Below are 144,179 nucleotides of genomic sequence, written 5' to 3' on the forward strand. Positions count from 1 at the left end.
ACAAATGATGGCCCAAAGAACAAGGGATGTGAAGAGGGAGGGGGTAACATTATAACAAACGCAATAGATATAAAGTTGTGATGAAGTAAAAAGACTGCCCGAATAGCAGCATTGAAGCAGATGAGCTGAATGGGGCAGTGGTCAAAATGTGAAGCTTGAAGGAGAGATTTCAGATTGTATGGACTGTAAAGTCAACACGAAGGGGATGACTATGAGAGTGGGGAGCTAGGGATGTGGCAAGGATGGAGGAATAGAACCTTGGAGGCAAGTAAGTTGAGAGACTGAAAAACAATGAAAAATGCATGCAAAGTATCTACAACCCAGGTGATCCCTACAAAATGCTAATCCTAAAAAGTAAAAAATTAGAGATAACATTTTTCTTGCCTGCATATTAAAAAGGATGAAAGTGAAAAATCTGCCTAAGTGGCAGATGGTGTATGTGAACATGTATTTGATGCTGTAGAAATGCAGATAAAGTGGATAGTGCAGTTCTGCACACAAGCTGCTATTTACTATGTCCTGATATGACTCACTTGCACTTAAATACTTCCGTTTGAAGGTAGTTAGGTGTTCTGTTAACTGCCTTTGTAGGAGTAAATAAAATGGTGAGGAGTAAAAAAAGCTGCATTAAGTAGAACAGGAAATGTTAAAAATTTCTGGGCAATAAATATCCACTATAAATAGACATCTAAGCCTCAGCAGTTCCTCCTGCCTCGGTTCTTCCCACAGCAAACACCACTTTGTCAGAGCTCTCCTCTGACTCCTATGTAAATCCATTATCACACACTCTGTCCTTTCTTTCCTTCAGAGGATTCATTACCATGGGGTACTTAGTCGCTTACTGTTTTTCACTGCTCTCTCTCCCAACTATAAGTCTCATGAAAGTTGAGACTTTGTTTGCCTTATTGTTTTATCTCTAATCCCTAGAACAGACTTGGGACCTTAGTAGCTCAGTCAAAGTTACATTTAAAAATAATCTAATAACACTTTAGAATCTTAAGTACACAGTAAAAAGAATAGTTTCCCACTTTTACATTTAGAAAAGAAATTTTAAATTAGGGTTGCAGTGAAGAAAATAGAATGTCTAATCCACAGATTTTTCCTTGTTGTCAGGGTTTTAGTCAAAAGATCAGTGTTTAGTTAAAAAAATTAACTTATTTCCTTTAGGGCTTATAGCCTATGTGCTCCTTAAATCCAATCTGCTGAGCTTCACAGTTCTGCGAAAGGTACTATGTCCATGACAATCCATTCTAATCACAGCTCACCACCTTCTAACCACCACAGTTGGAGAAAATGCTAATCAATGAATACTTTGGGAGGACAGAGGGGAGAGGAGGACAAGAGGATAATATTTATTGACATGGACTTTATTGTTATTTATGTTAAGTTTTAAACAGCAAAAATAGAAAACATATTGAGTCAGTGTGCTTGAAAGCTAAACATTAAAATGGTGGTCCTATTATTCTTGAACCTGCACATAGGCTAAAATGGATTTTATGTACTTTTAAGGTGAACAAGTACAAGTAGTCTACTTAGTAAATAAGGTTAAATGTCTGCCAGCAAATCTAACATTTCAGAGGCAATATTTTATTTCAAAAGTAATAAATAATATAGTCACATATTAATTAGTGAGAGTTACAATGATGGAAACCCTTAAAATTCTTAGAAAAATTATTTCACAGTTAGGCTTGTCCACATGTTTCATGATTGTATGTTTTCCAATCTATTAATCCAAATTAAAAACTAAATACATATTAACTTACCAACAGTGATATAGCTTCAAGACTGAGTAAAGGCAGTAGCCACAAAGAATTTTGATTAAACATTAATCTAACAGTCCAGAAAGAAGAAATGCCATCAATGAGAGAAGCCCTAATTATAAATAATATAGCTGTGTATCTGTTTAAAGACTAACATACATCTAGTTTCACCACTTGTGAAAAAAGCTACACACATCTATTTTGTTCAAGCCATAATATGAAACTTGAAATAATTTCTCTACTTTAAAAAAAAAAAAGGGGCAGCTCCTAAGAAGGGTTTATATCATCTAACTAACAAAGCAGAAATGTTAAATTGAAGTGGTTCACCTCTTTTGGTCTGCAGTTACAAATAAAAAGCCACTAATAATTCATTATAATAATTCTATAAACAACTGGAGACAGTATTATCAGAAAAAAAACTTGTCAATGAAAAAAATCACTGATTCAATGAGCATTTGATCATTTTATTAACAAAATATAAGCAAGAATAACATTCCTCTCTGGTGAAACTCTTCAAATAATTTTATGTGAGGGCCTTGAGATGTATCAGTTATAAAATATGTTAAAATGAAAACATTTTTTAAATGTACAAATACAAATCAGGACTTTATACAAGAATTCTCTATAAAGTTCATCAATGTAAAAAATAATTTGTTTCAACTGAATATAAGGCATGTTCAGTTTCTGTAATTTCGCAGAATTTTTTTTTTGCTTCGTTGGAGACTTTTCTTTTCGAATTATTTTTTTTGCTTCGTTGGAGACTTTTCTTTTCGTCGGTCCTGATTTTTCTTTGATTCTCTGGATTGTTCAGAGTATCGGCTAGATTTTTCCCATCGCCTCTCGGCACCATTCTGATACCTATCTTCATCGCTTCTAGAACCTGAATGTTTTTTACTCTTTTCTCTTGAGTTGGACCTCTCTTTTCTTGTAAAATTTTCACTGTCCCTATTTCGGTGTCTGTGCTCATTTTCAGAAAAAGAATTTCTTCTCTCTCCTCTTTTCTTTTTGGGGTCCCTGTGCTTATGTTCCAAATCTATGTGCATTTCGTAGTCTCTGTCATTCATGGCTCTGCTGTAGCTATTTCGCTCAGAAGGAACCCCTCTGTCAGAACTGTGTTTTGTTGCAGGATCTCTTGAATCTCTATCTCTGGGTTTCTCTGACCTCCTTTCTCTCTCAGTCCTCGTTTCCTGGTGCCGTGGCTCTGGTCGCCTTTCTTCTTGTTTCCTATCATTTGTTTGTTGTTTCCTGATTAATTTATCTACTTCTTTACTTCTGGGTTTCCCTTGTCCCTTCTTTCTTACATCTTTAGCTGCATGCGTAAAATGATATAGTTAGCTTTTATTTTAATCTTAATTTCACAACTGAAAAATCACATGTATTGATACATTATAGGTTTAGTAATTCAGATAAGCTGGATGCAAAGTCTGATCATAGAGAATTTTACAAGATGTAATTTTTTAAGAATATACAATATATTAACATTAGTTACCAAAGTATTGTTTTGAACCTTGGACTCAAAACAGTAAATAGGGATTTTAAAGGAACTATAGAAAATGTAAAAATTTTAGTTTAGTGACTAAAATGGTACATTTCCACCCACAAATTTTATCCAAAACATAAATTCCAGCCCACATGCATTATGTCATAAGATATATTATGTTGGATCTGGTACATAATTAAAATACAACGATTACACATGCCAGCAACATCACTTCCTAAAAGGTGGGTTGAGTGGGACTGATTGGGCTTGCTTAACAGTATGAATATATATTTTTCAAATGAAAACTTCTTCCTACAAAAATAATAGTTCTGCTATCAGAGAAGCACTAACTGTACTATAGCAAAGAGAAGCTATGGTGAGATACAATCATAAGCTTTAAGAGAGCAATAAGGCTTGATTTCTGAGAAAACTATTCTGAGAGGGCCTTAAATATTTTAACTTTATTGAGGTGATCACAAATAAGAATACCAGAGAAGTACAATGAAAACATCTTACCATTTTAAGCTATAAAATAAATTTAAATACTTTATCTGTGTTATTTAGTTTGGGTACATCATCAAAGGTGCTGAGATGACCAAAATTTCTGTCAAATTCCTATGAATACTGAAAGAAGAAAATATGGTGGAGAGTTGTCTACCCTTGTCCTATCTCCACTCAAACCTTATTGTACCAACTTCCTGCTAAATGAAATGCCTACCCTGGCACAGTCAGTTGGTTAGCCACTAAGGACCTATTTCTCCGGTTCCCATCAAGCAGCTCAGCTGAGCTGCAGCTACCCAAGCAGAAACCATCTGGCTCTGTGAAGAATCAAGACCTCTCTGACCCTGCTATATGCCACTCTTGGTGCCTCTTGACACTAAAACCAGGGTCCTCTAATAATACATACTCTCCTCTTTCTTTGCTGTGTGCTTTACAATCTTCTAATTTGGGGGAAGTTCATACTGCTTTTATGCTATTTAATATTTTATTGATAAAACTGAAAGCTCTCTACTGAAATTGTATGACGAGGCAAATTAATTTTGAATCAGCAAGCTTCCTTATTGTAGCAGTTCATGCTGTGCTATCATCTGTTCTCAAAACAGATATAAAATAACAAATTCTTTAGAATTCAGAGGTGAATGGTAAATGATCAATGTTAGTATATTTCAATTCAAAAATAAGACTTCCTGTGAGCAAATGGAATCTTGCTCTATTAATTTAAAACACTGAGAGTCCTCTAATTGTGGATGCCACATAGTATGTAAAACAAGTGTCTAAAGACTAGCCTTCCAACCTACTAAACCTGCGGGGGTGGGAGGAGGTGTTACCTCTCTGAAATACGCATTAAAGAAAAACAGGACATGATACGCATTTTGGACAGACTATCTCTTATTCAGTCTAAGATGGTATGATGAAAGAAAGCTGAGTTGGCCCTAGGGAAAACAACACTGACCTTTAAAAAAAAATGGTATGTTTGGAAAAATCCTTTATTACAGCACTTCCCCTTCTAAGGAGGATAGGAGAGATTATGAAAGGCTAGTGATGCTTTTGAAAACAACTAGAAATGCCAGATGAAAATTTAACATCTTCTGTTTAAAGGCACTAAAGATCTGGAACATCTTGAGGTGCTATGAAGGAAGTGCTCAAAAAAAGATGAAAGTATGTTAAAAGAACACAGGAGTCAACTTGAACGAACTCCTAATTGCCAAAGTTGAAATGATTCGAACAACAAAATAAATGGACTTTAACCTATAGAATATAACAAATATCCATGAGTCCTCACTGATTGAATATATAGTTGAATTAATAAATAAATGGAGGGGACAACTCTTTCTTACAGGAGAAACTGAATGACTAAACACAGAAGAAAAGAGACAAATAGAAAAACTACCATTTGGAATTCCCATTGTGGCTCAGCAGATTAAGAACCTGATGAGTATTCATGAGGATGCAGGTTTGACCCCTGGCCCCACTTAGCAGTTTAAGGATCCGGCATTGCCGTGAGCTATGGTGTAGGTCGCAGACATGGCTCCGATCTGGCACTGCTGTGGCTGTAGCTCAGGCTTACAGCTGCAGTTGCAATGTGAACCTTAGCCTGGGAACTTTCATATGCTATGGGTGTGGCCCTAAAAAAAGAAAAAGAAAAAGAAAACCGACTATTTGGCAAACACTACAGTAATAAATGCTATAGATAAGATCCAAAGATAGATGATAAAATTGAAGACTGAAGTTAGAGGATAAAGAAGAAATTTGCATAGTATCAAATTATGTCCTTACAATACATTAACTTACTAAAAAAAACAATTTCCATGAAAAAATCCAGTAGGTACCATCATAACCAAGTAATCAGAGTTAATGTCACCAATAAGATATCGATACTATGAACTCTTCAGTAAGGCACATTAAGAACAACACATAATTTCTGTGGTATTTAAAAATGTGTAACTTCATTCTAATTATAAGAAAACATCAAGACAGATTCTGAGGGACATTCTACAAAACAAGTGGCCAGAGGACTTTAAAAGGGTCAAAGCCATCTAAAACAAGGAAAGCCTGAGGGAACTGCCACAGACTGCAGAAGACTTAAGGACCTTGGAACAGGAAAAAGGACATCAGTGCGAAGACTGGTGAGATTCTGATAGGACCTACTATTTTGCTAATAGTATTTTCCTAATGTTAACTTCTTGGTTTTGATAACTGAACTATGGTTATATAAGATGCCAACATTAGAGGTAGTTGGGTGAAGGCTGTATGGGAATTCTCTATGCCATTTTTACAACTTTCTTGTAAGTCAAAAATCACTTCAAGGGAGTTCCTACTGTGACACAGTGGGTTGAGAATCTGATTGCACTGGCTCGGGTTGCTGCAGAGGTGTGGGTTCAGTCCCCAGCCCAGCACGGTGATTAAAGAATCCAGTCTAGGCGCAGCAGCTATGGCATAGGTCACAGGCATGGCCATTAAAAAAACCCGAAAATCAGTTCATAAAAAATAAAAAATAAATACATACCATATGATATCACTTATAACTGGAATCTAATATCCAGCACAAATGAACATCTCCTCAGAAAAGAAAATCATGGACTTGGAGAAAAGACTTGTGGTTGCCTGATGGGAGGGGGAGGGAGTGGGAGGGATCGGGAGCTTGGGCTTATCAGACACAACTTAGAATAGATTTACAAGGAGATCCTGCTGAGTAGCATTGAGAACTATGTCTAGATACTCATGTTGCAACAGAACAAAGGGTGGGGAAAAATGTAATTGTAATGTATACATGTAAGGATAACCTGACCCCCTTGCTGTACAGTGGGAAAATAAAATAAAATAAAGAAAATAAATAAGTAAATAAATACATTAGAGAGAAGGGCCAACTCTTCTACATTAGAAGAGTTGATGCCTCTTTCTCTCTGCAAGCTTTTGTGCATTAGGGCTGCTGCTGAAGGACAGAGAGACCAGCAGAGCTCCGGCAACCACGCAAGGCTTGAGAGATGAGAACGGGACTAGTTATTTGCAATACATACCTGTGACAGAAGATATACAAAGGTTCTTACAAATCAATACAAAAGACAACTTAATAAAGAAATGAGGGGAGGGGCAAAAAACTTGAACAGCTATTTACAAACAAAAAATATCCAATGGTCACTCATATATAAAATGATGCTCAACTTCACTAAGTGATCAAGGTATGCAAATGAAAGCCACAATGCAATAACATTACACACCCAACAAAATGGCTAAAATGAAAAAGACAGTCAAGTAAAGTGTTAGTGAAGATGTGAGCTCATACATGGCTGGTGGGAGTGTAAACTGGAATAACCACTTGGAAAACCATCTGACAGTATCTATACAACCTACAACCCATCGATTCCATCTCTAGGTATGTTACCCAACAGAAAGGCATATATATACATGTCACCAAAAGACATGTACAAGAGTATTCATGGGAACACTAAAAATTTAATTTTCCATTGATAAATGTTAAATATACTGTGGATATTCGTATAGTGAAAAACTATGACAACAAGAATGAATGAACTATAACTAAATGCAATAGCATGGATGAATCTCACAAGCATCATGTTAGAAGATAAGCTAGACATAAAGGAGTTCATAATATATAATTCTGAAGTTAAAAGCAGGCAAAACTAATATATAACTACAAATTAGAACAGTAGCTGCCATGAGGCAGTGGATGAGAGGAATGGTAACAACTAGGAAGGGAACAAGAACTTCTGGGTCCGAGCTACATGGATGTGTTCTGTTTATGAAAATTTATATAGCTGTTCACCTGTAAGGTATGCACTGAATGTGTGGTATGTGGCAATTACTAACATAAAGCTTCACTATTAAAAGTGAAAAATTAAAATTTCTTGAAAATATAAACATCAGGAAAGCTTAATCCTTAAACTAGATGACAGAAGTTAGAAATGGCATTTCAGTCAGCATTCAAATAAATTACTTGCAGTGGACTATCTTCATTTCCATAAAGAGTATTTCAAAAGATAATCTTAGCATTATAAACACTGAATTCAGTATGGACTGCAATAGTGATAGATGAGTGTTTATATTATTAATTGTGGCTTTTAAACAAGTGAGGTCTAAAATAAATAAGCAATCAAATGATTCTCTTCCCTTGTAAACACCACCAGCAATATACTTGTTAGAAAAGAGCAGAGTTAATTATAAATGAGCTTTGATACCTGAGGACGAGCTCTGACTACTGGTGGATGAAGAATCACTCTCCTCACTAGAAGACTCTGAACTGCTGTCACTGCTGTCCGAATCAGAGGCAGAGGATTCAGAATCAGAGGAGGAGGAGGAGGATCCAGAAGAGGAAGAGGAAGGGGAGGATTTATTGGGCTCAACATCTGGTTTTTGGGCCACGATGACCTTTGGTGTATTTTTGAGATGCTCACGCAATTCATCCCTAATTAAAAACAAAATTTCTATTAGATTCTGCCTTGAAGGCAACTGTGAGAAATTCTGTAAGGTGAATAAATTTCTGAAAATAATTCTTACGTTAAACCTCCAAGACCTATAGAAGTAAAGAAGTTGATGGCAAACCGAGTGTTTCTTGGGTTATCTCGGGGTAATAATCCTTCAAAGAATGGCTGCAGAGTTCTAAAAATGAAAAAGAAAATGAACAAAACAGATTGCTTAAAAAGGTAAAACCCTTATATTAATCCTTGCATTTTCAGATTTTCTATATATTAAATTAGTAAATGAAATACAATTAAGTGATTTAAAAATCATTTATTTGGTTGTATGCTATCTAAATGAAATGAGTAGGGTCAAGCCATAATTTACTATAATTCTATAACAGAGAGGGTTTTAAAAAACTTTCTTATTCACTCTTATACACTCAGAATATATATATATAGAACACATATAAACCTAAATATATGTCTATTTATTATACATTGAGTGTATGTGCAGAAAAGTGAAAAAAACCAAAAAACCCCCCCAAAACCCTCTCTTCTGGTGTATATACATACCATGTACACAGAGTGCTCTGCAAGGCACTGGAGGAGGGGAGGAAGCAGTCAACAAAAGAGAAATCAAGGATGAAGACTGTATGCAATCACTACAGTTAGGGAGGGGGACAGGCAGAAAAACATTGACAATATAATGTGGTTTTCAGTGCCACACTGAATGGCCTAACCAGCAGTGTTAGGAAAAACCATTCTTCATAGTAAAGGTAATTTAATGTAAGAAGAATGATTAAGAGTTTGATGGACAGAACAAGAGAAGGAATACCCAGCTCTGGAAAAATGTTAGGATGCATGAACGAGCCAGAACTGCTTAACAAGCTGGGCAATGTTGGTGTGGCCAGAGTGCTGCTGTTAAGATTCTGCTTGAAGGCAACTTATGAGATAATTCTGTAGGGTGAGTAAACTTACAGAACTTGTGTGGAGAGGAACTACGTGAACTTGACCAAGCAGATAGGGACCAATAAATAAGTACATGAAACCAGGAGAAGGGGATGGACTGGCCCAGAGCATACAGAAGCCAGGACAGACTTTCAGCGAACAATGGAGGGGGAGGCTCAAGAGAGAGAGACTGAGGGGGGGAAGGCACAATGAAGGAAAGTGAGGAGCCACAGTGAACAAGTGGTCAACAGTGTGAGGCCAAGAAGTCAAGAGGCATGAGGCCACCTGGAACTGGCAGGTGGTCACTGAGACAAATGAGAAAGGACTTCAGGAGTGTGAATGGAATAGAAGCCAAAGTGAGTGGTGACAGGCAATCTGGATAAATGGTAAATAAGAAAGCTGATATTATTTGACAGTCCTGGAACAAAACCCTAGTTCAGTGTAAAACTTGAATAGTTTCATGAGTGATACTCATTTGTATATATTCACAGTAATTTATTGATAGTAAAAAATTAGCATTCTAAGGCTCAAAATTAGGGTAAAAATGAAACTAAAACTAAAAACACTCATTGCTGGAAAACTCCAGTGAGCATGCAAAAGTTCTAACTAAATTAAGAGAGGTATTAATTCTGAATTTTCTCTAGAACTAGACTATCATCAAGTTTCACGTCGTACCACATAATACAGGAGACTCAGAGTGGCAACGAATGGATGAAAACTGTCATGAGAACTTGTATTTTTACCACTAAGGGTAGATTTCCTCTGCTAAAGTGGGGTAAAGCCTCTGAGGGCAGGAAGAATAAAAAGAACTTAATAACAAACTTACTCATCCTTTAACCTTGCATTAAGTTTAGGAAGACCCATGTATTCACACAGTTCTTGGAAAAATATTTTCACAAAAATTCTACTGGATGATGTAGTAGTTTCTTCACTCAGCTTTATACATTCAAGAACCTGAAAATTAAAATTTAAAAACATTTTTATTTTGGTGTTTAAAAGGTAAGACAAAGTGACCAATATTTATAACTTTCCTTTCTTGTGAAATTACAATTTGTTCTCATCTTCAATCAGAATTATCTCTAAATATCTTAAGATGATGTATATTATTTCTTGGAAAGAAATAAGACTGCCTCTCTATACTAATTTTCAAAATGTTAAGATGCTGTAGAAATAAAGAGTTCATTCTCTTTCTTGAGTAATGTATGTGCTTTTTATAGATGGGAGGATACTGTCTTGAACATATAGTGCTAAGATTACTAGTTCCTAAAACTCACTCATTAAAATGTGCGTCTATGAGAGTTTGGGGGCAAAATGCCACTGAAATCATCAAGCCATAGTTTTATAAAGACAGAGAGTGATGGCTTGTTCTGAATACTAAGATTGGGGCTGAAAATCTAAAGCTCATAGAGATATTTTAGGGTAAATAAAAAATAAAAGCAACCTCCATGTTTGATGGATTCTGTGTTCCACTAGCTCATTTGTTTCATTTGTTGAAAATTTTTTACTCCCTTTTTCCCAGAGAAAAGGGAAAAAAGAAGTAAAAAATTATTATGCCTCTTGGGTCAGCTTATAAATGCCTATTAAAGTAGCTGGGCACACTTAGCACTTAGTATTACAAAAATCCACCCAATGATTACAAGCTCAATGATGTTGCTTCATTCTACCACAGGATTATGGTATTCTAAAATATGATCCCCTTTTTTCTTTCTTCTTATATATAATTTCCTTCTTTTTTTTTTTTTTTCAATTCCTTCAGTAACTTTGTTTTTCTTATAACCTACCAGGTTTTATTTTGTCTTATTACTACGGGCATCTTATCTCTTCTCTGACATAGTACTAAGCTCCTTGAAATAAGAACCATATAAAATTCTTCTGGACACCCAGTTAGGCAAAGAGTTGGTGACTAAACAAATGGTTGTTGAATGAACAGTAGCTGTATAATTAAGTGCCAACTTAATGAATGAAGTTCAAATTCCAACACAGTGTACATTTTCCCATCAAGAATACCTTTCCTTGTTCTAATTATGACTATGGGATCTTCTCCCTATCACTTATTCAACTTTAACGGATGCTACGAAAAATACATCCTGACAGAATAATCACATGTCTCACGTCCTTACTAGAGAGACTGCTGATAGCTACTCCCTCAAGAAACGGCAGTTACTGAGAGGCTCATATGCCACCAAACAACTGGTATATGTGAATATGGGTGTGTGTGCCCATATGTGTACACAGAGAAGATGAAAATGCTCCCAGCCATCACTATTAAAAAACACTGTGATTTTGGATTGTTAATATCATTCACAGTGATATTTCTTACACTCATATATTATTTACTTAGCTGATGATCCCATGTCACATTAATATAACCTGAAAGACAGCCATTATAGTAAAAGTTTGCTACACATCTCATTTAAAAGTATGTTTCCTACATAGGAAAAGTATGGCTATGTTATACTTAATCTATTTCAGAATAACAGGGGATTAGCCAAGAAGAACAAATATATTGACCCATCTACTTACGCTCCAAGGAAGTGAATCAGTATATAAAAGGTGAGCAAACATCTTAGCAACATTTCTCAATTTGTTTGTTTCCAAGCGATGGATGGTATCATATTGTTCTTTGAATATACTTTCAAAGGATTCCATGTATTCTTTTTTTAGCATACAAAATCGCTAATAAATTAGGAAAAAGTCAATACCATTATTAAAGCCTTCTAGATTTATTCAATCAAAAGATAATCAATATTTTGTATATCATATAACCTTTTTGTGCTGTATAATGGGATGCTCAAAAAGTAAGATAATACGTATTATCCCTAGGTACTTGGGGTTTATATGCTAAAACAAAATTATACATGTAGCCGATCACAGACATACACATTTGCATAAAATAAACTTCTCTGTGAGTAGAGTTTGGATTCTAAAAAGTATTTTAGCTCATCCTTTACTGTGCTGCCTGAACATGTACTTGACTTCAGAAACTGCTGTGAAATTGTGAAAAGACAGCATTTAATTGTTCTCTTTGGGATACTGTCAAAAAGCATGTGGAATTTCCCAAAGCCCTGAAAGAGTGATATGTAATGTTATGGCACTACAAAAATAAAGTGGGACAGGAGGAAGCTGCAGAGTGGGGAACCTGAGGGGTGAACAATTTATTTTCAGGAAAGATATGTTATTACATTAGACTAGACCATAAAGCAGACACATTAATTCACAACACTCATGTTAAGAATTCCCTTTGTGATTTCATCACAATCTAACAAGAAAAATGAGGTTGGAACTCACCCCAGCTAATAAGCCAAAAAATTTCTCATATGTCCTCTGTTGGGCACAGCAATCAAGTATCATGTTGCAGAGTTCTTTCTATTTGGAAAAAAAATTACATTAATGATTCAAAGCACAATGAATCCATGCTGTATAATAATTTATCAATATGACAGAGATAGCCTGAACTTTAAAGTAAGGTTTTCAAAACACAAAACTTCCACAACTTTATGAACTTTAATTATGAGGACAAAATAAAAAAAATCAATCTATGTCAAGGCTATAGTCTTTTAAAGGCTTCTGTTTGGCTGACAAAAATTTCAGTCATCTATGCTAATTAGATCAATTATAAAATTCTAAATTTGGAGTTCCCGTTGTGGCGCAGTGGTTAACTAATCCGACTAGGAACCATGAGGTTGCGGGTTTGGTCCCTGCCCTTGCTCAGTGGGTTAAGGATCCGGCGTTGCCGTGAGCTGTGGTGTAGGTTGCAGACGTGGCTCGGATCCTGCATTGCTGTGGCTCTGGCGTAGGTCTGTGGCTACAGCTCCGATTCGACCCCTAGCCTGGGAACCTCCATGTGTCGCGGGAGCAGCCCAAGAAATAGCAAAAAAAGACAAAAAAAACACAAAAAAATTCTAAATTTGTATAAGCATGAACTACTTCAAGAAAACCTCGTATATGAACGAGATACACCAAAAAGAGACTAAAAATACTGTATTCTAAAAAGATTCTATCCCAGTAGGGCCTCCAAAAATAAGTTAATTATGTAAATAAATAAAACAAAAGTAAAAAGATTTTATAAATATGTCTTTTAAATACAGATTAACAATATGACATCTAACAATTCAGTTATACACCTTTTGAAGATTTAAACCCAATTATTAATGAATATATTTTGTTAGTATGGAAAAGACAGATCATAATGAGTCTTTACAGAGGCATAAATGGACACAACTTCAATGCTGAGTTAGATGACCCTCTGGATGATAAATAAGAAAATATATTTAAAAGAACAAAATAAATGTTATGAATATAGATCTGTCAATAGATGGATCTATACAAAGAGACGGAGTCATTAAACTCCTGTTATAACACAATGTCTAATCAGTAATTTATGTGCTTTGAAAAAATTACTTTGTGAAAATTCTATTGACCTAAGAAGTGCAAGAATAAATCCAAGATTAGGAAATACCATCATCACAAATGATTTATACTTAATATTATTTACTAATTCCTGAAATAATCCTAATGAAATATGTATTGATTACAACAATTTCATAGATGAGGAAACTCAGACATATGAACAAATCAATGGAAACAAAACTAAAAAAAGGCACAAATTTATTCTCTGACCACTAAATATCTGTAGACTTGACTAAATATCTTTTTCTACAAAACATTTCTTATCAAAAGTTTAAAATTATTTTTTCTAAATACAGTAACTGCAATTTATTTGTGCTTTTTACAAATAGAAATCTATAAAATATAATGTATATCATTTCAGTTCATTTTTACTTTTAATTTTACTTTCATATTTTTAATTACAAATTTTGACATCTTTGTCACTTAATAACATGAGATACAACTTAAATAACTACTGCAAATTTTTAAAAATTAGGTCAATGTTTATTTATCACATACATCTTTGTAACAAATGTTATGGAAAAATACAAAATAGACATTCTAGAACTGTGCTGTCAGGCACGGTAGCCCCTAGCAACATGTAGTTACTTAAATCTGAATTACTTAACGTGACACAAATCCAGATTTTAGTTTCTCAATCACATGAGTCACATTTTGAGTACTCAAAACTACATGTGACTAATGTAGTGGCCACTGTCCTAAACAGTGCAGAATATGAATAGTTCCATCACTGCAGAAAGTTCTGTGGGACAGAGCTGTTCTAGAAGCTGATAATCTAATTATAAAACTATTTACTCAAAGGCCTCTCTGCAAAATATAAGATATTTTCAGATATAATTATATTACTAGATTTTTTAAGATTAGTCATACATTGCCTCAATTAAAATGTTTATAAATGTTTAAGTTCTGAAGAGATGTACTTTGTCAAAATTTAATATAGTATTAAAAACTTAAATGAGACTTTTCTGAGTTGTGTCATATAATATTTATTTGATGTATTAAAATACATTTTCAAGTTTTTCTACTAATACTGTATTTTACAATAAGTTAATTAGGTTTTAAACAATATAACATGGTAATGCACTGACAGCATTGCTATTAAAGTCATCACTACCTGTAAAACAAATTACTTTCTTCCCTAGACTAAATGCAATTACCAGAGTTACTCCCTGTGGCATATGATAATTAAATATTTTAACATTTTAATTAAATATTATAGTGATTTTATAAGATTATTTTGAGTATATGAAAATAGATGCATTAAGACCAATTTCCAAATGTTATCAAAATACATTGAAGTTACTTCTAGAGCAACAATGGTCTGGATTAATATTAATAAAATTTATGATGACAATTATATTCCTCAAATAATGTGACAAGAGCATTATGTAACTTTAGTTTCAATTATAATTTTAAAAGTTGACTCACTAATTTATTCCTTTCCAATTCACCATATCAAGTGCACCCATAATACTATTAGGCACACTATTATTAACATACCAATAAATAAACTTAAAGAGGGGAAAAAATAATTTTTTAAATTTGAAAAGAATCACCTCTTCAAAATCCCACACTTTGGCATTTCAAGAATTAATCTATATTCTTGAACAAACGTTGGGAAACTTTTTCTGTTAAAAAAAAAGTTTACGGAAAAACTTTTTCTGTAAAAGATAGTAGACATTTTAGATTTTAGCAGCCATACAATCTCTGTTGCAGCTAGTTAATTCTGCTGCTATAGGGTGAAAACAGCCACACACAATACACCTACCCATGGGCATGGCTGTATCCCAATAAAACTTCACAAAAATGGGCAGTGGCCCTGGACCACAGTCTGCCCATCCCTATAACAGAACATATTTAAAAGCCCCAAGACAAAGGACTTTACACTCAATGGTAATTCAGCTCAGATAATCAAGGTCTTTTAGAAGAATCAGAAACCAAACAGACTGTATATAGCTGATACTCTGCACCTGTGCTGAATCTACCACAGGTAAGGGACGATGTGGAAAACAATGCGAAAGCCTTGGCTCAGGTTCCAAGGATCTACAATCTAGATGGGCAGGGAGCAATATACATAAGAATACAACTAGAAAAAAACACCCTTGATAATCTTTTCAATCTAGTCTTTATTTTCCTTGGCATTAGGGTTTCATGATACTCTGAATAGTGAAGTAGTGAGTTATAAGACTATTAGTCATATGGGCTAAGAGGAGGCTAAAATATGTACTTTATGGATTATTGAATCTGTGATATTCCGCAGAGTGCCTGACATATATGCTGAATACATTTTGTTAAATGAATTAATGAATAAAAATGGTACAGATTCTTCTACACCCAAAGAAAGCAATGTAACAACATGTATGGTCATCTTTCTAATTTCTATGACAAAAAAATGCTTTAGTGCATAAAGTAGGTGGACTGGGTAATTCATTAAAGAACAAACTTTCTACTGTATTTAAGCCACCATTTGATTTATAGGAAACCACTCAGAAATTTATGTGAAGTGTGGTGGTTCAGAGAGACTGCTTCCTTTTCCTACAGCCCATCCAAGCAGCTGATTTAAGTCACCAGAATGAGTAACATATATGAAGCACTGCAAGACTCCTAAGTTTTAAGTTACCTAAAAATTTTAGCAAACCTACATTTAAAAAATGAATATTTAGTAATGAGTTACTGTTTCAATTCATGAAACCTATTAAATGTCTCAAACACTTTTATAACCAATATATATTCCTTAATAGAAAAAAAAAGTATTAACTTACTGTTTGACTCTCAGGAAACTCCATTTTCAGCAATTTGTGAGCACATTCCTCAAAATCTAAACTGTAGAGAAAAATGGTTACAAAAATTAGGTTAAAAACTTTCAGCATAGTTAAACTGTCACTCTCTTTCATATACAAGAATCTTATTGTAATAATTATTTTAAATAATTTTTTTACTATGATTTCATATTATTGTGTTGTGTATATAAAAAAGACATAGCTGGAGTTCCCGTCGTGGCGCAGTGGTTAACGAATCCGACTAGGAACCATGAGGTTGCGGGTTTGGTCCCTGCCCTTGCTCAGTGGGTTAACGATCCGGCATTGCTGTGAGCTGTGGTGTAGGTCACGGACGTGGCTCAGATCCCGCGTTGCTGTGGCTCTGGCGTAGGCCTGTGGCTACAGCTCCGATTCGACCCCTAGCCTGGGAACCTCCATATGCTGTGGGAGCGGCCCAAAGAAATAGCAAAAAGACCAAAAAAAAAAAAAAAGACATAGCTTTTAACTCTACAAAGAATGAAGTACTGATACATACCACCATGAGGATGGACCTTAATTTACACTAAGTGAAAGAAGCCAGACGTAAAGACTGCATACAGTATAATTACATTTATATAAAATGACCAGAATGTGCAGAAAGTAGACAAATTTTTATTACACTGCTAAATATTTCCACTTCTGTCTGATCCAAGTCAGGAAGAGGTGAAAGATGTTCCAGGAGCCCAGCATGACATCTAGTGCTTAATAACCAAATTTAAAAGTTATCTTGAGGGAGTTCCCGTCATGGCTCAGTGGTTAACGAATCCGACTAGGAACCATGAGGTTGCAGGTTCGATCCCTGGCCTTGTTCAGTGGGTTGAGGATCTGTTGTTGCCGTGAGCTATGGTGTAGGTCACAGATGTGGCTCGGATCCTGAGTTGCTGTGGCTCTGGAGTAGGCTGGCGGCTACAGCTCTGATTGGACCCCTAGCCTGGGAACCTCCATATGCCGTGGGATCGGCCCTAGAAAAGACAAAAAAAAAAAAAAAGTTATCTTGATTCATACCCAAACACAAGGCTTCTACCCTACATAAAAACTAAGTATCAAAATAGTAAATAATCAAAATCACTCACAAAGAATTGCTTTTGTACAACATTCAAATAAATTGCATGAAATATATCTTTGATATGCTTCACTAAAGAGGATGATGAGACTCAATGTGAACTTGATTCAGGAATAATGCTAGGAGTTCCCGTCGTGGCGCAGTGGTTAACGAATCCGACTAGGAACCATGAGGTTGCGGGTTCGGTCCCTGCCCTTGCTCAGTGGGTTAACGATCCGGCGTTGCCATGAGCTGTGGTGTAGGTTGCAGACGTGGCTCGGATCCCGCGTTGCTGTGGCTCTGGCGTAGGCCGGTGGCTACAGCTCCGATTCAACCCCTAGCCTGGGAACCTCCATATGCCGTGGGAGTGGCCCAAGAAATAGCAACAACAACAACAACAACAACAACAACAAAAAGACAAAAAAAAAATAAATAAAATAAAAAAAAGGAATAATGCTAGTATCTTTTGATAACAGCAGCATAAAAAAATCACCCACTGAAATATAATGATTATGAATTTATAGTTCATCTGTATTCTTCAGCTTCTGTTATTTATTGGGTTTCAGAAGCATAAAAAGGTTAATAATCCAGGATGAGAGAACAGTAAAAAAAAAAAAAAAAGACGTATGAAAAAAAAAATCTATCAAAAAAGATTTCATAACACATGATATCAAACAATACCTAGCACTAAGATTAAAATAGTTAAATTGCAGTTGACAAACTTTAATAATATTGTAATACCACGAAGTATTTAAAAAGATATGTCATTTTTTAGTTTCCACTTTTTAAAAAACAGAATTAGTACTCGGGGAAAAAAAATCCTACAATTTCTGAAAAAACAAGTCAGTAATTCATGGAAAAATTTTACAAGTTTTATTTTATCTAATAAGTGAAATATTAGGGAGAAGGTATGACAGTCTATTTTCCTTGTTCCTGTTTTATTTTAAAGGTATTTGGTGACGTCCTACACATAATTGTCTTGAAATTGCACTAAACATAAATATTAAATAAATTAAATTTGCTTGGTATTTTATACCAAATGAATTCCAGGTTTAACACAAAGTAATAGTGATTGAGAGAAGGGTTAAAAAAAAGGATGTTACATGACGCCAGTTTTCAAACCATGCTTACAAATGGCTTGTTGATATTGCTAATCCAAGAAACTGACTTGTTGAGGACCTTGTAGTTCCACTTCACTCCGATGGTACAGCTTCAATAACACAACATCAGACTGCTGAACATCACTTTAAACTAAGAATAAATAGGAGTTCCCGTTGTGGCATAGTGGAAACGAATCCGACTAGGAACCATGAAGTTGCGGGTTTGATCTCTGGCCTTGCTCAATGGGTTAAGAGCCTGGCGTTGAAGTGAGCTATGCTGTAGGTCACAGACATGGCTCCGATCCTGCATTGCTGTGGCTGTAGTGTAGGCTGGCAGTTGTAGCTCCAATTCAACCCCTAGACAGGGAACCTCCATATGTGTGGGTGTGGTCCTGAAAAAAAAAAAGCAAGAATATATAGGAAGGTCTAATTTTCAATAGCAAAGCTAATTGTATGGTTTCATGTTTTGCATAAATAAAAGACTATGTAAAGAGCCAGAAGAATAAGAAAAGTACTGGTGAAATCAGTCAGTAGGTCTAAAAAGAAAGAAAGTAAAAAAATAAAATCCCCAAATAGTTCAGTTGCCAGCACAGTTCTGTTCACAAGATTTTCAAAAGTGAACAGTTCATATAAATAATCCAATGTCCTCTCAAGATAACCACTATTGATATATTAATGGATTATTTCTAGAATGTCTACCTATGGTTAAGATAACACCACTGGTATGGTACTAGGTAGTCTACACTATTAGTTTTTATCCTCACCTAACATTAAATAAGACTACTTGCCCACATCAATACTAATTCTCTATTAACCTAATTTTCAATGGTGGCATAAAATGGATATTTGATTACTGATACTGGGCAATAAGATTCTCTCTCTTTCTCTCCCTCCCCTCACCCCCTTTTTGGCATAGAATAATTCTGTGAACAACTTTTTGGGAACATATAATTCTTAAAGAAATACAATGAAAAAGAGGCAATCAATCACACTAAGCTATTGATTCATGCCACCAAAAGGCTTTCCATAAATACACCCAATTTAAATTCTCATGAATAATCACTCTGTGTATCTAACTGAAATCATCATTAGTGCTGAGTATTATTCCATTAAAAAAATAAAGTAAACCACTTTAGCTGTTTTATAACAATATTACTTATTCATCTAGACTGATATTTGTTTGATAAATTTGTTTTATAATCCCATTACACGAGTCTCCCAATCATGACCTTTTAAACACCTTTTTATCAAAGTCTTTGTTTTTTTTGCCTAAAATTATTTTTACTAGGCATTTAGGGGCTGAGAACTCTTAACAAAAAATACATAAGACAGTAGTTATTGTACTGTTACTAGAATTGGTACCATATTCTATAATACCATATATAATATGTAATATCATATAACATATATCATATAAAAATATATAAATAGCATTTAATATATATCATATAAAATATAATTATATAATATCATATAATAGTGGTTGTCAATTATCTAATAATGTTTTAGTTTTTCAAATTGTTTTGTGTAATTCAGAGATTATCAAGGTTAGGTCAGCTAAAGAAACAAAGTTTCTTTTAAATAATCATTCAAAAGGCTCCACTGTATAATTCTTCAAAGCCCAGTGGTTTTTGTTTTTTTTTTTTTTTTGCTTATTAGGGCTGCACTGGCAGCATATGAAAGTTCCCAGGCTAGGGGTCGAATCAGAGCTTCAGCTGCTGGCCTATGCCACAGCCACAGCAATGTCAGATCTCAGTCACATCTATGACCTAACTACAGCTTACGGCAATGCCGGATCCTTAACACACTGAGCAAGTCCAGGGATCGAACCCGCATCCTCATGGATCCTAGCTGGATTCGCTAACCACTGAGCCACAAAGGGAACTCCTCAAAGCTAATGTTAATAGCAATATTTAAACAATAAATCCACTGTTTACAACTGATTACTACTGCATTTCTTAAAAAAGGACAAATCAAAGTCAAACTCTAAGAACAGCTACCTATAATAAAAATTTCTCCACTTTAAGTCTGTATAAAAAATATTTAATAGTTTCTTTCATGTGAAAGGCAAAGAAACAGGTAAAGAAAACCAAAAAAAAAAAAAAATCTAACCAATGTTTTGCTGTTTAATATTTCTCTTTTTGAAGATGAATCTAGGCCAAAAAGTTTTCAGACAGACCAAAAACAAGATGACTCCTACTTATGAATCATTTTTGCTATTACATCATACTAAATGGAAATATACAAAACTTAGTAACAAAACAAAACAGAAAACATTCCTTCTCCAGTAAAAAATATAAACACTGTGCCCACTAAATTAATAGGTTGATTCCCATTCAAAACAACAGATGTACTGAGCATTTAATATTTTCATTTATTTTTCTTTAAAACCAAATTCACAGCCTTCAAAGGCAATAGGTTGTTTTCATAGTATAGTAGTTCTTGCTTACATTACTTTTCAAAGGGTCCTCAAAACCTTCCTAAGTCTAATTCCTACTTTCATTTATATTCATTTCCATCTGTTGAACAAATCAGTGTCCAAACGTCGTCATAATAATGTTTCCCTGCTTAGAACTAGAGTTAGAAACCAAATTAGAAAAAATAAAATATAAACTTCCATTGCATAATTAAATACTGTGCTAACTGTAACAGAATTGTTTTCAAATTTTTATTAGTGATATTTAACTATAAGAAATGACTTGGCTGAAAAAAAAATTAATTAGATAACAGTTAAATAAGTAAAGACTATTTGCTTTTGAAGTGAAGAACCAACAGTAGGAATCCTTATAAAACTGGGGCTTGAGAGGCAATTAGTTGGAGAATCCCTGCAATAGTATTCATTTTCCTGTCATCACATTCCAAATAATCCCATCTCCTTCCCCACCCCGTTAAAACTAAGAATCAACTGAGTTACAGTACCTTACCTTGACTGAATAGCAAGATAAATTGTACGACGAAATGAAACTAGATTAATTTCTGTTTTGTCATGAATAGTCACTTTCTGTCCTGAAATTAAACATAAAATTATAAGACTACAAAATTAAAGGTGAAGAACTAAAAATGTAACCCTGTGTAATACTTTCACAAATCTATTTACAATCTATGAGTTTAATAATAATACTCTCCTATGCAGTATAAATCAGTATTGTGGAATTCAAAGTAACTTTCTCAGTCTTTTCTCATTTCTTAGAGTATTTTAATAGGATTTATCAGCTCAAAGAATTCCAGAACCAAGCCCGGGAAAACAACTTTTGTTTCTGTGTCACCTGCTCATTTAGACATTACAAAAGGCTGCCCTATGCTGTTATTTGGTAAAACATTATTTCTATATTTATAAATAGTTATCTTGCTAATTTGGAAGAACTATAACTTATGGGTAGAGATTCAGTTTCAGAGAACAATTGTATCACCATGACAGGTTAGAGGTCCAATACAAATATGGCTATATGTCAAAATTTTATCTCATGCATGAAAACTTTCCTTATTCATATTTACTAGTTTTTATTTGAATAATATTTTCACATAAAAAAAGAAATCCTAAAGTTAAATGTAGCACATGGTTAGATGTTTTAAATAAGGAAGACATTGGAAAAAATTAAATTTATTTTTATAAAATATGTTGTAGAAGAGCTATTACACTCTAAGAGAGAACTAAAATACATTATGACCTCAAAGGGAGAGATACATTTTTAATATTTTCAAATATATAACACAAGTAAATAATGACCAGTGTACGTATGTTCTGATATTTTAACTGAGACTTAACCAAAGTAAAATTCTGAGCTTATTTTCCTGTGAAATGATATAATCAAAGCTGAAGAGGAAGAACATCATGCCTGTCTTTGTACAAATATAGGTTTTGGCCTCCCCGCTCTACTTTTCCAAAATGAAGAGCAAATACCTAGTCATTCTCATCTGTCACATTCATGCCAGGGTGACATAAATCACATGCACTCAACATGAATGCACCTTTTTCATAGTTTATAATCAAAGTCATAACATATCAAATTTAATTATGTTGATATTAAAAAATGAATTTCCTTGTTCAATACTTATAGAGCAGTGTATTTCAACCTTGCCAATGATGATTTTTGGCTTGGATAATACTTTGTTGTTGTTGGGTGGGGGTAGGGGGTAGGTTTGTGACTTGCGATATGCTTAATCATTAGCCTTTAACCCTCTAGATATCAGCGGCATCTCTCCCAACCCTCCACAGATTGAGAATGACTGTTTTAGAGGGTTACCTTAGATTAATTTGAGAGTATATTACAGTATTATTTGAATAAGTTATACTTTTACCTTCTTCATCTTCCTCTCCCTCTTCCTCCTCTTCTTCCTCCTCCTCCTCACTACTTCCAGCATCTTGGTCTGTGTTCGAGTCACTGTCTCCCTCATCAAGAATTTCTAAAAGAACAAAGTAAGTTTAGGAAAATATTAGTGAGCCAGTGATACAAATGCACTTCATTCTGAGAAGATAATTCTCATTTCACTGAGACCCACAGTAGTGTAAGTTTATCAGTCAACAAAGATGGTCACACAGGCCTCATGTTATTGCTTAGGTAGTCAGAGACTGTTAACAACAAGTATGACTAGAGAGAGCCATGTGAGTAATTCTTCTGCCAGATAGAAAGTGGCCATGAAACAGGGAAGGGATGAGAAGAATGAGAAAAAGCAGATGAAGCTTTGCCAAAAGGCAAGAACGCTAGAAAAATAAATTGGGAATGGAAATTAGCATATTAGAGATAGAATATTATTAGTTCATCAACAGAAAGAAGATAGTCTAAACCGTATGAAAACAGTAATGTAAGAGACTACATTAAGCTAAACATCATGGTAACATTAATAAACAAATGACAAAAACTAACATTCTTTCCAACGATATGTGCTCTATCAGTATGACAAAGATTTTATAAACCTGGCTAATAGTTCACTTTTGCATTTTTATTACGTCAGACAGGTTTTAATACATTTTGGGGGGCCAACTTATTTTTAGGAAAATTCTTATTTCTTTATAGCTACCCAAGTGTGTAAAACAGGATCCACATATAATATTTAATGTTAACAGAGAGCTTCACGCTATGAGAAACAAATCATTCTACAAAAATGGACAGTCATCATTCAGTCCTTAGCTGACATAAAAATCTCCTCAAGAATATTTCTAACAAATGAGACTTCAAGAAATGATCTGAGGTGTCTGGTTTATTATTACATAATGCAACTTAGACCTTTAAAAGAGGAAACCATTTAGTATTCAATAGTAGGAAGACAGGCACTCCTGCTGTTTTCCCAAATGCTGTAAGACCTAAAACACAAGTACACCTGGGTCACTCTAAGGTGCTAATTAACTAAAGCTGTGCCCACTTCCTGCTGGGGCTGTTTTTTTATGCCAGTCTAGAAGAACATTTTATGAAAGAATGAAGGTCAAATTGATTGTCTAGTCGTTTACATCATCCTCTCCTTTTCTCTTCACTTTAGGATCTACCTACTAAAATCACTTAGGCAATGACAACTGTATTTCATTAACTGAATAAAGCAGTGGTTTCAAAGTAGGGTCTGAGAGCCCCTAGGCGGGGAACACTGAGAAGTCAGGTGGTCTGTGAGGTCAAAACTATTTTCATAATAATTATTCACCCTTTCACTGTGCTGACACCTGAAACAATGATACAAAAGCTATGGGGGTTAAAACTTGCTGGATCCTGAGCACAAATCAAGGCATCAAACTGCAGTAGTGGTCACTGTACTCTGCCATATTACTGTAGTAGGAAAAACAAAAACGTTTTCATTTAAGAATGCCCTTGAAGAAAAAACAGAAAATTACTGATTTTGTTAAATATTAGGATAGGCATTGCTAACAGTCTGAGTAAGAAAATATGAAGTTCACATATAACACTTCCATTAAAAACAGATGTACAATGGTGATAGCCGTCTCCAGGAAAGGCACTTGTGTGACTGAGCTGCACAATGAATTAGTATTTTTCATTTTTACTTGAAAGAACTGCAAGCAAACTAGAGTGGTTAGGTATTTAACAGCCATTTTCTCAACAAAGTGAGACTGTCATTTCAAGGAAAATTACCAACAGTATTTGCCCCCCATGATATCAAATTAAGAGTTTTCAAGAGAAAATTAGAATTTTGGAAAACTTGTAAACCTCTCTGTGAGCCTGACAACGTCCCAATACTTAAGAATTTTCTGATGAGATAGATGGTAATAAGAATAAATTTGATTTCTTGGTACTGTATTGTGTCAATTTAATTTTGATAATGTTAACATGCCAACACTTGGAAAATGTGAATAACTCAGTGAATCAAGATTTTCCAAATGACCAATACGACATGTTACAAAATCATGCATTGGTAAAAGATCCATTCAAAGTGCCAGGCCAATGGATTTTCATGTTTACAAGTATGAAAATTCAAGGACATTATTTCAGGTTTCATAATGCAATTAAATTTTTAAGAAACTAATAGCTATTAAATATTAACTGGCATAGTATTAAGGAGGGATACACTCAATTATAGCTCTGAAAAGGCTATTAAAATACTTCTCCCTTTCTAACTACATTTCTGTGTGAGGCTAAATTTCCTTCATATATTTTAATAAAAACAACCAATTGCAACAGATTGAAATCAGGAACGATATGAGAATCCAACTGTTTCCTATTAAGCCAGACATTAAACTGTACAAAATATAAAACATGCCATTTTTCTTTTTAAATTTGTTTTTTAAAGTAGTTTTTGTCATAAAAATATGTAATATGCGAATATGTTATTATTATTTTGAAATGATTTAATTTTTTATATTTCCAGTTTTAATTTTTAGTAAGTGTCAACAGATATAAATCCATATAAATAAAAGCTCTTTGGAATCCTCAGTAATTTTCAAGAGCATAAAGATATCTTGAGACCAGAGAGTTTAAGAAGTGCTGTTGTAAAGAAAAGTACTACTTTCCTGGTATTGGCCAAAGAGGCTAAAAATGGGTGGGGAATTCCCAAGTTTAAAAAAAAAAATTATGCCAGCTATAACAAGAATTCCATAAAATCATTTAGCATTTTTTAGAGATACTATAGAAAAAGAAGTTAATAAAAGAAAAAAGTGGGTGTAAGGGTTTCTCCATGTTTGGAAACCAAATTTTTAAGAGAAAAATGAATCTGGCTGTTGCAATGAAATGCCCTAGGAAAACAACATCTAAGGAGAGATGTACCAGATATTGTACCAGGTTTTGGGGATAACATACAGAAATGGGGAATTCCTTACACCATTACTTTCCTCTTCAACATTCCAGTTCTAAGCATGACTAAAGCATGGAACACAGCAACGACAGATTTCTAGGTCTCTGCTCTCTCTTCCTAGAAGCTTTCAGAGCCATAAGTATTTGCCAGGTAAAATTACAACTCATGGGAAATAAATCTATAAAATTATTATATAAATACATGAAGTAATATAAATAATTACATAATAGAATAAAAACAATGATATAAGTACCTCTGAATATTAGCTTTGGAAGAAAAATAATGACACATATGAAAAAAATAGTATCAGTGTCTAAATACATGCTCTGTGGCAATACAAAGCACTGTATTTTATTTATTCTTACACAAACATGTAACATTTACCCTCACATCAAACAAGTAACTTGTTCTAGGTCACTTAGCTAGTAATGGCAAAAACAAAATACAAACCAATGTCTGTACTAAGCTAGTGCTTACAATATACTAATGACATACGAATGATAATAATCAATTATCTACTGAGCACCAATTCTGTATCTAGCACTGTGATTGATTTTAGAAAGATACCAACCTGTCATAAGAAATAATTTAAATAGAGAACTTTATGAAAACATATAGCACTTAACTGAATATTAAATTGGGTGGCAATTTAAGCAGTTATTTTTAAATGGCAGCGAAGTTAAATAAAGATTACTGGTAAAACATGAATATTTCTTAAGAAGGATATAACTTAAAAGAGTTGTATAATTTAAACAGAGACAAAGAGGAGAGGAAAAATGACTTAAATAATTTAGAATGAATACCATAGATAAGCACTAGACTAACACATGGGTAAACACTGACAAGAACGGCTTCTCAAGAACAAAAATTTCAAGAGGTAGGGGTCTGTGATCTATAACTTTCTATCAGTACTATATAATTACATAAATTGCTTCTACTTATCCAAAATAAATTATTTTGTAAATTTCTACATACCCTTCTTAATAGCTTTGTACTTCTCTTCATTCTCCATAAAATTAGGATCCATCTTGAAAACATCTTAAAAAAGAAAGAAGTTAATTTAGTGTTTATTTTCTATATTTATATTCGTTTGTACTAAACTTCCCAACACCGACTCCTAACTTACTAAGAACGTCTTCTGGATTATAGTCATCTTCCAGAGGGAGCATGTGAGTGAACTGATCATCTTCTTCCACTAAGTCAAGTCCTTCTAGGATAACAGGGTGGTCCTTGAATCCATCCTTCCGTACAGCAAACATCACTTCAATCATATACTGAACTCTCTTGTCAATTTCAGACTCATGAAGAATGTTTCGAAGGCGTTCAAATATCGCTAAAGTTAAACAGAAAGATTGTACAATAAGCAATAAACATTGTGACACTCAAACGAAAGCTCAATAGCAAATATATACTTACCATTGATTCCTCGTGGTGACACTTGTGTTAACTTGAGACCACATTCCTTGAGAAAACCAATAGCTACTTCAACACTGTCATCTGTTGGTCTTTCCAGGAGCAAAGTGAGCATTTCTAAGCATAAAACTTCATGAGCCTTAAATAGATTTAAGACAGACAGAATGGACAAATGATTTTACATATATTAATCTACTACTGAGAGTAACCTTAAAAATTATAAATCTACTTTTTGCAGTGATAATAAGCAAAATCTTATAATATACATAAAATTTCTCCAAATATCGGATACAATTTTTCTTTCACTTCCATTATGCATCCATTAACATTTCCTGATGCTTTTCCCCAAAATCTTAACTTACTACACTGAATACAACTATTTGATATCTCCAGAAGAAATATTCTTCCTAAACTCTCTATATAAGAAATATGTTATCTATAAGAAATGCCAAAATTAACCTCAAAATGTTAAAAAATAATTTACTAATTTTTAATCAGAGGTATTTTCATAATCACTATATGAAGAACAGTAATACAATTCTTTTTTATAGTATCTTTCTTCATGACCATAACTCTAAATCCATTTCCCAACTGATTCTATCAGCAATTTTGTTAGCAAACAGATGAGTACTAATTTTCTCAGAAAATATCTTTTCAGTAGTTTGTAGCATGCAATGACAGTTTTGAACACTTTTTTAAAAAAATTAAATCAAACTCAACTAACTATGGTCAAATTTTGCATTTCATAAACAATGCCAGGTAAAGAGGGAATAAAAGTCTATTGGTAAGTTTTGCTATAAATGAAAATGAACTTGGGAATTCCTACTATGGCACAGTGGGTTAAAAATCTGACTGCAGTGGCTTGGTTCACTGCAGAGGCACAGGTTCAATTCCCCGGCCTGGTGCAATGGGTTAAAAGGATCTACGTTACTGCAGCTGCTCTGTAGGTGGGAGCTAAGCTCAGATTCAATCCCTGGCCTGGGAACTACTGTATGCTGTGGGTGTGGCCATAAAATTTTTAAAAAATAAAGAAAATGAACTTACAAAGCATGTTCAAAACACTATACACTAGCTTTTTAAAATCAGACTCTTTTTTGAGATGGAGAGAGATGAAGTCTAAATTTCCATTCAGGAAAATATCCTCTTCACATTTTGCACCACATTAAAAATACATACTACTGGAGTTTCCGCCATGGCTCAGTGGAAATGAATCTGACTAGTATCCATGAGGACACAGGTTTGATCCCTGGCCTCGCTCAGTGGGTTAAGAATCCAGCATTGCTGTGAGCTGTGGTGTAGGTTACAGACTCAGCTTAGATCTGGCATTGCTGTGGCGTAGGCTGGCGGCTACAGCTCCGATTCAACCCCTAGCTTGAGAACTTCCAAATGCCCCGTGGCCCTAAAAAGACAAAAAAAAACATACATACTAGTTTTATTTTGGGAAGGTGGTCACAGTTGCCAGTCTTACGTTAGGGACAAGATAATATTGCCTGTACCACTGTTTGGAAGACGCAAAATACTTATTATTTTAACTGTTTTGTGACAATGCCAAAAATGTCTCCAATATAATTGTAATATACATTCAGAAACTGAAACATAATACTTCCACTATTATTGACTATGAAATTAGGTTTACGGACATGTGACATTAAGTTTCCATGTCTTAACAAGAAAATTATCATTGTAATAATATGGCTAATTAGGTTAAAATCTAAATGGTTCCTAAGTAAACATTGGAAAGAATTTTGTGTAGGAAAGAATTAAAATATTATTTAATGTTAGAGAAATAAGGTTAGGTGTGTCTTACTCTTATGTACAGATATAATTAAAAATAATTATATATCTGAAGGAAACCTTTGAATATTAACAAGAGCAATTTTATTATTTTTAAGTTTAAAGTGAAGCTAAGGAGTTCCCATCATGGCTCAGCAGAAACAAATCTGACTAGTATCCATGAGGATGCAGGTTCCATCATTGGAATCACTCAGGTTAAGGATCCAGCGTTGCCATGAGCTGTGGTGTAAGCTGCAGATGCAGCATGGATCTGGTGTTGCTGTGACTGTGGTGTAGGCCAGCGGCTACACCACAATTTGACCCCTAGCCTGGGAATCTCCATATGCTGCCAGTGCGCACCCCCTCCAAAAATAAATAAATAAATAAAATAAAGTGAAGCTAAATCAAAATTTAGACAGTAGATGAATACAAAATAAACACAAAAGGAAATGAAAAAATATTTAATTTAAAACATTAAAATTATTTAATCTACTATATTTATAAACTGATTATAAGAACAAAGGAATACTATACAGTTTTATACATGCATGAGCGCACGCACACCATGCAATTCTAGGGAAGAACATTTTGTAAAGAATATCAGCTATTAGGTTCTCATGAACACTAGCTACATGGGAATAAGTGGAAGAATTAGCAACTTTTAAAATAAAAACAAATTACATTCTTTGAAGGAAAAATCTGCAGTTAAGTATCCACATACAGAGATCAATTTGATAAAATATTTGTTTTGGGTTCCTCTTTATATTAAAAAATAGTACATGTATTTATTATAGTTCTAAAACTAAAATATCATTCAAGATACTTTTCCAAAGGTATCAAAACAAAGATAAGTCACTGAAGTGGCATCAAGCCTATAGTCTAATGCCACTGAATGGCACCAAATTTTGAAAATAATTACTTACCACATTTTGGTTAATAAGATGTGCCACAAATTTTGAAGCTGTTAGACAGAGTGGCTGAAAAGGGAAAGTAGAGACAGAGTTAATCTATAAGCTAAAACTGATCTTCAATTATCTACAGAATTTACAGTTTACTTACATAGTCTATTTAAAATATGTAACACACAAGGTAATTTTAACTTGTAAGTAAGTTACAAAATAAAAACTAGTATATGTGAGAGTGTCATTTCTGGCTAAACAGTTGTAATTCAACAGTTACAGCCATCATTTTTGTTGCTCATATCAGAGGCCAGGGATGTTTATTAGAACAAAATAATTCTCATGAAACATGCAATTTTAAAAAGAATTCCATTCAGAAATCAGCACTGCTCACTACAGTTAATACTGGTTTATTAGTCTGTTCACATGTAGCAGTCTATTTACAAGTCCATTATAAGTACCTTATCATTTCTTCGATAGCCTTTTCGAAAATTCAGAATTAACCTTTTGAGGATTAATTCTCCAATTTGTGGAAATTTTGAGTTGATAATTGCCACTAATGCTGCATAAACATGAGTAAAGATTGGAGAAGCACTCTGAGCTTGCAAAACAGATCTGGACAGCAGGCCTCTGATTAAAAGAAGAAAAAAGAGCCAATAATAATCACCAATTTAATTAGACGGAAAAAGCTCACTTAAAGTATCACTCCTCTGTAAATCTTCATAAAAGCTAAATTAGGACTAAATTTTCACCACTTTTATCCAGGGTTTGTCCTACTAACAAATGGGAGTTCCCATCATGGCTCAGCAGTAACTAATCCAACTAGCATCCATTAGCATGTGGGTTCGATCCCTGGCCTTGCCCAGTAGGTTAAGTATCAGGCATTGCTGTGAGGTGTGGTGTAGGCCAGCAGCAGCAGCTCCAGTTAGACCGCTAGCCTGGGAAACCCATATGCCATAGATGCGGCCCTACAAAAAAAAAAAAAGAAAGAAAGAGGGAAAAAAGAAAATAGCCTTCAGATTTTAAAATAATAAAATAATAATAATAATAAATAATAATAAAAAATAAGTAGAATACAGAAAATTTCCTAACCCTTTAAAATATCACAACTACTTAACTGCACAGAAAATGGTTGTGACATCCTTTTGCTTTTCTAAAATTTATTACTGATTTTTCTGATTTCTTTCACATTATCACTTTGCTTTAGAAATTAGACCGGTTTCAGGGAGCTCTTTTATGTATATATAAAAAACTAAATATTCATTATTCCTCATGAGTATCAATTATTGGAAGTTTTTAGTAAAAAAAAAAATCTGTGCAAAAATCATTGTGACGTCAAAGCATCTCAAAAAGTAAAAAAATCCACACAACATCTAACAGTGGAGTACAGGTTATCTGTTAGCTTACATTTTTACAAAAACTGCAATTTAAATAATTATTCTCAATTACCTTTGAAATGAGGTAGCATAATAAATCAATGATTACTGTTCATGTAAATACTATATTCCTTTGAAAAACTGCTATGAAAAACTACAAATAAAATATCTGATGCTTACCTTCCTCTAACTATATTTTCTTGAAGAAGTTCTTGAATAATAATACCAATATTAGAAATGTTGACTTTGTTGATCAGACCATTGATGGACTTCTTTAAGGCTTCCCAGCTCATCCTCTGGTATGCTAAGCTGAAAAGAATTGATTTTAATACAGGTGAAAACTTAGTCAACAATTACAATAACAAGAGTTTATACTAACAAAAAATTCTTAGTGTTCCTTTATTTTTAACATTATTTTTACAAAATGACCCCAAAGTGCAGTAAAATATATGTATATGGATACACAGATTATATTCCAACCCATATTTGATTCTATGTACATGTCAAACTCACGTACAAAGTTCTTTTAATAACATAATAAATAAAATAATGTAAGAATATACATTTTGTTCTTATGTCCATGTATACTGCAATTTACAATATTGGTTAGATTTAGTACATGATTATTTTACACTGTAACAATTAACCTTTGTCTTCAAAGAAAATGTTTTAAAGTAAAAACAACCATTTTTATTTTAAATTACAACACGAAATATCCAAATATAAGCCACAAAAAGGAAATTTTTTATCATATTCCTTCTCATAAAAGCCTGACAGAACAAACAAAATTAAATGTTTTAAACCATAAAGAAATAGCATTAATTATAGGAAAAAAGAGTCATGTGCAATCATAAGGCTGAAAGACGGTTCTAAGTATTTTAAAGATCATCTCTATATTTAGGTAGTAGTCCCAGAGATTTCTCAGCTGAATGCTAGATAGCTATACTGTGTTTTAGCTTAAAGCTTAGGTACATTATTTAGCCGAACTGGGTTTCTTTAGGTTGAACTTGATAACATAAGGTTTTTTAAAGCTCTAAAATTCTATGTTTTTATAATTATATCTCTGCAGAGTATAATTTCAGCTGCAGAAAGTCTTAACTTTTCCTGTACCTTATATCTTACTGGCAGTCTGATGAAGGTGATGGACTTCTTAGAATAATACGTATAAATACATAGGATTACAAAGGACACCAGTCATAATGAAATACAGTTTTTGAAGCATGAAAGGAACAAAAGTTTGATACAGTATTCCATGTGCTAAACACATTTAACAAGTAGCAGTGGTAGGCATAATAATTCTTTAAATTTCTAAGTAGCATAAATAATATTTTGAGATATTTATATCAATAAATAGTCTGTTAATACTATGGTCTGATGCCTACATCCTGATAGAAATACTAAATTAGATTGGTTTAGAAAAAGATGCAATTTTCTTTCCTTCTGTTCACATTCACTGCCTGAATCCTATCCATGGACCTCTTGAAAGTCTGTAGGTTAAGAACCCCTGTTCTGAACCATCCTATACTGTTGGTAGGAATGTAAAGTGGTACAGCCACTATGGATAACAGTGTCGCAGTTCCTTAAAAAACTAAAAATAGAGCAACCATATGCTCCAGCAATCCCACTCCTGGGCATATATCCATAAAAGATGAAAACTCTAATTTGAAAAGATACATTTACCTCAATGTTCACAGCAGCACTGTTTACAAGAGCCAAGACATGGAAGCAACCTAAATGTCCATCGACAGATTAACAGATAAAAATGTGTCTCTCTCTCACACACACACACACACACATACACACAAGAATATTACTCAGCCATAAAAAGAATGTAATATTGCCAGTTGCAGCAACATGGGTGAACCTAGAGATTATCATACTAAGTCAAGTCAGACAGAGAAAGACAAATATTTTATGTTATCACCTGTATGTGGGATCTAAAAAAAAAAAAAAATACAAATGAACTTAGCTACAAAGCAGAAACAGATTCACAGACATAGTAAACAAACCTATGGTTACCAAAGGAGAAGGCAGGAGATGGAGTATGGGATTAAGAGATACACCCACTATACATTAAGTAAATAAAAAGATTTCTTGTAGAGCACAGGGAGCTATATTCAGTATCTTATAATAACACAATGTAAAAGAATCTGAAAAAGTATACACACACACACACACACACGTATATATAACTGAATCACTCCACTATACACATGAAATAACACAATATTATGAATCAATTATACTTCAACTAAAAGAGAATGAATCCCTCTTCTGGAGTATAACAAGGAAAGGTGGTAAGAGCTGTCTTCCCTGGTAAGGAAGAGTATTCTATCACTGACAGTGCCTTCAGCAGATACTGAAGTTATAAAAAGCAGACTGACTTGCAGCTAATTTCTCTATAGATTACATACCCCCTCACTGCCTATATCCAAGGTGGAATACTCCTCCTGCCCCCCGCACTCCAGCCCTTTAGTATGCTACTATCTAGAGAAGTAAGATTTATCGTTTAACAACTAGCCTGATCAATAAGTTATTGCTGATACACTACCACAAACTCTATCAATCTTTGGTTAAAAGACAATAACAACCATAGCTGTACTTTGCAATTAGGAAAGCTACAATGAACCTGACTTAGTATTTACTGAAAGCAAAGTCTATAAACTTCTCTCAGACACTTCTACTTCTTTTGTCCTCTTTACAGCCTATAAACAGAATTCAGCTGTATATAAAATTATCTTCCAAGAATCTGTTTAAAAGTGCATATATTGTGATCTACTCAATACCTCAATACTGTGTGACAGCCTATATGGGGAAAGAATCTGCAAAAGAATGGAGATATATATACACATATATGGAGAGCGGATTCTTTTCTTTTTTCTTTTTTTTTTTTTTTTAACATTTTAGGGCTGCACATGTGGCATATGGAAGTTCCCAGGCTAGGGATTGGATCAGAGATGCACATGTGGCATATGGAAGTTTCCAGGCTAGGGATTGGATCAGAGATGCAGTTGCTGATCCACAGCCTCAGCAACACAGGATCCAAGCTGAATGTGTGACCGACCTATTCCACAGCTCAGGCAATGCTGGATACTTAATCCAATGAACGAGGCCAGGGATAGAACCCGCATCCTCATGGATAATAGCAGTTAACTGCTGAGCCACAATGGGAACTCCTTATAGAGATGATTCTTGATCTCTTACAATTAGGATGGCTTTGGGAGTTCCCGTCGTGGCGCAGTGGTTAACGAATCCGACTAGGAACCATGAGGTTGCGGGTTCGGTCCCTGCCCTTGCTCAGTGGGTTAACGATCTGGCGTTGCCTGAGCTGTGGTGTAGGTTGCAGACGCGGCTTGGATCCCACGTTGCTGTGGCTCTGGCGTAGGCCAGTGGCTACAGCTCCGATTTGACCCCTAGCCTGGGAACCTCCATATGCCGCAGGAGCGGCCCAAGAAATAGCAAAGACAAAAAACAAAACAAAACAAAACAAAACAAAACAAATAGGATGGCTTTGGATGGGACTAGAGAGAGGGAATACTTCTCACTGATGCTGCCATTACTGCCTCCCGTAAGAGCAGAATGCCTAAATGATCATGAAGCTCCCACAACCTGGAGAAGACATCTCCAAATCTCTTCTCAACATAACACTCCAGGCATCACTATCAAGTGCTGGAACATGAGACATAAGAAAAAACTTACTCTGGTTAATTTATTTATCTTTTTAAATTTTTTTTGGCTTTTTAGGGCCACATTCACAGCGTATGGAGGTTCCCAGGCTAGGGGTCGAGTCGAGTAGGAGCTACAGCTGCCACCCTATACCACAGCCACAGCAACATCAGATCCAAGCCGCGTCTGCGACCTACACCACAGTTCAGGGCAATGCAGGATCCTTAACCCAATGAGCGAGGCCAGGGATCAAACCCGAAACCTCATGGTTCCTACTCGGATTCATTTCCACTGAGCCACAATGGGAACTCAGTCTAGTTTTAAATTTAATGTCATTTAAATGTTCCCTTCTAGCGTATACATTTTTTAAACTTTATTTCAAATATTTATACTTTCATATAAATGACATTTCTACTTCAAGCTAATTCTTACAACAAATTTAAATTTCATTTATATAAGGTTATCAAGTACTTTCAAGTTGCGATTAAAATGCCAGAGAAAGATGTGGGAAGACCTTCTTGACTCACCTGTAATCCGTTTTTCTCAAAGCAGAGCTATGGTCTATCACAATCTTTCTACCGACTAGTTGGCAATTGAGTGATCATTTCAATCTGGGACCATAGTTTTTTTCCTGGTTATCATCTCATTCCACTAGAAAAAAGGTCTTGAAAACTTAGCTGCACTTCCCTACATAGTTCCTCATATTCCAATTATTTTGAAAAGGGAAGGAAAAGTACTTCAAGGGTGAATGGTCATATATGAATTTTAATTATTTGCTCCAGGGTAGCAAAAAACTACACGAGCTAAGACATTATGGTCTAAGAAAAGGAGGGAAAAAAAAGAAAACTGTCAACTTTGTTTCATAGATTAGCACAGGGGCTGACAAACCATATCCATGAACCAAATGCAGCCTAGAGCCTGTTTTCGCAACAAAGCTTTACTGGAATACAGCCATTCTCATTTGTTTTCATATTATATCTGTGGCTGCATTCACTATAATGGTGAGGAGTTGTAACAGAGAAAGAACAGTACACAAAGCTTAAAACAGTTTCTAACTGGCCTTTTACAGAAAAAGTTTGCTGACTCCCAGTTTGGTACAACTGGAAAGATCCATTTTAGTTCTAAAATATTGACAGTACTCTTGATTGTCTACTAATAATCATTCATGCAACTATAAAGGGAATAGTTTGAAAATAGGAAAACAGTAAAAACAAACACAATCAAAGAATAAGTGATCTTTCCTCAAACTTTTCAATTCACTCATGCCAAAAATAAAGAAGTTATGAGCTAACATCAGGGAAAAGAATAAGCAGGACTCACTGGAGCCTCCAAGGATAGATGGAAAGAACTCTAATTTGAGGTCTCTATCATTGTGGGCTCATGCAAATCCTCGACAGTTAAGGTCATTGGATCACACCCGATTTTTTTTTTTAAATGAAGATATTACTGCCTTGTATACTCAGTGATAATGACATGCCTGTTTTTATCTGTGATCTGTTCCTGCATCATCCTGAGCTTTGCAGGAGGAATATATGCTCCACCAGTGCGAGTAAGGAGAGGATCCAGCTCCTCTTTCTTCTTCTTTGAAGTAGGTTCATCCTGAGTAGAGGAACTTTGGGTTACCGATGGTTCTGGGCTTCTTCTCCCAGGAGATGGAGATTTCCGGGACCTTTTCCGATCCACATCTCTTTCTCTGCGTTTTTCTCGGTCTCTACTTCTGTAATATATAGATTTTATTTTTGATAGAGAAAAGACAATACAAATAACATTCTTAAATGTACTGAATACCAAATGGGTGAGACCATTTGGGAGCCACAAATTCAGACGGGGTAAAGTGGTTTGGAATGGTAAGGAAGTGTCTTACAGAGAAAATGTAACTTGTACTAGTTCTTCAAGGGTTGACAGGATTTACACTGGGGGCAAGGTGGAGAGTGGGAGAGGAGTGCAGGGAGCGGGGATGACACTCTGCAAGCTAGAGAAGACAGAATAACTACTGAGAAACTGAGCAGATGAGTAGAAACAATAAAGAATCATGGATAACAGTAGCTGGAAAGATGAGGTCAAGTCAAACTATGAAATCTTAAAAGACAAGCAATAGATTTTAAGTTTTTTATCCTGGAAGTGAAAAGGAATTAGCAATAGTTTCTGAGTGAGACAGTGACATAAAAGTAGTGTTTAAGAGGAGAAATTGGCCTGTGATGTACACGATAAGTTGTAGAGAGGAGAAATCAGAGTTCATCTCCATTAATGGCAATTTGGGAGTAAGAATGTTATTTAAAAAATTATATTTGAAATTGATTCTTGATAGAACTGGTAAAATTTTTATTACAAATTTCAAAATATCAGAAGTTTCTGGTTAACTCGAGACAATGTGAAAAATATCAACTATTTTCTAGCCACAATAACTCTTCCCTACTAATGCTAACACTTTTAAAACAACCAGAGTATGGTTTCTGAAACTATCAAGAACTAGCAAGAAAGAATGAACCCTTTTTGCTATCTTTCCCCAAAGAAGAGTTTGTCTAGTTTACTGTTTTTTACATATACTGCCCGGAAACTCAGACTATTCTGCTCATGCTTTATGCAACCACAGGTCACAATAAACTATTTTTTTTTTTAAGTTTCATATTATCACTGTATTACCAGGAAACCACTCAACAGATTTTAGCTAAATCTAGAGGATATGTTTGAGATAATTTGTCTTAATATATGTTAATACAAACTATGTGGAGAGAGAGCAGTGGTCAGTCACTTAACCCAGGTAGCTATATTAAATCTCTAAATATAAAGAGATCTGAGTGACTGCCTATGAGGACAGAATCTGCACAGACTAAGACAATGTGAACAGTGGGGGGAAAAAGTGATTCCAAATAGAAACACCAAATAATTAAAGGCAGGTGCTCTGAAATGGAGGCACTGATTTGCACCTGAGTTGCTTTTTACTGTGGATGTAACATGTTGCAAGAGAGTAGCCACAGAGGGATTTACTGACAGTGGTTATGATTCTTGTGAGAAACACCAAGTAAAACTGTTTGCTGACTGGTAAAACTGTGTCCTTAAAATTATAGTGTTTGTTCATATAGAGTGCAAAAGTACTGGAGTCTTCTGAGTCTAAATAGAAATATTTCTCTTCAAGTGCTTTTCTACTGGTTAGCTTTTATATTCTATATGATAGACAACCTACTTACTTCACAGTACAACTATGTGGATCAAATGAGATGCAGCAAAATCAGGGGTTATGGAAATAAACATGGGCTTTAGACCCAGAATAGAATTCAAATCCCAGTTTCATCATCTACCAAATAAAGAACTGCAACCTCTGCTAAGTTACTCAGTTCAGACCCATGTCCTTATATGTAAATTGAGAGATACAGCATCCAGTGTGTAAGAGTGTTGCCTAACTCACAATTATAGTGGTTTTTATGGTGCTAGTAGTTGCTCTTATTAAAGAGTTATTAGAGTGACAGCAGAGGAGCCTGGCTTCTGGAGGTTAATTTAATCCAACATTTAAGGATTTGGATATACATTAGAAAGTAAGTAGTAAGAAAGAAATTTTGGCTGCAGATATCAAATAACTTGTTTAGCTCCAAACTGCCGAGAAATTTGATCAAAATTCTAGTGGGGTATATAGTTTTGGTAGTCCTAGAGTGGATAATATAAGACATCAAAAAGGATATAGAACTAAGTGAAAAATAAAACATGACAGACAAGTTTTTGAAACTAGATGACTAATAAGGTAGGTAGTCAAGCTCTCTAAGACTCAAGAATAATTTACACTTAGATAAAAATTACAGATTGGTAACTTCATTCTCAATGTCCCTCTGCCATCATGTAGGAAAATTATTATAAAATTATTATAAAGAATAAAGAAAATCCAAAAAATGCTTCTATAGTTAAAATTCCAATACTAACCGTGACTCCATGCCACCATCATAAGAACGTCCTCTTCTTGAATGCTCATAGTCTGACCTGCTGTGATCAAAGTAATCTCTATCCCGAGGGGATCTTTCTTGTTCTGGATATCTAAAAGATAAGAAAACCAAAGTTATTGAAAACTTCGGTTTGAATGTTGAAAACAGTGATGTTATAAATACACAGGGAAGTCATATATAGGTAATGCTAAAGCAAACTCTATGAACAGTTTTATCAAATGGATTTTAAAAAACAGCCTGTTTTGGAGTTGCCATCGTGGATCAGTGGTTAATGAATCCGACTAGGAACCGTGAGGTTGAGGGTTCGATCCCTGGCCTTGCTCAGTGGGTTAAGGATCTGGCGTTACCATGAGCTGCGGTGTAGGTTGCAGACATGGCTCGGATCCCGCGTTGCTGTGGCTCTGGCGTAGGCTGGTGGCTACAGCTCCAATTGGATCCCTAACCTGGGAACCTCCATACGCCACAGGAGTGGCCCAAGAAATGGCAAAAAGACAAAAAAAACCCAAAAAACAACAACAAAATAACCAGCCTATTTTGTTGGATACCATTCATTTAGTAGTAATTATAAAAGCTTTCAGCTTGTATGCAATAAGACAACTCCTGGAATTCACTTAACCAAATCTGTTGTCCTGATTCTACTGTCCTGTCTGCATATCATATCCAGTTATGAAAGAGACTGTCCTCCAAATGCCTCCTTTTGTTTGGTTGGCTCATTTTATCAAAGTATTGCACAGATGATACCACTGTCGTTGGCTGGCCTCCATAAAGACCAGTTTAACTCCACTCCAAAAATCTCTATCAGCTACTATTCTTAAAACTGCATTTTTAGATAGTTGTGAGGATGGACTGAAATTATTAGCAAAAGAGTATAGTCAGTATAAGATCTGCTATTTGAATCTTTTTTTTTTTTTGTCTTTTTAGGGCCGCACCCACAGCATATGGAAGTTCCCATGCTAGGGGTTGAATTGGAGCTACAGCTGGCGGCCTATGCCACAACCACAGCAACGACAGATCTGAGTCATGTCTGTGACCTACACTGCAGCTCACGGCAATGCCGGATCCTTAACCCACTGAATGAGGTCAAAGATCAAACCTGCATCATCATGGATACTAGTTGGATTCTTAGCCTGCTGAGCCACAACAGGAATTCCTTTGAATCTTAGAAGTCAATAAAATCAGAGACCCTTAAGAGATGTTAAATACACACATAATAAATATACACTGTGACATAATCCATGTTTTATATGCACATCTGTAATTAACTTATACACCTATGTGTATATGTGTGTAGAGAGATTCTGCATATATAGAGAGGGAGGAGGTGACTGATGAAAGGTGTAAGTAGATGCAAACAACAGCAGTTAACTTCATGTCCATAAAGCAAAGTTTTTAGAGACAGCAGAATGGAATATGAACAAAGTACACAGAAAATAAAAGATCAGACACATGAAAGAAAGCTTAGAGGATTCTTTTCCCTTCATAAATTCCTTTTAATGGTCAGAGCTTACTAAGGGAAATAACTGCAATCCTACTATGAATGCATGATGAACATTAATGGTAACATTTCTGGATCTTTGATCTTAACACAATTATGTAAGATATAATATATACATATAAACATTTTGAAAACTATAACGAGCTATGTAAATATACAACATAGTAGGGAGTTCCTACTACTATGTAACTCAGTGGGTTAAGAACCTGACTAGGATCCATGGGGATGTGGGTTCGATTTCTGACCCTGGTCAGTGAGTTAAAGATTCAGCATTACCGCAAGTTGTGGTATAGGTCACAGATGCAGCTTGGTTCTGGTGTTGCAGTGGCTGTGGCACAGGCCAGTGGCTGCAGCTCCAATTAGACCCTTAGCCTGGGAACCTCCATATGCCCATGGGTGTCGCCCTAAAAAGACCAAAAATTTATATTATAATATAAAGAAAATATATAAAGGAAACATATATATGTGTGTGTGTACACATATATATGCATATATATACACATATAGTATTAACAGTAAAAAGCACTTCAAAATAGTGCGGTATCAGCTCAACTTTCCATTTTATAAGCTTTCATTCTATCTAGTATTTGAGATACTAAACTATTCTCTTTAGCCTAAAAAATTTCATAAAACCTAGAATTATTTACTAGAAATTCCTAGAACAGTCAGTCATTCAAGGATGATTTGTTCTCAAGCCCACTCAAGTAATAGTGCCTTTAACCATCAAAAAGAAGTTGTCTGCCCTAAAATTAGAAACCCAAGAGCTAAAAAATTCCTTAAACTTATTATAAAAGGTTTAAATAGCATTTGGAACACATAAAACTATTTACCTGTCTTCTGGAGAGGAGGTCCTCTGATATGAATTATAGTTTTCCCTTCTGTCATGGCTAGAAGAATGCTTTTAAAGGAAAAAAAAAGGAGGGGAGGTACATTTAAAAAAAAATCACATTAAAAAATAAATTGACAATGGCACAAATATCTCAGAAAACTGAAATTGCTTTAAAAATTATTTCAAAATATTCTTTTAATCGTAAGTATGAATTATATTACCTAAATAGTATGTAAGATAAAACTAAATGTTTAGGTATCCAAGGTAAATGTCTATGGCAGATATCTGTTTTCACTATGGATCAAATACAGTTCAAGGTAGAAGAAAATAATTCCCAAATTTTCAATGCAACTTAGTTAATATTTTATTCCTATGTAATAAATTACAAATTTATAGAACATGATTTTTATAAAGGCCTTTCCTAGTGAAAAACTAGCCCAAATTTCTCTTCGTGAAAAACACGACCAAGGGCCAGAGGTTTTCTAGCCAGGGCTCACTTCTGTGGTTATGCCCAAGTCTTTAACACTGCCCTTACCTTCTTACTTCCTTTGGCTTATAAAAACTACAACTTTAGTCCAGGTTACTAAATCCGGATAAAATAAATATCTAGAAGAAACTGACTGTAATGTATTTACAAAAATTCATTTTTGTTTTAAGCAAACATTATTTGTGTGTCTGGTATGGCATTATGGTAGACTCTAAGGATTTTAAAAACATGACATGTAAAACATAGCTCCTATTCCAAATCCTTTGAAAAATAACAGATGCAAATAAATAACTTCAAGGTAACATGAGATTGAAGTTATATATTAAAAGAGACAAGAGTTATGAACCATTCAGGTTAAGAATATATCCTAACTTAAAAATCCAAATACTGTTAACTAGCCAAAATATTTACCTCTATAAGTAGGTAAATTTTTTAAATCACTGGTATAAAAATATTCATATTGACAAGCTTATTTTTAAAAGTTAAAATAATTTTAAGTAACCTATTAAAAAGGAAACATAGTTGTATATTCAAAGTATCTTAATCTTGAAATCTAAGAAAAAATAATTCAAATAATGAGTAACTTGGTCTGCATACTTACATGCTTGTCTCTTTAATGGGAAAAATACATTTAAAAATAGAAAATTATACTGCAAAGAAATGTAAACAAGTTCCAACTTCCTCTTATTTTGTGATTATCTAATTAGCAGTAGGTTGAGTCTAACATTATCATAAGAAAATTGCCAAAATAGTCTCCTTAACTACTGAATTTTTTGAATAGTATACACTAATATGACTAATGTATGTGGGTGAATAAGCATATAATCAAAATTTATAATTTAAAGTAGCCAGTCTGGTTGTTATTTACACTGAATGCAAACATCTTAAAATCCTGTTTCTAATGTGTACAAGTTTTAAAAATTATTTCACTTAGCAACATAATTAAATAGAATTGTTATATATGACATAGATTTCCATAAAACTTGACATTAAACCATCCTAAACCAAATATAGAGGTCAATTCTATTTAATTCATGGTAATAAAAATGGTATTTACTTATTCATTATATATCATAGCCCTTCCTATGTAGACACTATGGGGGATTAAAAAAAAATAGGGAAACCCTAAAGAAACTTAAGAGCTTATGGGAGAGACATGGTTATAAAGATTTCCACAGTTAAACACATCAGATTATATATAAAGAGAGGGAAGGATAAGGAGGAGGAGAAGAGATGGGGAAGGAAGAGAGAGAGAGAACAATAAAACTGTACTGTCTTCTTCTTTTACAAGGCATGGCAATTATTTTGATTACATTAGGGAGAAGGCCTCAATTCCGTGCTAATGATTTTTAACACATCTCCGCAACATCTGTTGTGAACAAGAGGGAGAAACCAAAAATGCTGAAGTCGTGAATCAGGATTTCGTAAATATGATCAAGTTTAACAAATGCCTGTCACACATAGGAAGTGCTAACAGGAGATTCTGAGTAGGAGCGAGCACTGTGGTACAGAGTCTGAGGGCAACAGTTAGTAAAGGGGAACCTGAGCTGTAATTTGGTAGATTTTACTACATGAAAAATAATTTCTAAATAAGTCAGATTATAAGTCAGAGCAGTAATTGAAAATAACATATTATTGAAATTACCTTTAAAAGCTCTCTAAATTGTTCATTAAGCAAAACAAATATGGTACAATGTAGAGAGAGGAGTACAAGGAGAGGTGGTGAGTGGAACAGGGAGTCTGTGTCCAGAGGTTCTGGGCATCTGTTAGGCTCAGGGAAAAAGTCTTCAAGGGTGGGGGCCAGGGCCACAGAAAGAGGTAGGAAGCTTGCTTCTAGTAGCTAAGGCAGCTACAGTAAGGCTCAATGGAAAAACAAGGGATCCTTACAAATGATGCCTCACAACATCAAGAGAGGATCTGAGCTTCACGTGAGGTAAGAATGAGTCCAGCCCAGCTAGTGGATCTGCTTATGGCCAACAAGACGGACAGAAGGAGGCCGACTAAACTAACAACTGGCTGGGAGGACTAAGCCACTAAGTGAGAAGGGCATGCTGACTGAAGACATAATTGTCCTAGGCTAGGGGGAAGCCTCAGAGGACCCATCTGGATCACAAAAGGCAAACATGGAGTAGCAGAGTCTTAAGACGAAAAGGAAAAGGATCCTGAGAAAGACTAAACACTTCTTCCTGTGTCAAAGGTATAAAGTTTAAATCTGAGTGCTCAGTCAAGTACCAGTTCTGCAAAAGGTCTTTTTCTTTATGTCCCCAGCTCAGCACCTAACAGGGTCTGCCACCTACTGGGCCCACAATTCATTGTTTACCTGTCACTGGGCCAATGAACAGAAGTTGCAAAGAGGCAGATTTCAGACCACTACATGAAGAGATCTACTGACAGATGTGGTCTGCTTCAGAGACAGTGAGTCCCCCCCCAGAAGGGAGATATGTGAGCACAGGTTAGATGTCTACCTAGGAGGGAGACTGAAGAGTGCCTTCTCAATACTCGAATGAGGTTAGAACAGATGGCAGTAGAGCCTGCCTTGGTCTGCAAGTTTATCTATTCAGTTTATTAAGCACTTACCACACCCCAGGCCTTGTACATGGTATCTGCTGTTAAGAAACTCTCATCTATTCACTCTCTTTAAAGTAGCTTTAGAAGTGCGGGAGTTCCCGTTGTGGCACAGCAGAAATGAATCTGACAAGTAGCCATGAGGATGTGGGTTCAATCCCTGGTCTCACTCAGTGGGTTGGGGATCCGGTGTTGCCGTGAGCTGTGGTGTAGGTCACAGATGTGGCCAGGATCCGGTGTTGCTGTGGCTGTGGTGTAGGCCGGCACCTGTAGCTCTGATTCGACCCCTGGTCTGGGAACTTCCAAAAGCTGCGGGTGAGGCCCTAAAAAGCAAAAAAAAAAAAAAAAAGGCACCTGTCTTTGTTATCATATAAAAATCCACCATCCCCTTTATTGACTCCAGGACCCAGGAAATGATGTGCCTGCTTATAGATCCATGGACTACATAGATTGCCTAGTAGATCTGTGCAGTTGAAATGAAAAGGAAGTAGAATGGTTTGCTCTTCCAACAAGTCCACTCACAGGCAGAGAAGAGTTCTGAAGCAAATACTGGTTACTGGTTCCCGGGACTGCTTTGACCTCTACTTTTCTACTTTTCTCACAACCTGCTCCAGCCACACTAGCCTGTGCCTTTGCATTTGTTGTTCCCTCTGCCTGGCATACTCTTTCCCAAGACATCTCTGTGGCTAACTCCCTCATCTCCAAGTATGTGCTCATAAAGGGCCTTTCTCAGTGGGTCCTCCCTACTAAAAACTTTATCTTCCAATGACACTGATCAACTTTACCCTATTTTCTCTGCAGCACAGGTCTAGAACTTAACACTCTAACATACTTATAACTCACTTGTGTATTATGTTTATGATTTATTTCCCTTCTTTCTCGCTAGAATGCAAACTCCATGAGACCAAGGATTTCTGTTTTATTCAACATTCTACCCAAAATGCTTACAATAATCACTGGGACATAGTAAGAATTCAGTGAATATTTGCTGAATAAATGAATGTACAATGTCTAAAGTACAGCACAGAATAAAGAGCTCATTTATGCATTTGAAATATGCAACAAGAGGTTCACCTGTAGAGACATGTGGGAACTGTGATCAACTGAGGAAGGACCTACTCATGCAAGAAAGAATGCTCTTTGAGAAGAACGGTAGAATTCCCTGCTGTTTGTTAATTTATTTTTCTTTTGCATGTGCTCACTCGCTTGCACATGTCTGCACATATGTGCATACACCCACATCCACACACACCCCTGTATGTTCTCTCAACTACCCACTTGCACATCTGGCCAAGTATCTATATTTGAAATTGTGGTAAGTTAGATGTGTGTATGATACTACTCTACTGTCTGGTTTTAATGTCCTAATTATATAAATGCATTTTTGTGTTCATGATAGACAAATGACTATAAGTGTATGTTCTTTATCACAAGTTTTAAACTTACCTTTATTTGTGCCACACTACTTTTCATTTTCTGTCGACCGTTGATCTGATAAATCAAAAACTCCTTAATCTGGTCCAAATAACAAGTACTAAATAGATTAATTCCTTGACAGTTTACTTTTCCTGTCTGCAAACATCACCTATAAATATACCAAAGAAAACTTTGTTAACACTGATAAAATACATGTGAAATAACATGTTATTTTCATATAATAGACAACTGACTCTCTTATTTTTCTTAATGGGCACAAATACAATTGGTAACTGAATGGAAGTTCAAAAAATCTTTTTAAAAAGTTGCATATAATAATGTATAAAAAATATATTAATAGAAAAGACTCTGAACAAAAGAGTAATAATAACGAAGGCTTATTAAACATTATAAAGTATTCTGATGACTGAGAAGAACAAAAATTTTAGTAATTTCATGTCAAATAACTTTATTCAATATGTTCTCAGTGAGGGAGACCTACAACTACATCATAAAACAATATTGTGATATTATAAAAAGAAGTGAACAGAGAAAATAACAATTTAAGAGGAACTATATAAACTGAGTATAAAATATCCAATGTTTCAATTTAAACTAAAAATGAAATATCCAATGTTCTTATAATAATGATCATTCAGAAATATACTCCACATGGAAATACAAACTGCTAAACTAGAGTAACCATGTCTTAACATGATCAAACTGGGCATCAGATACATGCACATACAAGAACTTACCTATCTGGCTCAGAATAAACCCAATCATTAATGCTAAATGCTAAAATAAATGTCTTTCAATAGCCATCTATTAGGTAAAATTTAGTAATTTTTGAAAAATGCTCAAGCGACAGTTATGTTCACACATAACTGCCATTCAAGTACTTTATTGGAACTGTATATTTGAATACTTTATAGTTTACGATATGGTGTCAGGTTAACAAAAAAAAAATCACAAAAGTAAAATGAAATAGAAGAAAAAAAAATTAAAAGAGGTAGAGAATATAATGAAAAACTGCTCAGTACCAAAATAAACTGAGTACAATTAGGAAAACATTCTAATTTGAATCCCAGGAAGGATATTACAGATTATCTGGTCCAAATCTTTCTCTTTATAGATAACACTGACAGTCAGATAAGTCATTTCAATGTCCTAAACTATAATAATGTTCCAAGCTATAAAAAAAGCTAGTGGGGGACTAGAAACTTAGCCTAAGGACACCCGACAGTATTCTTTTCACTGGACTACATATACAAATAATCAAGACAGAGTGATAGAGAACTGCTATCATTTAATATACATAGGGATATACACAGAGCACCATCAAGAAAAATCTCCATTACAATTGTTAGCATTCTATCGAGGTTAGTAAAAACAATATGTACCAGATTCATCAATCTATAAAATGTAACTTCAGTCTAAAGCACACCACTGCTCAGGAACTCCCAGAGGAGAGAGAGCCAGAGAAAGGAACCCCATGTGCTGGGTATCTTCTCCCAAATCTCTGACCACCCTTGAACCAACACCAAGTGGTAAATGGATTCCTGCTCAGGATCCAAGGACTGAGCTGAGATGTCAACAACTGCTCAAGAGGCAGAATTTGCAACTTAAGCCTAATCAGGTTAATTGCCTCATGAATCACCAATTCTCTGAGGAATGCACCAGAAACCAAAGTCTTAACATACAGTAACAACGAAGAGAATACAATTAAAAATAACTCAATGTGTCAGGAAACTGTGGCCCAATCTTAAGAAAAAGACAACTGAAGGAAAACAACATTAAAATGCCAAATCTGATGCTGAAATTAGCATATGAGGTTTTAAAATCATATTCAAAAGTGCAAAGGAAAACACACTTGCAAGGAATAAAAATATATAAAATTTCTGGAAAAAAAAAACAAAACCCACAACAAAAACACAAAACAAAAAATGAACCAAACCAAATCCTAGAACTGAAAAATATATGAAGCAAAATATTCACTGGAGATAAAGAAAAGCCAGTAAACTTGAAGTAAGATCATTAGAAATTATTCAATCTAAAGAACAGAGAGACAAAAAAGTTTAACAGTACCAGGGACATGTGGGCAAAGTATCGAAAGGCCCAATGCGTGTGTAAGTAAAGTCCAAGAAAGAAAGAGAGAAAGAATGGGACAGAAATAACAGCCAGAATTTCCCCACATATGATGAAAGGCACAAATTTACAGATTCAGGAAGCTCAGAGAACCCCTGCCAGGATGCATATAAAAAAACCCACACTTATGCACATAGTTACTGACAGTGGTCAGTAGTCCAACTGCTGAAAATCCAAAGATAAAGAGAAAATCCTGAGAGCAGCAAGAAGTAAAAACAACACATTATATGAAGGTAAATAATTCAACTTATTGCTGATTTCTCATCAGAAACTGAGGAGACCAGAAAACAGTAGAATAATCTTTAAAGTGCTGAAAGATTCAAAAATTATAAACCTAAAACCCCAGTAAAAATAATCTTAAGAATGAAGATAAAATAAAGACATTTACCAATTGAACAATAAAACAACTAAGAGTAACTAAGAGAATGTATCACCATTAGACCTGCACTGTAGGAAATACTAAAAGAAGTTTCTCAGGCTGAAGGAAAATGATACCAGATTGGAAATCTGGATTCCCAAAAAGGAGTGAACATTGGAAATGATAAATTTCTTGAGAAATACAAAGAATTAAATACTTTTAATTTTATCTGAAACACAGGTTTGTTTAAAGCAAAAAATTACAATGTCTTGAGAGGGCATTGTGTGTGTGGATATAGGTACATATGGACTAAAATGGACCTACATGAGGCAAGGTTTCTGAATTTTTTGTGAAGAGGTACAATATGAACTCTAAGGAGCCTGTGAAAAGTTATAATGTGCTCTCTACAGAAATGACGAAAAAAATAACATAAAGAACTATAGCTAAAAAGTCTACAGATTAAAACAGAATTTTAAAAAACATTTAGGACTTCCCCTTGTGGCTCAGCGGAAACAAATCTGACTAGCATCCATGGGGACACAGGTTTGATCTCTGGCCTTGATCAGTGAGTTAAGGATCTGGCGTTGCCATCAGCTGTGGCTCACAGACTCTCAGTCTGTGGCTTGCTGATACAGTTCGGTTCCCGTGTTGCTATGGCTGTGGTGTAGGCCAGCAGCTACAACTCTGATTTGAGCCCTAGCTTGGGAACCTCCAGGTGCTGTGGGTGTGGGCCTAAAAAGACAAAAAAATAAATGAATGAATAAATAAATAAATAAATAATATTTAATTTATAAAGGCAGGAGAGAATGAATAAAAAACAAGAGGGGACAAAAAGAAAAAAACAAGATGGTAGACTTCTATCTATTAATCATACCAAATTTTAATGAATGAACATTTCTAATTAAAAAACAGAAGCCACTCCTCTGTTATCTCAGATGATACAACCCTGAAGGCACAACCTTGTCTTGGCTGGATTTTAGGCCCATTTGCCTCCTCAAGAAGATGACTCTGTACTGTACATAAATTATATAGTTCTTTTCAGAAATCCTGTTTCAAATGGCTATAAATGTATGGAACTATAAAATTCAAAATTTTATTCAAATAACTTTTGCTCAAAGGTATATATATACACATATATTTATATATATTTAACCTCTACTAGGATAATCATTATATTCTAACATATCCTTATCACCTAGTATTATTTATACATACACTTGTTCAAAAACAACAAATATTTACTGCACTTATATTATTTGGCCTCACACCTTTCTAGGCACTGGGTGGACAGCAATGAACAACCATAACAAAGTCCCCCACCCACATGGAGCTTATCTTCTAATTTTAAGAAGTAAAACTATAATGATGAGCAAAGCATTAAGCTACTAAAGCAAAGTGGCCGACTGGGTTTTTTTCATAGTTTCAGATGATTACTTAACACTGCAAAACCAGATCCTAAGTCTCCACATTAAAAATAATTTACCTGTACATATATTGGGCCCAGCTGACTTACGATACCAAAAGATGTGTGTGTGAGGGGAGTAGGTATGGTGGATGTGTGTGTTGGGGCGGTACACAGGCATGTCGGTTTTATGAAAAAAAATCCCCAAGGTAATTCTAACATCCAACTCTTGCTCAAGATATCTCAGCTCTCCAATTCTGAGAGATTAGTTGAGAAATTGGTTCCCAATTTATCTTAAACGATGAGCCGCTTAAGGTAAAAGATAGAGACTTACCTACTTTTTAGTGAAGAACTTAGTCATATAAATCATTTAAAGAGGGAAACATAAATCCCAAATATTAATCCTTGGTAACACACTGGTAAGAAGTACATATATACATGTAAAAAAAAAAAAAACAAACAGTATCAATGATTTTTTATTGAGAAATTTCATGCACAATTTACAGGGATAAAATTCTCACTTGTAATGCACTGATGGCCACAGCACAGGTTTTTTTGGAGCTTATGATATTGGCTATGATAATTAACAGTACCTACTGCAACATGATCAGAAAATGCAAAATTAAGCACTGAAATGGAATCATCCAAATGACAAAATATGTTCATAAAACACTTTCATTATTCTTAAAATGAAAACAAAACTGAAAAATTGAGAGAGGGAAAGAAGAGGAAAACACCTGCACCAAGAGTTCAGCCTCTCTACATAAACTAGATATATATTTGATATAAGAAATGTTTCAATGATTATGTACTTCTCAAGTTAGAAAAATTCATATAGACTGAAATATGTGGTATAAATCTTCTTTTCCTGCAAGCTTAAATATGCTTATTAGTTGGTGGAATCTGGAGTATGTTTTATATAAAAATTAAAAGCCTAGAGTCTTGTCAATGTTCTTACTGTCCATAATTTGTTCGTACTCCCAGGATAATCTGTGACTAAGGCCTTATGAAATTGACACTATATTATACCTTAATAGAGGATTTCACTCTCCTCTATTCCAATAATGTTATTACATAAGTAGAGTCCCTTATGGTCCACAGGAGTTTCTGCTTTCTCCTTACATTCACCCCTTCTATGAACTAGCCTCAGGAATTGAATCCTGAGTCCAGAAAGGAAACTCAGAAGAACCTACTCCAAGCAAAAGTCTCTACCTAGTACTTCTTCACTTGTTGCAGTGAATTTACAGATGGATACTGCTGCCGTCAGCACTCAGGACTGACTTTTAGGATTTTTCTGACCCAGAAGGAGAAAACACGGAAGGAAGAGAACAAGACCTGCCTTCCCCTGAAGCCAGATGCCGGTGACTACCATGTACTCCTTTGCATATTTTTGTTCTTGATCCTCCTGGTCATTTTTTCTGCCTCTTTGCTAGCTGACACTTCTAAATTAGCATTGTACAATGAACTTTCTGCCCTGATAGAATGGTTCATAATTCTGCAATATCAGTGACCACTATACTAATACTATAGTCATTGGCCATATGTGGCTACCGAGCACTTCAAATGTGCCTCAGGGAATAAGAAAATTAATTTTATTTGATTTTAATTAATTTTACATTTAAACACTAAGAGCCACATATGGGGAGCTCCCCTTGTGGCTCAGTGGTAACGAACCTGCCTAGTATCCATGAAGATACAGGTTCGATCCCTGGCCTTGCTCAGTGGGTAAAGGATCCAGTGTTGCTGTGAGCTGCGGTACAGGTCGCAGATGTGGTTCAGATCCTCTGTTGATGTGGCTGTGGCGTAGGCCAGCAGCTGTAGGTCCAATTTACCCCTAGCCTGGAACTTCCATAGCTACACTTGCGGTCCTGGGGAAAAAAAAAAAAAGCCACATCTGGCTATTGGCTACCATAATGAACAACCAATTCTAAATGATTAGTAGACAATGCGGCCTTTTAGTCAGGGTACTCCCAAGATTCTGGTTTTTGAGAATCTTCAGATACAACACTAATTAATTCTTTAGATATAAGCAAAGTAAAAAAAAAAAAAAAAGAAAAGAAAAGAAAGAAGAAGAAGCAGCGCATATCCAAATTAATGGGAAAAGTAATTTGGTTATTTTCCATGATAAATTCCAATTCTGGGAAATAAGACATAATATAATAATCCTCATCCTAGAATTTGTCTGTTGCAATTACCAATGTGTGATCTACAAAGTCAAATGCTGCTCTGCAATTGCTATGATACCAAGTAATCACTGAACATAAACGACAACAAAAAACCTGGCACTTAATACACAATCATGACCTACTAGACAACAACGCAGATAGGGACTGACCACATCTACAGAAGCTACAGGTCTATCTTTCGGCTTAGGCTGAAAAACTAAAAGAAGTATTACTAAAATGCAAACAAACAAAAATTAGCCCTGATGACAGCCAAGAATTGACGACACAGAAACAACAACTTGAAAAACAGATTTCCACTAATTTGCAGATGAGAAAAATTATGCCATCTAAGTCATGATGTACACTGTGGATTACCTACCAGTCAAATTCTTATTTTTACTTAGTTCAGGCTCACACAAAATAGTGTCAGCATGGACTCGTGTGTTCTAAAGATATGACAGCCACTCTTTAGTTTACAAATTCTCTCTAGTCTACAAATCCCTGCTGAGATCACTTGCTAACTACCACCTAGGTAACTGGGGATTTTTTATTGATGAGCTTTAACATACAAGACAAACGAAGCAGTTTCTCCAACAAATTCAATGGCAAAGGGGACAAAAAAGGCAAAAGAGTAGCGTAGTATTTACAGAATAAAAGAGGCTTGACAGACTTAACAAATGTAATATGTGTTTACATCCCAAGTTGAACAATTTCCCCTACTCTAAAATGGGATGTGTTTATATAGTAGAACCAACTCAATTGATCAATATCCTCTATGGAGCCTTTCTTTGAACAGAGGAGGTGGACGAAAGTCTCATCTCTTCACAGGGAACAAAAGGAAGAAAGAGGATGCTTTTTAATCCATTAAGACTGTAAACTTGCTGACAATTATTACATTCACATCATGGTTTTCTGGGAAGAAGTATGAGAATAGGTTGGGATTTGGATTCTCAGAAATACTTAAATCCTTATAGATGCATATTTTCTACCAAAGAGGACTCAGCTTAGTATATAACTGAAATAAGACTCATTTCAAAATCAGCTATTACCTATATAGTGTGCCCAAACTGATAATAAAGGAGATATTCTAAGCTCTAGTGCCAATAATATTAACTTGAGAAAAAAACATTTTCCTCAATTAAAATGTTTTCCAATGAGACAAAGTAATTTTAAAAATAATATGATGATTAGTGTCCCAAAGCTGACAGGAATAATGCAATGGTGATTGCAGGAACACTGTTCAAAACCAGCCAATGGGAGGAATGCCAATGTATACAGTAGCTTCAGAACAAACCAAAATACAGTCTACACTAACAGAGTCTACAGTGCATTACAGTGATGCTCCTGAGATATCCAGAGATGAACTACTTATACTTCCTGGGTTAGAAGTCAGAAACATGTGATTTAGAATAAGACACTAACAACAATATCAAATAATAATAAATCACTGTAGCCACAAAGACACTATACCAGGGACTTCGTTTATGTATTCTTATTCAATTTTCACGATTACTCTGATTTTGTAATTTTTTAAACCTTATTTTCCAATGGGAGAATTGAGGTACAGAGAGGTGAAGTGATGTGTACAAGTAAACCACAGCTAGTAAATGGCAACCCTAAAATTCAAGTAGGTTTATCTGATGTCAAAACCATCTGATAGTGCATTTATTAATGCCAACATTAATAAATTGATGCCAAATTGGTAAATTATAAAATGCAAACACATACAATCTCTACTACCCTGAAAATTTTCCTATTCTAAACTGATCCACTTTTCTAAAGTTCCAGATAGCAGTGGTTTTGATGTTGATATAATGAGGCCCTACTGCTTTTTAAAAGTGCACAATAATTTCAAGGGTTCTTTTATTTAATTTGCATACCTAGAATTCACTATGGCAGATACAATATGAGCAAATAAATCAGTTGACTCAGTTGTGCAAGATATAGTATCTTCCTTGGCTCTCTCTCTTGGGTCTTAAGCCTAGTTTCTTTTTTCAATCTACCAACACACACACTTACACACACAGTTTTTTAAATCCATTTTATTTCAGATTATCTTACCTATTAATGAGTCGTCTTTCTGATCAGTGTCATCTTTTGCCTTTCTACCCATCAACCATCATCACCATATATTTTTCTGACAATCAAGTCCAATCTGTTACATTTCCACATCCCCAAATGCAAGTGTGAAAGCGACGATATTGTAAAGTAGACTACTACTGCAGTTCTAACAAAAAAATGCAGAAAGTACTATCATCATCCAGATTTATACAGAATATGCCTGTAGGGAAATAGTGAGAGTTCAACATGTGCATGCTTGGTACTTAGACTAATTGGAAATTCCTGCAATGAGAGCAATTTATCTAGAGTTTATAGCTCTCACTGCTCTGCTTAGCATCACTATGTGGATTTTATGATGAATTATTAAATTTCTCTCTCCTTGTCACAAGTAAGCAACTCAGCAAAATCACACCTGCTCTCCTGAGCAAGGAGAATCTTTTATACAAGGAGATGACATTTAGTAAGCATCAGAGAGCAAAATATTTAATAAGACTTTTTAAGACTGTTAACTAGAAACTATGAAATGATAATTTCCACAATTTTCTCAAAAATTCAGAAAATGGGGCATTCTGTGGGGCTCAGCAGGTTAAGGGTGTAGCATTGTCACTTTTGCAGCTAGGGTCACCACCATGGCAGGGGTTCGATCCCTGGCGTGGGAACTTCTGCATGCTGTGGGCATAGCCAAAAAAAATTGTTTCTGGAAAAGAGAAAATATTCAACTAATGGCTGGAATGCCTGCTTTCTCAATGATTTCAACAGAACACAACTGTCCCTTAGGTGTCATCAACCCATGTTAGAGAAACTTTCTCTAGATGGTTAGAAACATACCATCCTAAAATTGTTAAAAGGACGTCAACGAAGTAAATTACCTTTAGTATGCTCTTTTGCATTCCATTTGCTTTACACAGTAATAGTAGATGAGGCAAACTTCAAACATTGTAATGGTTTTTAGAAAAACAAAAATAAAAACAAACTTTAGTTGTCCAATGGGGAAAATGTTATATTAAATAGTATTCAAAATAAAAGCTAGTTTAAACCTGTTAGTAATGCAAAAATAAAATGGAATGTAATGGAAGCTGTGGTGGTGGTGATTGGATCCTCAGGAAAATCTCCAAATAGGAGCCAAACCCCTGACTCCAAAGAGTGATTTTCCTTTTCAGGAAAGACAGGCCTAAGAGATTCACCACAGTCCCTAAAGCATTAATGACCAGACTGCTATGGCCTTTCTCTATTTGAAAGAACTCCCTTGTTTAAAAAAACTGCTTTTGGAGTTCCTGTCGTGGTGCAGTGGAAACGAATCCGACAGGGAACCATGAGGCTGTGGGGTTCGATCCCTGGCCTTGCTCAATGGATTAAGGATCCGGCGTTGTCGTAACCTGTGGTGTAGGATGTGACTCAGATTTGGCGTGACTGTGGCTGTGGTACAGGCCGGGAGCTGTAGCTCCCTCCAACTGGACTCCTAGCCTGGGAATCTCCAGATGCCACTAGTGCGGCCCTAAAAAACAAAAAACAAACAAAATCTGCTTTCTTGGGAGTTCTCCTCTTGGGCATTGGGTTAAGTATCTGGTGGGTGTCACTGCAGCAGCCCAGGTCACTGCTGTGGGATGGGTTAGATCCTTGGCCCATGAACCTTGGCTTGCTGCAAGTATGGGAAAAAAATGCTTTCTTACTATTTTCTGGCTCTTTTTTTTTTTTTTGTATATATACATACTAGTAAGAAATTCACCCCAAGATATGCCACATAAAAGAACAAAATGATGTTGTTAATTTGATTTCATAATTTCAAGAAAATGAAAAGGGCCAAAACATTCCTAATCTTTTCAGCAGAAGTCAAATTCAGGGTAACAATCTCTTATTTGCAATTCTGTAATCTGAAAAGCTCTAAAAATGTAAAGACTTTTCTTTAGCTTGGGGAAACTCATTTGGCAGTAAAATTTGATATGCATTAACTTGAGACTTAATGTACTATAGAAATATTAATGTGTTTGATTAGAGGATGTTGCCCTGGACTCTAAAAGATGGACTGCTTAATAAATACTTCTGCACTGTATTTTTTCTAAAATCTGAAAAAATTCTGAATGTCAAATAAGAATTACAAATAAAGAACTGCAGACCTGTCCTCTCTGTTTTCTTCTGGTACACAGCTGTACACCATGCAAACACTCTGACTCACTTGAATGACTGAAGGTTACCACATTCAAGTACAGGTCTGGAAACTTGCAGACAGTATCTGAATATTATTTGGATTTTTTAAGTGATGACAAACACAATATAAAATCTTTTGATTGATCTCTGACTTTATGTAGGGGAGTCAGTACCTACTTGGGGGTATCTTTAGACACTGAAACTCAAATGAAAAGAAAAATGATAAAATCTCCAAGTTCTTATCATTTTAAGAAACTCAGTGAAACCAATATTCATACTAAAAATTACTCATTATAAACGGGGGGGGGGGCATTTTCTCCCATTCATTTCCTACAACATGAAGCCCATCCATTAGTCTGTATTTAAGTTACCAAAGAAATTAGAGTAAATGACATGATTATTTGGATATGCTACCTAAAATTTTTTAAAAAGTTCTTTAGTTGGAGTTCCCACCATGGCACAGTGGGTTAAGAATCCGACGGCAACAGCTCGGGTCACCATGGTGGTGTGCATTCAATCCCTGGCCTCGTGCAGTGGGTTAAAGGATCCAGCACTGCCACAGCTGTGGCGGCGTAGGTACAGCTGTGGCCTGGGAAACTTCCATATGTAATGGGTGTGGCCATTAAGAAAAAAAAAAATTCTTCTATTGGTATTTAGGAAGACCCCCCCCTTTCCTGTGCTCCTTTTCACTAACATGCAGGCTCTATAAGGGCAGGAATTTGTCAATTTTGTTTGTTTCAAAATTTTTATCATCTATTTCTTGATTTATAGTATTGCTTTCCAAGTGAGTTGGTTTTAAAGAAAAATTTTACATGTTGAACTTCTTAACTGATTCAATTAAATATAAATTATGGCATTTATGGGGCAAATTCCCTTTATCCTATCCCCTCACTAGTTCCATTCTTTCTCTACACAGCCAAGTCATTTTTTGTTTTGTTTTGTTTTGATCTTTTTAGGGCAGAACCCGCAGCATATGGAGGTTCCCAGGCTAGGGATCAAACAGGAGCTGTAGCCACTGGCCTATGCCACAGTCCCGGCAATGCCAGATCCACGTCACATCTGTGACCTACACCACAGCTCGCTACAACGCCCTTAACCCACTGAGCGAGGCCACGGATTGAATAAACCTGTGTTCTCAGGGATGCTAGTCAGATTTGTTTCTGCTGAGCCATGATGAGAACTCCCAAGTTTTTTGATAGATGAATCCATCCTGGCTGCCTCTAATTTTTAATCTCCCATTAACTCCTCTTCCGCACCACAATTTCGTTTTCCACTCCAACTATTCCACAGTATTTTTCAGGGTTGCATAATGACTTCCTTGTTGCTAAATCCAGGGGCCACTTCCTTCTTTTATGATATTGCATCTATCACTTGGTACTGCTAACCCCCTCTTGAACTTCTCACCTCACACCTTATAAGAATACCAAATTCATCTGGTTTTGCTCTTGTCTCTTCCTCTGTCCACTCCTCTAACATTTTACTATCCCATAGAGTTTAATCTTCACTCTAGACTTTTATCTGTTTTGTTCATTGCTATAACCTAGAAGTTTCTCAATATGTATTTGTTAAATGAACAAATGAATAGTCCTTACCTTTTCTTTCTCCACATTCTCTCTGGAAGACCATCTTTCCCCTACATCTTTAACTAACATTCAAAAGAATGACTTTACTCTAACCCAATCTTTTCTATAGCATTCCAAATGTCTACAGAACATGTGGATGGTCCACAAGCCCTCTCAACTAGATAAGTCCGGATTGGAACTCATTTCCTCCTCTCCTCAAATTAGCACTTCCTCTAAGATATTACCTATAAAGCCAAGTGAATTTCCTTTTCCTCAGACCCAGTCATCATATTCCAGTGATCCTACTTTTTCAGTTAATAGGCAACAGAATCAAACCTGGCTATCCCTCCTCCCCCAATTCTCCCTGTCATTGTATATAGGAGAAGGTAGGGGAAAGGCTCCTTTTAAGGCAGATCCCATAATATGATAACCCTGGCTTCATTTTAGAAGAAGGCAAATTGTTTTTGACCTCTCTACCAAGATTTGTCATGGGATCGTTTTTATCTCTAGGCTATAAGAACTTTCCCTACTTGCCTCTGAAAATATATGCTACTACTAACTGGTAGGATTCCACTGCATTCTACCCATGCAAGGCAATATGATCCTTTAAATATCAGCAAAACTGCCTACAAAGAAACCCAGGCTTTAAATTAAAAGCACATTCTAATACAATAAATTTGGTATTATTCACACTTTCCAAATTTCCTTCTAAGTTTTTAAAATGAAAATTCTGTCTCAATGCCTACTGTATCCACAATCTGTCTCCTTACTCTTTAACAGAAAAGCATTCTTTGGTAGCTGAGTACCAATAAATCCTAAGGAACATCTCTACTCTCAATCATTTGTACTTGAATTCTCCCAAGTCTACTTCCCCTTGTCTTAATTTCCCCACACATGGTTCACTGCTCAACTAGCCAGGCAACAGAATTTAACTTTCTTCATTAACCTCAGCACTTCATTCACTGAACAAATATTGTCATTATGGGTTTTATTGTTCTAGTGACGAAGCTAAATTTATACCATTTTCACACACACAAGAGATAAAAACCCAACATCTCAAACCTATACCATAATCCTCACAACATTGCTTAATACATGCCTTGTGGCAAAGAAGTAGCTCTAGGCTTTTAATCACCAGAACAGTCCCTTTCTTATTTTGTCTTTAAGTTTGTATTTGTGCAGGAAAGTCTCCTTTGTGAGGTCACAAAAACTGAAAATTTTTGTTTAAGACAAATAAGAAAAGAGATCTAAAACAAATGATGAGGCTTGAGCCATAACTGATACCTGTATTAAAAAGTGGTTCAGAAAAGCACTTGAAGAGAAAATGAGAAAGCATAAGTGTAAGAGAAAAAGAATGGTCTTTTCCTACTTTTTAACTTTACCCTCATTCTTTGGAAATAAATTAAGAATAGAGGGTTAAAGGCAGTGTCTGTGTAGAGTGAGATGGACACAACGCACTGAGGTCCAAGACATGAGAATTTCTATCCTCAGGCAGAGAAGAAAAGTCCAAGTGCTATAGCAATGTTATTTATACCACTGGAAAAAAGGAAGTGCAACTATATGGGTATGGGGCATGCTGAAAGAAGTGGGTTTAGAAGCTGATTTTGAAGGACAAGTAGGAAAGGTCTTTCCCCCAAATGGAAAGGTGAAAAAGGTTATTCAGGCAAGGAGATAGCATGCCTAAGGACAGAGATTTGAGAGACCTTGTAGAACACTGGATCCTTTAAATTCTTGGTCACTGCTATATAGCTAGAAGTTGGTAGAATGCCTGCTACTTAATAGGTTCTGATTCTAAAGTTAAATGTAAAAGGAGGTGTGTGGACTTCTACCATTGCTCCTATTTCTTCCTATGGAGAAATCCCTATGACAGTATTTTGACAGCTTCTTAACCAGGGACTACCACAGCAGCCTCGTCCACACATCAACCCCTACTTCTAGGAACTGCCAAGCTGTTTGTCACCAACTATATCAAGACAGAACTATTAGGTGCCATCCCTTATTTGTCTTCACCCCATGTTAACCTGAAGAGCAGCCTGAATATACCTCCCCATTGAGATGAAAACAGTACCAGCTCCTTTGAAGGCACTGAAAGGGGAAATCTGATAGTGGAGGTGCAGTTACCTCAACTTACAAAAACAAGTCTAATTATTGAGGAGGCTGCATCCTTTCAAACATTCATACCACTTTGTTTCCCCTCTCCCCAAGTCTGTTTATCAGCTTGCCTAATTAAGTATACGGGCTGAATATGTTTTGCCAACTCTCACTGCACAGCTTTGAAAGTGGGCTTGTTGATGATTTAATGAAAGAGCCATTTAGTAAATCACATTCTAAGTTTTAAAGAAAACCTGGACCATGGCCTCCACAGAGAAATTTACAAAGTAGCCCCTAGCACACAGCACTACATTCTATTCCAGAGGCTCCTGTCACCAGGCTAGAATAAAGGTGTCTAGATAAACTAATTCAGGAAAGGACTCAACAGGGTAGTTCTGAGGTGGAAGTGCTGAACTCTAGTCTGATCCATTTATGAGTTAATATCAAAGTCAGGTTAAACATGAACCTCCACTGGGTCTCCCTCCCATTAGCCAATCTATTCTGTAGTCACAGGGGCCCATATCTCCCCAGGCCAAGGCATCCACATCATCTTTTTTAGTACCTGTTCACTGGGGAAGATTTATTAGCTTAGCTACAAATAGCAAAGGCCTGCTTTAATCCACCACTACTTCTCCTGATGTATTATTTAAGAAAAATGCTTTGAAAGTTTGCACTTTGTTGTACACCTTGAAATGTCTCTTCCAATGTCCACTTGAGAAATATATATACAGAGATAATATTTAGGTGGCAGGCTTTTTAAGTATGGACGTTCACCGAAAATATTATGGCAGTGGCCTTTTTGTTCCATTACCTCCTATGCTAGGATTCTCAGATTTAAATAGAAAAGGAGAGAAATGCAACAAGGAAGCCCTCAAAGTCATTATCATTAGTGAGAACAGCTATATTACCAATAGCCACTTCTTTTTTAAACTAGTTCTGGGCCAGCCATGGCTTATATCAAGTTAGGGATACACCAGGTAGTACAAGATTCAGTCCAAATACAAGGGGACAATAAACAGAAAATAATGTTCAAGTTACACAATGTATCACTGTGTACTCTCTTAGGTAGTTTCAGCTACAACGAGCCACTGTACAACTCTTGGCAATGTACAATCACCAGGGAGGAGACTTAACCTCTAACAATTCAGTAGCTGGGAAAATGGACAAAGCTAAGAAAACTGGTTTATGAAAAACAAGTAAGAAATCCAGGAAGTGTAAGAAATCCAGAATTCCTATTCTATTTTCTTATTATTCACTCCAGAAGTGATTGGAACTAAACTATCCAAAGTAGGGAAGGATGTGTCAGTGGAATAACAAGGAAATACAGGCTAGCCATGGATCAAATACTTTGGAGCAAGAAAGGCAGCAAACTTGATTCTGGGTGAGGGTGAACCACTGCAAATACCCAGGAGATGGGCTAGAACAGTGGCTCTCAAACTAACATGAAAATCACATGAAAGCTTTGGTTAAAAAAAAGAGTGAAAGGCCCCTCATTCCCCAGTTTCTGATTCAACAGGATTGGCATGAAGCCCAGTAATTTAATTTCTAACAAGTTCCATGTAGATACTGGTGCTGATTCTACTGATTCAGGAGATTATATTTTTGGAAACACTGGGTCAGGTAGGGCATTAGATTAAGGTTCTTGGCCTCTGAAGTCTCAGTGCCTCATATGCATTATTTCTCTTCATCCTCAAAACGACCTCCATTTTTCAGCTGTGTTATCTGAGACTAGAGATGTGAGGTAGTCTGCCCCTAGAGACAGACCTAAAATGTACTGAACCAAGAATGGTATCTTTGGTTTACTAGTCCATCACTCAGTACCAATTCAATTTGGTCTCCTTCTCCTACAGAAAGTGATGTAAAAACGCTTCTTGTTATCAAGATGACACTTTTTTTTGGTGCAGCATATGGAAGTTCCCAGGCTAAGTGTTGAATGGGAGCTGCAGCTGCCTACCCATACCACAGCCACAGCAACACCAGATCCAAGCCGCATCTGCAACCTAGCTGCAGCTTGCCCCAACGCCAGATCCTTATTTAACCCACTGAGTGAATCCAGGAATCGAACACTATGTTGAGTTCTTAACCCACCGAACCACAACAGGAACTCCCAAGATCACACTTTTAATGGCAATTCTAAATCCACCTTTCCATAGTAGGATGTTAACTGAGGTTAACTCCTAAATTCAATGGCAATCCTAAAACAAATTTAAATACAGACAAGGAAGAGGCAGGTTAACTGGTTTTCTGAAACCCAAGTTTATCTGTCTGTCTGTTCTTTCTAGTCTGTGGAAACCTGAAAATGTTAAGGGAACTCTTTCAAGACTTTCAACCATCTCATTCTTGCGTCTGGAATAGGCTTTCCCCATTTTTTTCCTTCTTCGTTTATCTCAAATAATTATTCTCAGGATAAAGCGAAAATAGGTAAAGTGGTTACTGCAGCTGGACTCAGTAAAATTAACTATCATATTATATTACCAGTACATGCAAATGTATCGTAGATTCAGAACTCAATAGAGAGGTAGACACTGGGGACCTAAGTTCGGGAGTTAGCACCTTATTGGAAGTAGTTCAAGTTATGGAAAGGTAAAGAATGACAGAAAGAACACAGATAATGAGGAAAAAAACAGTCTCCAGGACTAAACACTAAGAAGCATAACTATTTACGAGGCAAATGAATGAAAAAAGAAATGACTACCGAAATTTTACAGACGCATCCACAAAGATATTACGCCTAATAAAGGAGAGTGTAACTTCCACTGTTTTTAAATTAATTAACTATCGTTCATTAATCCCCCACCCGTGGGGAGGCACTAAGAAAGGGACCTAGGGAAGCTCAAACAATTTGAGAGGCTCTAATTGATTCAAAACTGATCCACATCCAAAACACATCGCATAGGAAGGGAGCGCTGGTGCTGGATTCTGCAATAAAGACAGTGGGGAGAGTCAGCCCAGGAACCTCACGATAGCTACTCCGTCCGCGCAGGCGAGGAGTGGATTCACCACTGCCCGCTCCACCCCACCTGCTGGGACTCCTCGGCCCGACAGACACTCACAACCCAATCTCGCGGGCCAGCGCGCGGCGGGAGACCCAAGCGCACCCTGAAGCCGCCCACGGCTGTACCAGCGAGCGTGCACCCAGTCCTGGGCCCTCCTTTACTTCCCGCCGGGTCCCACAACCCGCCACCCGCACTCCGGTTCGCTGCCTACAGCGGGTCTGAGGAATTCGGTAATTACCTGGAGCTCCACCGCGCCGCCATTACACCGGATACACGTCACTTCCCTTTCCCGGGCCGGCGGTAGGCGGAAGGCGGAACATGGAATATATAAAAACCTAAATTGACCTTGGAACGTTATTCTATTACCTTATTTTAAATACCATCTTAAAATGCCACATTCTGAGCAGTCGGTAGGGTCCCACTTTTCCCTTCCCAAAACGGCGACAGAAGAGAAGTTTATATAAACTACAAAGTCCAGAACCCACACGCAAAGAGGGCGGAAATGACGTTTGCAATTGTAGGCTGAGAAGGCCGCAGTGTATGATGGGAATTGTAGTTCTCCGTAAGCGGCAGAAAATGCGTTTTGCCGGCCCGCAGGAAACCTGGTTGTGAGAAAGACTTTTAAAAATTACTTTAATCTAAAATTATTTCTCTGAAGTCGGCAAAAAAAAAAAAGTAGACCTTAATGTATTCATTTTTCTGAGAAAATCTAAGAGCAGACACCTTTCTCGGATTTCCTAGTTACAAGAACTATGTAAGTGAAAATGTTACCAGATGTTAATTAAGTGCCTACTAAATTCCAAAATTTAAGCCCAAGTGAATGAGAGAATATTGGACTGTAAACAGTGACGTAATGAGGAGAAACTAATTCTTTAGAGAAGATGATGTTTCTCTTTTAGGTTAAGGTACAAGCTCGTGAGATATCATAAGGAGACAGCCTCGCTGACTTGGAAATAGTCTGGACAGAGATGAGAGGTAATCAAAATATTTTCTTAAACTAAACTTTTTTTTTTTGTCTTTTTGCCTTTTTCTAGGGCCGTACCTGCGGCATTTGGACGTTCCCAGGCTAGGGGGTCTAATCAGAGCTACAGCTGCCGGCCTACACCACAGCCACAGCAAGGCGGCATCGCAGCCGCGTCTGCGACCTACACCACAGCTCACGGCAACGCTGGATCCTTCACCCACTGAGCGAGGCCAGGGATGGAACCCTCAACCTCATGTTCCTAGTCGGATTCGTTAACCACTGAGCTGTGTCAGGAACTCCAAACTAAACTTTTTGATAATAACAAAACCTAAAAGTTAAAACTGCTTGTTACTGTTTTGGAAACTGTCTTTCCTAAAATTTCTGTATATTTATGTTCCTCAACCTTGTATAAACCATGTCGGGTTTCTCCAAACACTGATCTATTACAATTTGAAGGTGCTAGTATTACCAACCCTTTCCTAGAGGCAGAGAGTAAAATGATTATGGATAAAGATACTAGAGCAGAACAACTTATGTTAGAATCATGAATCTATTGAAATAGATGGTTGACCTTTAACAGGTTGTTTCACACTGTGTGCCCATTTCCTGATCTGTTAGGAATGATAACAGTAGCCACCCCACAGAATAGTTTTAAGAATTGAATTTGGTGATACACTTGCTGTGTTTGTGATGATTCCTGGTACATGATAGTATTATCTATCCTTTTTCATGGTTAAGATATTTGGCCATAGTTTAAGGTGCATTTTGGTGTCTTAAAATATTTAAATGTATAGTTTTCAGCTGTACTAATACAGGGCATAGGAGATGAATCTGATAAGCATCTGTGTTCATATCTGAAAAAAAGCACAATACCACCTCTGCGATTTAATTGGAAAGTTAGCGTTAAACTTAGGGGAGCTGGATGGAACTGGGTAAGACTAGGTTTGTCATTTGGGTCCTCCAGGAAGTAAATAGTGATAAACTTAAGAATAAAAAAAGTGAAAGGAGGAGTTCCCTGGTGGCTCAGTGAATTAAGGTTCTGGTGGGCATTGCCACTACTGTGGCTTGGGTTTTCATGCCAAAGACATGGAAAAAAAAAAAAAAAAAAAAAAAGGAAGAAAGAAAAAAAAGAAACCAGACAGCCAGGAGTAGCTCCAGAGAAAAATGAAGAGTCTGTCCTTGAGATAAAATGGCCAGGGCCTTGCAACACAGTCGTGCTTAATCATTGGCTGGGGCCTCCCCAAAAAGAGCATGGCTTTAACTCAAAACCTGAGGTGGACTTGAAAGTGGTAGTGGTTAAAGGCTGTCACCTACTCACACTCCCTGTAACTAGGCAAAAAGCATTTTATTGAAGGGGTATCTGAGCAGCACATCTTTCTGTTTGTCACAGTCCATGCCTTGCACTATGTAGATTCACTTTCCTTACACTTTCAGAGAACTGTTTTCTTTGTGAAGAGAAACTTTAAAGACAGAAATTTAATGGGACAAACTACAGTCCTCATCTTTACAGTTGGTCTTGAGCCACAACTGAACTCATTGCCTTTCTCCTCTGGTATTCACTCTAAAATTTCCTCACTTTCAGCTATCACCTCTACTGGTCTTAATAATTAAACTGGTAGTGTGAAAACCCTAATTCCTGAGAAATTTGAGCCCCTGGCAACAATCCCCTTTTCAGGCAGGTGTTGTTGCACTTGTCCATTTACAATCACTGTCAGGCAAGGCAGAGGTGCCCAAGTGGATTACCCGAGTACCACACATATTCCTACTGCCCCTGTTGTGTAACATCAAGTCTGCTTCCTCCTGATGATCAGAGTTAGCTTTTCCTGCCAAGGTGTGGATTCATCTTGCCTACTTGTGCCTGAACTCAAGAATTCCAAAGTTCCCAGGCAGCAGATAAAGTTTAGTTGAGTGGAACCCTTACCATGTCCCCTAGCAAGAATATGCCACTTTGGGGACTAGGACCTCTAGTTCTACAAAATTCAGAGCTTCATAAAGGGAAACACTTCCCTTAGTGGGTCATTGGGAAGGTGGTAAATGGGGCTATTCCTCTTTTAATCCATTGTTTTCTGGCCCCATGTATTGTTTCTATTCAGGAACATGAACCATATCAAGTTCTATTGCATCCTGGGGAGCAGCCTTTAATCCTTGCAGAGTATTGTCTCTTAGCAAGTGCTTGAACTTCACCTTCAGCCCACCATTCCAGTGCTATATTAGGCCACAGCTTCTGGGACATAATGGCATGTGGTACAACCAGTGGAACCCATGGTGGTACCTTCCTGCACCATCTTTGCTGATTTCCCTGGCTGGATATCATATTGTATTGTATTCCATGCCTGTGTATCAGACATGGTATCAGCTCACAGGTAATGTGCTCAGTGAGGACAGGTGTATATGGACTGCAAATGCATACCCAAAATAAATAATCTATGCCCATGCTGCTCCTTCCAGGATGGAAAGATCCCAATGTAGTCAACTTGCTACCAAGTGGTTACTTGATCTCCTAAAGGAGTGATGACATATTAGGAGCCCAGTGTTGGACTCTCTTGTTGGCAGGTTGAGTATTTACATGAGGCAGTAGGTAGGTCAGCTGTGGTAAGTGAGCTCCATGCTGACAAACCCATTCATAGATTCCATTTTTGTCACCATGACCTTGTAATTCAGGTATTCATTATGCCAGCACTGGGGTGGCCACTAACAAGGACAGGCTAACAGCCAGCTGAGTAATTTTGTCTACTAGGCTGCTTACTGCCTCTTCTATAATGCATACTTTCTGGTGGATATTGACTTATGATAAAAAGATTGACTTATGGTAAAAAGGAACACTTTTTGCCTACACCAATATGTATATCCACATACCCCTAAGCCTCTACAACTTTCTTGTTTTCAATCTTCAGAATCTCTTTCTTTTCAGACTTCTGACCAGTCAGCCTGGCTATTTGCCATTGCCTACTAGGTTATATTCTAAAGTCAGACTACTTTTTCTTCCGCACCAAGACCAGGTGTACTACCCAAAGCTCTGCCCATAAGGAAAATTGTCCCTCTCTGTTTTCAAGGCTGTTCTTGACTGAGGCTTTAATGTAGCTGTTGTCCAGTTTTAGCTTTCACCCATATATTTAGCCAACCTATCTGTAAACTAAGCTTGGCCATTTTTTTCTTTCTTTAGCCTGTTGTTCAAGACCTTACTTCCTACCCCATATAGCCATCAATATGAGCTAGAGAGAGGTATTGCTGCGGCTGTGATGGGTGATGTCAAAATCTACACTATCTGCTCATGTAGATTGCTTGTACCCTCTTGTCTTCTTCATGCCTTATCCAAAATGTAATACCTTCATCTTATGATGAATTAAGACTGGGCCTCCAGAATTTCTGACATGGCAGGTACAACAAAACACATTTCATTTCGTACCACTCAGTGTCTCATGATCAGGCATTCTCTCTTTAGAAGTAGCATGTGAAGGGCTATTTTTCAAAAGTTGCACAAATTTGATCCAAAACCCCAGGAACCTGAACTGTGATTCTCCTTCTAAGATTTCCATTAACTCCATACTGCATCTTTTTCTGAAACTGACAACTCTGACTCTATAAAATATGCCAGATCCTTTAGTCCAAGTGTGAAGGCTGCTTGCAGTACAGCTCATACCTGCTGCAGAGCTCTTGATTGTGCCCTGGTATTATGGGCCTGAAATATATTTCTAGGTCTGGGGTACATTGCCTACGGAACCCAAAGCAGCCTCTTAGGCCCTGTAGGGAATGCAAGAGTCAGAAATTTGTCTTTTACTTTTTTTTTTGTTGTTGTTGTTGTTGTTATTGTTGTTGTTGCTATTTCTTGGGCCGCTCCTGCGGCATATGGAGGTTCCTAGGCTAGGGGTTGAATCGGAGCTGTAGCCACCGGCCTACGCCAGAGCCACAGCAACGCGGGATCTGAGCCGCGTCTGCAACCTACACCACAGCTCACAGCAACGCCGGATCGTTAACCCACTGAGCAAGGGCAGGGACCGAACCCGCAACCTCATGGTTCCTAGTCGGATTTGTTAACCACTGCGCCACGACGGGAACTCCTGTCTTTTACTTTGAAGAGGATGTTCTAGTGCTTCGCTTAACACTGGGCCTTCAAAATCTTTAATGAAAAGAGAGGTCCCTCATTCTTCATGCGGTTCATTTCCTACTCTCCGTAGCACAAGCCTCCAGCATGCTAGTCACCTCTTGCTCAACCTATTGGATCAGCATGATGTCATTGTTATAATGGATCTGTCAGACCTTCCACAGAATTTTCAGATGATCCATGTATCTTTGGACTGTATTATGATAGAGGAGAGTTAACATAGCTCTGGGGCTAGAGCGTCAATGCATGTTGTTGTCAGTTTATTTCATGTAGATGTTAATTATTTCTAATTGTGTTTAGAAAAGAATACTTTCTCCAAATCGGTGGCCACATACCATGTACCTGAGGCCCTATTATCCTGGTTTATCAATGATACTATGCTTGGCATGGCAGCTGCAACTGGGGCTGCTATGTGGTTGAACTTGTGTAACCTACAATCGTTCTGCTAATTCATCTGGCTTCTGCAGGTGCCAGCTTGTCAAATTTAATGGAGATGTGCTGAGAACTATTACTCCTGTATCCTTTGTCTCCACCATAACCCTGGCATTGTGATTTATTATTTTAGACTTACTCTCTTGGCCAGGAGAGGCAGTTTCAAAGACTTCTGCTTGACTTCCCCATGATAGCTCTCATGCCGCAGGCCAATGACTATATATGAAAATTACTCCAGGAGTTCCCATCGTGGTGCAGTGGAAATGAATCCAACTAGCAACCATGAGGTTGTGGGTTCGATCCCTGGCCTTGCTCAGGGGGTTAAGGATCCAGCATTGCCTTGATCTGTGGTGTAGGTTGCAAATGTGGCTCAGATCTGGCATTGCTGTGGCTCTGGTGGAGGCCGGTGGCTACAGCTCTGATTGGACCCCTGGCCTGGGAACCTCCATAGGCCATGGGTGCAGCCCTAAAAAGACAAAAGACCAAAAAAAAAAAAAAAAGCAACTCCAGGAGTTCCAATCATGTCTTGCTAGTAACAAACCCAACTTGTATCTATGAGGATGTGGATTTGATCCCTGGCCCCACTCAGTGGGTTAAGTATCCGGCATGGCTGTGAGGTGTGGTGTAGGTCACAGACGGCTTGGATCCTGCATTGCTGTGGTTGTGGTGTACACTGGTAGCTGCAGCTCTGATTCGACCCCTGGCCTGGGAACTTCCATATGCCGTGGGTACAGCCCTTTAAAAAAAAAAGAAAAAAGGAAAATTATTCCAACTTTGGGTATGTCAATCCCAATTATATACATGGGACTGAGTATATAACCACCAAGTTAATGTGAATCCAGTGGATCATTGTAGGCCAGACTCTGGCCATGACTCCATTTATTACCTGGCCTCTATATACCTCCATTCCAGTAGCAGAACCATGATATTTCAGATCTTCAGGTGTCACTGTCAACTCTGACTTATATCTAATTGTCCTCAAAATATATGGATACGCCCCTTTCTCTGTATACCATCATTCAAATAGTTTCAAGTGGATCCCTTTGGGAAGGGGCCAGAGGATTCTCTGCAATATATACTTGATATGGTTCTGCAGAGCCCTTCTTTCTGAGAACCACTTAAATCTTCACTCAATGGTTTTAAAACTGATACAGGTCCAGGAACTAGGCAAGAGATTGTAACTTTTTTGGGGGGGCAGCTACCCCTAGCTTCCTGCTCATTCATTCCTCCTTTTAATCACTTATATTAAGCGACACTCTCATTAGCTGCACATATGTTTTGTCACTAGACACCATTTTCTGTTAAATATCTTTACAACTTCCTCTTGGCTATTGCTCCTACATTCTGGTCACTATAACTGTGATCTCCTAACTCCTGATGGTTAAGTGTTGCTTAGCCTCTGTTGCTTCGGCCATCATCCTTAGTGCTACTAATGAACCACGTTCATGGTAGGCTTTCCTATAGTCAACCTTGAGCTGTTAAGATGCCAGCACTGGATGTCTTTCTTTGTGGTACTGGCCCCTTTTACTTAGCACATTCCTGTTGGCTTTGGGGAATAATATGTCCTCTGGGTACCCCCTCTGCAAAATAATTTTCTGGTAGGTTTTTTGGCCTCACATAATATATTCACTCCAGCATGTCCACTTTCCTGAGCTTTTTTATATCCTTTCTCCAGGGTCAGCTATAGCAATTCAGGCATTTCATTTTCCTCAGAATGAACCATTACTTTCTCCAGATGTCTGGGAATCACCCTAGCATTGCATTAGCTCCACCCATTCAGATTCTTTCCAGAGTGTTTAATTTTATATTCCAAGAGAATGCCCCAAAGTCAATAAACTCTCCCTATCTGGTTTATATGCGTGTGCTCTCTACCAGTGAAAAGTTTTAGCAGTTGCACTGCAGTATTGTGCCAAGTATTAATTGACCCTCATGTACCACCCAGGATGGGCTGTTTTTTTGTTTTTTGTTTTTGGCTTTTGGCCGGTCAGGAAGTAAGGGATCCAGTTTCAAAATCTCAATTTACAACTTGACTTTTTTCGTCCTTTCTGGTACCACTGTGTCATTTTGTGTCCTCTGAGAAGTGGGCATTGAGATGGAGAAGGAGAATAAAATCCTTGTTGGGAGATAACACCTCTGAAAGGAAAGGGCAGGAAAAAAGATTGAGCAGGAGGAGTCAACAGACTGTGATGCAGATGTGACAAAGTCTCTGAAAACCCAACACAGAGGTCCAGAATGAGGTTTAACTCTGAGAAGAGTCTTGCACTGAGTGAAAGTCTAGGCCCTTGTAGTACTTCGTGTCATCTTGCTTGGTCATTGGCAGAGGGCATTCCAACAACATGACCTGAGGCCAAACCTGGAAGCCACAAGTCCTTTCTTGAAGAGGGATCTGAACACCTGAAGGGTGCATTTCTGTATCTGCCATTATAGGTACCAGTACTAGAAAAAAGTTAGGTTTGTTTGCTGTGTTCCATGTTTCTTAATTAGTTCCACACTGTTGTGAGAATTGCATGGGAAGAATCAACAAATAAAAAGAGATCTCTGTCTTCTCTGGATTAAGTTCTTAAAAAATTTTAGTGATTGAAGATTTTAAGGAAAGACCTGGAAATTTATCACTGTGCTCACTGTCCATAACAGGTTCTTAGTTCATGGGATGCATTGATTAAACACTTGGGAAATAGCTAATAGAGAATTTTATTCTCCTTCATTCTGATATTGTTGGTACTACAGTAATTTGACCACAGCAATTGTCTCATTATTAAACAGTTTTCTGCTTCATTCTGAAACTTACTTGAGATTTCATCCAGGCAACAGACTTCTCTTATCTCTTAACAAAAAACAGCCTCAGAACCCTGTGAAAAAAACTGTGCTAGGTACTCTGAACTTTGGGTATTTCAAAGAACAGAGTCTTGGGTACAATCTTCCAAGGTAAAATTGCTTAGAAAACTTTTAGACTGTACCAGTGTATCAAGTCCAGATTCCCTGTCAGGAGACATGTTTCTACAGTCTTTTCTTAGCCTCTTTTGCATCTATTTTCTATGCTAAAAACTCCATCTCATTCTACTTTACCTTTACCCTATATTCCTGCTTGAAAAACAGTGGAAGTGCTGGTAAATGACTTAAGCTTAAAAACAAAGACCTAAAGGCATAAGTTATTCATGTGGTCAGCTGAACGAGGACAAAATGCATTGGTCTAGGCATGTGGACCTGTGCAGATAGGCCTTTTGTCCTCTTAAGAATAAGAGGACAATAAGAATAAGAGGAAGATGAGGAGTTCCCGTCGTGGCGCAGTGGTTAACGAATACGACTAGGACCCATGAGGTTGCAGGTTCGGTCCCTGCCCTTGCTCAGTGGGTTAAGGATCCGGCGTTGCCCTGAGCTGTGGTGTAGGTTGCAGACGCGGCTCAGATCCCGCGTTGCTGTGGCTCTGGCGTAGGCTGGTGGCTACAGCTCCGATTAGACCCCTAGCCTGGGGAACGGCCCAAAGAAATAGCAAAAAGCCAAAAAAAAAAAAAAAAAAGAAAGAATAAGAGGAAGATGAGCCTCATGGCCCCAAGGGGTTTATGAGGGGTCATTAGCAGGATATGCATTAGCAAGGAGAACCGAGGTGCAAACCTAGGCACACTGTCTGAGGAAGCACAATAGATAGTTGAAGGCAAGCTTCCTCAATGCTAATGATTGTTAAATGCCTAAAGGTCAGAATAAAAGCTTAACCAGCTACCGGCTTTGTGACTTTTAAAATAATAAAAAAACCTCCTATATCCTGCACCTATAGCCCCCTCCTCACTTGATGTATTCCTGAAGAGCACAATAAAAGCAATGTGGTTTCTTGAGGCCGCGCTCTTTGTCCCTGAGACCTTGAGTTCCTCGGTTCCGGTTCCTGCCTTTACTTAAGATAAATGCCTCTGTGTCTTGTTTTATGTTAACTTTTTTCTTCAGTTTCAGAGCACCTATTCTTCAGCCTCGCCTGCTGATCTGGTCTCCGCAATTCCTAGGACTCTTTTCTATCCAAAAGCAGACATACTTCATCAAAATTAACTAAATGATCCAAGGTCCAATGAAATACAAATTAATTTCAGTGGACTTAATAGAATATTGAGGGATTTCCTGTTGTGGTGCAGTGGGAATGAATCCATCTACTATCCGTGAGGATGTGGGTTCGATCCCTGACCTTGCTCAGTGGGTCTGGAATCTGGGGTTGTGGGTGAGTAGTGTAGGTCACAGACGTGGCTCGGATCTCAACAAAAACAAAAACCTCACTATGTGGCCATGGCATAGGCTGGCGGCTGCATCTCCAATTCGACCCCTATCCTGGGAACTTTCATGTGCAGTGGGTGTGGCTGTAAAAAAGCAAAAATAAATAAACTATCGAGGGAAATTCTTTTTTTTTTTTTTGGTCTTTTTGCTACTTCTTGGGCCGCTTCCGCGGCATATGGAGATTCCCAGGCTAGGGGTCGAATCGGAGCTGTAGCCGCCAGCCTACACCAGAGCCACAGCAACGCGGGATCCGAGCCTCGTCTGCAACCTACACCACAGCTCAGGGCAACGCCGGATCGTTAACCCACTGAGCAAGGGCAGGGACCGAACCCGCAACCTCATGGTTCCTAGTCGGATTCGTTAACCACTGCGCCATGATGGGAACTCCCGAGGGAAATTCTAATATGGTAATTTATGCAAAACATTTTTGGTATTAATGTCCTAATTTTTGTAGATAGATGAAAGAGCCCTCTCCTTTTCCTCTGAAGATATTTTAAGTCTTCAATTTAGCAATCTGCCTGTGGGATCTTATTCTCACTGACATATAAGAATTGAGAAGCACATATTTTTACTGAGTCTCCTTACTTTCACAGCTGTTTTTCAGTAAGAATCTTTTCTCCTTTTACCGAGGTATAATTGGAAGAATCAATTGTGCAGCAAAGTCATACCTGAAATATCACACTTTAGAATAATTCTTATTTAATCATGTATCAACCAGGGTTAACTTTATATGTCAGGATCAGCTCATAAATGACACTAGCTGTCGACATTAGCTGTGAAGGTCTGCCAGCTGAGTAGTGACCATTGCCTTAGAGACTAAAGGATATGGGAATACTGCACTGATCTAAGGATCCTCATTAATCCTTTTTCCTTAAAGACCAGATGTTGTCTTGGAGAGGAGGTTGGGAAGGGATGAATCTGACATGCTAACAGTTTCACCTAAATACCTGAGCATTACTTAGGTTTCTTTCTTTTCTTTTTCTTTTTCTCTCTTTCTTTCTTTTTAGGGGAGTGGGCCGTACAAACCCACAAGGAGGTGTTTAGAAATGTGTAAGAATGGTGAAGGTTGTTGTCATCCCAGAAAAGGCTGTTCTTGTGCTCTTGACATTTTGTAGGAGGAGACCTGGCGGGGGGTGGGGAGGGCAGGGGTGCTAAGTATCTGCAGGGCTCTAGGAAGAAGTATCTTCCTAGCATACCACTTGAGTTATCATTAGGAACACAGAGAGGGAGTGTTTAAATCATACTATCCATTTGGGTTTAGAGGAGTGCCTTAACAGTTTTTGTTTTGTTTTGTTTTCTCCACACAACACAGTGGGGATAGCTCTTGAGGAAGGTTAGTTTAAATCAAATAAAGAATCACTTTTCCTTCCCATATCCAATTTTTAATGTCATTGGTCTTGTTACAACTAAACTTAAAAGCAGAGTTAATCCAAATGCAAAGTAATTATGGCCATATTTTTAAAAGCTGGGAGTACAGATTCCTGGAAAGAAGGAAAGAAAGATACTCTTTAATTGATTTTCTTTAAGATATGTTTTTGTCTAGAGTGCCTAAATCTCAAATGATCACACCGGTCACACTCAAAAGCCAAAGCTTTAACCCAAAGTTGTGTGACTCAATTCATATCATATTTTGAATGTTTTAACAAGCCTCCAGTGCTTATGTAACCCACATGTAATAACTTAAAAGTGCTCTTGGAACTATTTCTGACAATTTCTGTGAAAACAGTTTAATTGGGTGGCCAACTTCTTTTAACTGCCAGGAGGGATGTTTTGATATGGGAGTTGGGTGGGAACAAAAACAAAAATTCACTAAAGAAGAGGATTCCCTTGCCCACCCTCCGCCTGTGTTTTTCTTTCCGATGATGTTTCCAGAAAGCTGTCCCTTTCAGACGAATGTTAAAGTTTCCAGAGGGTGAATAGTGCCTTTTTCTGTAAATGAAAGCACTGTAAATGTAGGAGAAAACCATTTATAGGAGAAAGTAAAGATGAAGAGGAAAATGGGATCTAAGAGCAAGGAAGAGCAAAAATTGAGCATAGAAGCAGTGAAAAACAAAAAGAAATGGAGAGAAAAATAAGTGAAATTGTAACAAGAATGGGCATTTCTGAGTCACAGCCCAAGAGAAGTGATCAATAATGACCTTGTGGTGCAAGGGAGACAACAGGACTCATTCCTTAGGACAAGAGGATTGATTATGGCATGTGCCCTGTGCTGAATCTCAGCACTACCAGGGCCATTGGGAAGTAGGAGGGAGCACACTGAATGTGGCTGCAAATGCTGGCCTCTGAGAGGGAAACTGGGACAACCAATCCCAAGTACTAGGGAGCAGTAGAGCATGCTGGCTAAATAGGATGTCCACAGCCAGATCAATCATATAGTTTAAATTTACGAGCTGTACTAGTTATTTATTGTCACATTACAAATTATTCTAAAGTTTAGTATTTAAAACTACATTTATTATCACATTTCCTTGGAATCAAGAATCAGGTGCAGCTTAGCTTAGTCCTGGGGGTCAGGGTCCCTCATAAGGCTTCAGTCATGTCAAAGCCACACTAGGAGAGGATCTGCTTCCCCACTTGCTCATGTGACTGTTGGTGGCCTTAGCTTCTTGCTGCCATTGGCTGGAAACATCAGTTCCTTGTGGACCTTCCCTTTGAAATATGGCAGCTAGCTTCCAACAAAGTGAACAAGTGGGAAAGGGTCAGAGAGGGCACGATCTAATCTTGAAAGTGACATCTCATTTTTGTCTCTTCCTTTTCTTAGAGCCAAATCATTAGAACCATTGCACACTCCTAGGGAGAAATGACCTAAGGGTGTAAAGACCAGGAGGTCACCTCAGAGGCTAGTTTATCATACCTGCTAGGTAACCCAACCTCCCTTCAGTTTCCTTCACTCTAAAATGAGGATGAGTAATAGCATTTACAGTATTAAACAATACAGTAAACATTTTTTTTGCCTATTTTTTTTGACAGCAAGATAAGATAATGTATGTAAAATGCTGAATATGATGCCTTATACCCTTACTTTTGAAATAGTGACCATTTTTTCCTCCTAGGGATTTCCTTTTCCTTTCTCCCATCCAAGTAGTTGGTTTCCTTTGCTCATTCCTCAGAAGGTAGATATGGCTGAATGGGAAGCTGAAGGCCTGCTTGTCTTCGCAATTTGGTTTCCAGAACCCTGGAACCTCATGGAAACAGAAAGTTTGGGATGATGACCAAATAAATTGGAAAAACACTAGGTAAAGAGCAGGAGCTAGGAAAGAAGAGTTGAGCAGAAGGAGTGCTGATTTCTTCTTCTTAAACCAGGCATTACATATAGAAAGGTCTATGTTTTCTAATTCTTTGGATTAAGAAATTTGGTGAAGATTATGGACAGCTGAATATGCAATTCAGTGAAGGAAAATGGCCAGATTATATTATGCAGAGGGAAGGTCTCCACAATCTTATTGAATCCTGTAGCATTTGTTCAGTAATCCTTGGATTAAGTAGAATGAGAGTACTCTGAGACAGCAGTAATGGGGATTTCACTGCCTAGAGTTTAGACTTAGATTGAGTTGGTGTTTAGACTTGGTAGCATTTTAAAAGTTGTGTATCTGTTGTCAGCAAATTAGTTAACACTATCTTTGAATACTATAAATATCCTACCATTCAGTCAAAGCGGTGCTAAGAAAAATGCTGACTGTTTGGATGGCTTAAAATCAGCGTTCAATATTTTGAAACACTTAAGGATAAAAAGAAATAAAGGACATTTCTCATATTTGTGTATTTAATTGATAAATAGGTATTATTACCAAGCACAGGTCACAGTAAGAGGTCTTGTGAGGAATATGAAGTTTAGGAAATTGTTCTCTACTTTCAAATTTTCTATCTAGTTGAGAACTTTTGTCAAATCTGATTTTTAAAAAATCTAATTGAGAGCCTCTGGGAAAGGCCTAATTTGACATATGGTGTCTTTCATCAGATTTCCACCTCGATTTTTGAAAATCCTCAAGGAACATGTCCTTGTTCCACAAGCCAGTTACAAGAGATGGGATATCAAAGGTGACTGCCAGAATTTGTACCTTGGCTCTGCCGTGTGGTAGCTGATTGGTTCTGATGAAGCTACTGAACCATCTCTGTGCCTCAGTTTTCCTACTTATAAAGCAGTAACAATAATATCATTCATGTCATATGGTTAGTGTGAGAAGGAAATTTGATAATCTGCAAAAATACTTATTAGTCCAAATGTGTGTGGCTCAATAAACGTGAGTATATTCTGATTATCTGATTGTTGCTTACTTTATCCATGAAATGACTGCTTCAGGCTTTTCTGCTCACCACCTATTGTCATCTTATAAGTTGCTATTTTCCCCATTCTACTTATACCCCAAAGACAGACATGGCGCCTAATCCTTAACTGCACAGCTGTGGTATTTTATAAAACTTTACTGATGCATACATGAGATGATAATACCATTCAGAAAAAGGAAAATCTAAGATAAAGCATTTCTCCTAGAGTCCATTAACGATGCTCTTCCACAGGGCAGACCGTCTCTATCCTTTACTCTGCCTTGCTTCCCTGGGCCAGGGCTTGACTCAGTTTCCCCAGATGGATGTCCCCTCACTCCGGCCCTTCTTCTCCAGGTTCAGACCCCCATCTATTCTCCAACTTTCTCAAGAGAAAACAAAACCCAGTCAATATCATCATAATCTCTGCAGAGTACATGCCCACAAAGAAAATAGAGCAGATTGGTTTCTCATTGTCTCAAGTATCTCCAGTCCCACTTTCTCCTTTGCTTTGTACAACCCACAGGTCCATAAAAATGTATTTTACCAAGAGCTCTCTTTTCCCAAATACATTTTTTTTGCTACACCTAGAACAACAGGCACAAATTTCAATCTGATTTTTTCTACACAGCACTCTATTAAAAAAAACCTAGACTCTCTCTCCCAATTCCTAAATTAATGTTTTCAGGACAGAGGAAAGTGGGAGAAGATATTGAATCAAAATGATTGGGTTATGGAGTTCCCGTCGTGGTGCAGTGGTTAACGAATCTGACTAGGAACCATGAGGTTGCGGGTTCGGTCCCTGCCCTTGCTCAGTGGGTTAACGATCTGGTGTTGCCATGAGCTGTGGTGTAGGTTGCAGACGCGGCTCAGATCCCGCGTTGCTGTGGCTCTGGCGTAGGCTGGCGGCTACAGCTCGGATTAGACCCCTAGCCTGGGAACCTCCATATGCCGTGGGAGAGGCCCAAGAAATAGCAAAAAAAGACAAAAAAAAAAAGATTGGGTTGTTCATTTGGTCAATTGCAGCTCATTTCTACTGTGGAGCTTTTAAAAAACCATATACAGTGTTGTCCAACACAAATGTAATGCAGTTAGTTCCCATTGTGGCGCAGTGGAAATGAATCTGATTAGTATCCATGAGGATGCAGGTTTGATCCCTGGCCTCGCTCAGTGGGTCAGGGATCTGGTGTTGTCATGAGCTGTGGTATAGGTTGCAGACAAGGCTCGGACCTGGTGTTGCAGTTGCTGTGGCTGTGGCTGGTGGCCACAGCTCCAATTCAACCCCTAGTCTGGGAACTTCCATATGCCACAGGTGTGACCCTTAAATTCCAAAAAAAAAAAAAAAGAAAGAAATGTAATGCACACCACGTATGTAATTTAAAATGCTCTAATAAGGAAAGTTTTTTAAAGTCAGGTAAAATTAATTTTGATGTTATATTTTATTTAACAAAATGTATCCAAAATATAATAATTTCAACATACAATCAGTAAAAATGTTAATGAGATAGTTTATCCTTTCTATCATACAATATCTTTGAGGTCCAATGTGTATTTAAGACTTAAGGTACATATCTGTTTGGACTAGCTACCTTTCAAGTGCACAATAGCTAAATTTGCTAGTAGCCATTATGGACAGAGTAGAGAGAACATACCTTGGAATTGCCCCTAACAGGACAGTGTGGTCCTTCATTGACTGGGAGCTGCTCCTGTGGGAGTTAACTTCTGGGAGCCTGACATTCAAGCCAAAGTTGCTCCTGTGGCTTGAGAAGGTTCTCAGGCAGAGAGATGCAAGTCTTTATGCTAAAGTGCCATTAGGAGAAATATTCATTAAGCTGCATGGTGACCTCTGCAGAAACTAGGGGATATGGTCAAGGTATGAACAGTGTTCACTGCAACCACCTAAAATGTAGCTGGCACTATTCTATGCTGGTGATAGCTATAAATCACCAGCTAGTTATGAAATTAAAACACAGAATCAGGGAAGTTACTAAGCAATGCTCTTCTCCTGCCCCCCCCCCAACAAAAGGGCGTCTTCTCTTGTGAATTTGACATAATATTTTATTTTGGTTTGTTTTGTTTCCCCCTATACTCTATTCCTCCATTTCAAGCCTGCAGATATAGAGACTACCCTTGCTTTGGTGAAGATTACTGGTAGGTCTGAAAAGAGAAGAAATTTACCCACAGACTTGGATGGCTTTTGTTTTCTGAAGGCAGGCATCTCTAGAGGGGGTGTATATTGTAGCAGAGCAGAACAGAGACTCACAGAGTGAGAGAGAGGGACAGAGGTGGGTAAGTCAACAAACAGAGGGAACTTGGGCCCCATTCAAGGGCAGTGCCTTAGCACTGGGGGAGTGGTAAAATGGCAAGATTGCAAAAATGACTGCTTTCACACCTGGGGTGGTGACACTCCAGAAGAAGTTTATCAAAGATTCATTGACTTGATGCCTGGCATACAGAGTGGCAGTCATTGTAAGTAAGTACCACTGGGCATTTAGGGAGCGATCAGTGTGGACCAACTGGAGACATGCTCTGGGTGACACCCTTGCACATTTGCAGGTTCTGGTTCCTTGTAAATTCTCTTTCTTTCTTTTCATTTTTTTTTTAATGGATTGGTTTCTTAAAAGTGTTAACATTATCTCTAAAAAGCTGTCAGTAGCTTTTCTGGAAGAATGGGTGAGTTTTTTAAAGTCTCAGATTTCATGAAATGAGCACAAAATTTTCACTTTTCACTCTCTAAGTCTACGTCTGTATATCAGTTTTTCTGGCTTCCTGGGGGAAAAAAGAGCATTTAAATTTTAAATAGTTGATATTCTCCTTATAAGTACATATTTATAAGATATCAAATAATGTACTCCAAAAATAAGAATAAAACCTTGAGGTAGTAGCCAAAAGTGACATGCACTTTAAGGAAATTGAGTGAATATTTTAATAGAACATCCTCATTATTGCTGATATTTATGGATTTTGAAATTTTATTTTATTTTGCTTTAGGTAAATATACTTTTAGGCTTATAGACAAATTATAAGAATAGCACAGTGAATTCCTATACTCTTAAACAAGGTTTCCCAAATTTAACATTTTATCACATCTGCTGTATCACTCTCTCTCTTGCTCTCACTCTTGCTCTCTGTCTCTGCTTCTCTTCTTTCCCTTCCATTCTCACTCTCATATATAAATGCATATATATACATATATAATTGTAAGGCATATATGTGTATATAATTGTAAGGAAGCTGTAAAAATGTCTTTTACCCTTAAATACTTTAGCATTTATTTTCTAAAAACAAGGACATTCTCTTTCATAACCACACAGTTAAAATCAAGAAATTAACATTGAAAGAACACTATGACCTAATCTATAGACCTTACACTAATTTTTCCAGTTTACAAGTCCTCAGCCGCAAAAGGAAACCCTAGATCACACATTACTTCCAGTTGCCGTATAGCTTTCATTTCCTTTAATCTGAAAGAGTTCCTCATTTGTGTGTGTGTGTGTGTGTGTGTATGTGTTTATAACACTGAAATTTTTGAAGAGTCTGGGTCAGTTGTTTTGTAGAATGACCTTCAGTTTGGATTTGTCTGATCTCTTATCCTAATAAAGATTGCATGTGAGTTTTTGGTAGGAATGCTGCAAAAGTGATGATGTGCTTTTTACTCAGGGCATCATATGAGGAGGCACATGGTGTCAGTTTCATTGAGAAAGTCCTATAAAATAAATACCAGCTGAACTAAGCAGTTCACTCAAGGACATAGTTGGTTCATATTATGGTGCAAGTTTTTTCTATTGTCATTAATTGATAACAAAGAGTTTATGCACTGACATTTTGAGTAGCACTCTTACAGTGTGCATTTGTTGACTATTTCCCAGTGTTCATTTCTCAACTTGTCCTTTTCACAATAGCTTTTAATCTTCATTTTAAGGTTGCACCTCAACCTGGGGAAACCAACTTCATCTCCTCATTGTTTCAGGTTGGAATTTGATCAGCGCAGTCTAATTACAGTGAATCTTGGGACTTTTAATGGAAATGCTGGGGCAAAGATTCTTTATCCTCCTGGAAAATGTTCCAGGAATGTGAAGTCCAAAATTGCTACAGCCACTGTTTCTGTGGGGGTGAACCTGAGATCAAAGCTGGACAGTGAAGGGAACAATTAAAAAACTGAAGGGAAGATAACACTGTTGACTACAAATGTCTGGATTAAACCTGACGTGATGCTTTTGAGCTGCTTAGCAGCAATTCTAAACCAAGGTTTATACTATCCCCTATGGGAATAAACCTGTGAAAGTATCTTTGGTTGTGAGGGATGTTATTGTTAGTAGGCTCTGATTACTGCATTTAGTTTCTAAAGCCAGGGATGATAAACATTTTGTGGCATAAATAATAGTGGATAATAATAATAATAAAGAACTATCCCAGGCAAAATGCCAATAGCCACACCATCTCCTTAATTGAGAAACACTTTTAGTTTTTTAGCTTTGGATTGGAATTTTTACTTATTTTGAACTGAAGATAGTTTACTTTAAAGAGACAGTGTGTTCATAACTGTATTTGTTTAGATGGTCAGGGCTCGTTCCATTCTAGTCATTAAATTTTTTTGCATATTGCCCTTGCTACCTAGCCAGTATTCTCTGTTCTAAGTCTATGTCAGGAGTGGAACTTGGTGATGAACATTAGCATTTTTCACTCCTCCCTCCCCAAATCCTAATTGTAGCTGCAAAGTCCACATGAGGGGACTTCTTTCTTGGTTTTCTGATTGTATACTCCAGCCTCTTTTCTTACTGACTTGAACTCCATCCCCTTGACTAGGAATCCTAGGCTCTACCTAAACATGCCATGGCAATTCCCTCTTCCCAGAAACTGAAGTTCATTCACCAACACGATGCCAGTGATTGGAAGGCTGTTTTGACCAGGCCTTCCAGGAATAATGCATTTTGCCTGTCTTTCAAAAAGGCAGACATTGTTGTAGCTATGCCATACCACCAGAAGAACTCCCTTGAGTAATGATGCCATCCTTGACTAACTGGGAGCTTGTCAACTCCTCTGAGCACTGGGATTTGGCCTGATGACTGCCTCCTACGAGGAGTGCATTTACTCCTTCTCAGTTCAATCTCATTCTGCTTCTTCGGTCTCTGCTCTCCCATGCCTCGTGTCTAATCTTCTCAGGTGTGAGGAATTAGGAATTAGTGTCTTCAGGAATTAGCTAGGGCACTCCACCTTCTCTAAACCATACTCATCCTTCTTTAGAGAGAAAAGAAGCAGAGAGATTCTTAGGTGGTAAGGATGCATATTGGTGGTATTGATAGCATGTTACGCTATAGAGTGGAGATCAAGATGGTTAACCAGGGAAACAAATTTACATTCCAAAACTAACAGAAGAAAAAAAAGAAGTGAAGTTTACTTGGTTGATAGTTACCAAAATCAACTTTTATATTGATTTTGTCACTGGATAAAGTATTCTTAAATATTTGGTCAGGAGGGATTGCTTTTAGTCTGATTTTTTTTTCAGCTTTATTGAGGTATAAATGAGAAAATTATAAGATATTTAGAAGCTGCTACTTGATAATTTGATATAAATATACAGTTTTCAGAGGATTTTCCCCATCAAATCAAGTAACACATCCATCACCTCTCAGAAAATTTCAATTTTACAATCCAGTCTTATCAACTGTAGGCACCATGTTTTACATTAGATCCTCAGGTTTTACTCATAACTGAAAACTTGCACCCTTTACCAACCTCTCCCTGTTTCCTTTTCCTCCATCTCTCAGCCTCCCATGGCAACTTTTCTACTTTGTTTCTATGACCTATTTTTTTTTTTTTTTGCCCAGTTTCCACCTGTAAGTGATGCCATGTCTTTTCATGACTGGCATATTTCACTTAGCGTATGCCGTCCAAGTTCATCTATGTTTTTGCAAGTGACTGAATTTCCTTCTTTTAAGGCTGGATAATATTATAATTGTGTGTGTGTGTGTGTGTGTGTGTGTGTATCACATTTTCTTTATCCATTCATCCACCACTGGATACTTTGGTTATTTCCATACCTTGGCTATTTTAAATAATGCTGTAATGAACACAGGAGTAAAAACATCTCTTGAAGATAATGGTTTTGTTCCTTTGGATATATACACAAAGTTGGGATTGCTGGGTCATGTGGTAATTCTATTTTTAATTTCTTGAGGAACCTCCATACTATATTCCATGGTGGCTGTATCAGTTTACTTTCTCACCAACAGTGTTCAAGGGTTTCCTTTTCACTACATTCTCACCTGCATTTGATATCTCATCTTTTTGATAATTGCCATCCTGAGCTGTGTGAAGTGATAGCTTGTTGTGGTTTTAATTCGTGTTTCCCTAATGATTAGTGATGTTCCACACTTTTTCATATACCTGTTGGGCATTTGAATTGTCTCATTCAGGTTATTTGTCCCCCCTGCCCCAGCTTTTTTATTTTTTTATGGCTGCACTGGCAGCATGTGGAAGTTCCTGGACCAGGGGTTGAATGGGAGCTCCAGTTTTGGCCCCATGCCACAGCCATAGCCAACACTGTATCCAAGCCTATCCTGTGACCTATGTCACAGCTTGTCCCACAGAGCAAGGCCAGGGATCAAACCCACATCCTTAGAAAGACAACGTTGAGTCCTTAACCCACTGTGCCACACTGGGAATGCCATGCTCCTTTTTAAATTGATTATTTAATTTAATTTTTTTTTGCTATTGGACTGTATGACTTTCTTGTATACTTTGGATATCAATTCTTATCATATATATGGTTTGCAAATATTTTCTTCCATTCTATACATTGCCTTTTCATTTGTTGATGGTTTTCTTTGCTATGCAGAAGCTTTTTTTGTTTGATGTAGTCTCATTTGCTTATTTTTGCTTTTGTTACCTTTGCTTTTGGTGTCAAATCCACAACACCTTAGCCTAGTCCAAAGTCAAGGAGTTTACCCCAACATTTTCTAGGAGCTTTATGACTTTACATTTTATCCATTTTGAGTTGATTTTGAGGTATGATGTAAGATAGAGTTCCAGTGGGTTTTTGTTGTTGTTGCCGTTTTGTCCTATTTTGCTTTTTTTTATGGCCACACCTGTGGTATATGAAGTTCCTGGGCCACGGATTGAATCCAAGCTGTAGCTGTGACCTTCACCACAGCTGCACCAATGCTGGATCCTTTAACCCACTGCACTGGACCAGGGATCGAATCCACACCTCTGCAGTGTCCTGAGCCACCATAGTTGGATTTTTAACTCACTGCACCACAGTAGGAACTCTTAGAGGTCCAGCTTTATCATTTACATGTAGCTGTCCAACACCTTTTATTGAAGAGACTATCTTCCTTGTTGCATATTATTTGCTTTCTCCTAAAGTAGTTGACCATATATATGTGCATTTATTTCTGGACTCTCTATTCTCTTCCACTGATCTATGTGTCTGTTTTTTTATGCCCGTACCATCCTGTTTTGATTACTATAGCATTGTAATATAGTTTAAAATCAGTAAATGTGTTGCTGGAGGCATGTATTATTTATTTGCAAGGTACTTTGTCTATTCAAGGATTTTTGTGGTTCCAAACAAATTTTAGTAATTTTTTTTTCTGTTTCTGGGAAAAATGCCTTTGCAATTTTGATAGGGATTGCAGTGAATCTGTAGATTCCTGTGTATAGTGCCAACATTTTAACAATATTAATTCTTCCAATCAATAAAATAGAGTATCTTTCCACTTATGTATCATAACTCCATTTATCTATGGTTACTTCAATATCTTTCATCAGTGTCTTAGAAGTTTTAATGTACACATCTTTCACCTCCTTAGTTAAATTTATTCCTAATTTTTTGATGCTGTTGTTCTTTGGATTGTTTTCTTAATTTCTCTTTCCACTAGTTCATTATTGATGTACAGAAATAAAACTTATTTTTGTATATTGATTTTTTAGTTTGCAACTTTATCGAAGTTTTTAATTTTCAGTGGAGGCTTTAGGATTTTCTCTACATAATATCATGTCATCTGCAAATAGGGATAATTTTATTTCATCTTTTCCAGTTTAGTTGCTTTTTATTTCTTTTTCTTGCCTAATTATTCTAGCTAATACTTCCAGTACTGTTCAGTAAAAATGGTGAGAGTAGACATCCTTGTCTTGTTCTTGACCTTAGAGAAAGAACTTTCAGCACTTTGCTGTTGAATATTATGTTAGCTGTGGGCTTGTCATATAGTTTTTAATACGTTGACGTATGATCCCTCTATACGCAGTCTGCTGAGTTTTTTTTTTTGGTCTCTGCCTTTTTCTAGGGCTGCTTCTGCGGCATATGGAGATTCCCAGGCTAGGGGTCTAATCAGAGCCATAGCCACCAGCCTACGCCAGAGCCACAGCAACGTGGGATCCGAGCTGCATCTGCAATCTACACCACAGCTCATGGCAACGCTGGATCCTTAACCACTGAGCAAGGCCAGGGATCGAACCTGCAACCTCATGGCTCCTAGTCGGATTTGTTAACCCCTGCACCACGACGGGAACTCCCGCTGAGAATTTTTAATCATGAAAGTGTGTTGAATTTTGTTAAATGAGTTTTCTGGACTTCCTGGATGGCTTGCAGCATAACTACTTGGCATTGCTTATTGAGATAATTCAATGATTTTTATCCTTCATTTGTTAATGTGGTATATCACATTGATTGGTTTGTGGATGTTGAACCATTCTTGCATCCTTGGAATAAATCCCACTTGATTATGGTGTATACTTCTTTGAAAGTATTGTCTAATTCTGTTTTCTAACATTTTGTTGAGGATTTTTGCATCTACAATCATAGGAGATGTTGCCTGTAGTTTTCTTTTCTTCTAGTTTTCTTTCCTGGCTTTGGTATCAGGGTAATGCTACCCTCATAATGTGAGTTTGAGAGTATTCCGTCTCTTCTGTTTTTTGGAAGAGTTTGAGAGGATTGGTATTAGTTCTTCTTTAAACATAGGATAGAATTCACTCAGGGAAGCCATCTGGTGCTGAATTTGTCTTTATTGGGAGGTTTTTGATTATCAATCCAGTCTCCTTACTAGTAATTGATTTATTCAGATTTTCTATTGCTTCATGATTCATCTTGGTAGGTGGTAAGTTTCTAGGAGTTAATTTTTTCTAATGCTTCGTCTAACTTGGCATATAATTTTTCATACTAGTCTTTTCTGATATTCTGATATTTTCTATTTCTGTGGTTGTTTGTTATTTTCTCTCCTTTTATTTATAATTGTATATATTTGAATATCCTCGCTTTTTTCCTAAGTCTATCTTAAAGTTTGTCTATTTTATCTTTTTTAAAAATATATATTAGTTTTAATGATCTTTTATATTGTCTCTTTTTTAAATTTTTTTATTTTTTATGTATTTTTTTTTGTCTTTTTGCCACTTCTTGGGCCACTCCCATGGCACATGGAGGTTCCCAGGCTAGGGGTCTAATCGGAGCTGTAGCTTCCGGCCACAGCCACAGCCACAGCAATGCAGGATCCGAGCCGCGTCTGCAACTTATACCACAGCTCACGGCAACTCCAGATCATTAACCCACTGAGCAAGGGCAGGGATCGAACCTGCAACCTCATGATTCCTAGTCGGATTCGTTAACCACTGCACCACGACGGGAACGCCTCTATTGTCTCTTTAGTCTCTATTTCATTTATTTCCATTCTAATCTATATTTCCTTCTTTCTACTAACTTGAACTTAGTTTGTTTTTTTTTTCTACTTTACTGATGTATAGAGTTAGGTTGTTTATTTCTTCTGTATTAATGTAGGCATTGATTACTATAAACTTCCCTGTTAGAACTACTTTGGTTGCATCTAATACATTTTGCTATGTTGTGTTTCCATTGTCATTTGTCTTAAGATTTTTTTTTTTCTTTTGATTTCTTCTTTTACCAACTTGTTGCTCAGGAGCATGTTATTTAATGTCCACATATTTGTGAACTTTCCAATTTTCTTTTTTGTAATTGATTTCTAGTTTCATACCACTGTTGTGAGAAAAAAATATTTGATATGATTTGATTCTTAATTTATTAAAACTTATATGTATTGAAGTTCACTGGTGGCTCAGCCTCTTAAGGATCCAGCATTGTCACTGCTGTGGAGCAGGTTCATTTCCTGGCTCCAGAACTTCCATATACCACAGGCACAGCTAAGAAAGAAAGAGAAAAAAAGAAAGAAAGAAAGAAAGAAAGGAAGGAAGAAAGCAGGAAGGAAGGAAAGGAAGGAAGGAAGGAAGAAAAAGAAAAGAAAAGAAAGACTTGTATGTGGCCTAACCTATTATTCATTCTGTATAATGTTCATTCTGTATATGTGCTTGAGAGAGTGTATATTGTACTGCTGTTGGTTGGAATGTTCTGTATATGTGCATTAGGTTCATCTGATCAAGTATGTAGTTTAATGTTTACTTGATTTTCTGTTTGGGTTATCCATCTTAGAAGGTGGAGTATCGAAGTCCCTGCTATTATTGTATTACTGTCTGTTTCTCCCTTAATGCCTGTGAATATATGATTTATATATTTAGATGCTTCTATGTTGGGCACGTAAATACTTACAATGAATTGATCCCTTTTTTTTAGTATAATGACCTTCATTGTCTCTTGTTATGGTCTTTGGCTGAAAGTCTAGTTTGCCTGATATAAATATAGCTATGCTTTCTTTCTTTTGGTTTTCTTTTGCATAAAGTATCTTTTTCCATCCTTTAAGTCTATGAGTATCCTTAATCTGAAGTGAATCTCTTAAAGGCAGCATATAGTCAGGTCTTTTATTTAGAAAAATTAATTCATCCACTCTATATATTTTGCTTGGAGAATTTTAGTCCATTTATTTTTAAAGTAATTATTGATATGTATGGGCTTACTATTGCAATGTTGTTTATTGTTTTCTTGTTATTTTGTAAATGTTTTCTTTTTTCCTCTTATTCTGTTCCTTTGCACTTGACGCTTTTCTGTAATGATATGATTTGATTTATTTCTCTTTTGTTTATTTACTCTGACTTTTGCTTTGTGATTACCATAAGGCTTACATTAAAATATTATGTTTATGATAGTCTGTTTTAAGCTAATAACAACTTCAAATGCATATGAAATATCTGCATTTTTACATCTACCCATTTTATGTTTTTCATCTTTCATATTGTATATCCATTAACAAATTATTGTAGTTACATTCATTTTTGAATATTTTTATCTTGTAATCTTCATACAAGCTTATAAATTATTTACCTATCACTATTACAATATTAGAATATTCTTAACTAAATATTACCCTTACCTATGAGTTTTTTGTAAGTTTTCATGAGAGTAATTTGTATTCTTTTGTTTTATCTCCAGGAAGTCACTTTAACATGTGTTGCAAACCTGGTCTACTGGTGGTAAAACTAGCAGCCTTTGTTAGTCTGGGAAACTTTTTATCTCTTCTTCGGTTTTGAAGGACAACTTTGCCAGGTAGATTATTCTTGGCTAGCAGTTTTTTGTTTTCCAGTACTTTGAATATATCATCTCAGTCTGTTCTGGCCTACAAAGTTTATGATGAAAAAATTTACTGATTCTCTTTTGGGGGGGGGGTGCTGTGCATAATAATTTACTTTTCCCTTGCTGTCTTAAGATTCTTTCATTCTGTTTAACTTTTGCATTTTAATTTTAATGTGTCTCAGTGTGGTCTCTTTGGATTCCTTTTATTTTGAACTCTGAGCTTCCTGGATCTGAATGTCTGTTACTTTCCCCAGGTTAAGAAACTTCTCAGCCATTATTTCTGTGAATAAACTTTCTACCTCTTTATCGCTCTCTTCTCTTTCTCTGACTTCTATAATGTGAGTATTGGTCCTCTTGATGGTGTCCAATAAGTCCCTTAAGCTATTGTCACTCTTTTACATTCTTTTATCTATTTGCTTCTCTAATTGGATGAATTCCACTGCTTTGTCTTTGAGTTTTCTCTCCTTTCTTTAGCTTCATCTAGTCTGCCATTGAGCCCTTCTATTGAAATATTCAGATTACTTATTATATACTTCATCTTTGTGATTTCTGATTGGTACTCTCTTATATTTTCTATCTACTTATTCAATTCTAAAAGAATTGTTCTTCTGACCTCAGGGAGTAGCTTTATGACCAGTATTTTGAACTCTTTATCCAGTTAGTCATTTTTCTCCATTTTATTAAGATCTGTTTCTGGACTTTTATTTTGTTCTTTTTTTGGAACAAATTCCTCTGTTTTTGTTTGTTTGTTTGTTTGTTTGTTTTTCATTTTATTAGACTCTCTGTGTTGGTTCTGTACATTAGATAAAAGAGTCACTTCTCCCATTCTTGACATTAATGGCCTTGCATAGGAGATCAACCTTGTTAATGAACCCAGACAAGCTCTTGGTTTTCTCTCAAACCACTGTGATTGTACAAGCTCCCTTCTCTATTCTTGTTGCCTCTCAGTAGTTGAGAATGTGCCAAGACCCATCAGTGTCCCAAAGGGGAGGATCACAGTTGGCACTTAGATGTAGGCTAATTAGAAACTGGATGCTCAGACAGTAGCTTGGAAATTATGTATTTAAGTTCCTGCCAGGAAGACACTGGGAGATATGTGTTTTCCTGCTCTTGTCTGTGCTAGGTCTTGTTATATAGCCAAGGGGATAGGGAGTGCTCCTGTACCCATTAAGAATTATTTCTTTGGGAGTTCCCGTCGTGGCTCAGTGGTTAACGAATCTGACTAGGAACCATGAGGTTGCGGGTTCGATCCCTGGCCTTGCTCAGTGAGTTAAGGATCCAGCGTTGCCGTGAGCTGTGGTGTAGGTTGCAGCCACGGCTCAGATCCCGCATTGCTGTGGCTCTGGGATAGGCCGTCAGCTTCAGCTCCGATTGGACCACTAACCTGGGAACCTCCATATGTCATGAGAGTGGCCCAAGAAATGGCAAAAAGACAAAAAAAAAAAAAGAATTATTTCTTTGTTTGCTACAATACTGTGGGGCTTGCAAATACAAGCCCTAATGGCTACCAGAGCCAAGCAATCTGGGGACCCACCTTCCAGGCAGCAGCTGCAAAAGCTTAGGTGCCATATGTGTGTATAAGCTCTTTCCAGGCAGACACTAGCAACTTGTTGTATTGTTGGAGCAGGATGGAGGGAGAAGGCGAGAGATGTCTGCCAGCTTCCCTAGTCTCTGAGGATGCTGCAGCCAGGCCTAAGACATATATTAAAATTAGAAGCCTGACCCTCAGCCATCTGCTTTTAAATTATGTAGGGAGATCCCTTTCAGGAAAAGACTGGGAAAGGTGCTGAACTAGAACAGAATAGCAGATTAAAAACTCTTTTTTTGTTTGCTATAGTTCTGTGGGACTTGTGGAATGGAAGCCCCATTGGCTATGAGTGCCAGGTTATCTGAGAACCTATCCCTCAAGTGGCATCTCTAAAAGCTGGAATGTAGACATGTGTACAGGCTTCTTCTAGGGAGATACTGGTGACTTGGAGCAGGCTAGAGGGAGAAGGTTGGGGAGATGTCTGCCCAGCTTTCCTGGTCTCTGGAGATTATCAAAGCCAACCATAAATACATGCTTCTAATTTGAAGCCTGGCTATCCGTTAACAGTTTTTAAAGTATGCAGGTAAACCTCTTTCAAGAAAAGAATGGGATATGGGCATTTTTGCCCACTACTCTCTGTTGATCCCTGGGGAGTAGCCAGTAAATAACTGATTCTTTGTTTGCTGTTGTCTTATAGATCTCATGGATGCCAGCCTTACTGGCTTTTGAGCTAAGTGTTTTGAGAGCTTGTCCCTCAGCTGGGAGTTTTAACAGTTAGAGTGGTAGATGTAGTCTAAACCCTTCACTGCTCAAGGAAAAGCTGGCAGTTAGTGGCTTCCTCCTGATTTTTTTTGTGTTGTGCTGGGGATGTGATTTATAGTGAGACTGTATCTCAGGCTTTCCTACCCATTTCGAAGTGAATATTTTCCATTTGCCCAGTATTATAGCAGTAGCTTAGCTAGTTTCTGGACTTCTTTCATAGGGAGTTCCTCCATGAGTAGCTGTATATTTGACGCATTTGTGGGAGGAAGGGAACATCTATATTACCACCTTGACTGACTTTCTGTTTTGATTCTGGTCTCCTGAAGTATTGAAGTCACTGTGACTATAAGCAGGGAGAATGATGACAATGAAGTGTGTGTACATCAGAGGAACACAGAATGGCATCCCATTCTGCCTCATGATTATGTGGGCCTACCATAGAAGGATAAGTGGCAAAGAAGAGGGCAACGAATGGCAAATTATTTAAAAATTTATTAGATGTAACAATAATCCAAAAAAGGAAATTGAGAAAACATATCCATTTATTAAAAACATCAAAAAGAATAAGATACTTAGGAGTAAATCTAATCAAGGAAGTGAAGAACTTGTACAGTGAAAACTATAAAGCATTGCTAAAAGAAATTAAAGAAGATACACATAAGTAGACCATTCCATGTTCATAGATCGAAAGACAATATCGTTAAGAGGTCCATAATATTCAAAGTGATCTAAAGTGTAATCTCTATCAAAATTCCAAAAGCATTTTTTTTTTAAGAAATAGAAAAGTTGTAAAATTCATATGGAGTCTCAAGGGACTTTGAATAGCCAAGAGAATTTTGAAAAAGAAGACAAAGTTGGATAACTATTTTTCATTTCAAATACATTATAAAGCCACAGTAATAAAAATAGTGTAATTCTAGATAAAGACAAACAACTAGGCCAGTGGGACATAAAAGAGAACCCAGAAATAAACCCTCACATGTGTAAGCAAATGTTCTTTAACAAAGGTACCAAGACTACTTAGTGGGGAAAAGACATCTCTTCAACAAATATCGTTGGTAAAACTGAATATCCATATTCAAAAGAATGAAGTTGGACCCTTATTTTTCATAACATAGAAAAAGCAACTCAAACTGGATTAGAAACTTAAAGATAAGACCCAAGACTGTAAAATCCAATAAGAAAACATAGAGGAAAACTTCACGACATTGAACTTGGCAATGATTTCTTGAGATATGACCCCAAAAGCATAGACAACAAAAGCTAAAAAGAACAACTAGGACTACATTAAACTTAAAAACTTTTGTGTACCAAAGGGCACAGTCAATAGAGTGAAACAGCAACCTACAGAATGGTAGAAAATATCAGTAAATTGTATATCTGATAAGGAGTTAATACCCAGAATAAACACAAAATTGTTATAACTTAACAGCAAAATAATCAAATAATCTGATTTTAAAAATAAGCAAAGGATTTGTGTAGACACTTCTCTAAAGAAAAACATTCAAATGGCCAAAAAGTATATGGTAAGATGCTCGATATCACTATATGATCAGGCCGCTCCAGATGGCTGCTCTCTTGCTCTCAGCACATCCCCTACTCTACCAGTTCCTGCCTCACCTACACACTACTCACCCCACTGACCTTTCTTAATCATAGAGCCTAATCAGTAAATGCTTACATACTTACTTGCACTCCCCACCCCCGCCACCTGCCCCAGCCAGTGATTGTTCTAATCTTTAGATTAGAACTATCTCCTCTGTTATGGTTTATCAAAGGGTTAGTGAGGGGCAAGCTTCTCTGCTGGTTTCCCTGGCAACTGATGAGCCAACCTGATGTCAATTCCCCCTCTTCCCCTGGTAGTGAAGACTGCTGCCATGCCCTGCTTACCACCATCTGAACACATGGTGGGGTGTTGCTCCAGGACCTTGCTTCAGACATGTAAGATCCCACTATCCATTAAACTATTGGTATCTCCGTCATTGACTCTATGCTCTGTCTTTGGTCTTGGGGCCGGGCAAGTACAGGGCTTGCAGGCCTGTGGTGTGCAGCCCCACTCTTCTTTCTTGTTATAAAGACATTTTCTCTCAACAAAGACACTTGTGTGAAAACAAGCTAATTTCTTAGTGGTTTATCTGTTCACATTTTCCTTATTCCTCACCTGAAAGTGTAAGCCTCAATGTGTGAAATGACAAAGAATTAATGACCAAAACATGGAAGAGAAAGCTGGGGCTAAGAGTCCCTGAAAGCAAAAATGGGTTGTGTCCAGAGGAATGACACTGAAATTAGTAGGGCTTTTTTACTGACAAGTACAGAGTCTGGACATGTGCCTATAGGGAAAGGCATGGTAAATGCAGGGACATTTTAAGACTTTATCTTCCAACACTTACTTTTGAAATCTTGCATTATAGCATATCAAACACACTTAAATGTACCCACATGCCACCTTAAATGTAGTATTTGTACAGTGAACAGAATATAACTTTTTTATGGTTTTATTTTTTAAATTATTTATCACCATTTTCTGAAATATAATTGTGTTTACTATTTCATTATTTGAAATGAGACAGTCTAACCTATACATTGCTATCAAGGGTAGTGAAATTGTTATTAATATCAAATTTGATGTTTAATAAACATAACAATTTTGGTAGACATTTAATTGTTTTGTGTTTGGAGTGAATAACTTGTTTTTCAAAAAAGAGCAATGCTTTTTTTTTTTTTTTTTTTTTGCTTTTGAGGGCTGCAGCTGCATCATATGGAAGTTCCTAGGCTAGGGGTCAAATCAGGGCTGTAGCTGCCTGCCTATGCCACAGCCACAGCAAGGCCAGATCCAAGCTTCATCTGTGACCTACACCACAGCTCACTGCGATTCCAGATCCCCAACCTATGAGCAAGGCCAGGGATTGCACCCACATCCTCATGGATACTAGTTGGATTCATTTCCACTGTGACACAACAGGAACTCCAAGCAAAGCTTTTATAAAAGCAGATTTACTGAAATATCATTCATATACCATACAATTCAATGGAATTTAATTCATTCACAGATGTATGTTATCACAATAATCACTGTTAGAGCATTTTCTTCATCTCAGAAAGAAGCCCATGCACTTTAGCTGTCACCCTCTCTCATTATTTACTTTCACTCCCTCTCTGGTCCCTAGTGCATGTCTAATTTTATTTTCTCAATTCTGGGTGTTTCATATGAATAGAATAATGCAATATGTAATCTTTTTTAACTGGCTTCTTTTACTTAGCATTATGTATTCAAGGTCACTCACTGTAGCATGTGTGTATGTAGCATGTATATTGTAGCTCATCATTTATTATGGTTGAATAATATATCTATTGTATGGATATATCACATTTCACTTTTCCATTCATCAGTTGATGAACATATGGGTTATTTCTGCCTTTTTCCTATTGTGAACAGTGTTGCTTAAACACTTGTGTATAACTATTTATTTGAATACTTATTCACAATTCTTTTGGCTATATAGAAAGAGTGGAATTGCTGGATCATAGTAATTCTATGTTTAAAAGTTTGAGGAACTGCTAGACTATTTTCCAAAGTGGCTACACCATTTTACATTAAATATATATATATATTTTTATATATATTTTACATTAAATATATATATATATATTTTTATATATATTTTTATAGCTGCATCCACTGCATACGGACGTTCCTGGGCCAGGATTAAATCTGAGCTGCAACTGCAGCAATATTGGATCGGATCCTTTAACCCACTGAGCTCAGCCAGAGATCAAACCCACCCCTCTGCCGTGACCGGAGCCACTGCAGTTGGATTCTTAACCCACTGCACTACAGTGGAAACTCCCATTTTACATTCTTACCAGCAGTGTTTGGGGGTTCTAATTTCTCCATATCTTTGTCAGTACTTACTATAATCTAGCTTTTGATTCTAACCTCTTTGTAGGTATGAAGTAGTATCTCTTTGTGGTTTTAACTTATATTTCCCTGATGACTAATGTTAAGCATCTTTTTATTGTTTATTGGATATTTGTATATCTTCCCTGGAGAAATGCCTATTGAAATCTTTTGCCCATTAAAAAATTTGGGTTTTTGTCTTTTTTTTTTTTTGGTCTTTTGTCCTTTTTTAGGGCAGCACCCACAGCAGAACCTTTTATGGAGGTTCCCAGACTAGGGGTCTAATCAGAGCCAGGCTACGCCACAGCCACAGCAACGCGGGATCTGAGCCACAGCTCACGGCAACTCCGGATCTTTAACCTACTGAGCAAGGCCAGGGATCGAACCCGCAACCTCATGGTTCCTAGTCAGATTCATTTCCACTGCTCCACGACAGGAACTCCAGGTTTTTGTCTTTTTATTATTAGTTGTAGAAGTTCTTTTTATATTTGGGAAATAAGTCCCTGATTAGAGGGAAATATTTTTCCCCATTTTGTGGTTTTGCTTTTTGCTTCCTCAGTAGTATCCTTTGAAGCACAACTGCTTCTGATTCTGTTAAATTTCAATTTATCTACTTTTTCTTTTGTTGCTTATGCTTTTGATGTCATATTGAATTTTTTTTTTTCTTTGCCAAATCCAAGGTCATGAGACTTACTCTGGCTTTGTCTAGCAGTCTATAGTTTCAGCTTTTATAATTATGTCTTTGTTCTATGTTGAGTTAACCTTTTAATATGGTCTGGAGAAAGAGTCCAGCTTCAGTCTTTTGCATTTGGCTATCCAGTAATTCCAGCACCATCTGTTAAAAGACTCCTCATTAAATGGTCTTGGCACCCTTATCAAAAAGCAATTAGCCATAAACACGTGATTTTATTTCTTGACTCTGAATACTATTCCATTCATCTTTATGTCTGTCTTTTTTGTAGTACCACATAGCCTTGACTACTATTGCTTTGTAGTAAGTTTCAAAATAAGGAAGTATAAGTTCTCTTTGTTCTTTTTCAAGATTGTTTTGTCTATTCTGGGCCCCTTGTAATTCCATATAAATGTTAGCATCGGTCTGTCATTTTTCACATTGAAGTCAGTTGGGGTTCTCATAGGCATTGTGATTAATCTGTAGAGATCATTTTGGGGAGTATTGTCTCTTAACAGTATTGTCTTCCAACCTGTGGTCATGGATTTTTTTTCCATTTATTTAGATCTTTAATTTCTTTCCCTAGTATTTTATAGATTTCAAAGTGTGAGTTTTTCACTTTTTATTAAATTTATTCTTAATTATTTTATTCTTTTTAATGCTATTGCAAATGGAGTTGTTTTCTTATTTTTATTTCCAGATTGTTCATTGCTGGTATATAGAAATACAATTGATTACCGCATATTGGCCTTGTATCTTTCAATTTTGCTGAATATATCCTTTAGTTCTGATAATTTTATGGTGGATTCCTCAGGGTTTTCTGTATATGGTATCATGTCATCTGTGAATAGAAATAGTTTTACTTTTTCCTTTTCGATCTGGATGTTTTTTTTTTTTCTTGCCTAATTGTCTGTGCTTGAACCACTATCATCTTGAATGTACTGGAAGTTGCGAAAGAGGCCATTTTGTCCGATTCCTAGTCTTAGAGGGGAGGATCTTGTCTGTTACCCTTGTGTTAGCTGTATGTTTTTCAAAGATGCTTTTTCAGGTTGAGGAAGTTCTCTTGTATTCCTTGTTTGCAGTGTGTCATCACCATGAAAGGTGTTAGATTTTGTCAAAAGCTTTTTCTGAGATATTATCATATGATTAACTGAGATAATCATATGATTTTTGTTTTTCATTTTGGTGATATGATGTATTACATCAATTTGATTTTTTTTTTTTTTTGGTCTTTTTGCCATTTCTTGGGCCACTCCTGCGGCATATGGAGATTCCCAGGCTAGGGGTCTAATCGGAGCTGTAGCCACCGGCCTACGCCAGAGCCACAGCAATGCAGGATCCGAGCCACGTCTACAACCTGCATACACCACAGCTCATGGCAACGTCGGATCCTTAACCCACTTAGCAAGGCCAGGGATCGAACCTGCAACCTCATGATTCCTAGTCGGATTCGTTAACCACTGAGCCACGACGGAAATTCCAACATCAATTGATTTTAAGATGCTAAATCAACCTGGAATTTCTGGAGTGAACCCAACTTGGTTATGGAATATAATTTTTTAATATGTTATTAGAGTCAATTTGCTAGTATTTTGTTGAAGATATTCACATCCATATTCATAAGAGATATTAGCCTGTAGGTTTTTTTCTTGTGTTGTTTTTGTTTGTTTGGTGTTGGTATGAGGGTAATACAGGGTAATAAATTTGGAAGTATTCTCTCTTTGGAATAATTTGCTTTAATTCTTTAAGTGTTTGGTATAATTCATGAAGTAAGCCTCTGAACTTTGACCCTCCTTTGCGGGTTTTTTGTCTTGTTTTGTTTTTGCTTTTTGCGGCTGCACTTGCGGCATGTGGAAGTTCCCAGGCTAGGGGTTGAATCAGAGCTGCAGCTTGTCAGCCTACACCACAGCCACAGCAACATGGGATCTGAGCCAGCATCTGTGACCTATACCACAGCTCACAGCAACACTGGATCCTTAACCCACCGAGCAAGACCAGGGATTGAACCTGCATCATCATAGATACTGGTTGGGTTTGTAACCTGCTGAGCCACAACGGGAACATTGTAGGTAGTTTTTTTGATTGATAATTTGTTCTCATCACTTGTTATTCAGATTGTTTATTTCTTTGTGAGTTATTTCATTAGTTTGTGTCTTTCTAGGATTTTGTTCATTGAATTTAAATTATCTAATTTATTGACATACATTGTTCATAGTATTTATTTATAATGCTTTTTATTTCTATAAGTTCAGTAGTAATTTCTTCTCTTTCACTTCTGATTCTAGTAATTTTGGTTTCTCTTTTTTCATTAATCTATCTAAAAGTTTGTCAATTTTGTTGATTTTTACAGAGAATCAGATTTTGATTTCATTGATTTTTCTCTAATGTTTCTGCACTCTCATTTCATTAATTTCTGACCTGATCTTTATTATTTTATTCCTTCTCCTTAATTGAGATTTATTTTTTTTTACTTTTTATTTTTTTATTTTTTTGTCTTTTTGCCTTTTCTAGGGCTGCTCCTGTGGCATATGGAGGTTCTCAGGTTAGGGTTGAATCGGAGCAATTGCTGCCGGCCTACAACACAGCCACAGCAACGCGAGATCTGAGCTGTGTCTGCGAGCTACACCACAGCTCACGGCAATGCCAGATCCTTAACCCACTGAGCAAGGCCAGGGATCGAACCTGCAACCTCATGGTTCCTAACCGGATTCGTTAACAACTGCGTCACGACGAGAACTCCCTTACTTGAGATTTAATTTGCTCTTTTAGTTAGGGATTTTTTTTTCTTTCTTTCTTTTTTTTTTTTTTTAGATCTTTCTATGTATAGGCACGTGCAATTGTAGATTTATCTCTAAGCACTGCTTTAGCTACCTCCCATTGGTTTTAGTATGTTGTGTTTTCATTTTCATTCATTTAAAAATATTTTGTTTTCCTTTTTGATTTTTCATGAATCCGTAATTATTTAGTAGTGCACTGTTAAATTTCAACATATTTGTGATTTTCTAAAATTTTTTTCTGTTACTGATTTATACTTTCATTCATTGTGATTGGAGAACATACTTTGTATTATTTCTACCCTTTTACATTTTTTTGAGATTTTTTTTTTTTTTAAGGGACTAGCCTATGAGCTATCCTAGAGAAACTCCCATATGCACTTAAGAGTATATATTCTGGTGCTGGGTGGTGTTCTATGTAGATATCTGTTAAGCCTAGTTGATTTACAGTGTTGTCCCAGTGTTGCTCTTCTATTCCTTGTTAATCTGTGGTTGTTCAGTCCATTATTGAAAGTTGAGGATTAAAGTCCCAGCTATTACCATTGAGTTGCCTATTTTTCTTTTCATATAGTTTAGGTTAATAACTCTTTTATCATCTCACTTTTCTAGGGCCCTCAAATATTAAAAGCCAAGATTACTGTGCCTGTGGTGCCAGTGGGAAAGTGACACAAGCTGAAAGGTCTCTACTGACAAGATCAGAATGTCTCAACAGATATAAATTTATTTTGTGAAGATGATTGGTATTGAAATCTCTGGACTTCCTGTGATCTAATCTCCAATAGTCAAGTAGGGTGGTAGGGGATAGAATTCTGGATGTAAGAAGAAGATAAAGGTTTTTTAGCTTATAAAAACTAAAATAAGGAGAAATTCAATTGCAAACTGGGGGTAAAAAGAGAGACTGGCTTCTTGTTTAGGTATTGTGTGTGGAAGCAACAAAATAAGAAAGGAGCAAGAAATAGTTATAGAACAATATAACTCATTATTATGGAAAAAAACTAGGTAATTCTCTCAAAAACTTCAGTTTCTTCCATCAAACCCACATACCTTCTGGTCACTAGTTCTGTAATTAGATTCTCAAGAGGTGCAATAATGAAAATATTCCTGGTCGAATGCACCCTTTATTCCTAAATGATACATCCTGAATCATTTTTTACTTTTCTCTGCAGGTGAGTTATATATAGATATCTCTTTTATGATAATCCTTTCAAATTACCCTTTGACCCAAATCTGAGCATCCAGATTAGTCTTCTCTGTCTTTGGGGTAGAGCCTGGTCCCCTTAGCTAAGACTAGCCAGCGATGCCCTGAAACAAAAGCCTGGATCACTACAAGTTTTCCAAAAAAGAAGATAAAAAAATGCTGGATATAATATTATATTTCTCTGACTCTTTAATTCAATCTCTAAAATGTTCCATCTGTTTATACTGAGAAAAAAGGATGAATTCAAGGCATCATTTCATGATGGCCTTACTGTGTGCCCTTAACATGGCATTGTACTTTGATTCATGACCAGACCCTTGTTTGAGGCATCTGAGGTGAGGTTACTGATGAAGATTGCTTTGTCACTAATTCTGGCAAAGGGTTTTGTGAGAAAATACTGTGCCTCTTATGAATTTATTTTTAATATATTAATATTTAATAATGTAACTAGAATCAATAAGTAATAATGCTTAACAGACTTTAACTTCTTAGTAATAAACAGTTTTTTTAAGGTAAAATAATATCTAAAGAGTAGAATGTATGACAAATTAAGGTTTGATGAGAAGCAAGTGTGAAATGAGGACCTAGTTAATGAGGCCCTGCTGGGGTGCCAGTCAGAGGAGGATCTACACAGGAGTAGCCAGCCCACTGGAAAACATGAAGAGGAATTTGAGTACTGAGGGGGTCTTCATAAAGAGACCAAGTGCACAGTAAATTATATTTGGAAGAGGCCAAAGAAAACTTTCACTTCTTCATAAATTTTCCTGCAGCTAACTCTGCCCTGTTGACATCAAATTGGGCATCACCAATTTCTGGATCTTAAAACATATAAAAGTCAAAATGTTATGTATTAGCTAATTAATTTTTAAATAACACCATTTATTATTTTGGGACACTTTCTAAGATTGCATCAATCCATTACAGCAAGTAATGGTGGATATTTATCACTTTTAATGGTCTAAATGAGCACTCCCTCTACTTCCCATACTGTTCCCCAGAGTTTCTCAGAATAAGTGCTTGGGAATGCCGATATTTTATGGAACCCTCACTTTAGATTGCTTATAGGACTTCTTGATTTGAGAAATAAAACTTTATAAATGTAGCAGTCTTTATAGACACTTGTAATGTCACAGCTGAAGCAATAATTCCAGGAGGAAGTGTCCCTTTGGGGACTCTTAATTGATAGAGAGATGATATTGATCATAGAAGTAAAAATAATCCTTAAAGCTTTGTTCCTGAAGCTCCAAACTCTGCTAGATTATGTTATCTCACTCTGGAGGTGCCAAGGAATGAAAGACCAGGCTTCTGGGCACTACCTCCACTTACATTAAGACTGAAGGAGTTAAAGATTATCACCAGAAGTGTATGTGTAAATGTAGTATTGTGTGTGTGTGTTGTGGAAGGAAGAAGCAAGGAGGGTAAAAAGAGAGCCAGTTCCAGATCTTGTGTGACTTCAAAGCTTGAGCCTTTTTGTTGAGCAAGTTAGAGCCAAATCCTCAACTTAAAAATCTCAAATGCCCTTTGAATCACTTAAGACCATGCTTAGAACATCAAGAATAAGACACAGCAAATCTTCAACCACTGTACCTGCTCATGCGTCATTCCTCTTTCCCTATATCCAAGATCTGAGGGGTTATTTTTATGCTAGATTAAGGTGAAGGATGAGTCCCAGGTTTTTCTCCATCTCTCACTCCCAGGCTTCCCTTCATCTCTCTTGATTTTTTTTGTTCCAGGGGCAATAAAGACCTGATCCCTGTAGCTTGATTTATAATCCCCCTGTTTCTCCTAGTAAAGATCAAATGGAGGGAGAGAACTTTGATCCCCTTTAAAAATCTCCCCTCTCTCAACCCCATTTTCCCTCCTAGTCCTCCTCCACAAAGATGTCAGTATTGAATATTGGAGGAGCTGGTTTCAGCACTGATCCAAAGAAGGTCTTCCCCTTCTTAGACTTAGAAGTCATCAAGGGAGACCTCTGCAAGGCCATGTCTGTATTGCCATAGAAACTGAGAAGAGAAAGTTGTTTCAAAAATTAAAACAGCAATTTGGGGGTAATATATTTCCCCCATATTATGATTTCATCAAATCACAGTAGTCTTATGCTTTACAGATGAGGAAATTGAGTCTCAGCCAAGTTAAGAGACTTGCCTGAGGTCTCATAATGGCTTCCTGACTGAACTAGTTTTCTTTCCAATACACCATGGCTACTACTTAACAGTTTATTATTTTATGCTTTATTTGTTTTTTTTTTTTTAAAGGTTGTGGCTAAGGGAATTCCCCCACCATGATGTGTGATGTTAGTCTGATTCAGGTTAAAAGAATGAAGTATTGGGAACATTTGCCAACGGAAAAAGAAAAGAGAGAAAAAAAGGAATGTAGATTAAGTATTATATATCAAAGACTATTTGCAATAGTCGATAGATATCACATAGTTGTTTTATTAAATATAGATTCAATTTAAAGATCTAAAGGGATTTACTGAAATAAAAGTGTTTTCAGTCATTGGACTAGAAAAGAGCACTCCCACAAATAAGTAGTGTTTTTTGTATTCAGTTTATTTTGATCTTATCTTGGCTTGTCAAATATAATACTTAAATGAACGACTTCCGGTAAATGTCTTGCAAAGAGTAGAGTGTGACACATGAAGATGATTTTAAAAAATCCCCTAATAGATTGTTTTGGAACAGTGCATATGCATATTTTTCCTCTCTTTTCTCCTACAACCTACTTTCTCCTTTACCCTTAATGCTTTCCAGAGAAGAAGCAGAATCAATATATATTCCCACTAATTGTGTATATATGTACCACTTTCTTTAATCTCTTGCCAATGGTGTGTACTATCAATCCCCTTATAAAATTTTGCCACTCTAATATGGTACAATAAAGTCTTATTTTAATTTTTGGTTTCCTAATTACTAATGAGGTTGAGTCTATTTCCTGATAAGAGTAATAGTAGCCAACACTTAATAAGTGCAAAAACCATGGCAGTTATTTGCTAAATCCCTTAAATGGATTGTCTCCTTCACTCCCAACAGTATCCCTATGAGGTATGATATCTGATTATATTTACAGATGACACTAAGACAGAGAGAGATCAGTGACTTGATCAAGGTTACCGATAAGAATAAGAGCCTAAGTTTGAATGTTGATAGCTTGAGTATAAAGCTCCATACTCTTAATGGTTATTATTTATACTGCCTTTTTTTTCATATGGTTATCATCTATTCGGATTTCTTCTTACCTGAATAATCTATTCATACCTTTTTCTTTTTTTCTTTCTTTTGATTTCTTTTTACAGCTGCACTCACAGCATATTAAGTTCCTGGCTAGGGGTTGAATAGGAGCTGCAACTGAGTCTACACCAGAGACACAGCAACAACGGATCTGAGTCACATCTACAGCTTATGCCAAGCTTGAGGCAACACTTGATCCTTAACTCACTGAGTGAGTCCAGGGATCAAACCAAACCCATATCTTCACAGAAAATGTCGGATCCTTAACCCACTGAGCCATAATGCAAATTCCACCTTTTTCTTTGTTTTATTTACATAGCTACTTTGATGCATTTTATTAACTAAATCAGATTGATGCTTCTTGATAGTTTCTTTTGTCTTGGACACATAGCAGATCAAAAGACCAGCTGGTAGTAGAGCAATAGGAATGGCTTTAATTGTTTGTAAAACTTCACAGGCTTATTAAAGTGTTATGTAGCCAAATATTGGGAACCATTTAATATGTTTTTGCTTTGAAGATGAAGAAATTTCTGGGTCTTCATTTTTAATGTCCCAAAATAGTAATTTAGAGAATGTTTATGATATTTAAAAAATGAATATTTAGTGGTTAGGCCTACTTGAAATATTCTTAAATTAAGAAGTTAAAAAAACCCAAGTCTATTTTTTTCCAAGAAGATTTGGTTGCCAAGAATATTTTAATCTGTGAGAATATTGCACAATTTTAATTGGCAGTAAAATTTGTACCAACCAAGTTAAAAATTGTTAAGAGAGGCTTCCAAGCAAAATTGTCAATTTGAGATGTTGACTTCCTCTTTCTCTGTTGAAATAGTGAAGGTCACAGGTTCCAGTTAACATGTTTTGGTTAGTTTTACAAAAATGAGTACTTACTAGAGACCAACTTCTGCTCTCCCTTTTTCTTCTTTTTCCTGGATTCATTTGTTCATTGGTTAACAGCTTTGCCTTTCAGTCGAATTCATTATTTTTTTTAAAATAATACGGAAAAATTCTCTGCTTAACTTCAGCAACATAAACAAGCCAGAGAAAACCCACACACACACACACACACACACACACACACACCCTTGTGCTTGAAACCAAGTGAATATTTAAAATGTTTGTCTCAGTTCCTTGAGTCTAGAATTATATGACACTGAAATTATGCTATTAAGGCAGGAAGTGGGCTGAAACCATCACTGAAATTGTGGCTAGCCATGGATATTTCTTTGGAAATGCTTAGTTCACATCACTGCTGTGATGTTTACAGAGTACTCACCGTGAATACAGGTGAGAGACCATGAAAGTGTTGCTTGGTTGACATTGGCAACACTGGACTTCGGCCCAAACTGATGATGGATCTCCCCTTCATTGGAATGGCCACACAGACATAGTGCCTGGGCTCAGGTTGCCCCCTTCCTTCAATCTGCTACAGCTAAGGATCTTCTCACCCTTGTGTCTTTTCTTTCCTCTTGCTTCCTCAAAACCATCTCATCCACTGATCATTCTCTCATTGCCTCTTAATACAGATTCTATGGATGCAGGAGGGAAAAGGTGGAAGAGAGGTGGGGAGAGTAAGGCTATAAGCTACTGAAGCAGCTGCTGTTCCCTTTCCTACCCTTGTCTTCTCTCAGGGCAATTCTCAGATTGTTTGGATATTTCCCATCATCTCCCCAAAGCTACCCTTTACCCTGTTCAGCTTCCTACCAAGACTGTGCCCCGTATGCTCTTATAAAACACCTCAGGATTCCCCTGAACACAAGGCAAATTTTACTACATAAACTTACACTTGTCACTTATGTCATCTTTTTTTCTTCTACTGAAGTTGCAGCAGAGGAATGAATTTTAAAAACTAGGTACACTTTAATCAATCTTTTAAATCATATTTTTATTCATTCATTTATTTATTTTTCAGCTTTACTGAAGTATAATTGACAAAACTAAGATATTTAAAGTGTACCTAAGGTGATTTGATATATGTATACATTGTGAAAGTCGCATTTTATCTTTTTTTTATTGAAGTATAGTTGATTTTCAATGTGGTGTTATTTTTGGGTATACAGAACAGTGATTCAATTATATATATATATATATGTATATATATATATATAAATTTTCAGACCCTTTTCCCTTAAGTTTACTTCAAAATATTGAATAATATTGAGTATATTTCCTTGTGCTATACAGTAGGTCCTTGATAGTTATCTATTTTGTATGTTGTAGTTGTATTTGTTAATCCCACACTTTATCTTTAAGTAACATTTTAATTTTAAAAGTAAAACTGTGAGAAAACCCACAAAAATAGTTTAATGCTTGCTTAAGACCTAGAGAATAGGGTAAATGCTGTAAAATCATTGTTTCTCATCTGGCCAAAGAAGAGCCCTAGACAGGAGCAAAAGATGTGGTACTAAAATAAAAATTGCTTGGCTAATTCTTTAGGCTTTCAGGAGATAAGGGAGGTGGTGACAAAGCTGTTGACTGAAAAAAAAAGGCACACAACCTAAAAGTTGAGAATTATGTTTTATTCATCAGACTTGCTGAGGACTTAAGTCTGAGGGACTGCTGTGAAGAGGTAAGAGAGGAACCAGGATATACAGGAGGTTTTGCCAACAAAAAAAAGGTACTCTGAACATCAAAACATTACTGTTAATTATGTTAATTATAGAAAAACAATATCTTAAGTTAATGTATCTAGCGCTTTTCTATGTATGGGAAGATGCAAGAGCCTGGACTTACTGAAATTATTCTCTTGATATGTACCTTAACTATCTAGGGCCTGTGTCCTGCATTTTCCCATCCCGAATCCCCTCAGGGTACATAGTCCAGCTTGGAGTTGCTGCAGTGGCTATGCCTTGATGGCTGAAACATCCTTTGTTTATGGATATGGCAGGCAACACCTTTGTCCACTGGGCACTGGCCAAGATGGTGTTTTTATTTATTCTCACTCCCTGTTCCCAATATCCCCATCAGGCTATATTCTGTTGGAGCCCCTCTGCACGCCACAAGAACTGCATCAGAAACTTGGATCCGGGAGTGTGAAGAGAAGCTTTAGGGAGCAAACTGATGGAACCACAGTTGAGGTTACTCTGCTGATGTATTTTGTTTGACCAATATGGTGTGTCACTTTTTTCTTTCTTTAAATTTGAAGGCTTTCAGACATGGAGTCTTTAGTTTACTACTGTTCCCACCATGCCTTGTTACTAAATACACATTGGTTTCAGTTATTCGTGTGGCTGCCCAATCTGCAGACATTTATGATCGTGATTACAATTCCATGGCTGGAAATGGAGTATGAGGAGGTGCATTTTTTACTTCTTCCAAGGACTTATGTAAGCTGAGGCCTTTTATGGCCAGATCTTGGTGAGAAGGGGAAAGGGCCACTTTGAAGCTATCTAAGTGTTTTGTTTGTTTTGTCTTAATTTTTTATTTAAAAAAACCTTCACTTTGGAGTTCCCGTCATGGCTGAGTGGTTAACGAATCCGACTAGGAACCATGAGGTTGCGGATTCAATCCCTGGCCTTGCTCAGTGGGTTAAGGATCTGATGCTGCCATGAACTGCGGTACAGGTCACAGATACAGATAGAGCTGTGGTGTAGGTCGAAGACTTGGTTCGGATCCCTAATTGCTGTGGCAGTGGTGTAGGCCGGCAGCTGTAGTTATGATTAAACCCCTATCCTGGGAACCTCCATATGCCACAGGTGCAGCCCTGGAAAAGACAGAGAGACCAAACAAAACAAAACAAAACCAAAAAAAGAAACTTCACTTCTAAAGCTAGCCCCATAGACTACATTCTCCACCGTTTACCTTCCTATAGAAACCTCTATTTTTTTTCTGTACTGACAGTGTTCATGCTGAAATGCTGAACAGTTCCCTACAGGAATATAAATGTATGTGTATTTATTGATTGTCCTTTTGAAAAAACCAGTAACAACAAAATAGAGCAAAACAAATTCTGATATATTCCCTCACATATCCCTGACCTTTGTGGTTTTTTTTCTCCAGCAAAAATAGCTCAGCTGAGAAGAAATTCATTTGTTGAAAGTTGTAGTTTTAAATTTAACTTAAATGAAAAGGTAATATTTATTAATTAGGATTTCTAATACATTTGTCTTAATGGGTTATCTGTAACTTTTTTTTTGCTCTGCAGGACATTCATGGTTTTATTTATTTTTATTTATAATTTATTTTTTATTGAAGTGTAATTGACTTACAATATTGTGTTAATTTCTGAGGCACAGCCAAGTGACTCAGTTATACACATGTATAGCTTCTTTTTTATATTGTATTCAATTATGGTTTATCCCAGGATATTGAATATAGCTCCCTGTGCTATATAGTAGGAGCTTGTTTATCCATTATATATGTAGTAGTTTGCATCTACTAACCCCAAACTCCCAGTCTACCCCTACCCCATCCCCTTCCTTGGCAATCACGAATCTGTATTCTGTGTCTGTGACTCTGTTTGTTTTGTAGATAGGTTCATTTGTGTGATATTTTATTTTATTTTATTTTATTTTATTTTATTTATTTATTTTGGCATTTTAGGGCCGCACCTGTGGCATATGGAGGTTCCCAGGCTAGAGGTCGAATCGGAGCTGCAGCTGCCGGCCTACAACACAGCCACAGCAATGCAGGATCCGAGCCGTGTCTGTGGCCTACACCACAGCTCATGGCAATGCCAGATCCTTAACCCACTGAGCGAGGACAGGAATCAAACCCGCAATCTCATGGTTCCTAGTTGGATTCATTTCCTCTGTGCCACAATGGGAACTCCCATTTGTGGGATATTTTAGATTCTACATATAAGTGATCTCACATGATATTTGTCTTTCTCTTTCTGACTTACTTCACTTAGTATGGTAACCTCTAGTTGCATCCATGTTGCTACAAATGGCATTCTTTCATTTTTTTTTTTTTTTTTTTTTATGGAGGACTAGTATTCCATTGTGTATAGGTACCACATCTTCTTAATCCATTCATCTGTTAGTGGACATTTAGGTTGTTTCCGTGTCTTTGCTATTGTGAGTAGTGCTGCAATGAACATAAGGGTGCATGTATCTTTTTGAATTATGGTTTTCTCCGAATATATGCCCAGGAGTAGAATTGCTGGGTTATATGGTACTTCTATTTTTAGTTTTCTGAGAAACCTCTGTACTGTTTTCCATAGTGGCTGCACCAATTTACAATCCTATCAATAGTGTAGGAGGGTTCTCTTTTCTCCATACCCTCTCTAGCCTTATCTGTAGACTTTATAATATGGCCAGTCTGTCTGGTGTGAAGTGGTACCTCACTGTAGTTTTCATTTGTGTTTCTCTAATAATTAGTGATCTTGAGCACCTTTCATAAGCCTATTGGCCATTAGGAGGTCTTCTTTTGAGAAATATCTATTTAGTTTTCTGCCCATTTTTCAATTGGTTTGTTTGGGTTTTTTTTTGTTGTTAACTTGTATGACCTATAATTTTTGATATAATGTAACAGAAAAGTACTATTATAAGGAATTTTAAAGCTTGATGTCATTCTTTTAACTGGCAGTGCAATGTGTTTTCTTTTGGCTGCTCGTTTTTACTGGTAGATTCTGTGGATAGATTGACTATCTGGCTATAAAGAATAAAAAACTGAAGGGAAAAAAAAGAACTTAGAACAGTTTAAAAAGAAGAGTTTTTCTTCTTTCTTGGTAATTTTCCTGCAGAATCAACCAAGCAGTAAGCTGTCTTAACTTCATCTCCAGGGAGGAGTGGGAGAGAGCTGGACTCAGATTGAAGAAAAATGTCTGATAAAAATAAATCAACAGGTTTATTATTTGAGGTAAAAATGAAACCTACTGGAAAAATGGTGTGGTTTGTTGGTACTTGTGAATGATATCCTATAGAAACCAGTAAGAACTAAAAAATGGTCAGGATAGTAAATTTTATGTTATGTGTAACTTACTGCAATAAAAAATTAGTAGTAAAAAAAGAAATCAATAAGAAATGAGACAAGCCAATAACTGTGATTCAATAGGAGAGCCTTAATTTCTGAAGATCACAAACTCAGTATGAGAATGGCTATTCAAATAAAGAAGCTAATTAGCATATGTTTAAGTTCTTCAGTATCGACTATGATTAAGTTTGGATTTTTACCTCTTTAAACTACGATAGCTTAATCACAACAGCAGGAAAAAAAACATACAACTTGTGGCAGAGAATATTCTTGGAAATTGATACCCTCCACCGGCATCCACTGCAGTTTGAACAAATATTTTAATTGGATGACAATCAATTAAATATCCTCAAGGAGCTGATTAGAATATTGCCCCATTAAGGAATAGAAGTTGCTGATTTTTCTTAACCACAATTGGGGAAATGTGAAGAAGAAATTGGAGTAAAAGAAGATGTTTTGGAATGCTGTAGGTGACCTGTAAAACCTGCTCTGAGGTAGTTTTTATTCTATCTGGCTCACCCATTGTACTTTTTGGGATTTCAGTGGCACTCAACAGTAGGGAGAAGAAAGAAACAGGACTATAGGGGACCAGAACAGGAAGAATGGACCTCTTTTATGGATGGTGGGTCTGAAACTTTTTCTGGGCCATGGATTCTTTGAAACCTTAATGAAAATTTATTTGCATATATCCACAACTATCTATAGATAAAATTAATATTGAGAGTTCATAGATTGTCAGAAACTCATCCAAGCATTATCTAGAGTTCTGTGGACATGGGGATAAGAACCTTTTCTCTAAGGTTTGCCTTCCAGTTGGGTAATTAGCAATAATGCCCAGAGTCAACATTGGCCCAATGGTGGTCCAGTCTGGAAGATGGTAGATAGAAGTAGGAGAATTTAGGCAATGCTGACATGCAAAGTGAGGGAGCCATCATAACAAATTCTCACGATCACCCATTATCCCCAGTCAGACTTCAGATTGCAGCTGAGACTGCAGGGGACAGGACTCCATCTTTCTGTAAATGAGATGTTTCAAATATTTAACCAGGGTCACAATCCTTATTAAACAAGATAGCCCTAATAGCAGACCAGAGTACTAAGCAAGAAATTGAGGCATATCTCCCAACCTGGGTTAGCTAACCTGGTAGGAATTTGGAGAATATGTGCTACTTGGAGGCCCACTGGAGCTAAAGGCTTGTGCTTGCCATACACCATACCTTTAGCATCAAACTAAATTTACAAGCATTAAAGAGATTCTTTTTGTACTTCATGCCCTGGTTGTAATTATCTTAGGAGTTTCTGAACCCAAACCTGTGGGTAAAGAGTATCAGGGACTGTAGTTGGGTGTGGCTAAAAATGTCAAGAAAGTTTAATTTTGTACATTTTGTTTCCGGCCATGAACTTGACTGAAGTATGTAAATGGTATGGCAGTAGCATTTACCCTTTATGCAGAAGACCACACATAAAGCCCCTTGGTACAAAAATAAATATTTTAAACACTGCTTTTCTCCTTGGGTGAAGGGCAGATTAGATCTCGTTTATATTATGCTGTTTCCTACCTGGTTTTCTGTATCAATTTCTGTTTCAGTTCTTAAGCATTACTTAATTTCTTCTAAGTCAGCAATTGAGGCTGTGCTTTAAGGGGAACATATTTATTATTTGGTAATTTTTCCTCCCTCTTAATGGTTTGCATCATCAGACTCATCCTCCTGAGCACAGCCTGACTCAGTGTGTCATCTGGCAAGTCCACACCTGCCACATTTCAGCTCTGCTCTGTCATGCATAAAAGCCCAAGCAACATGCTGTTTAAATGGAGCCATGCTGGCAGTTTCCGTTCATTCAAATAACATCTGTGAGATTTGCATGGATTAACATTCAGATGACAGAAATCTAGTTCCTATTCAAGTAAAGAAATAAGGATTGGTTCATTTTAACCATAGACACTAAAGACGACTCACATCTTCTCATTGGAATGAATCAGTGACTCTTATTTTACCAAAGGTTTTTCCGTCTAACCTACCATACATTTAGGTCAGGGTCCTGGTACCTTTATAAAGAAAACATCACCAGACATGCAAATAATAACCATGGTTCTTATTACTGGAAATTGTACTCAAAAGTTAAAACCTTCAGTTAAGTGTCCCCTTGGTTCACTGCACTGAAAGAAACTATTTTTGAAAATTGCTGTTTGCCCAAACTCATCTACAGAGCTGCTTCATTCTTCAAGAGATGTAAAAGAGAGTGTATCTTCAGGGAATGATATTGGTCAGTCAGATAACTATTACATGTTCTGCAGCCTGAATAAGACTGAGGATGGTGAGAGGAGACAGTAGGGGTCAGGATGTAGAACACAGTGGTGCCCATAGATTCAGTCTATTGTGGGAGCTGATGGCCGTATCTCCATGTTAGAGTTTGGATGCCTTGCAACGAACTGTCCATCAGCAAGTGCAGACCTAAGGATAGTTTAGGGAACACCAGTCATAAAGAAGGTGGTTTTTTGTGAGCTTCTTATTTGCGTATCATAGGCAAGGTTGTCTTACAGAGTGAGGGATCACTTTTTTATTGCTGTAAATGCTGAATCGTAAATATAAGCCTAGACATAACCCTAGAGTCTGGAGTTTCTGGAACTCTTTTCTGCAGGCCTACCCAAGGAAACATGGGAAGGTGAGTAGATTTTCTGATGCATTCCTGTTCTTGGTTTCTACCACCAGTACCCTCTCCCCCTCAGATACTCCCTCAGGCCTCCCTTCTTTCTTATCTCCATCAAAGGCTGGATCTTGTTTTGTTTTGTTTTGTTTTGTTTTTTAAAGTCAGCATCATATCTGCATCCACATTAAGCTTGAAAAAATAACAGTGCTGATTTTTGCATTGCCTGAAACAAAACAAAAAACTGGACAAAATGTGTGAAACAATGGTTTTCAAGATGTCAGATGATGGACACTAGTCCCTGAGAAATAGGGAACAAATGAGGTGAGCCCAACAAGGGCCCTGACTGACTGCATTGAGGGAGCCCCCAGACTGTGGTATGCTAGCAGGGGGAAGCCAGGCATAGCATGGCTAAGTTGAGAAAAAAGAGGGTGTTTTTGGTTGTCTCTATGCCTGGGAATGCTGTGGATGTCTTGTGGACAGCCATTGATGCAAAATTCCTGAATAACAAAGTATCTTCCCAAATTTTGCAAGTGCCTTGAGAAGAAATACTGGCGGAGGCTTTTGGCCAAGAACGCTGGGGAGGCTGAGGGCTATCCATGACCCTGCTCTGGAATGACACTTACAAACCTCAGAAAGGAAAAACACGAGCAGCATACAATTAATTATTTAGTTTAAGGATCATTTAAAGAAGAAAATATTACACATGGTATTTTATTTGAACCACTCTGAAGGCTTCAGGGAGAATTTTCTTTGTTTAGGATATTGTAAAAACCCATGACCGTGGAGCACCCTTTCATTAGTAATATATCCTGATCTTTTTACAATTTTAATTTTATCCTGGCCTTGCCTTTGGTGAACAGTTGTCTTTAAATAAAGACATGTATGGTTTTAATGTGGCTTCATGAACTGAGAGTCATATTCCTGCAGATGAAATGGCACTTTGGGCAAAGTTCAGGTTGCCCACCTCAGAGCATCCTAATCTTTAATTATAAGTAAACACCTTGCCCTCTTGGTGATAAATGATAAGAGGCAACTCTTCTTATTCAATGACTGCGTTAATCATAAAAGCAAAACATAATTATGCTGGGAAAACAAATCTTTGCTTTTAAGGGGTAAGATTATTTTGTCATAGCTTATTAATGCAGGTAGAAATCAATACTTGTGTGTTGATAGACAATCGACATATTCAACAAAATTATTTTTATAAATACTGTAGCTTGCCTTTGCAGAGGAGGTGGGAGATGACTGTTGGCTACCATGCATTTCCCTTTCTTACCTGATCCACATGCCTTGAGTGTGCTCTGTGGAGAGACACAGAGCGACAAGGTGAAGCAGACAGACACTGCCTTGGCTCTCTTCCTTCTTAAAGTTGTTGTCAGTCCATAAAAGTGAAGTGGTTGGGCTGGAGAGGGTGTTTCTTGCCGAGACCAGCTCAGCAGGATGGGGCTGAAGAACGGGTGCTGTGGAACTTAAGGAAAAAAAGTTAACATAAAACAAGACACAGAGACATTTATCTTAAGTAAAGGTGGAAACTGGGGGACTCAAGGTCTCAGGGACCAAGAGTCCTGCCTCAAGAAACCACACTGCTTTTATGTGCTCTTTAGATGAGATCAAGTGAGGAGTGGCTATGGGTGGATGATACAGGGTTTGTTTACTATTATATAAGTTCTTTTACTATTTTAAAAGCCACTTTGGGGGTAAAAGGTTAAGCTCTTACTCTGACCTCTAGGCACATAACAGTTCTTAAGCTTAAGTCATTTACTGTTTTTCAAGCGGGAAGATGGGATAAAGTAAGGCAAGAAGATGGAATAAAATAAAGAAGGATAAGATGGAGTTTTCAAAGAAACATGTCTTGCGACAGTTTCTCAAGTGGGTTAGGTGTAGAAAAGACACAGAGAAAGAACCACTCTGGAGTAGAATGGGAGTTGGGGTTTGGGGAACAGCTCTGGCACCAATATATGACTGTGAGTAAATCATATTAGCCACTGGGTGTCAGTGCCTTCATCTGTGAAATGAAGGTACTGGTTTTTGATCTGTTTGTTTTTTTTCCCAGCTCTAATTTATGAATGGAGGATATCTGTGCTTTGCCTCAAGGGATGAGTTTTCCTCCCAAGCAGAGACCTTGCTGGACTCTCCCCTGGTGATTTTCTCCCTGCTACACTCAGTTATACGGAGCAAAATGACAGAGTGCTTGAAATCATGAAATACTCATTCTTTTTCCCTTAGATGAGAGTTATGGTTGTCCCAGATCCCTTAGGAGGCTTTTCACAGGGCTGAGGCCTTTTCAGTTCCAAGGATTATTTTTTCAGTACAAATGCATGGACGGGTTCGATATTTTTACATTCGTAATTCATCTAAATAATCTCAGACAGTCTTTCCTGGCCTAACTTAATACATGTGTAGCTATATTGTGTATCTTTCCTACGATTATGTTGAGCACTGATGCCCTATAATTATTAATATAAAACTTAGAAAATTACTTTCAGATTTTCATCTGGAAGCATGAAGAAGAAGAGCATTATTTATTTGCTATGGCAATATTTTGAACAGTGCCTAAGACAATGTAAGCATATAAATGATAGCTGCAATTCCTTTTCTGAATACTAAATTCTAAAGATGTTTCAGTGTTTGGTAGGGCTAATATCCCCCCATTATTTTAGTTTTCAGAAAGTTATTGGCTATTATCACTGACTTTTAATAAAAATTACCTTGGAAATGCTTTTATTAGGCCTCAAAGGGGGTGAGGAGAAATGAATAACTTTGTCATCTTTACAGTGTAAGTTTCCCTATGTTTAAGCTACCTGTTGCTGTGAACCAAGACACAAAAAACTTAGTGGTTTGAAACAGGAGCAATTAATTATTTCTCGTAACTTGGTAGTGGTAGTGAATTAGGTTGAGTTGGGCAGTTCTTCTGCTCCATGTAGTATAGGGTGAGATTGCTTATGTCATTCTGTTCATCTAGGAGTTCTGCTGAGGTGGGCTAGGAAGTCTGAGGTCTCTCACTTGTTCGGAGCCTTGATGCTTACTGTTGCTTTGATGCTTTCGGTCTTCTCCACACTGCCTTTCTCTCCAGGTAGATAGCTTGGGCTTCCTTCTAGCATGGCAGCATGCTTCTAAGACTGCAAAGGTAGGAGCCACAGGTGTCTTAAAACCTGGGCTCAGGGCTCCACTGTGACACTTCCACTGCATTCTATTAGTCAAGTCAGGTCACAAGTCTATCCTATTTTCAAGGGAAGGAGAAACAAATTCTACCCCTTGATGATAGGGGCAACATGTACATCCAGGGAAAGGGGAGAATTTGATGGTATCTGCTAATGAGCTAGAATCAGTGTTGGTTAGTATGGTCAGCATTCAGGAAAAAATGGTAAGCCTGGAGCAGAAGAGAGGGAGGATAAGCTGTAACTCACTAAACCCCTATATCTGTCACTACACACAACTATTATTAGCAATAGCTGCTGGTTCACTTCTGCCTCTCAAATCCCATTCAATTTCTTTTGGCCATTTCTAACTTAGAACCATACAGAATGAGGAATTGGGAACATAGCTCTAACATAAGTAAGTTGGAAATGTATCGATCCAGTATACTATTTAAAATCACGGTTTATCTCTCCATTAAAGTCCCCATCAGTGGTGTTTCATAGTTTGGGTCCCATAATTCTCTTCATTTTATTCACACATGTTTATTGAGGTTTCATTGTCTTGACTACTTTCTTATTTTTTTGTTGATGCAGTGTTTTACAAAATATTAATAATTGGACAATTTATTGATATAATTAGTTCTCATAGCCTTTTAAAATTTTTTTTTGAGTTTTATTTTATTTCCAGAATTTTGACAGAACATTTTATATTTATTTTTTGAGTATTTATTTTTATTTTATTTTGTTTTTTATTTCCCCAATGCATTATTTTTTTTCTACTATACAGCATGGTGACTCAGTCATACATACATGTATACCTTCTTTTTTCTCACATTATCATGCTCCATCATAAGTTACCAGTCATAGTTCCCAGTGCTACACAGAAGAATCTCATTGCTAATCCATCACAGAGGCAATAGTCTGCATCTATTAACCCCAGGCTCCCAATCCATCCTACCCCTCCCCCTCCCCCTTGGCAACCACAAGTCTATTCTCCAAGTCCATGATTTTCTTTTCTTTGGAAATGTTCCTTTGTGCTGTATATTAGATTCCAGATATAAGTGATATCATATGGTATTTGTCTTTGTCTTTCTGACTTAACTTCACTCAGGATGAGAGTCTCTAGTTCCAACCATGTTGCTGCAAATGGCATTATGTTGTTCTTTTTTATGGCTGAGGAGTATGCCATTGTGTATATATACCACATCTTCCTAAGCCAATCATCTGTCAATGGACATTTAGGTTGGTTCCACGTCTTGGCTCTTGTGAATAGAGCTGCAATGAACATGCAGGTGCATGTGTCTTTTTTAAGGAAAGTTTTGTCCAGATATATGCCCACGAGTGGGATTGCTGGGTCATATGGTAGTTCTATACATAGATTTCTAAGGTACCTCCATACTGTTCTCCATAGTGGCTGCACCAGCTTACATTCCCACCAACAGTGCAGGAGGGTTCCCTTTTCTCCACAACCCCTCCAGCACTTGTTATTTGTGGATTTATTAATGATGGCCATTCTGACTGGTGTGAGGTGGTATCTCGTGATAGTTTTGCTTTCTATTTCTCTAATAATCAGGGATGTTGAGCATTTTTTCATGTGCTTTTTGGCCATCTGTATATCTTTCTTGGAGAACTGTCTATTCAGGTCTTTTGCCCATTTTTCCATTGGGTGGTTGGCTTTTGTGCTGTTGAGTTGTATAAGTTGCTTGTATATTTTAGAGATTAAGCCCTTGTCAGTTGCATCATTTGAAGCTATTTTCTGCCATTCTGTAAGTTGTCTTTTTTGCTTTTTTTATGGTTTCCTTTGCTGTGCAAAAGCTTTTCAGTTTGATGAGGCCCCATTGGTGTATTTTTGCTTTTATTTCTGTCGCTTTGGGGGACTGACCTGAGAAAACACTTGTAAGGTTGATGTCAGACAATGTTTTGCCTATGTTCTCTTCTAGGAGTTTGATGGTGTCTTGTCTTATATTTAAGTCTTTAAGCCATTTTGAGTTTATTTTTGTGCATGATATGAGGATGTTTTCTAGTTTTATTGATTTACATGCAGCTGTCCAGGTTTCACAGCAATGCTTGTTGAATAGACTTTCTTTTTCCCATTTTATGTTCTTGCCTCCTTTGTCAAAGAGTAATTGACCATAGGCGTCTAGGTTTATTTCTGGGTTCTTTATTCTGTTCCATTGGTATGTCTGTCTGTTTTGGTACCAGTACCACACTGTCTTGATGACTGTGGCTTTGTAATATTGACTGAAGTCTGGGAGAATTATGCCTCCAGCTTGGTTTTTGTCCCTCAGGATTGCTTTGGCAATTCTGGTTCTTTTGTGGTTCCATATACATTTTTGGATTGTTTGTTCTATCTAGTTCTGTGAAAAATGTGATGGGTATTTTGATAGGGATTGCATTGAATGTGTAGATTGCTTTGGATAGTATGGCCATTTTTACAATATTAATTTTTCCAACCCAGGAGCATGGACTATCTTTCCTTTTTGTTGAATCCTCTTTAATTTCTTTGATTAATGTTTTATAGTTATCTGCATATAAGTCTTTCACGTCCTTGGTCAGGTGTATTCCCAGGTATTTGATTTTTTTGGTGTGCAATTTTAAAAGATATATAATTTTGTATTCCTTTTCTAATATTTCACTGTTAGTATACAGAAATGCGACTGATTTCTGATTGTTAATCTTCTATCCTGCTACTTTGCTGAATTTGTTAATCAGTTCAGGTAGTTTTTGGGTTGAGTCTTTAGGGTTTTCTATGTATGGTATCATGTCATCTGCATACAGTGACAATTTCATAGCCTTTTCACCAGTAAACTCTATTTTGTAGATAGATAATCATATGCAGACTTTGAGTTACACTTTCTTGTTTCCAAAATTTACAACTTAACATTCTTTAAAGTCTAGTTACACTCATTAGCACTGACAAGGAGCCCCTCTGATTGAGACTAATCCTTTATAGAGCCCCACATATCTCAGGAAAATATGAGAATAAATTTATTAAGGAGCTTATGAGTGTCACTGCCATTTGAGATGCTTTTCTCTATCCTGATATAGAACAAACCTTAACCTTAAGTCCCGCTCCCCTTTTTTAACACTGTTCAGGTTCCAAAGAAATCCTTCTTCCCAACTCTTGCCCAATGTCCTTGAAATAGAAGCCAATAAAAAGTTTTGGAGATTGTGCCAATGTGAATGTTTGTGGATTGTGCCACTGCTGACATTGGTGATGGATACTGTTTTGGAATGCACGGAGTCTTTGAACAATGCAAGTGCTTGGATCATAGAAAGAACGTATTCCTTAACTCAAAAATCCCTTCTGTCACATACTATGGATAGAATAAAATTTTGTAAGCATTCATTTTCTTTTCTCACGTTCTAACTCACAGTTCTGGAGGTTCTTATACATTAGCACAACACTTGCCACAGTTGCACTTGGTATCTGAGGAAAATTATTCAATATTAAACATTTCATATTACTCAAACTTTGTATATATGTATATATGGATATAATAATATGAAAACTAATACAGTTTTTATCCTGTGGATCTGATGTTGTTTTGATTGATGAAAACTGCATTACAGATGTTATAAACTGACATAGTGAAAATATTTTGTAATATTTTCTGTAATGATAATTTATAATATGTAATCCATTATAATATTTGAACATAATTTAGAGACTTCATGGATATTCAGGAATCCAAACGTTGCTTTAAGATTTTTATTAACTAAAATAAGCAAAAAAGGAGTTCCCTTTGTGCCTCAGTGGGTTAAGAACCTGACTAGTATCCATGAGGTTGCAAGTTCAATCCTTGGCCTTGCTCAGTGGGTTAAGGATCCGGCATTGCCACGAGCTGTGGTATAGATCACAGATGTGACTCAGAGCCTGGGTTGCTGTGTCTATGGCATAGACCAGCAGCTATAGCTCCTAGTCTGGGAACTACCATATGCTGCAGATGTGGACCTAAAAAAAGCAACAACAGCAACAAAGATTTTTATTGATACTTCCAGTTGCTACTGTCACAGCAAAATGAAGTTTCTCAAAATTGAAATTGTCTAAAACTTATCTGAGATCTAAAATGAATCAAGGAATTGTGTCTCATTTAGTATTACTGTCAATAGAATACAACTTATGTGAAAGTCTTGACTCTTAACAGTGTAATTAATGATTTCATGAAAGTGAACTAAGAGAATCCCTTATAGATTTATAATGACATATAAATTGTGTATATTTTTATTTTCTACTCATGTCTCCATCCCATCAACAGAATGTGAAGATAGGTACAATAATATAAAAATCCATCTTTGATATTTTAATGACGCTTAAGTCACATAAAATCATTGTTTTGCAAAATTAAAAATTTTTGAAGTAGGTAGATGGAACCAAGAGACAGATTCTAGATTGTGGTTGTACCTGTAAGTCTCCTTTAACAAATACATGAACTGTACTGCTCTGTGGGAAGCACCCTAAATTGTGACCTCACACACCTCCAGAGGTGTAGATGTCAAGTTATGGGAGAGAACATATATTTTTTTTGTCTTTTGTCTTTTTAGGGCCGCACCTGTGGCGTATGGAGGTTCCCAGGCTGAGGTTCCAATCAGAACTGTAGCTACCAGCCTATGCCACAGCCACAGCAACGTGGGATCTGAGCCTCATCTGCGACCTACACCACAGCTCATGGCAATGTTTGATCCTTAACCCACTGAGCGAAGCCAGGGATCGAACCTGCATCCTCATGGATTCTAGTCAGGTTCATTACCGCTGAGCCACAAGAGGAACTCCTGATTTTTAATTTTTGAATAATATTTTAGTTGAGATATCCTTGACATACATTAGTTTCAGATGTACAATGTAGTGATTCGATATTTTTATACATTGGAAAATGATCACCACAATAAATATAGATAACACTGTTATCATATGTTATTACAAATTTTTTTTTTCTTGTGATGAGAAGTTTTATGATTTACTGTCTTAGTAACTTTCAAGTATGCAATATGGTATTATTATCTATAGTCACCGTGCTGTGCATTACATCCCCATTCCATTTGTTTTATAAATGGAAGTTTATGCCTTTTGACCCCCTTTTATCTTTTGTGCCGCCCCCTGCCTCTGGCAATCACCAATCTGTTCTCTGTATCTATGAGCTTTTTTTTTTTTTTTTCAAAATCCATATAAGTGAGATCATATGGTTTGTCTTTTTCTGACTATTTCACTCAGCATAATGCCCTGAAGTTCTATTTATGCTATCACAGATGGCGAGATTTCCTTCTTTTTTATGGCTGAATATATATATATACATCATGGCATATATATGTATGCTATATTTTCTTTATCCATTCATTCATTGATGGATACTAAGGTTGTTTCTGTATCTTGGCTATTGTAAATAATGCTGCAATGAACATTAGGGTGCATATATTTTTTCAAGTCAGTATTTTCATTTTCTTCAGATAAGTACCCAGAAGTAGAATTACTGGATCATATGATAGTTCCATTTTTAAGTTTTTGAGGAAACTCCATACTGTTTTCCCTAGTGGCTGCACCAATTTACATTACCACCAACACTGTATGTGTTCCCTTATTTCCACATGCTTGCCAACACTTGTTATTTCTTTTCTTTTTCTTTTTTTTAATAATAGCTGTTCTAACAGGTGTGAAGTAATATCTCATTGTGATTCTTTTTTCTTTTTGTCTTTTTAGGGCTGCACCCGCAGCATATGGAGGTTCCTAGGCTAGGGGTCGAATTGGAGCTGTAGCCGCTGGCCTACACCACAGCCACAGCAAAGCCAGATCCGAGCCATATCTGCAACCTACACCACAGCTCATGGCAGTGCTGGATCCTTAACCCACTGAGCGAGGCCAAGGATCTAACGTGCGTCCTCCTAGATGCTAGTCAGATTAGTTTCCACTGAGCCACAGGGGAACTCCTATCTCATTGTGATTTTGATTTTCATTTCTCTGATGCAAATGTTGCTGATGATTAGTGTTGCTTATTTTCTCTTCCTGGTAGTTTGTTATTATAGAAAAGCAATAGATTTATATATATATTTATTTCATATTATAATAGCTTAATTTATTTTTATTATTATTTTTTTATTTTTGGGCCATGCTCATAGGGCCAGGGATAGAACCTGCACTACAGCAGCAACCTGAGCCACTGCAGTGGCAATGCTGAATGTTTAACCTGATGCATCACAAGGAAATTCCTATAAGAGCTTGATTTTTAACTTCTAATTATTTAAGTCATATGGTACATGGGTAAATTTTGTTCTCTTGTCTCAGAACCCACAAAGTTAAAGAAATGCCTGACCAAAACTCTATTAAATTAAGTTGTGATGGTTAAATTCCTTTTTTGATTCTTAGCTTAATAGAAAGGCTTCTATTATTTTATGATTTCATAAGGTGCTAGTTAGGTATTCTGTTACTTGAATTTGTTGGTTGTTTGATTTCTTAGCAGGATTATTTCCTTGAGTAAATGTTTTAGGAAAAGTTCATAACTTGTATTTCCTGTATTAAGCTGTATCTGGGAATGCCTTTTTGCTGTCTTTACATATGATTTCTCACCTGTCTGTTGAATTATTATGTCACTGTTTTCTCCTAAAATATTTCAATTGGTTTTATAGTTGAAGAGGATATATTGATACCAATATGATTTTTCTATTTCTTTAAATTAATTCAACAATTACCTATTGTAAGCCTCCTGTATGTAATGTAGATAACTTATTTCTCCTCTTTGTAAGTTTATAATTTTGACTGTTGAAATTTAAATTCTTTTTTACTTATGATGTTTATTTCTTTATCTTTTTCTTCTGAGTTTGGGGAGAATTTCTTGATCTGGTCTCATTCACATTTGCTATATGTCTGCAGTCTGCAGTATGCAGTCCGTTGTTTGCTGTCAACATGATGTTTGTAATTCAGCTCCCACCTTTTATATAAAAGCTATTTTTCATGATAGGAAGCAGAATCTTCTCTTTATAGAACATGTTCTTGTAAAGATCTTTGATAATACAGATTGATATTTTAATTATTTAGAAGATCTGTTTCATAGAACAATATTTGCTTTATTCTTCATTCATTCAACAAATATTTACTGAATGCCCATTATGTCACAGGCATTATTCTAGGCACTGGGCATACATAATGCACTAAAGAGATTTTATATTGATATATGATATATCAATTAGCCAAAGGGATTTTTATTTATTTATTTTAATTCTCTTTTTTCCAGATGTTCTTTTTTTAATGATTTTTATTTTTTTCCATTCTAGCTGGTTTACAGTGTTCCATCAGTTTTCTACAGTACAGCAAAGAGACCCAGTAACACATATCTATATACATTCCTTTTCTCACATTATCCTCCATCATGCTCTGTCATAAGTGACTAGATATAGTTCCCAGTGCTATACAGCAGGATCTCATTGCTTATCCATTCCAAAGGCAATAGTTTGCATCTATTAACCATAGCTTCCCAGTCCATTCCACTCCCTCCCCCTTGGCAGCCACAGGTCTGTTCTCCAAGTCCATGAGTTTCTTGTCTGTGGAAAGGTTCATTTGTGCATATATTAGATTCTAGATATAAATGATATCACATGGTATTCGTCTTTCTTTTTCTGACTTACTTCACTTAGTATGAGAGTCTCTCGTTCCACCCATGTTGCTGCAAATGTCATTATTTTGTTCTTTTTTATGGCTGAGTAGTATTCCATTGTGTGTGTATATATATATATATATATATAGCACATATTCTGACCCATTCATCAGTCAATGGACATTTAGGTTGTTTCCATGTCTTCGCTAGTGCTGCAATGAACATGTGGGTGCATGTGTCTTTTTCAAGGAAAGTTTTGTGTGGATATATGCCCAAGAGAGGGGTTGCTGGGTCATATGGTAGTTCTCTATTTAGTTTTCTGAGGTGCCTCCACTCTGTTTTCCATAGTGGCCGTACCAATTTACATTCCCACCAACAGTGTAGGAGGGTTCAGCCAAACAATTTTTAAATCCCTGATCTTGGGGAGCTTACTTTCCAGTGGGAGAGGAAATATAAACAATAATGAACATAAGTTTTGAAGGTTACATGATGAGTCCCATGTTTAGCGACTTGCTGGGAAGACTTGCCAGACTCAGAGGTAGTTGTGCTCATAGCTATGTACACACATCAGGATATGTAGGGGGAAAAGACTAATCAAGCAGAGTCTGGAGGGGTCCAGACACAGCCTTCCAAAAACCTCCCATCCAGGGGTTGGCATGTCACAGAGAACTTTCTTCTTCCAGCAGTCAAATGAAGCAACATGTGTGCAATGGCATCATTTCTGTCCAGGGAAGCCCACTTGAGATCAGAGTCCAGTGTTTTTTTATCATGGGCTGGTTACATATGCATTTTCTGCCTATGCAGCCAGCCATATATTATCAGAATTCCAGACTTCCAGAAGAAAAGCAGGTGTTCATTGCAAATCACGCTGTTTTCACAAATACAGGCATACCTTGTTTCGTTGTGCTTCACTTTATTGCTCTTTGCAGATATTTCATGTTTTATAAATTGAAGGTTTGTGGCGACTCTGTGGAACAAGTCTGTCAGCCTCATTTTTCCAACTGTATTTGCTTAGTTCGGTCTCTGTGTCACATTTTGGTAATTATCCAATATTTTAAACTTTTTCATTATTACTGTATTTGTTATGGTGATCTGTGGTCAGTAATCTTTGATGCTACAGTTGCAAAAACATTATGACTTGCTGAGGGCTTAGATAATGATTATCATTTTTAGCAATAAAAAAGTTTTTAATTAAAGTATGTATATTTCTTAGACATAATGTTATTACACACTTATTAGACTATAATATAGTGCAAACATAACTTTTTTAAAAATAGCATAACTTTTATGTGCACTGGGAAGCCAAAATATTCATGTGACTCACTTTTTTTGTGACATTTGCTTTATTAGTGTGGTCTGGAACAGAACCCACAATATCTCTGAAGTTTTGCCTGTAGTCTTGGCAACCAACCTTATCAGTAAGTAAAATAGTGAACATTCCAAGGCAAGCCAAGGACCAGTCTCCTAAGCAGGTCCTTTGAAAGAACCACACCAGATCTTCTATGTGAACAAATTTTCTTACACAATAATAAACAAATCAATCTTATAGTTTAACATAACATGATAAATATCATGAAAAAAATAGAGCAGAGTGCAAGGGGACTTGTGGGTACCAGGTGGGGAAACAATTGGCAAATAGATTATAGTTTTAAACGGCTTTTTTGAGAAGGTGACATATTTGAGCAATGGCAGAAAGGAAACGAGGCAGTGGGCCATGTGGGTAGCTAGAGAGAGAGCGGGCTCACAGAAGAAGACCCAGAGTGCACACTGGCAGGACGGTGTCTCTTCTCTTCAGAGGACAAAGAGAGCAATGTTAATGGAGCAGAGAGTATGGAGGAAAAATTAGGAGAGGTGATCAAAATGGCAGTACTTGGATTTTCATTTAGTGAAGATTTTTAGATGCTACATTGTTTGCTTATCCTTATGTGGAGGTTTTATTAGTGGGAAATTGCTGAACCAAAAATTTCATGGCTTTCTAGTCAAAATTTTAGTCCTAAACAAAATAAATAAGAAAATTTACATTTTTAATATTTTCACATTGAAAATATTAAGACTTTCCTTGCCTAGAGAGTAGGTTGGAATGAGAATGGAGACTTTTACAATGCATTGCCTGATTTCTAGGGCAAATGAGATTTCTTTCTTTGCCACGTGGGGTCTGCTGCTCATGTGCCAACTTCCATTGTGCTCACTTGAATTTGTTCTAAAGTTGACCTCTGCTCCTCCACCCCTGAAAGGCCTCAGGACCACTCCTCACATCAAGTTCCTGAATTCAGAGTAAGTTAGATTGGAGTTCCAGTTGCCTGAGGAAAGCAGTAGACCTGGTCTGGGAAGGCATTCAGGTCTCTGGTTATAGTGGTGTCAGTTCAGGGTCTGCTGAAACAAAGAGCTCTTTCTCTAACTGGCAGTAGAATCTATCAGAATCTATTATGTCAATTCCATTTTGGATTTAGATATTCAGATTTTCAGAAGGCTTTTTCAGCCAGGATTGGTAAGTAGGGAGCACCTAGAAACAGTCTCTAGAAGGGATGTGCCTGCGAGCCTCCTTCAATAATGCTGTTTTGGGGGGAGTTCCGGTCGTGGCTCAGTGGTTAATGAATCTGACTAGGAACCATGAGGTTGTGGGTTCCATCCCTGGCCTCACTCAATAGGTTAAGGATCCGGCGTTGCCATGAGCTGTGGTGTAGGTCGCAGATTAGGCTTGGATCCTGCGTTGCTGTTGCTGCGGCTGTGATGTAGCCCGGCTGCTACAGTTCCGATTAGACCACTAGCCTGGGAACCTCCATATGCCGCGGGTGCGGCCATAGAAAAGACAAAAAGGCAAAAATAATAATAATAATAATAATAATAATAATAATAATAATAATAATAATAATGCTGTTTTGGGAAGCACCCTAAGGTAATGTTCTCAATCACCTGGAGAGATGTTGTGATTGATAACTGATGCCTGCTGTCACAATGGGGGAGTGAGTAGGCACACACTTTCCATGCATTGGGCATCTCCTTTCTGAATCGGGTGAAAGAATGACTATAACTGCAGTTGCAAGCACTGTTAAAAGCAAGTAGAGAAGCACTTTGGGAACTGGAAAGGATCCATGCTGGTGTCTCTCAAATGGTACCGTGGAGCCACCACTGCATATAAACTTCCTGTTGTGTGTAGTACCAGCGGTAGCATAAGTCTTCCTGCAGTTAATTTGGAAAGCTTGGGTTTCACTCACCTGGGTCCTGCCATCCTATAACCAGGGAAGAGGCCCAAGAACCCCTGCAATCATTAGAGAATAGCACCATGCTCAAAGAGAGGATGGTTCATATTAGTACATAAGAGATTCAGTAGATGCCTTCAAACACTGGAAACGTGGCTGGGATTCATTCCAGTTACCTATATTTAGGAGGCACTTGGGAGAAGTTTGGGTTAGAAAGAGAATGGGGCCAGATATTTATGGACATCTAAGGAAGTGCTTAACTTTTAAGCAACTCTCTCTACTAGCCCCAAGTTGTAAGCCCTTTAAGGGCAGGGACTCCCAGTTCCCAGCCAAGGCTTCTTTGAGTCCTCAGCACACATTGTTGGCCAATCCTGTGGCCTCTAAAGTCCAAATTAATCACTTGGTTAAAGCATTTTTCCACATAAAGAGATTAGAAGTATGCTATAGAAAGATTATTGCTCCCAGGTCAGTCTTTTTGGGCACATTGATAAATAGCATAGCATCATTATTTTCACGTCTGAAAGCTCTCGGCTAAACTCTCTGGAAAATAATATATTCCTTCCAGAAGTTATGAGGGTTAAATGAGATAAGTCACAATTTCCAAAGGCACTTTACTGAAACATAATAAATGATAGTTTTCCGTTTTCCTTTCAAACATGGCAACTTAAGAAAAAATATAGTGTAGTCTACAGTAATAAAATTCAGAATGGCTTTTGAAGTTTACTAAAGTTTAGTACTCTTGCCTAGATATAGTTTTGCTTTTTTTAAAAATGGAGCTTAAGTGAAACTAAGAACCAATTCAAACAACTTTTTCAATTAATTTTGGCACAAATAGAGCTAATTTGCTCATTATGTTATTACTGTTTGGAATCCTGTTTTCTAGTTTAGTTATGACTCTGGGAGAAGCTTTTTGGTTTAATCTAATGTGCCTTCTGAAAACTATTAGACTTGATTGAATTTCAAAGAAGAATTCTATGAAAGTTTTGACTATTATTTTAGTTTTCTATTACTCTTAAAAATGCATTGATACATGTGTAACTCTAAGATAATTAGAATTATGTTCACTATATCTAAATTTGTAGGATTATCAGATTGTAGTGACTTTTTTTCACTGTTTTTAAAATTTCAGTTATATTGAGCTATAATTGACATACATTTGTCAAGACATTTAAAATGTACATTGTGGTGATTTGATGTGTGTTGTGAAAGAATTCCCTCCCCCATCTACTTAACACATCCATCATCTCACATAGGTTTGTTTGGTTTAGTTTGGGGGGTGGTTTGGTAAAAACACTAACTTTTACTGTCTTAGCAAATTTCAGCTGTACAATACACTGTTACCAACTGTTGTCACCACATTTTGCATTAGATCCTCAGATCTTCAGGCTAAGAGCTTCTATCTTTTTACCCACATTGCCCTATTTCCCCCAAGAAGATTGTAATGATAATGAAATAATGTTGTTTTTATTTTTATGTTATAGATACCATGCCAACTTTACTTCTGGGTAGGAAAATACAACGTAAGCTGAATGGCAAAATTTTTATCAATACAGAGCCTCTAAAAGAATATTTTCAATCCTTAGAACTATAAGGAACTGAGTTCCTGATTTGTTCAGGTACCAGACAACAGAAACGAATTATTCAGAAGAGTATTAGTCAGCTTTAATGAAGCTTACTTCCCAAAATTTATAGTTGTCTCCACAGTGTTTACATTATGGGGGAAAAGGTCAAAATTCATTCATGAATTAGGAATTATAAAGTCTCCAAGGATGCTATTGCTATTTAATAAACAGAGTATTACATACTAAAGATTTTAAATTTTATTGAAAAACTATTCTCAGGATGTTTTAGCTTCTGGCATTTTTTTCAAAGCTGAAATATTAGCAGTTTTGTTATTTAGTTGAGCTCTTAATTTGTTTATATTTGGAAATAATATTCTTTTTTTTTTTTTTTTTTTTTTACCCCAATAAGCCTCTGGCAACATCAGCCTGAACAGGAATGTAGAAGAAATCAATTGACTTCATGTGTAAAAATCTCAACGGACTTAAGATACTCAGAGTTAAAAAATACCTTAGAATAAGAAAGTATTTCCTTCAGTTTGTAAAAATGGCCAGTTTGAAATTATGCTTTTAAGAAACAATTTTAATCTGATGAATGTGAAACTGTGTAATTGAATGCTGAATTCATATTCTACTAGGATATCAGAGACCTCTTTAAATGATTGTAAATTTACCTAGTAGGATATTGGTGTTTTGCATTACATTTCTGGAAATATTAATGAAAAGGTCAGCAGTTGCAGTCAGAAGAGTTTTAGGTTGCGTTATAAAGCTTCTCAAAGCTGTCACATTGTTTAAATCCAGTGGAAGGATTAGAGCCAGGTAAAGTCAGAGTTGCGAAGTATAGTAGGTAAAGTTCATCAGAACTTCTATATTTTGTGGCCATTGTACACGTGAGTAGACCCCCATCTTCAGCTAATTACTTATACACAGTGCTCATATATAGCCCTTTGTATCAAAACTTCTTACAGATAAGCGATAGCCACGAGTTTACTTCAACAAGTGAAAGTGTGACTTATTGCATACCTTTGCCTGAGAAATTTAAAAAAATCAAACAAAAAAAAAAGCCCACAAATTTTTGGAGTTCCCGTCGTGACGCAGCGAAAATGACTCTGACTAGGAACCATGAGCTTGCAGGTTCGATCCCTAGCCTTGCTCAGTGGGTTAAGGATCCAGCGTTGTCCTGAGCTGTGGTATAGGTCACAGACACAGCTCAGATCTGATGTTGTTGTGGCTGTGGTGAAGGCCGGCAGCTGTAGCTCCTATTTGAGCCTGGGAATCTCCATATGCTTCAGGTGCAGCCCCAAAAAAACAAAAACCGAAAGAACAAATTTTCTTTGCTGCTATCAATGATCATAGAAGGCAGGTACCTAAAAATACAAGGTCCCACACTTTGCATCAGCTCAATAGCTGCTTTCATAATTGTGTCATGAATTATGATCCAAAGAAAGGACCTGTGAATTACCTAGTCCAGTTCCTTTATTTATGGATGGTGGTGAGTAGTTGGTGGGCAGCGGGTGGAGTGCATCTGAGGCTCAGAAGTGACACAGTTTTCCCAGCATCACAGGGGTAGTGCCAGTGGAAGTTTGAAATCCAGGCTGCCTGAATGCTAGCGCAGACTCAGCTTTGTGAAGAGCAGCATATCACACACTGATTAAGGGCACAAACTCTGGGGTCAGACCTTCTGGGTTTAATTTTGGCTCCAGCCCAGCCCTTGCTATTTATTTAACCTCAGTCCCAGGACCTACCTCACAGTCTTGATGAGAAGATTAAATGAAGTTGAAGATACCCTGGCCTGTGAGCACGCCACAGATATTAATAACACCACTGGCCTTGAGGAGACTGGTCTCCTCTGCATGACCTATATTTAGAATCATTTCAGCCATTAGTAGTTTCGGATCATGCTGAAGTGTTATGTTTTACTTTTCAGCCCATTAGGAGATTATTCCTATTGACCTATGACTTGGCCCATGAATAAAATGCCATTAGACCCACCATAAAAAGAAGCACTAGACTATATGTCTCTGGCACTTAAATATATTAAAGTTCATAAAAGTCAATTCTTTAAGCATGGGGTAGAAAATTCTTTGTTATAATTCTTGCTGTTTCCAGGGAAACAACCATTTAGTTTACTTATTTCCCAAATGGACCTTATTTTAGTGGTAAGGTACCACTTGATTTTGTTTCATTGTACCTACTAATTGCTGCTGCTGAAACAGCCACATATCCTATAATCTGCTTCTAGTAAGAAGACAGCTTAAGTGGCTGGGGCCAAAACTATTTATCTGTTCTTTCTACTCTGGTTGGCAGAACCTTGAGCTCTACATCTGTTAGTCCACAAAGTTTTTTATGTTAGGAATTATTCATATATTTCCAGAAATGTAGTACTTTTTGTCTCCAGTGGCTATGAGTTACAGCTGACATGGATGCTAAATTGTTTTATTCTTGACATTATTAAAAGATGTTCCATTGCACTGCCTCAGTAAATTACATACATCATATATCTGACAAAGGGATTTTTTTTAAAGAAATACTGCCCCCTTGTGTTGTAATGTGGTAGACTCTCAAATGAGGGTAATTTCAAAACTCGTAAATTCCATGAATTCTGTGTAAGCACAGCAGATCTCACTTCGAAAGAACACTAAATTATGTGCATTGTGTATAATACCTTTCTACATGTTAGCCAGTAGTAACAGAGAAGTAAATACACAGTATGATTAGTTCTTTTATCTAGTATTGCAAGGAGCAGCGCAGAAGTTGCATTTTAGAAAGATTATAATTCATCCTTAATGAAAGTTCTTTGTGTTTTTGTTTTGGTCTTTGCACACCATTTTACCTGGAAGAAATACCACTATCATATAGATTTGTAATAGTGTTTTACAAGTGACAAAAGTACTTTTGCTCATTGGACCTCATTTAATTCTCAGATCAACTGTGTTAGGAGAGGTGTTATTGTTATTCTTCTCACGTTATAGAAGGAAAAAATGAATGGAAGAGTATTGACTAACTTGCCAAAATTAATACAATTATAAAGTATAATTGGTAAGAACATAAAAGAAAGCCAAGTAATGTAGCCAAACTGATACAATTAAGAACTTCGGATCTTAAATGCTGAACCTTTTCTACTGTAAAATACTGCCTACTAAGACAGTCAAAAGTCAATATAGCAGTCATACTGCTGAAACTGTAGTGCTACAGCTTTCAAGTCATTAATCAAACAGATTCTATTATAATTTACTAACTTCATATTCTATACTTATGTCTTTGTTTTGTGAAATAGAACATTAGAGTGCTATTCATGGTATTTGGTAAATTTAAACTGCGAGTTAACATTGTGAAAGTGTCAAAAAAAGAAAACAAAATGGGTTTACTTGTATTTTGTTCTTGGAAGTATATTTTATATTTCGAAGAAGTCATTTTGGCTGAAGATGTTACTCAGAGGGAAATGTGTCTATAAAATATGCTAAAATTAAACACAAATCAAGTATTACATAGCTAAAACTTAAAAAAAAAAACCCTTGAACAATGCATAAGTAAATTCCCATGGTTAAACTTTTCAACAATATAAGAAAAGGAATTGAGGTTAAGGATATTTTCCCCTGCCCAAATCTCGTTTTATTCTCCAGACATAACACAGTTAGCAGTATACATTTTTCATAACAGTATACTGTTAGCAGTATGTAAATACTGTTAGCAGTATTTTCATAACAGTATACTGTTAGCAGTACACATTTTTTCATTCTATTTTCTATCCACTTGCACATATTTGCATGCATATGGGCAAATATATTATTTTTGGAAGTCATATGTAGGATCCATTTATAAGTATTCTGTTGACTGCCTTTTTTCACTTAAAAGTATATTAGAGAGCTCTCCATAAAAATGTATGTAGATCTCCCTTACATCTTCTTAATTGCTGCAAAGAAATTCATGATATTATTATGATTTAACCCTTGTATTATTGGTGGCTCTTTAGGCTGTTTCTTATTTTTCACTGTTACAAATGATAAGGAATTATTTCTTCTTACATGCCTCTTAGAACACATTTATGACTATTTTTTTCTGAAATAGATACCTAAAAAATCCAAATGGTCAAGGTAGTTTTTTTATTCTATACTTTTGGATTTAATTTGCTAATAATTTATCACATTTGCACCCAAGTCCTTAAGTTAGTTTTCTTTTTTTGATCTTGTTCAATCTTGGCATCACAATAATGATTCCTTTGTAGGAAGACTAAGAGAATGCTTTAAAAGTTCTTTACTTTGTGCTCTGGAAAAGAAAACTTGTATATATAGTAATTATTTATTAAAGATTTGGTAAAACTATCTGCATCTTCTTCATTCTTAAGAGACAGACACTTGACTGCTTTTATAGTTTATTCTATGATTATTTACCCATTCAGAATTTCTTCATTAGATTGGAATAAGTTTTGCAGTGTGTATTCATCCAAAAATTATTCAAACACAGATGATCTAATTGATTGTAATAAAGTGATGGTACAAAGTATTTCATTATTTTATTACTACTTTAGGTATATTGCTATATCTATAGTTATATTTCCTTTTGTAATTATGCCATTATTTTGATTATACCTAGAAAGATTTTAAAATTTTATTTTCATCTTTTCAAAAAGGTGGTTTTTGGTTATATTGATGAAGTTATTTCATTTCTTTTTTATCTTTATTCATTTTTTCCTTTCGTTGGAACTTGTTCTTCTTGTTATTAACTATTGGAGTTTGAATCTTAATCATATTTTTCATTTTCTTGATTGCCAACAAGTACAATTGAGGCTAAGTATCTTCCTCATATTATTCCTTGCACTTATATCATACATTTTGATAATGCAGTGCTCCTATTCTCACTTATTTCTAAATAATTTATGGTTCCTATTTTCCCTTTCCTTCCTGCCTGCCTGCTTTCCTTCCTACCTTCTTGCCTTCTCCTTTTCCTCTCTCTCCCCTTCCCACCCTTTCTTTCATCCTTCCTTCCCTCCTTCTTCCCTTAGAGTGAAGGGTGCTTATTAGCGAGTTCCTTGGGATCAGCACCTGCAGAAGAGGGAGGGGATGAAGTAGGAAGGACTGGAGCGGCAGTTGAGCAGTAGTGTAGCTCTAATGACAGACTTGATTGATCCCACGGGGAGCTAATTGGCTTGCCAGGATTGTTCCAGGTTTTTCCAAAATCCTTGCCTTAACCAACCATCAGATAAGGGCTGTGCTTTGACCTTGAGTAAGCTGTTCTCTTCAGCTGGACGGGCTGACAAATGAAGGATGTCTGCTGATAGCTGGGCAGCTGTTGGAGCAACCAGCCCTTTTCTGAAAGGGACTCTGTAGTTTTTCACCTTGTCCACCACAGTCTCTGAGTGCTCGGAAGGCACTTTGTCTGTTCACCATTCCTTCTCATACCTTCTGGGGGCATTTTTCTTCTGGAAGTGCATCCTTTAGAATTTCCTTTCATAAAGTTATGCTTGATTTCTCCCTCATTCTTAAACTAGGTACAAATGTCTAGCTAGATGTTTTATGTCTTTTCCCTCCAACACTTGGAAAATATTATATCTCTATCTTCTGACTTCCATCGCTACTGTTTAGAAATCTCCTGTAATTTTAATTGTTATTGTTTTCTGTGTAATTGCTTTTCTTTCTGGTTGCTTTTGAGACTTTTTTTTTTTTGTCTTAGTATTCTGCTTTTTCACTCTAATATGTCAGGTGGATTTCTTTTAATTTATCTTGCTTATGTTGTCCTCAATTTATATCTTCTACATTAAAAAAATTCCAGACATATGCTACATCTTCTCTTTCTGTTATCTATGCTGTCTTTTCTTATGTCTCTAGTATTTCTCTCTCTCTCTTTTTCTCTCTCAGTAACTTTAAATTTTGATGTAAATTCAAATTTCTAGAAAGTTGCAAAAACAGTAAAATTCACTCCCATATACCTTTGACCAGGCTTCATTAATAGTTTATGTTTAAACTCACTTGCTTTGTCATTAGGACTTTCTCTTTATGTATGTGTATATTTCATTACTACTACTTCTATGTTTACACAATACATTTTCCCCCAAATTTAGGGGCATTAAACACCATTTATTATACCAGTGGGTTCTCTGGATCTTGAATTTGCATAGGGCATTGTAGACATGTTTATGTCTGCTTATTATGTCGGAAGACTCAAAGCCTAGATGCTGGAATCGTTTTCAGGCTTGTTCTCTCATATGTCTGCCAATTGATGTTGACTAAAGGCTGGTGGAGGCTTTCTTGTCTCCCTGGGCCTCTGAGTGTGATCTCTCTTAAAGGAGTTGAGTTCCTTCATCTTGTACTTATTAATTGTCATCTTATTTTATGTGTTCTGTTTTTTTTTCCCCTTTTTTCTTCTTATTTATATGTCTTTTTTTTTTTGCTTTAATTACATCATTTTAGAAAGACTTCCTTTGACTATTTGAAAGTTCCTTGCTCTTTTTTTGTTTTTATGGAGGTTACCTTAAATTTTTTTTCACACACATAATATCAGTGCATAAGCGAGTGGTCTTCTAACAATGTCTAAAATTAATCTGAAGAAAACCTTAAGCACTATTAGTTTTCTGCTTTCTCTCCTACCTCCTATTACTAATGTTAAGATTATCTTGTTTTATAAACCAGATCGTCAATAATTCTACTTGCGTTATGCTTCGAGAATTATTTTGGCTGGATTAAGTATATGTGTTCCAAGTAATTTTAGAAGGATAAATAAAATAGACAAAAAGTCTGAAATCCAAAACAGAGTTCTCAGGAGTCATTTCTGAGCTTGAGGTACCTTAATGAATAGATGTCCTTCATGGTTGAGAACCTGAGGGATCAAGTGGGAACTTGGGATTTTTTCCAGTTACCTTAAATCAGTGCCTCATTGATCTAGCTTTCTGTTTTCCTCTCAGATATCTCTGGGGAAAATGTTTTCTTTAGTAGAACATAGTCTTCCATTCATATTTGTAAGTGACAGTAGTTCTCATGCTTCTTATATCCTTTGATAAGTTCGCTTTATTTCATAGAAAGAAAAAAATTTAGAGAGAAATGTCATTCCTTATAAATATATGATTTAAAGTAGAAAACTATACCACTAATAGAAACTGAAAGTAATTTTGTTAAGAATGTGCCAAGACCTCAGTTCATTTATATCTGTGTCCTCAAGGCTATCTTAAGAAAATGTCTTAAATATCTGTCAGTCTCAGTTTTCTTATAGGTAAGGCTGGAAAACAAAACAGAACAAAACCCAAACCCTAGCTGTCAGGGTTGTTGTAAATATTAGAAATAACATTAAGTACAAAGCATGGCGCTGAGTAGATGGTCAATAAATGGAGGTTTATTGTATCCCTATTCTGACACCATTCTCCCCAATGAAGCTCTTAGGGTTCTCTGCCGTCCACACTTTGATTCATGTCTGAGACTCCATCTGGTGAGAGAATACTGGCCTATGGTGCAGTGGTGTGTGTGTGTGTGTGTGTGTGTGTGTGTGTAATTTCTAATCCCTTGTTCTAGAGATGAGCTGCTCTTCTCTAGTTCAAGAATTAAAAAATTATGGAATCATAAAAGGGACTATGAATTCAAGCGAATAGCAGAAAAATATCAGAGGTTTATCATGTCCTACTATATTTTTTCATGTTCAGTCATTTTAGTTCCATGTTCTTCATTTTTTCTTTCTACACCTCATAGTTATATTACTATATAATAATTAAAAAAACTGACCTTAATTCAACTCCCTTATTTTATGTCTCCCTATCTTAATCAATAATACATAATTGTTGATTACATAATAATATATAAAATACCTTTTATTTTAATTGTTATATTTAGTATAATTATTATTGTGAAATTATCCCCTTGTATTATGACTTAAAATCATATTCCAGCATATTTGATCAGTGATGTACTTGTTTGGGGAAATTCTGTTCTAATGAGTACAGTGCTCACTCTCTCCCCATTCTGTGACTTGTTACAGGCTTTAGTATCCAACTAAGCAACTGGATGACTCCCTCCTTCCCTTCTTTCCCACTTGCTATTTGTCCTACCCCCCATTGATCCATTTATTTACAATTTAGTGCCCCGTACTGTGCTTGGCACATGGTAGGTATTCAGTGAGTAGTTGTTGAATAATGAACTTTTCAAAAATGATTTGTCATCTAATTTTTTAAATTTGTCCTTTCCATTTTAATTTACGTTTTAGCCAGTATTTTAAAATAAAATACAAACAAGTAGAGACCACAATTGGTCTTTGTATAAAATATACTCCATTTATCAGTTTATTTGAAAATGATAATAAAATTCCTAGATATGACAAAATTCAATTATATTAATTTTTTTCGTAGCTGAGAATCTTGAGTCCCAAAGATGTGAAGTTATTTTTCCAGAGACTTAAGAGTAATTCAATCCTAGAGCTGATTTTGAACCTAGGCTACTTGATTACTCAGTCAGTGTCAAAACTCATGGAGATATTTCCCAACTATACCTTAAAGATTATGGAAGCATAGTTTTATTTTCTGTTGTGCATTGTCCAGTCCCTCTTCCTTTCTCTCCCCAATACAGTTCCTCTTCCGTGTACCCATACACATACCAATATTACATTTTCTCCATCACTCTTGAAAATTGAGCTAGAAACTGTGTTTGTAATTATACTAAAATTTGGAATTGGTAAAAAGTACATTATGGCTTATTTCTGCAATTACGCTGGAACCACATTAGATTATTTTGCAGTTGATTAGGAAGGTCATATATTTTGTACTTGCATCACTTGTGTTACAGAAACACGGCATACACTGTCCATGCATACTACAGTGAGCAAGTTTGGGATTCATAATCAAATAAGGATTGCATTAAGACCTCCAGAAAAAAAATCTTATTGACTTTGTACTCAAAAACTCTTTTATGTAAGATAATTCATATCTGGCAAAAGATGCGAGGTTCTGGTTGAAATGCAATCAAATGAGAGTAGTATGCCCTTCGTAATACTGTGTAATCTGATAAGCTGTTTCTAGTTTACCCCTACTGAGCCCAGTGGACAGGAATTCAGTTCTAGGAAGAGATGAGCTGTAATGTATTCTAATGCCAAGGACAAATTCATGCTGCTGTGTCCATATAGCGAATTTAATAAGATGAACGGTCCTTTTAAAAAAGTATATGTAAAATTCCCTCATTCCTTTCATTGATTAACCTGATGCTTTTTTAGTTTTCACAAAGATCTCCAACCATTGAAATAGTACTCTGTGAAAATTATGGCTTAAGGCTTTTCTCCAAAATATTCATGACAAATGCACAAAATAAATTATTTCTGAAAGTAAGGATCAAGGCTACCCCTCTGCAAAACAGACATTTGTCTTTCACGCCCAGCTCCTCATTGCATGGATTTTCCGCCTCTATCTCTTCATCCCTTACGCACACATATATGCTTGTACACACACACCCTTCTTCCCTATACCTTTCCCCTTTTTTCTTTTTGGTTTATTGGTCCTTCGTCTTTGTTTTAGGTCCTTTCTGGACTGGACCGGCCACTAATAACCCATACAGGTCATTGGTAACCTTTGGACAACCTACGTCTTAGCTGTATCTGCTTCCTTTCTCTGTGACTCTATTTTTTGTTGACATGTACTTTAATAACAGATCTATTTTATAGCCCACCTGTCAGAGTATGCGCTTTCACTTTGTCCAGTGGCAATTAGTTGATCTTCAATACACTAATAACTGACATGCTAAGGGTAGAAAGCTAAAAGAGTGCATTTTATTTTCTGAAGCATGTGAACTTTCATACATGAATTTATAATCTAACTTCTGGAAATGGTCTGTGTTAAGCAGAAAGATTGGCTTGGAGGAAGAGGTTACTTTAGACATTTTCATGGTCTGATAGTATTCTTCAAGGTACACGTTCACTATAGCCTCTGGTAACTGTGGAATATATTGTACTGACTACATTAAAATTTCCCTAAGAAAGTGGGTCACACATTCATAGGGAAAGCCTCTTCTCCTCTTCCTTACTTCTTCTCTCCTTTCTTTCCTTCTATCCCAACTCTCATTCATGAGTATATTGGCAATTTTTCTTTGGTATAACTGGTTTTAATGAAAATTTTGTGTTTGTGAATAAAAAGAACCCAGTGGCCTGAATTTTCTCTCTTTCCCTGTCATCCGCAGCAGACTGCATTGGAGTGATGCTGCCAAAGAATAAATAAAAAAGGAAGTTTTATGCTTATGTAGAATTAATTCATAAAGCCTGGGATAGAGAAGTTAACCTCTGTGCACTAGACTGCCTTCTGATTAACAGATGGCTGTAGATCCTCCATCTCCAGAAGATTGCATCCTATTATAGCAGGTGTAAAACCATCAGGGCTCTGGGTGCATTTAGATAGAGTTCAGGTCTTAAGTCTGCTATTCCCTTAAAATAAATCCTGTGGGTACTCATATTTTTTAACATAAAAGTATGGAATGAGCTCTTATATTACAAAGAGTGTTTTGAATTATTTTAAAAATATAATTTCTTTGCACAGTATGTTTGTTCCCTGTGAGATTTTTATTGGAGGTATTATATACATTTAAAAAGGTTTACAAGGTGCTGCTGTAACCGTGTAAATTAGAACTTGTGAGATGAATTTTTTGTTTTCACAAGTTTAGTTCTCTTCAAATAATATTAAGCCCCAATATGTTTTTTTGGTGATCTTTCCTATAACCAGACTTTCATGTGCACAAACGCAAAAAACAAAAATATATTTCTATGAAATTTCAAGTTCTCCTAATAGAGCCATTTTCTAGATATATTTATTCTCTCTCTCTAGCTATATAGATATAATATACACTGTTATATACAAATATATAAGTAAATATATACTTATATATTATATGTATAAGTTCTTATGACAAATAATAAAATGCTATTGTGGAATATTAATGTGATAGGGTTTATCAGCTGAGACAGAATGGGGTCTCTCATAAAGCCTTATGAGGAATCTTCACCAGAGGTTTTCAAGATTTTTTGGACAATCTTAAATATCAGAATGTTTGAAGACCCTCAAAGGGATACTCATCTCATCCCTGATTTTTGTGGGGTTTAGGAGCTTTATGTGAACAAACTTGGATTCCGGCCATGAAAGAGATCCAGCCAACTACAGATATGTCCAATGAAAGAGGCTGAGTGGACTGAAAACAGATTGCAAGGGGAGGGCGAAAGAAAGGAAGCTCTGAAAGAAAAAAATCATACCTCTGAGTTTAAGGAATCTGGTCAAGCCTTATGAGGTTCTGAGAGTTAAAAAAACAGCTATAATTCAGGATAAATTGTGAAGCTGCTCTTGTGACCTCTCTGATTCCAGTCCCTAATGACTGCCTAATTAAAGTCCCTGTGGATTCTGTGGAATGTACTAGGTAATAAAAAGAAGGAACTGTGTTCTTAGAGACCCTCTACAAGGGCTGGGTATTAGGAAAGAAGGGTTGGAGAGAGGTCAGAAGGTGTGCTACAGAGGGTGGGGGTTTTTATCAACAGAAGTGGAGGAAAAAAGGTGGCAGAGGGGACACTTGAGACAAAGCTTGGATCAGGACCAACTGTAGGTGACTCCGTTAGTCTGCTAAGGCTGCCATAATGAGAAAACACAGTCTGGTTGTCTTAAATAAGCAAAGTTGATTTCTCATGATTCTGGAAGTTGGAAGATCAAGGTGTGGGCAAGTTTGTTTTCTCCTTGGCTTCTCCCTGTGTCTTTATGTGGTCTTTCCTCTATGTGCGTGTAATGTCTGTGTCCTGACTCTACTTCTTGTAAGGACATCAGACATATTGGATTAGGGACAACACATATGACCTCATTTTAACTTAGAACAAGGGGTCCAACAACTTAGAAGCAAGCTTCCAAGTGAAAGCTACCCTTCTTAGGATCTGCAGTTGATGTGCTTTAGGATTATTTGGATCACATATAAAATACCAATTAAAAATTATATAAATATATAATATAATGACATTATATAAATATATAATATGTCAATGAAATTTAAAAAAATCAAATTATTTTTAACACCATTACTATTTTCATTGGTTCTGGGTTGGAAATAACTTTAGAAAACACTTTATTCAGTTTTTATAAGGGTTTTCTTGTACTTTATTTTCTTCTAAAATGTCTGCAAGGAAGACAGAACAAACATACTCAGTATTAAATGGATAAAGAAATTGCATCTGAAGAAGTTAAGATTCCCTGTCCATGGTCCTAAAACTAGGAAACAGAAGAGCTGAGAATCAAAGGGGGATGTTTTGGAACACTACAATATAGAAATACATAATGATTTAGTCAGCTCAGGTTACCATACAAGATAAAATAGACAGGGTGGCTTAAACAACGTAAATGTGTTTTATCATAGCTCTGGAGTCTAGAAATCCAGGATTAGAGTGCTAGAATGGTTAAGTTCTGGTGAGGACTTTCTTCCTGGCTTGCAGATGGCCTATCTCCACTTGAGAGAGTAAGAGAGAGGGAGAAAGCTCTTTGATATTTCTTCTTATCAGGGCACTTATCCCATCACAAGAGCCCCACCTGCATGACCTTATCTAAACCTAATTCCCAAAGACCCCATCCCCCATACCATAGCACTGAGGGTTAGGGCCTCAACACATGAATTTGTATGTGTGTGTGTGTGTGTTTGTATGTGTGTGTGTGTGTGTGTGTGTGTGTGTGTGGTGAGTGTCCAGAGAATAAAGGTAAAATAAACAAAATATAAGGGAAATGAAGGCAATCATAGGCAACTATGTTACTCTTATAATCAGCATTATAGTTATTTTAAAATTCTAATCTGATAATATTACTGTTTTAAGAGGACTAATTAGTCTGATTACACTTTATGTGATTATTGACTTACTTGGGTTTATTATATATACAATCTTAGTTATTTTTTAATTTTCCACTTTTTTTAATCATTTTTTACTTTCTTATCTTCTAGATTAATTAAGTTTTTTGTGTCTTTTTTTACATTTTAGGGCCATACCTGTGGCATATGAAAGTTCCCAGCCTAGGGGTCAAATTGGAGCCACAGCAACGCAGGATCCGAGCTGTGTCTGTGGCCTTTCCCACTGAGCCACAACAGAAACTCCAGATTAATTAAGTTTTAAAAATTATTCTCTTTCACCCAATCAGCTTTTTAGTTATACATTCTTTTTTTCTATTCTTTCAATGGTTACTCTAGTATCTAAAATATGCATTCATGGAGTTTCTGCTGTGGCACAGTGGATTAAGAATCCGACTGCAGTGGCTTAGGTCACTGTGGAAGCACAGGTTTGATCCCCGGCCCAGAGCAGTGGGTTAAAGGATCCAGTGTTGCTCCAGTTGCAACATAGGTCACAACTGTGGCTTGGATTCAGTCCCTGGCCCAGGAACTTCCATATGTCAAGTGTGTGTGGCCATTAAAAATAGAATAGAATAGAATATGCGTTCATTACTTAATAGTCAAACAAATTCACTTTTCCACTTCCCAGACATGTAGACTAATTAGAACACTTTAACCACTTTTACTCCCCTATTCCAGCCATTTGTTATTTTTGTCATTTTAATTCTACATATACCTAAACCATTATAAGTATTATTATTATTATTTAGTACAATCAATATTCATTTACATTTTTCTTCATACCTACCATTTCTGGTGTTTTACATTTCTTCCTCCCTGCAAGAGTATTGCTAAAAGCTCTGCTGGTTTCTTTGCCTCTTACAAGGGTTTTTTTCCTTTGAGAGGAATACTTGTCTTTAATTTTGCAATCGTTAGTCTCCAACTGCCAAATACTTCAAAGGAAAATGAACTCACAGAATGTTGGCTTACCTCGTATGTATTTCTTTCCAGTATGTTGTCTTCCTTCCTCAAGTATTGTCTATGTGGCTATTTGGTTATTATTATTTTTAGTAGTAGTATTTTATCCCATGTTTCTTGCTGTTCTCACCAGGAGTCTTCCAGAAGCTTTTTTTTAAATCATATGTATAAAGGAGAAATACTCTGACACATTTTTTTTAAAGTTCAAATTGACAGAGTTAAATGATAAATGAAGCACATAAATAATTCTCCTTTAGAATATGATACAGAAACAGTTTGCTCATTCATGTATTTATTCATTTAAAAACATAATGGGTGCTGAAACTTGCCAGGTAATATTCCATATTAGGTGATCCAATTATGTTGCATATTAAATTATACATTAAGTTAATGTTCTTCTGGAAGGGGTTTGACTAGAGAGAGACACAGATAATGCATACGTAGCATATATCGATGGGATAATTAATAAAAATAAATACTATGGAAAAATTAAAGAAGGGGTTGTTATATCTAGAGAATGGGAGTGGGGTGGAATTGGGCTATTGTAGAGTGGGTACTCTGTAGTTAGGTGCCAGAGGCCAGCTCCAGCGGCCAGGGAGTGTACACTTTTTCCCAATCAGAGAGGGACACAGCGTCGGCGAATGTACATATGGAGACAGCCTCTTTGTCCCTTCTTTCAGGGCGCTGGACTGCTCAAATTTTATTGGCATAAGTGGTTGATTATGTGGACAGCTTTTTGCTACAGATTACATCACAGTGTTAAAAGTACATTGGTTAACTATTACATGGTATAGCAGCTATACATCATGTTTTAAGATCTTTGTTTTAACTAAACTTGGTACAATTTAGGGGCAATTAGGTACAATACATCATGTTTTAAGATCTCTATCTTAACTAAACTTAGTGAGTACAATTTAAGGGCAACCAGGTACAATGCATCGTGTGGAAAGGAGGAGACAGTACAAATCATCCCATGGCCAGCCAGTCTTCACAATTTGAAGAGTTCACAGATACAAGAATTCGGCATTCACAAACCTTGTTTGTAGACTGGTGCTTATCTTCAAAGTGTTATGGCAGGGAGATAGTGTAAGTAAATATAAACCAACTTAACTAAACTAGCTATCACTTAAAAGCTTTTAAAATCAAGGACAAAACTCACAGCTAGGTTTCTTGGATAATATATGTCTAACTTCTATGAGCCTCATTAAAATCCTAACTCTAAAATTTACTGTGTAACTAATTAATAGATAAACACTATGTTTTAACTAAGTTGGATTAAAATAGGGGAAAGTCCTTCAGGATGGAATTCTTATTATATTATTGTTGTAATTTTGTTAAGTCACAAATCACCACAGGACAATAAGAATGGGAAATAAGAATAATAAGTAAATAATCAGAAAAAACTGAGAAAAACTGAATAGCAAGTGAATAACAGAAAAGACTAAGTTATCCATGGAACAATCCCCACTCAGCAACACAAAATGGAAATTATTTCCTGGGAAATTTAGTTTTCCACCTATGTCAGCAGGCGAGCCTTATTGTCTTCTGGGGCCTGTCCTCGGAATTGTGCCGTGCAGGCAGGCATCCCCTTGTTTAGGAACCTGCCCTCGGAATTGTACCGTTCAGACAGGCCCCTTTTCCTGATTAGGATCTTGTCCTCGGAACTGCACCATTCAGGCAGGCCTCTTTTTCTAATTAGGCAAGCTCCCTTCCTCGGCTTCTTGTATCTTCTCGGCTCCCCGCAGTTAGGAACATCTCTGAAGAGGTCATACGTGAGCTGAGAACTAAATGAAAAATAACTGGCATTGTACAAACTTAGGGACAGAAGGTTCCCACAAAAAATAGCAAGAGAAAAGACCCTAAGATAGAAATAATCCTAGCATATTTAAGGAATATACAAAAATCTAGAGTGGTTATTTATTTATTTATTTTAATTTTTAATGATTTTTATTTTTTTCCATTATAGCTGGTTTACAGTGTTCTGTCAATTTTCTACTGTACAGCAAGGTTACCCAGCCACACATACATGTATACATTCTTTTTTTCACATTATCATGCTCCACCATAAGTGACTAGATATAGTTCCCAGTGCTATACAGCAGGATCTCATTGCTTATCTATTCCAAAGGCAATAGTTTGCATCTATTAACCCCAAATTCCCAATCCATCCCACTCCCTCCTCCTCCCCCTGGCAACCACAAGTCTTTTTTCCATGTCCATGATTTTCTTTCCTGTGGAAAGGTTAATTTGTGCCATATATTAGATTCCCAATATAAGTGATATCGTATGGTATTTGTCTCTCTTTCTGACTTAATTCACTTAGTATGAGAGTCTCCAGTTCCATCCAAGTTGCTGCAAATGGCACTATTTTGCCTCAAATGGCATTATTTTTTTTTCTTTTTATGGCTGAATAGTATTCCATTGAGTATATATACCACATCTTCTTAATCCATTTATCTATTTATGGACATTTAGGTTGTTTCCATGTCTTGGCTATTGTGAATAGTGAACATAAGGGTGCATGTGTCTTTTTCAAGGAAAGTTTTGTCTGGATATATGCCCAAGAGTGGGATTGCTGGGTCATATGGTAGTTTGTGGGAGAAGGTGGGTGCAACATCTTAATCCTCCGCTATCTTGATCTGCCTCTCTAGAGTGGTTTACACATAGAGAGTTAGAAGACAAGTGATGTGAGATATAATAAAAAATATACATGTGGCTCAGATCATGTGTGGACTTGCGGACCATGATTAGGGGCTTGAATTTTTTTTCAGTGCAGTGGAAATCCATTGGAGGGTTTTTTGGTTTGTTTCCCAATTGTTTTCACTTTGGATTCCCTTGAAATTCCACATGAGTTTCAAGATGGATTGTTCTATTTCTTCAAAAGTATCTTTTCCATGAATTCACTTTCAACCTAATTGTGGGTTTTAGGTCTAAAATGACTCAATATAACAGCATATAGTTGAATCATTTTTTAAAATCCATTCTTATGATCTGTCTTTGATTGGAATATTTAATCCATTTACATTTTAAAATTTGATAAAGAACTTGCTTTTGTCACTTTTCTGTGTGTTTTCTATGTTCCTTATAACTTGTTTTATTTCATTCATTACTATCTTTTGTGTTTAGTTGATTTTTGTAGGGAAATGTTTTAATTCTCTTCTCATTTTTTTTTATGTATATACTATAGCTCTCTTCTTTGGGCTTATCATGGGGATTACATTCAATATCCTAAAAGTGCAACATTCTAATTTGAATTAATATCTTAAACTTCAACAACATACAATGTGCCTCTCCTTTACAATGCTATCTCTACCTCTTTTAGAAACTGATATTGTATCTTTATACAATGAGTCTCCACAAAAAGTAGTTTAGAATGCATTAGTCTTTAAAAAAATTTTTTCGTTCGATGGCAGTTTTTTTCTGTTAGGTAACCAACAAGAACCTATTGTATATTACAGGGAACTATACTCAATATTTTGTTATAACCAAGGGGAAAGAATCTGAAAAATTATATACCTGTATATACATATGAGTGACTTTGCTGTATACTTGAAATTAACACATCATAAATCAACTATACTTCAATGAAAAAAGAGGGTTTAATATAAGGAAACAATATAGATTATATTTTGTAGGACCATCATGGCTGTGATATTGAGAATGGTTTATGGTTCACTGGAGAGGAAGTAGGGAGATCAGGTAAGGGAGATTGTAGTATTAACTTTCAGTTAATTATTATAGATTGGACACTTCTGTTTACCTTTGTTCCCTCTTGTAACTAAAGTGATAGAGAAGGGACAAAAAGGAATGAATTCAGACATAATAAAAAATTGTACCATGGAATGGGAGATGACAACAGTTATAGTATATGTATTGATCAGGAGAATGGAGGTTTGTACTCTGGAGCTTTGGGTGTCATCTTGAAGAACCATGAGATGAAATGAAAGTTTTCATATTGAATAGAAAAGCTTCCAGTTTTCTTCCTTCCTCCACTCAGCTTAGATCACTTCTAGACAGGTTTATTCTCCTTAGCAGAAGCATTCATCTCTGAGGAAATTTAGCAGCTCAAGATTTTGTATCAATTAGATTTTAGTGAGAGGCACGATTTAACATCTTCTTATGCTTTTCATCCAAATGGAAGAATTTACTGGGTGACCTGAGAACATTTAAACTACCCAGAGATTTTGTTAATGGTTATGGCTACTATAGTCTTACTTTGATCTTTGCTTAAGAATGAATTTTAATGAGCTTTCCTTATTTTAAGACTTTCTTGATTTTATATTTGACTATGTTTGAAAATCAGTTATCTCTTCTAACCTAAAATGTCTTCACATTTCTGGACAAATTTTCTT

The 144,179-nt window shown here is 36.7% G+C and overlaps 1 protein-coding gene across 3 annotated transcripts; it reads right to left on the reverse strand.

Moving 5' to 3' along the window:
- Positions 1–1,566: 1,566 nt before the first annotated feature.
- Positions 1,567–62,756, reverse strand: CWC22 (CWC22 spliceosome associated protein homolog). 3 transcript variants are annotated; one of them, XM_047773004.1, is made up of 21 exons: positions 62,705–62,721; positions 49,781–49,862; positions 45,569–45,707; positions 41,072–41,139; positions 38,727–38,837; positions 36,292–36,531; positions 31,329–31,457; positions 30,234–30,402; positions 29,797–29,850; positions 27,104–27,239; positions 26,814–27,020; positions 26,663–26,725; positions 22,757–22,861; positions 21,382–21,463; positions 16,280–16,340; positions 12,396–12,473; positions 11,631–11,783; positions 9,934–10,061; positions 8,257–8,358; positions 7,938–8,164; positions 1,567–3,069 (listed from the first exon to the last, which is right to left on the reverse strand). In XM_047773004.1, the coding sequence occupies exons 3-21, from the start codon at positions 45,593–45,595 to the stop codon at positions 2,498–2,500; spliced, it is 2,712 nt and encodes a 903-aa protein (XP_047628960.1). In that variant the 5' UTR covers positions 45,596–45,707; positions 49,781–49,862; positions 62,705–62,721; the 3' UTR covers positions 1,567–2,497. The 3 variants fall into 3 exon arrangements, with proteins under 3 accessions (XP_047628960.1, XP_047628959.1, XP_047628961.1); XM_047773003.1 differs by lacking the exon at positions 49,781–49,862 and having other exon boundaries at positions 62,705–62,756; XM_047773005.1 differs by lacking the exons at positions 49,781–49,862; positions 62,705–62,721 and adding an exon at positions 53,673–53,848.
- Positions 62,757–144,179: the final 81,423 nt, after the last annotated feature.

This window comes from Phacochoerus africanus, chromosome 3, assembly GCF_016906955.1.
Source record: "Phacochoerus africanus isolate WHEZ1 chromosome 3, ROS_Pafr_v1, whole genome shotgun sequence".
Classification (NCBI taxonomy): Eukaryota; Metazoa; Chordata; class Mammalia; order Artiodactyla; family Suidae; genus Phacochoerus; species Phacochoerus africanus.

Bases quoted from the DNA above. Each gene is read 5' to 3' on its own strand.
- CWC22 (XM_047773003.1), bottom strand. From the start codon at position 45,595: ATGAAAAGTAGTGTGGCACAAATAAAG. The intron at 41,140-45,568 runs GTAAGTTTAAAA...TTCCTTTAAAAG, and splicing joins GTAGTGTGGCACAAATAAAG to CATTCTTCTAGCCATGACAG. The intron at 21,464-22,756 runs GTAAAAGTATAA...GTTTAATTTCAG, and splicing joins GGGAGAGGAAGATGAAGAAG to GACAGAAAGTGACTATTCAT.